The sequence below is a fragment of the Panicum virgatum genome, chromosome 3N (genome assembly GCF_016808335.1).
Source record: "Panicum virgatum strain AP13 chromosome 3N, P.virgatum_v5, whole genome shotgun sequence".
NCBI classification, from domain to species: Eukaryota; Viridiplantae; Streptophyta; class Magnoliopsida; order Poales; family Poaceae; genus Panicum; species Panicum virgatum.
Genome location: NC_053147.1, coordinates 33,156,409 through 33,298,041, shown reverse-complemented (window position 1 = coordinate 33,298,041; position 141,633 = coordinate 33,156,409). Strand labels below are relative to the sequence as shown.

The 141,633-nt window shown below is 45.2% G+C and overlaps 6 protein-coding genes, 2 long non-coding RNA genes and 1 pseudogene across 12 annotated transcripts; 4 read left to right on the top strand and 5 right to left on the bottom strand.

Moving 5' to 3' along the window:
• Positions 1–1,160: 1,160 nt before the first annotated feature.
• LOC120668119 lies at positions 1,161–2,135 on the bottom strand (annotated as a pseudogene).
• Positions 2,136–32,334: 30,199 nt separating this feature from the next.
• Positions 32,335–42,453, top strand: LOC120665759 (pyrophosphate-energized membrane proton pump 3-like). The gene is made up of 15 exons (XM_039945425.1): positions 32,335–32,662; positions 33,945–34,249; positions 35,111–35,314; positions 36,716–36,867; positions 36,949–37,096; positions 37,178–37,310; positions 38,248–38,420; positions 38,808–38,928; positions 39,188–39,375; positions 40,006–40,443; positions 40,958–41,122; positions 41,209–41,364; positions 41,450–41,561; positions 41,650–41,869; positions 42,094–42,453. Exons 2-15 carry the CDS (start codon positions 34,160–34,162, stop codon positions 42,191–42,193), a joined length of 2,400 nt encoding a protein of 799 aa, XP_039801359.1. The 5' UTR covers positions 32,335–32,662; positions 33,945–34,159; the 3' UTR covers positions 42,194–42,453.
• A 2,773-nt stretch (positions 42,454–45,226) lies between these two features.
• LOC120665756 (serine/threonine-protein kinase TOR-like) lies at positions 45,227–80,031 on the top strand. Of its 3 annotated transcripts, none has more exons than XM_039945422.1 (58): positions 45,227–45,707; positions 45,820–45,875; positions 46,664–47,002; positions 47,076–47,150; positions 49,540–49,712; positions 51,547–51,645; positions 51,922–52,081; positions 52,206–52,349; positions 52,427–52,599; positions 52,676–52,871; positions 52,937–53,134; positions 54,966–55,118; positions 55,743–55,864; positions 55,957–56,056; positions 56,134–56,229; positions 56,336–56,466; positions 57,621–57,723; positions 57,808–57,990; positions 58,070–58,162; positions 58,281–58,316; positions 59,012–59,113; positions 59,229–59,339; positions 60,197–60,359; positions 60,446–60,567; positions 60,689–60,741; positions 61,691–61,814; positions 61,885–62,067; positions 62,402–62,554; positions 62,617–62,769; positions 62,846–62,917; positions 62,999–63,133; positions 63,212–63,273; positions 63,376–63,473; positions 63,552–63,661; positions 63,745–63,918; positions 64,002–64,067; positions 65,310–65,378; positions 65,448–65,558; positions 70,477–70,617; positions 70,699–70,827; positions 70,974–71,139; positions 71,222–71,436; positions 71,729–71,935; positions 72,655–72,768; positions 72,839–73,030; positions 73,317–73,397; positions 73,480–73,554; positions 73,640–73,706; positions 73,855–74,015; positions 74,647–74,820; positions 74,921–75,049; positions 75,134–75,217; positions 75,295–75,356; positions 75,438–75,510; positions 75,982–76,116; positions 79,261–79,428; positions 79,506–79,768; positions 79,854–80,031. In XM_039945422.1, the coding sequence occupies exons 1-58, from the start codon at positions 45,662–45,664 to the stop codon at positions 79,870–79,872; spliced, it is 7,392 nt and encodes a 2,463-aa protein (XP_039801356.1). In that variant the 5' UTR covers positions 45,227–45,661; the 3' UTR covers positions 79,873–80,031. The 3 variants fall into 3 exon arrangements, with proteins under 3 accessions (XP_039801356.1, XP_039801357.1, XP_039801355.1); XM_039945423.1 differs by having other exon boundaries at positions 45,380–45,707; positions 60,446–60,561; XM_039945421.1 differs by having other exon boundaries at positions 45,380–45,707; positions 62,846–63,133.
• Positions 77,278–78,862, bottom strand: LOC120665758. 2 transcript variants are annotated; one of them, XR_005671322.1, is made up of 3 exons: positions 78,417–78,862; positions 77,691–78,297; positions 77,278–77,605 (listed from the first exon to the last, which is right to left on the bottom strand). It is a non-coding gene; the product is annotated as an uncharacterized LOC120665758 (long non-coding RNA). The 2 variants fall into 2 exon arrangements; XR_005671321.1 differs by having other exon boundaries at positions 77,691–78,862.
• A 140-nt stretch (positions 80,032–80,171) lies between the features above and the next one.
• On the bottom strand, positions 80,172–90,208 carry LOC120665757 (DNA primase small subunit-like). The gene is made up of 17 exons (XM_039945424.1): positions 89,912–90,208; positions 89,507–89,645; positions 89,012–89,062; positions 88,753–88,928; positions 88,573–88,650; positions 88,360–88,471; positions 88,146–88,230; positions 88,023–88,074; positions 87,879–87,940; positions 87,674–87,789; positions 81,930–82,051; positions 81,648–81,716; positions 81,499–81,556; positions 81,161–81,234; positions 80,967–81,015; positions 80,782–80,861; positions 80,172–80,579 (listed from the first exon to the last, which is right to left on the bottom strand). The coding sequence occupies exons 2-17, from the start codon at positions 89,625–89,627 to the stop codon at positions 80,517–80,519; spliced, it is 1,368 nt and encodes a 455-aa protein (XP_039801358.1). The 5' UTR covers positions 89,628–89,645; positions 89,912–90,208; the 3' UTR covers positions 80,172–80,516.
• Positions 90,209–107,584: 17,376 nt separating this feature from the next.
• Positions 107,585–110,905, top strand: LOC120665755. 2 transcript variants are annotated; one of them, XR_005671320.1, is made up of 9 exons: positions 107,585–107,952; positions 108,036–108,166; positions 108,855–108,932; positions 109,038–109,082; positions 109,296–109,340; positions 109,447–109,498; positions 109,982–110,078; positions 110,271–110,407; positions 110,495–110,636. XR_005671320.1 is itself a non-coding variant. In XM_039945420.1 (8 exons), the coding sequence occupies exons 1-8, from the start codon at positions 107,640–107,642 to the stop codon at positions 110,658–110,660; spliced, it is 927 nt and encodes a 308-aa protein (XP_039801354.1). In that variant the 5' UTR covers positions 107,591–107,639; the 3' UTR covers positions 110,661–110,905. The 2 variants fall into 2 exon arrangements, 1 of the variants encoding a protein (XP_039801354.1); XM_039945420.1 differs by lacking the exon at positions 110,271–110,407 and having other exon boundaries at positions 107,591–107,952; positions 110,495–110,905.
• Positions 110,906–110,919: 14 nt separating this feature from the next.
• LOC120665754 (probable protein phosphatase 2C 48) lies at positions 110,920–114,395 on the bottom strand. Its single transcript, XM_039945418.1, has 4 exons — positions 113,603–114,395; positions 111,797–112,214; positions 111,476–111,699; positions 110,920–111,387 (listed from the first exon to the last, which is right to left on the bottom strand). Exons 1-4 carry the CDS (start codon positions 113,825–113,827, stop codon positions 111,208–111,210), a joined length of 1,047 nt encoding a protein of 348 aa, XP_039801352.1. The 5' UTR covers positions 113,828–114,395; the 3' UTR covers positions 110,920–111,207.
• A 985-nt stretch (positions 114,396–115,380) lies between these two features.
• On the top strand, positions 115,381–130,808 carry LOC120667756. The gene is made up of 7 exons (XM_039947764.1): positions 115,381–115,542; positions 115,595–115,676; positions 126,516–126,583; positions 127,408–127,467; positions 129,813–129,918; positions 130,021–130,680; positions 130,763–130,808. The coding sequence occupies exons 1-6, from the start codon at positions 115,381–115,383 to the stop codon at positions 130,677–130,679; spliced, it is 1,137 nt and encodes a 378-aa protein (XP_039803698.1). The 3' UTR covers position 130,680; positions 130,763–130,808.
• A 1,227-nt stretch (positions 130,809–132,035) lies between these two features.
• Positions 132,036–133,043, bottom strand: LOC120668118. The gene is made up of 2 exons (XR_005672243.1): positions 132,559–133,043; positions 132,036–132,377 (listed from the first exon to the last, which is right to left on the bottom strand). It is a non-coding gene; the product is annotated as an uncharacterized LOC120668118 (long non-coding RNA).
• Positions 133,044–141,633: the final 8,590 nt, after the last annotated feature.

Below are 141,633 nucleotides of genomic sequence, written 5' to 3'. Positions count from 1 at the left end.
TTTGAATGTAAAAGTTTTTATAAAAATTTTTCCAAACTTTTTTTTAGTTTTGGATGCAAAAAATTTCTCTTCAAATTTTTTTCAAAACTTTCTCTTTCAAACTTTTTTCATCGAGAATTTCCGGTCTCTTCAATTTTTTTATTGAAGATTTCTCTGAAAAGTTTTATTGAATAAACAATACTGTACAAAGATTTTTCGATCTCTTAATTTTTTTCGTTGAAAAGTTTTTATCAAAAAAATATTACTGCAACACGTGAGAAGCTGTTCCGACCTGCCGTTGGAAATCGAGTTGTCGGAAATCGATCGTGCGCAGGTTTTCTTCCGGACGATCATAAATTAGAGGTGGCCAGCAGCAGCAGTTTATAAAATTCAAACTTTGTTAATTCGGGACGTGATTTTTTTTTCTTTTTCAATCGTCGTATGTAACCGTTCAGAAACAGGATGCTGCTAGGCACCACAAGCAGACGCCTGCGTGCGTAGGATCGATGTGGAATGCGACCAAAAAGGCACCCAACGTGACGTGCCAAATCCCAACCAATTTTATTCTGCCTGTCACCATTCTAAAATATGGCCGTGTTTAGTTGCGCGTTGTAAAGTTTTTGAAAAAAAACATCTTTCTACATTTGAAGTACTAAACATAGACTAATTATAAAAATAATTACAGAACTCGTCTGTAAATCGCGAGACGAATCTAGCGAGCCTAATTAATCCGTCATTAGAGGTTATTTACTGTAGCATTACTGTAGTAATTTAGCATCTAATTACAGCCTAATTAGGTTCATTAGATTCGTCTCGCCATTTACAGACAGCAGTCGCAATGTGTTTTTTATTTTGTCTAGATTTAAGTCTCCATGCAGGTGTCGGAAAAAAAATTTGGAATTTTGATTTTTGTAACTAAACACGGCCTATATACTAGTAGTACTGGAGCCCAAGAAGGCATTACAATTCACACGTCACTCCTTACGTTGCGTGGGAAGCCAGAGTTCAGTTGACCTGCACCTACTGGTACAACCATTCAAAAATCAAAGATGATAAACAAACCCTCCATGTTCCATGTGCTGTTTTCTAGTATCTATTCAGAGCAGTCAGTCAGTCACATGGACTGAAACGTATGCAGCCATTCATCTACTCGATCGTAGTGGCCAAGAAACAAATAAATATCAAATCAAGGGAATTATTGGCCACCGCATTGAAGCTGCCGTGGAGTATTATTAACCTTCGGCTTCTGTTTTGTACTAGGTGTTCACTGCAATCTGTCGAATTTGGAACAACATCCCAATCCTTGTGAAAACTGAAAAGTTGAAATTCATCGAAAAGTTTCTTCCAGATTCTAGTGAAATTCAAATGTTGAAAGGATGCGATGCGGCTCCGGGTAGTTTACAGCGCATTGCTCTGGAATTCCCATTTAACATACGAGTTCACGCGCTATGTACTGTACCGGAAGGAAATCCTAGCATACACGAGTCTTGCATGAGCCAAGAAGCGTAGAGGAGGCGTGACGACAGCTCTGCGCTCGCGTCGGCATCGTCGGCGTCGTCACCGGCCCGGGCAAATCAGACCGCCGCGGGCAGCCGGGCGGCGGCGACCGCCGGCACGGCCTCCCCGCGCGCGAGGATGGCCCGGTAGATCTCGACGAGCGCCTTCTCGTCGTAGTCCCTGGTGAGCGGCCGCGGCCGCGCGAAGGGGTCGGCCGTGGTGCAGTAGGGCCCGGCGGCGCCGTAGCCGGCGACGGCGGCGGAGGACGCGAGCCGGTACATGGCGTTCACGTAGACGCTGCGGAGCCGCGCCAGCAGCCGCCGCGGCGAGAGCGCGAGGAGGAGGCGCCGCCCGGCGGCGCACGCGCCACCCGCGCCGGCGCCTGCCCGGCTCCGGCTCCGGCCGCGCCTCGCCGACGCCGAGCTCGGCGGTGGGGAGGCGCGGGCGGCGCTGCGCCGCGGCGGCGTCGAGGCGGCCGTAGCCGCGGCGCTTCCAGTAGGCCTTGATGCCGCCCTTGTGGGTGGCGCCGCCGGCCGCGCTCGGCATGGCTGGCTGGCCGCGCGCTGGTTCTTGGTTTCTTGAAGAGATCAGGTTGGCCTGGCAGCTCAGGTGGCCGAGCTTGCGTGCCGCGGAGAAATGGGGTGGGGGTGAGGGAGGGGGAGGAGAGGGAGGCGTAGCAACTAGCACAGCTGCTACTTATAGCAGTGTCACAGTCTACATCTACAGTTAAGTAAAATACTCAGGGTTTACTCTTGGTTAGCTTTAAATTTAGGTCTTACAGACCGCAGAAAATAAGGTACCTGACTTTTTACAAATTCTGTATGGGTCTTTTGGCAATTGCTTTGGCACAATTTTGATGTAGACTCATAAATTTGCCAACGTACCAATCGAACTTTCTTGGCGTGAGGAAATGGCGCCCAATTCGCCACGGTGGTACCTAATTCGTGCAGCCTCCTTTAATTGTGCAAAGAGTGTGTTCATGATGAGCTTCGTTGATGTTTTCATTGTAAGTGGATAGATCATGATTGTTGGTACTTGGTAGGGCTTCTTTAGAGGTCATTTCCAACCCTCCATCTAAGATGGTTTCCATAGCATTGATTACACTGCTACCTAATAAGTTTAGTTTACGTGATACCATATTAAATAAGAGAGAGTGAAGAGACGAAGAAATCGGGTCTCATACAAGACCTGGTTTCTACACAAAAATCTATACACTAGACACTACCAAATTTTACATTGGGAAGGAGTAGTGTCCTCATGATAAGTAAAACAACAAATATGATTGGTTGATAGGAGAGAGAATAATTGAGTAAGTATTAATTATTGACTCGTACCAAAAAAAACTATGCATTAAGGGATGTGATTTCTAAATATAGTGCCTTGCTTATGTGGCGGTATAGATACTATGAGTTGGGAGTGGTGTTACATCATTTGAGGTGATCTCGATAAATCGGATCAAATCTGCTGGAAGGAGTCGATTTATAGGCGCGTTTGGTTTGGGTGCAAAAAAAATTTGGTGAAACTTTTCCCAGCTTTGATTACTAATTAGAAGTATTAAATAAAATCTAACTATAAAATCACTTCCGTAACTATGGTATTGTAGCAGTTACTGTATCAAATAAGGTATTTGACCGTATAATTAGAGGATGAATAGAACATGGTTACTGTAGCATTACTGTATCTAATCATAGACTGATTAGACTTATTAGATTCGGCTCGCAAATTTGCACATATCTGAGAAAAGATTTTGTAAATAGATTTCATTTAATACATCATGAATGTAGGATTTTTTTTTTGAAAAATATCGTGGTTTTTAACCAAACATGGCCGCAAGCGCTGCTCCTCCATCTGCATGTGATATTTTTTAAGTTATATTGGATCCCACTTATGTGTACGGTGAGCTGCTCAAGACGTTTCTAAAATCCCATCACGCACACGGTAGCCGGCAGCGAGTTGCTCGTCTGCATGAGATATTTTTTTCAAAAGTACTAGAGGAGAGAAGAATCGATTCGTAATTGAGAGATGTAAAGCAGCTCGTTGGGAGGCAAGAACGCGCAGCCAGCGAAGCGGGCGGAGGGGCTTCAGCGAGGGGTGCGTGGTCAGCGGCAGTCCGGCGAGCGCGCAAGGCGGATCTTCAAATTGGCGGCGGGGCGTAATTGATAATCCAGCTCGATCCGATTTAGTTCTCTGACGATTCGATTCGAGGTGGGCATCTCTATCTCAATAACGTGTTAGAGCAGTTCCAACGTGCATTTTTTTAGTGCTACGATGAGAGAGACTAAGCTGAGAACGGTACCATATGCTGGAGTAAAATTTCCACCGGTGCTCAGAAGCTGAACTTACTTGAGCACCCAATCTAAGAAATACAAAAAGACACCATGTGTCTGATCTCAATAGGGATTGGCCGTATGTCCACCTATTCCTCTGCAAGAGAGATAGCGAGAGATGGTGGAAAGTTGTAGGACCCACTTTAGGCCAAATAAAGGTGCAATATGCTAGAAAGATTTTTAAAAGAGTAAAGTGCACCACCAGTACAAACTTTCTCCGCTATGTTATTCCGGTCCACGAACTTTCAAAGTATGTCTTTACCATCCCTAAACTCAGTTTGGGTCTCTAATTCCCTCGTAACGGGTCCAGCTGGCCTTACCTTTATGCAAATAACTCCTTGCTCTTTAGTTTCTTAATAGGAAGCACCATCAAAAATCGATCTGTTCCGAGAGATCCATACCCGCTCGCCGCCGCCATCGCTTCGTCTGCCCTGGTTGTGTGCACCGAGCAGCACTGCTGCCAACCGCCGCCGAGGACGAGCTGCTCGCCTTGGAGACGCCGACCAGCTGCAAGAGAAAAACACAAACACAGGAAAAACAAGCAGCTTGCTGCTGCCGTCGGTGGGACACGCCGAGTTGCCTGCACATGAACAAAGAATGCCAAAAGCTTGCTGCTTGCTCACCACCGACATGCACAGCACACAAGCAAGGAGCACTTTTCCTATGGCACGATTTTCTGGAACTAAGCCCTAAATCATTGATATATATATAATATATGAATAAGTGGGAACATGGTTCAGAACTAAACAAACACAAAATCATAAGAAACTAAATTGCGACTAAACTCAAACATCAGACAGTCAAGTGAAGCTTATAAGCTCAACCACCATAAACAGTAACATACGTGAGGTGATCGAAAATCAGAGTCGTAACAATAACAATGTCAGAGCTAATGCGAAACCAACAATGAAACAAACAAAAGTGTAACAGATGATCCATTACACTCCACGGTAGGCCACCACTCATCATAGCAACCATAGTATGTCTTAACATAGTGCATAGAGGTAATATCTTAACATAGTGCATAGAACAAAAACAGACAAAAACATCCAGTGCAAGATACTAGTGCGTTCTAGCATTTCATTAACTACATATTATCAAGATGTCCTTCCTCTTCCTCTTCCACTTGTCTTCTTGGAAGAAGTCTTAGCACTTGTGGATGTCTTCCTCTTCTTGGCTAATGCAGCCCGACCTGCAACTGTGCTTGTATTCAGTGGAATTGGCCTTTCCACTAGCTGGTTAGATAGGATAAAGGCTGGATTTGGTAGAGGCTCTTGAGGTTGTGACAGTGAGCTCTCTAGAGTTTCCTATGTTAGAAAATAGAGTCAGTGAAGATTTCATGTTAGGAATAAGACAACAATGCATGTATGAGTTAAATATCTGACATCTCCAAGCATTTGAGAAAGCATTGTAGTGCTAGCTTGTGTCATGTCTTCAAATGGTAGTGGTTGAGTGGATGAAATGTTAATTGGATCTGGAATCTCATTTTCAGTGACTTGCTCAGAAGGTATTTGATCAACAGCTGCTCTCATTGCTTGTTCTTGTGCCTTTCTCTGAAGTGTGGCTTGTGTTGTGGCAACCAAAGCTTTTGCTTCTTCTGCACTTAAGCCCATTTTTTTGAGTTTGCATCCAGCACTATTATGACCACCTTCTGAGCAATGGCTGCAGTGCATTATCACACCATGCCTAGATAACCTTGGCCCATTTTTTCCTGGTACCTCATGAGGCTGCTTCTTCCTAGCCTTAGGAGGTCTAACAACCCTTTTCTCATAAACTGGTGGGAGGACCTGATGTGCATCTATTTTCTCCCATTCTGACTTATCTCTGCAAGGCCAAATGCTATAGGCATATGCATTATTATAAGCATCCAGTGAATAGCAGCTTGGTAGAACAGATTCAGGTGCTATCCTCTCATGTCTTAGACAGCTGACCGCATGACAGCAAGGAATGCAAGTCAGTTGCCACCTCCTACAGTTTTGGTTGTGAGATCTACAATTTGCTGATATTCTTTGACTAACACCTGAAAGACTCCAGCTCCAGCTGGCAGTGCATAGCATACATTAGCAAACTCTGTATTTTTGGCCAACTTCTTCTTTATTTTTGGGCAAAAAGAACTTGATATCTTATTTCCATCTCCTTCCTCTTACTATGATGCTTTATCATCAACTAGCACTTGATCTTCTCAAACATTGATAAAATTGGTAACTCTCTAGCCTCTAATGTGTAGTTATTGAACACTTCACAGTCTTTGTTCAATAAGATGTCACATTTCAGAAAAGTGGAGAAGTAGGCTATTACCTAGGTGTTGGGTGCCATTTTTTATAGCCATTCATAAGCATTAGCATCCAAGGCCTTCATATTCTCCATATTCCTCTTCCATGAATCCTCTGAGGAAGACCTTGCATAGGTCCACAGTTGGTTCTTCAACACTTCACCTTTGAACTTCTCCTGGAAATTTGAGTATAAGTGTCTAACACAGAACATGTGTTCTGACTCTGGGAAGACTTGCTAGACAGCTGGTATTAACCCCTGCCAAATATGATGACACACTATAAGTAGACATACAATAACTGATAATGCATGGTACACACATGAAAGATACTTACTTTTTGCTTGTCTGTCATTATTGTCTAGGGGTAGGTATGGTCAATGTTCAGATCAGATTTAAGTGTATCCAATAAGAACCACTTCTATGTAACAAGTGACTCTACTTCAACCACTGCCATTGCTATAGGAAAAATGCCGTCATTGGGATCAATGCCAACTGCAGTTAGGAGTTGGCCCCCATATTTGGTCTTGATGAAGCAGCCATCCAAACAAATTACAGGCCTGCAAGCTGAAAGAAATCCCCTTTTGCATGCATCGATGCTCATGTAGCATGTGCTAAATCTACTGTCAATCGAATTCAAGAAAAATAATGAGTCAGGGTTGCTCCTCCTCAACTCTTGACCATAATCCCATAGAGAATTGAATTGCTGCTCCTCATCTTCATGAATTTTCTTCATAATGAGTCTTCTTACTCTAGCCACCTTACTTCTAGAAGGAGTTAGGTTCCAATCTTTTTGTATTGTTCTACTTAGGCTAGTAATGCTCATTTTGTCATTAGCTTTAAAGGCTTTGATGTATTTAGCTGCAATCCATCTAGTTGTACACTTCCTGATTTTCCACTCTTTCTGGCAAGTATGACGTCCATAGTAGGTTTTAACTACAAAAGATTTCATCCTGCTATCCTCAGAAGCATATAGATTCCATGGACATCCTTCAGCACAATGAGCTTTGACTCTTGTTCTATCATTTCTTGGCAACTTTATCACAACTCTGTTCCTGACACTATATTCATTGATGGCTTCTCTCATCTACTCAACCGAAGGGAACACAGGCCCAACTGAAAATGCAGGATTTTGCATGTCCGCATCTCTGAATGACTTCAACCCATGTCCACATTCTCCCTCTCCATCCGTGTCTGGTAGCTCAAGGCCCTCCTCATTAGTGTCTTCCTCATTTGACACTACATCTGGCCTGCTCACCTCAAAAACCTTCAAGCTGCTGCCTTTAGCTTTCTTATTATCTCTTAATTTGGGTTCATCTCCAGCAGCATCAAGAAAAGTCTCAAGAATCTTGTCATCCCCATCCTCAATTACATAGTCACTGTCAACAAAACCATCAGAATCTATACTAGTATTATCTTTAGGTCCACTTGATTCTCCTTCACTGGCATTGAATTGTTGCACTTTCCTTAAAACATGGAGCTTTTCACCAACCTTCTTACCCACATGTTGCACTTTTTATGGGCTCATCACTTTAGGAAGCTCAGCTACTGGATTAGCAACAATGTCATCCCAATTAATTCCAACAGCAATGTCATCATGATCAAAATACACTATAAGGTTCTTGACCTTGCTCACAATAGAAGCCATGGCATTGGTGTCTTTGTCTTGTGTGATGATTCTAAGACCATCTGCTAAGGTCTTCCCAGGCAACAACCAGTAGAACTTCAGCCTATCATTTTTTTTGGTAGCCTAATTGCTCCACAAAATCATCAAACCAGAGCAGGGACCAAGTATCCGCCTCTAGATCATCAAAGAAGTCGATCTTTTCATCCACATAGCTTCTCATATTAAACCCATGGTGAAACTCAATGCTGAATTGATCCCCACTGTTACCTACATAACCGACATAAATTGAAGTGATTAGAATGCAAAAAATTGGATGGCATGCAATTACATATAAGGCAAAAATTGAAGTGATTACAAATACAATATGTGACGAATAGTAAGTTGACAGAAATATACTATGACCGAACAATATACAATGAATTTCAAGTTGACAGAAATATACAATGAAATTTGAATCATGAAAACCATGCTACCCAACCTGTTGATAGAAAAAATTGGCACCTAAAATAGTTTAGTAGCGATTCAATGCATCCCCACCTATGTCAGACCTCAACCCGGCGATGTACGCCGGCGTCGAGGACACGAGCTTGCCGGAGGACGAACTCACACAGCAAGAAAACACACGCTATCACTTGGACACAATGGTTTTTGGTGTTGCGTACAACTTATCAGCTTTTGCTATTGTGTTCCTTCTCCTTTTATTGTACGGAAAAACAGCAGAGATCAGGATCGTGCTATTGCTCCTTGCGGCTTTGTCGCGTGTCCATCACCACGGCCGCGGGTGCACCCACGTCCGCAATCCCAGGCATCATGAACGAGCTATCCTCGGTTCATGGCCTCCTACGCGCACGGCTGCCCACAGGTCGGAGCTCGTGCGCATGCAAAACAGAGAAACAACATGCATAACTAACTAGCTAATGTGCAAGCGAAAAATGCAAACCGATCGACAGCATGCATAGTCAACTCACGCACACAACGTGATTAGGGATGAACACATTGTAGACCGGCGCGGGATGCCCTTTGCCGTACAATCGCACCGCCATGTTCACCCGCCAGACGCGCTCCCTTCTGGCGCTCGCTTCTCGCCAAACGCGCCAGATGCGATTGCCAGGCATGCTCGTTTCTCACGCGCGGAGTAGTCGCAGCCAGGAGACGAAGCGATGGCGGCGGCGAGCGAAGCGATGACGGTGGCGAGTGAAGCGATCGATCTCTCGGAACAGATCGATTCTTGATGGTGCTTTCTATTAAGGAACAAAAGAGTAGGGGGTTATTTGCATAAAGGTATGGCCAGCTGGACCCGTTATGGTGGAATTAGAGACCCAAACTGAGTTTAGGGGTGGTAATGACATACTTTGAAAGTTTGTGGATCGGAATGACACAGATGGGAAAATTTAAGGACCGATGGTGCACTTTACTCTTTTTAAAATTTAGTGTCTTCTTAACGTGGGCAGTTTGAAGTATCCTCTAAAAATTTATACGCAAAAGCTGCACTTAGAGCCTGTTTGGTTTGAAGACTAGCAAAACTGTCTGAACCAAGCAGCGCTCCAAAACGTTCGATTTTGATCACTTAGTCCTAAGATCGCTGTAGCGAGCTGCCTGGCAGGACTCGATCCAAGCAAGCCCTTACAGCGCTCGTCGAGGCCTCTGATGTCACGCCCATCGAGCTCGTTCATCATCACGCGCGCCGACTGCAGCACTCGCCGAGTCGCCGGGGCTGCCGTCCCCCGTGTGTGGCTGCCAATGCCTCCGCGGACCTCTAGGCTCTAGCGCGATGGAGACGGAAGCAGGGTAGCAGGCGCGTGCTTAGCGGTCTGCAGAGCAAAAGCAAAAACGGCAGCGGAGGAACGAAGCGGAGAACATATTTAACATGGGACCCACAGGGGAATCGTGTACTACGGAGAGGCGGAGCCAGGAATTCCAAATGAGAGGGACCAAGTAGCCATGGGGGCAAAAAGCTAATTAAAGAAATAATATAGGATAATTTTGTATTTGATTAGAGATTCTAAGTGGAATTATGGGAGCATTAGGGGGTCAGGCCCCTGCCCGCCCCATGCGGCTCCGCCCCTGGCACTACGTAGCTGTCCCTCACTCCCTCTCCTGCATGAATCGACTCACTGCTGCGGGATGCAGATGCTACCTTGCAAATACCTAGTTGCGCAGCTTAGGCATCGTTTGTTCCACTTACCTAGATCTCGCTTTTTCGAGAAGTAAGATTCTATGATATAAGCTAGTTGTCTGGATTCAGTTGTCTGAATATGCTGAGTGGAGTTGATTCTCTAGGATGAGTGGTAAAATGTCTAAAGTGCCCCTAAAACCGATGATATCTCATTTTAACTGAATACGAGCATAATAAGTCAATGATTCTTATAATTTTTATGTATCTTCCTAGATAATTATATTACAATAATATATTAAAGTCAGATCTTCAAAAAAAATTATTGACTTATGCATTTCTCCTATTTTTCCTACTCATTTCTCCTACTTTCTCTCTTATCCAAACTTCTTCACGCGCCTGCTCCTTCCACCCTCGGCGCTTGCCCATACGTCCGTCCCCTCTTTCCCCTATTTTTCCTACTCATTTTTCCATCTACTTTCTCTCTTATCCCATCTTCTTCACGCGCCTGCTCCTTCTACCCTCGGCGCTTGCCCTTACGTCCGTCCCCTCCTCGAGCTCCTGCCTCCTGCAGACGTCGGCCTCCTCTGCCCGCCTTTCAGCTCGGCGTCGGCCACCTCCGCCCCAGATCCAAGCACTGGCCGACCTCCTCCGCCCCCGATTCGAGCACTGGCCGGCCTCCTCCGCCCTGCCTTGAGCACTGGTCGACCCCCTCCGCCCCGCTTCGAGGTCCCACGCCGGCAGTAGGGGTAGCAGCACGGCAGCAGGGGCAGCAGATGCGGCGGCGACAGAAGGGTGGGCGGGGCATAGCAGGGGAGAGGGGGGGCAGGAAAAAGTCGGTCAATTCTGAAATATGCGCCTTCGAGCCCGCGTTGGAGGAAAGCGACCCTCATGTTGTTTCTACGCTTCCTAGTTAAGCCGCTTCCCAGGTAAGTGAAAATTAAACAAGGCGTTTGGGTGAGATTCTCGATTATTTTGATCCAGAATCGATCGACTTTTAAAAGGAAAATAACAAGAGCTTAGTCTTACGCTGCTGAGTAGGGTTAGGAGTACACAACTGGTTCAATCCTATCAATTTTATAACGTACTATACAGTATATCTATGTTATGTTGATGTGCAATTTGTTGGGGATCGCCCCCCTCGCGAAGGTGGGATTACCCGAAGGTGTGCCGAAGGTCCACCAAACTGACGAAGCATCGGAGAGCTCGCCGAGACCCAGCGCCGAAGATGATGCCTTGACCTTCGGGTTGCCTCGGGCACCGCGAAGGTCCACCGAAGATCAGCGAAAATGACGAAGGTCGCCACTAAAGGACGCTTCGCACTACGGAGTCCGAAGGTCCCGGCGATCGCTCGGAGTCATGCGCGCAAAGATCATAACGGGAACCTTCGGGAATGGACTATAACATAAAAGTGGCAAACCATGAAGGCAACTCCATACGAAGGTTGTCCAAGGATACCACCGAAGGTACCCGAAGGGCAAGAAACACGTGATCTGAGTAGGAGTATTCAAGTCGGGCTGTCCAACCTAGGGAAATTACCAAATACCCCTATTGTAATCTCTAAACCTTCGTGGGGCCTGGAGGGGCATTTCTGGAATGATGTAATAAGGTTGGGGGTATAAATACCCCCCCTACCCAACGTTGTACGGATGGGATGAGATGGCATGACTGTTAATGCAATAACTATTGTGTTAATTCTCTCCGCCTGTTCTAACCTTCGTCAGCGATTTGTTTCCTTTGTTCGGGGATCGAACCTGAGACCCCAACAGAGGCGCCCACCGTGTTCTTAGCTCGAAAATCACCTTACGATGGCTCCACAAAGAAAGAAAACCACCAACCTGGGCGCTCTTGACGCCGAAGGTTCAAACCTTCACGAGGTCCCCGTAGGACAATCTCCTCCAATCGAACCAACTCCAGCACAGCTGGCTGAGAAAGAAAAGCGCACTCAAGCCGAACGTGCTATCCAAGCCAAAAAGGCTGCAGCAGCAGGCAAAAAAGCAGCAGCAGTAGCAACAACTACAACCGAAGATGAAACATTAAACAACTTCTCCCAACCTGAAGATGACCAGCTCGAACAAAACATGCACAACGAGCTCAACCTTCAGCTTCGCGCCCTAGAAATGAAAAAAGCTCACCTGGCCAACCAACTAGCGTCCAGAAAGAGGGCAGCCGAGCAAGCTCAGAGGCTGGCCGAAGCAAAACGCAAAGTTGCAGAAATGCAAGCAGAAATCCAGAAAATACAGGAAGAAGTTGGACAACCACAGGAGCCCTCGAACACCCACACGGTTGTTGGACATTCCAGACAACACGAAGGTCAAGACCTTCGCCAGACAACCCACATATATCAAGATCAACACTTCCAACCAAGCCCTCCATTCGACTCAACATCACCGCTGTCAATCGCCTTGCAACGAACATCCTGGCCATATGGCTATAAGCCAGTCCAACTTCCAAAATACGACGGGTCAGTTGACCCCGCTCAATTCATAATGACTTATGAAGCTACAATCGCTTCAGCTGGCGGAGATGATCCAATCATGGCAAAGTCCTTCGTCATGGCATGCGAAGGTCCAGTTGCAAATTGGTATTCTTACATTCAGCCTCTCTCTATACAAAGTTGGGTACAACTCAAGGAAAAACTCAAGCAAGACTTCCAAGTATTCAAAACATTGTCCATCAACACCTTGCAACAATTCAGCTGCATACAGATGGACAGAGAGCCATTGCCCGAGTACCTTCGGAGATTTGTGCAGAAAAAAGCACAAACTCCAAACTTCTCTGAGAAAGATGCAATAGCCAAATTCATCGAAGGTCTCCTCCCAAGCCAGCTGGCATCACACCTTGACAGAGAGCCACCAAGAAGTCTATCAGAGTTATATGCGGAGGTGGAAAAATACGCCAAGTCCGAAGCAGACCACAAGCGAAGGGTCGAGCAAAGAAAGTTAATGAGGCAACAGCTGAGCTGGCAGCAAAACAACCAAACAAACACCAGTCAACAAAACCAGTATATACTCCCTGTTGATTCTTCGCAAAATACGGATCAAACAGAAGAATTTGATCCCTACATAGTCCCACCACCCACACAAACTCCGAAGGAGCAAAACAACAACAACCCAAAAGAACATCATCAAAGAGGCAGGTCCAACAGGGGCCGAGGAAGAGGAAGAGGCCGAGGCCGCGGACCTTCGCAGAGCCCGCAGAAATTATTCTGTCACTTTCATGGGGAAGATGCTGGTCACAGAACAAATCAGTGTCCCGAAAAGAAAAGGACACTGGAAAGAATGGAAGCTGAAAAAAATGCCAAACTCGTGGCACACACCAGCTGGCCTGCCCAGCAAACTCTACAATTCCAACCTCCGTAATCAACTTTTAACCCTCCCTTCCAAACTGTGCCAACCTTCGGCTATATTCCATATCCAATAAACTGGCAACCCCCGCAGCAAAACCAACAAAGGCTGCCTCCCCCGCCCACAGCTCAAGCAACTCAAGAAGAGCTGCCCCCACCTCCGCCAGGCCCTCCACTCAAGCAAGAAAATCAAGCAAACCAAAATGCCCAGCCTACAGCACTACCAACCTTCGGAAGGATAATGCCAATATCCGGAGGATCTTCACTGGAATTCGAAAACAAAAAGCAAAGAAGAAACTACTTCCGACAAGTTCATTCCACCATGGTGGATGGACCCATCCAGAAAACGCAATGGTCTCACATGCCCATAGTGTTTTCCGAAGAAGATGTAAACTTGCTCAGCTTTCCCCACACTGATGCATTAGTCATCGAAGATAATATACAAGGCTGGACCATCGGAAAAATTCTGGTTGACACCGGAAGCTCCGCGGATATCATTTTCTCAAGCACCTTCGACCGAATGAACATTGATCGTAACCTTCTGCAACCAGCGGATATCCTGCTCATTGGTTTCGGGGGCAAACGTGTGAATGCACTCGGAAAGATAACCCTCCCGGTATCCTTCGGGGATCTATCAAACCCAAGGACCGAGTCCATTACCTTCGATGTCGTCGAAATGAATTACACATACAACGCAATCTTCGGCCGTGGCATCATCAACAAATTTGAGGCAATCGTCCATCAGCTTTATCTGTGTATGAAAATGCCTGCAATCAAAGGGGTAATCATAGTCCGAGGCAACCAACAACTGGCCAGAGACATTGAGCGGGGTGTCGCTCCCGGACAAAGAAACGTCCACTTGGTTGAAGCTGTCAAAAAACCCCCGACGTTCAAAGAGCCAAAAAGGGACAAAGAAGAAACATTCCAACAAGAATGCAAAGTAAAAAAAGTACCACTTGACAAGCTTGTGCCAGATCGGCAAGTAACAATCAGCGCGGCCCTTGAGCCAGAAGAAGAATGAGAACTCCTGGAGTTCCTAAACAAAAACAAAGATGTCTTTCCATGGTCAGCAAACGACCTTCGCGGCGTCAGTCGAGACATCATAGAACACAAACTAGACATTGATCCGAAGATAAAGCCCAAAAAGCAAAAGCTACGCAAGATGTCTGACGACAAAGTCGCAGCAGTGAAGGCAGAAGTCCAAAGGCTTCTTGATGCGAAGGTTATAAGAGAAGTAAAATATCCCACCTGGCTGGCAAACACTGTGCCAGTAAAGAAGAAAAACGGCAAATGGAGAATGTGTATAGACTTCAATGATTTAAACAAAGCTTGTCCAAAAGACGATTTCCCCTTACCAAGGATACACAAAGTTGTTGACGATGCATCAAATAGCCAGCTAATGTCACTCTTAGATTGTTTCTCCGGGTATCATCAAATATGGATGAACAGAGAAGATGAAGAAAAAACTAGTTTCACAACCCCCTTCGGAACTTATTGTTTCGTCAGAATGCCCGAAGGTTTAAAGAATGCTGGACAATCATTCTCACGAATGTCCTCCAAAGTTCTGGGCCATCAACTTAGAAAAAATGTTCTGACCTATGTCGATGTCATAGTGGTCACTAGTACAGAAAGAAAAAAACACGTGGCAGACTTGGCAGAAACCTTCGCAAGCCTTCGGAGGGCAAACTTAAGTTTGATTCCTGAAAAATGCGTCTTCGGAATAGACAAAGGCAAAGTCCTCGGGTGCCTTGTTTCAACAAAAGGCATAGAGGCAAATCCTGACAAAGTCAAAGCACTCCAGAGCATGGAAGAGCCACAATCAGTGAGAGACGTGCAGAAACTGACTGGCAGAATCGCAGCATTAAACAGATTTATCCCTCGATCAGCAGACCAAAGCTCTCCATTCTTCAAAACTCTCCGAAGCTCCAGCAAGTTTGAGTGGGGGGAAGAACAGAAGAAAACATTTAGAGAATTAAAAAATTACTTAGAAAATTTGACCAAGATGACCTCACCCAATCCAGAAGAAACTCTTCTGCTATACACATCTGCTTCACAAACAGCAGTCAGCGCAGCCCTTGTGGTGGAAAGAACAGTCGAAGGTCGACAAAAACAGTTACCCGTATACTTCGCCTCAGAGGCACTCTCAGGGTCAAAACTATTCTATTCTGAGTTAGAGAAAATAGCCTATGCTGTTGTCATGGCATCAAGAAAATTGAGACATTACTTCGAAGGTCATAAAATAGTAGCAATTACTGACCAACCGCTACGTGACCTCTTCAACAACAGGGAAGCTTCGGCAAGAATAAGCAAGTGGGCTTCAGAACTTTCGGAGCACTACATCGACTTCGAGAAAAGAAAAGCCATTATATCACAGGTCTTGGCAGATTTCGTGGTGGACTGGACCTCGCCAACCTTCAAGAAAGAGGACCCAATCGAGCCATGGACAGTACATTGTGATGGTGCATGGTGCAACGATGGAGTCGGCGTCGCAGCAATCATTCAGTCACCTTCGGGTGCGAAGCTAAGATATGCCGCACGACTAGAATTTAGCGATCCAGACCCCAGCACAAACAACACCACAGAGTACGAAGCATTGCTGCTAGGCCTCAGGAAAATGAAGGCCTTGGGTCATCCAAACTTCGTCATCAAATCTGACTCAAAGGTCATCACCGACCACGTGGAGAAAGAGTCAGAAGCAAAGAAGCCAGAAATGAAAATGTACCTAGATGCAGGAAGAGCAATGGAAAAATATTTCAAAGGATTCACTGCAATCCACATTCCAAGAAGCCAGAACGACGAAGCTGACAAACTAGCAAAGGCTGCCGCTCGAAAATCACTAAACCCTCCACAAAACAGGAAAAAGCAAAACAAGTCAACGTCATATCAAGCGAAGGTTGGCGATCACCAATCATGGCATACCTCAGGGGACACTTCAAGCCTGCAGATGAAAAAGAAGGAAAAAGAATGTTTCAAAGGGCAAGAAGCTACACCGTGTCCGAAGGTGAACTCTACAAGTCTGGAGTGGTTGCCCCCTGGCTCAAGTGCATAACAACAGCCGAAGGTCAGGAACTACTGAAGGAAATACACTCTGGACTTTGTGGATCACACATTGGCATAAGACCTCTGGTTGCCAAAGCCTTCAGGCAAGATTTCTTTTGGCCATCAGCATTGAAAGATGCTGAGCAGATAGTTAAAACCTGCGAGGGATGCCAAATGATGGCACCTAAATCAAATAGACCTCCGCAGCCAATACAACTCATACCTCCAGCGTGGCCATTACAAAGATGGGGCATGGACTTGGTTGGCCCCCTACCAACAGCTCAAGGCAACTACAAATATGCTGTAGTAGTAGTAGAATACTTCACAAAATGGATAGAAGCAAAACCTTTAGTAAACATCACTTCCGAAGCAGTCAGAAAATTCTTTTGGCAAAGCATAATCTGCAGGTTCGGAGTGCCAAAAGAGCTAACCGTTGACAACGGAAAGCAATTCGATTCTCAACTGTTCCGAGAATTCTGCCACTCAGTAGGAACGAAGGTCATGTTCGCATCAGTTTATCACCCCCAGTCCAATGGTGTTGTGGAAAGAGCCAACGGCTTAATCTTCGGCGCAATCAAAAAATGCCTATTCGGACTGAAAAAGGGCAAATGGGCAGATGAACTACCGAAGGTCGTCTGGTCCCACAACACAACTGAATGCAGATCAACAAAGTTTACACCATTCAGATTGCTGTACGGAGCCGAGGCCATGAACCCAGAGGAGCTCAAACACAAAAGTGCCAGAGTACTAAACAATATCGAACCGTCGATAGAAGCAGACCTCACAGAACTCGATATTTTACAAGCTTCGGAAAATTTAGAAGCATACCAAGAAGAAACAAGAAAATGGCGAAACAAAAAAGTAGCAAACAGAGAAATCGCTGAAGGAGATTGGGTTTTGAGAAGGAAGCCAAACGCCGAAACCGTCGGCAAACTTCAATCCAAGTGGGACGGACCTTACATTGTATTATACTCAAACAGGTCAGGATCTTACCACTTGGCGGACATCGAAGGAAACGAACTACAGCATTCCTGGAATGCAGACAGTCTCAAAAAGTATCATGTCTAGAGTAAAAATTGTAAAAGGATGAGCGACAAATAAGTACGCTCATACCTTCGTGTCATTCTTTATCCTCTTTTGAGTCTAGGACCGTACTCTTTTCCTCACAGAAGGGAACTCCAATTTGGAGGTGAGGTTTTTAACGAGGCGGTTCCTATGTAAATTCCCCAAAATATATGAATATTTCCCTTCAAGAAAATGTCTCATGTCGAAGCAACCACAGGGTCGCAAACATCGACCTTCGCATTTGCCTCAAGGCTAAAAATTAAGTCAGTACAGCTCGTAACCGTAACAAGCTGTACATACTTATCTAAAAGCGTATACTATACGCAGCAAAAGCCAAGGGGCTTCCGACTCCAAACACGAGTCGAAGCCAAGAAACCTTCGGCCAAAAAAAAAGTATATACTATACACTCAAAAGCCAAGGGGCTTCCGACTCCAAACACGAGTCGAAGCCAAGAAACCTTCGGCCAAAAAAAAAGTGTATACTATACACTCAAAAGCCAAGGGGCTTCCGACTTCAAAGACGAGTCGAAGCCAAGAAACCTTCGGCCAAAAAAAAAGTGTATACTATACACTCAAAAGCCAAGGGGCTTCCGACTCCAAACACGAGTCGAAGCCAAGAAACCTTCGGCCCAAAAAAAGTGTATACTATACACTCAAAAGCCAAGGGGCTTCCGACTCCAAACACGAGTCGAAGCCAAGAAACCTTCGGCCAAAAAAAAGTGTATACTATACACTCAAAAGCCAAGGGGCTTCCGACTCCAAACACGAATCGAAGCCAAGAAACCTTCGGTTAAAAATCAAGGAGATGACGAGTAAAACAAAATACATATTACCCAAGTTTTGTGAGCAAGACTGCAAGGGAGGGGGGAGACGCTTTCGCACAATATTGCAGTCTTCCTCCCAGAAGACTTGTCTGGGAAGGGGAGACGCAAAAAAAAACCCCCCGAAGATCAAACAAACCATCACGAAGGATGGAACACATCCGTAGTCAAACCATCACAAAGGATGGAACACATTCGAAGTCAAACCATCACGAAGGATGGAACACATTCGAAATCAAGCCATCGCGAAGGATGAGATAAATATGCTGTATCGAAGAACAAATCCCATCACCTGCTAAGTCATCACAAAGGATGAGGCAAGCAGAAATAAGTCTTTACAAGAACCAGCTGACAATCGATTAATTATAAGCTTCGGCCATGCGATTGCAAAAACTCCACAACACTAGCACCAGGGTTAGCAAAACTAAACTGCTCCCAGTCCCATCCACTCGCAACAATATCACCGTCATGAATTCGCAGAGGACAGACAACCAAGGCAGGTCCGACAGAAACGATAGCCTAAACAAAGTAGCAGCAGCTTGTCACTTCCAAAAGTTTTTAGAAACATACTCTCTACCTCTTGGGACCCAATCTACACCTGAGTTCCTCCGTCGACAGAGTCCTTCGGTGGACTGGCTCCAGAACATCCGCCGACATCCTCAAGATGCAACCCCTCCTCCACGATGTCCTTAGCCGCTTCACGAGCCCGCTTTGCCTACAAAAATCGCAAAAACAATCATTAACATATCACTCTACAAGGAGTCTATACTATAAAAAAAAACTTCTAGCCTCTGCTGAGCGGCTTCACGAACAATCTCCCGACCAGAAACCTTCCAAAATTTGCGAAGGAAAGACTTCTTTATAGCCTGGATCTTCGCGATGTCTTCGACAAGATCCGAAGATTCCGGGAAGACATAGTCCCGAGCACCAATCCTCTCAAGCTCAGGGCAACCTTCGTGGGCAAGAATGGCCAAAACACTCTCGCAGGCAACGACTGCGGTGTTGTCCGACACACTCGTCAAAATTTGGCCAAGATCTTCAAATTCACTCTGCAGCCAGTCAAGAAGCCCTGACGCGCCACCTTCGGAGTCTTCCGGGAAAGGCGAGGGCTCAGCACCAAAAGATGTCTTGCGAAGCCGACTCCCACAGCGTGCAGTCCTCCTCAACCTCTTTCTCAAGATCAGAAATCTTGTCATTTTTCTTCTCGACATTGGCCTTGAGCTGGCGAACCTCTGTTTGAAGGTGGGTAACCTTCGCAGCATCTCTTTCTACCACACCTCGAAGGTTCTCAAGAACACCTTCGTCAAGGCTTATCCTCTCTTGCATCTTCGAAATGATCTCTTCTTGTTCTAGTACCTTTCCTTTCAGAACCTCATTCTCAGACTTCAAAGTAAACCGAAGGTTTTCCGAAGTTTCTCTTTCAGACTTCAGAATGCGAATCTCTTCCATCAAGCGAGCCCTCTCAGTAGAAAGGGACAGGAAATCGTGCTCGTCCTTCCTTGCGCAGCCAGCAACGGTGCGGCTAGCAAGCAGAGCCTGAAACAAAAACCAGCCTCAAAACCAAGTACACAAAATCAAAAACAACTCAATGTCAAATAGCACAAACCTTTGCGCACAACGACGCCGTGATACGACCAAGGCTGCTGGTCCCATAAACTCCTAAACTCTTCATAAATCCTGCACTCACCAAAGCACATGACAAAACCACACAACACGCAGGAACAAAAGGAAACAAGGCTAGAGCGACGTACCCCCAGCATCTAAATTCTCGACATCCTCGGGAAGAGCGGGCTGGCTCACAGACACGACTCCAGCAGTCTCAGCCTCCGAAGGTTCTAGCCCCAGCAAATCACCGAGCTCCTTCATCACGCTCGCAACATCTACTACAAGGGAATACCGAAGATAAGGGCCAGAATCAGGCCTTTGGAAAGCAAGGTGTTTAGAGATCTAGAAGGTACCTAGATCAGAAAAACGATCTCTCACTTCAACCACATGGTCGTCACCCCCCATCGTCCTTTGAACCTCACCACCTTTGCCGGTCCGCAAACCAACCGGATCGCTAGGGGCTACCACGAAATCACTCCTCCCATCAGCACCATCGGCCACTCCAGTAAGAACCTCTTCCCCTCCCTCCCCTTCACCACCCTTCTCCGGGGATGAAGCCTTTTCAAGCAAACGCTGAGAGGGGTGCTCCACTCTTCTATGGGGCGGAACATCCACCAGAACCGAAGGTGCGTCATCATCGCAATCCTCGTCCAGAAGGTTCACAACCCGAAGAGAAGGTTTGACCACCTTCTGCACCGCCGTCAAAACAGCACCTACAGTATCTGGCTCTGCACGGAACGAACCAAATTGATCAAGATAAAGGTGAACCCTCTCACCAGTGCGTGAGCGCCAGGGAACGCTACTCTCTGTAGCGCGAAGCTCCCGCATAAAAGCTTCGCTACCCAAATTCTCTTTATCAATATGAAAAGAGTAACCACCAGGAAAGATACCTTTCCCTCTAGACTCTCTCACCGTGCCCGCCGCAGGCCTGTTCGTAGAGACACGCGAAGGTCTCTCAGAAGCCACCTTTGGTGCCTTCGAAGACTGAGCAGCAACAAGCTCGCCCTTCTTGGCCTTCTTGGCGATTGGACCTTCGGACGGCCTGGTAGAGGGAGAAGAGGTGCCGGCCCCTCTCTTCCTCTCACGAGGAGCTTCGCGGGGACCATACGCAACACCCATCTTCAGAAAACTACGGTTCACCCTAATCCTCTCGAAGCAAACAGCTTCAAACGAATCACGCTCCTTCGCCAAATAAGGTCTGGCAATAACAACTGCCTCTTGCTCGGCCTCCTCGATGATCATATCGTCAGAAACACCTTCGGGCTTCCGCAAGGGAAAATCTGGGAAAGGAAGTTGGCCACTCAGACCAGCAACCCGAATCTTCGAAAAAGTCCCCGGTAACCAATCCCTTATCAACGGCCAAACCTTCGCGGCAAGATATTCTTCAATTAGGTCGCGACCGCTCAAGACGCGCGCTGCAGAAGTAAATGCAGAGCAACACTCCTTATAGCCAGCCGCCGTCCTCCGGAAGTCTGCCTTCGTAATGTGCCTGAACTCAGCAACCTTCGCGGCAAGGGGATAGGACACCCTCTCTGAAGGATCGGCACCAGGAAAACCAATCTTGGCATAAAACCAGTATTGCTCCCAATCATCTTCCCATTTGTTTTTCTGGCAAAAAGACAGCTCTATCCTTTCAATCCCTTGGGTCCTGTTAGTTCTTCGTGGATGGAACGAACAACACCCACTCTGAGCAGAAAACACCTGCGGATCCTCTTCAAAAGAAACCTTCCGCGTCTGAGGATGCATCTCGTAGAGTCTACAAAAAGCATCCACACTAACTGGCCCGCGAAGGTTTTAACTACCCAGAAAAACTTCGATAACTGCACGATAGCGTTGGGGGTAAGGTGGTGCATCCGAAGCCCAAACCGGGCCAAGATCTTCGGAAAAATGGGGTCCAGCGGAAAACGAAGACCAGCAGCAAAGAAATCCCTAAACACCACGCACTCTCCATCGCGAGGGTCCGGTGTAATCTCTTCTCCAGGAGCACGACAAACTCCGGGACCAAAATAACCCTTCTACTCATAACTCTCGACCAACTCCTGGGTCGCCCAAGACTGACCAAAAATAAGAGTAGGAGGGGGCTTCTCCCTTGACCCCATCAAATCCGAAGGATCAGCCTCTACGTTGGCCAAATCCTCTTCCCCCTCCGACAACTGCCTTCTCTCTTCCTCCGAAGGTTCTATATCCTCGGATCCAATGGGCCTGGCAGTAAGCTTCAACCGAGCCATTCCTAAACAAACTAAATACTCAGTATCGCAACAAGCAGAATCTCGAAGGTCCCAGCAAAAGGCGGAAACGATAAACTTACAAGGGCTTAGCAGCAAACTCCTTCTCTCTCCACAAACGCTGCGAAGAATGGGTCGCAATGGGTCGCTTTCACGGCCCGAAGAATGGGGGCCAATCAAAAAGCGCCGCGTGTCAAAGTAGACAGGCGAGCGAAAGTTCGTAGAAAACTAAAGCGTGAAAGCGACACCTCCCCCCCCGGCCCCTTTTATAGGGGGTAACTTCGCACTGTTCATTCAGCGGTAAAATCGAGAAGAAGTCAGAACGACCGCAAATCATAACGTGACACGTGTAACATAACACCTTCGGGTATCGCCCATCTCCGGCCTTCGGGGGAGACACTTTCGTATTAATGTCTTAACCGATCTTTGTCTTTTTCGAGGGTTCGGCCGGCCGGAGTCAGACCTCGCCCACGAGGGGCTACTGTTGGGGATTGCCCCCCTCGCGAAGGTGGGATCACCCGAAGGTGTGCCGAAGGTCCACCAAACTGACGAAGCATCGGAGAGCTCGCCGAGACCCAGCGCTGAAGATGATGCCTTGACCTTCGGGTTGCCTCGGGCACCGCGAAGGTCCACCGAAGATCAGCGAAAATGACGAAGGTCGCCACTAAAGGACGCTTCGCACTACGGAGTCCGAAGGTCCCGGCGATCGCTCGGAGTCATGCGCGCAAAGATCATAACGGGAACCTTCGGGAATGGACTATAACATAAAAGTGGCAAACCATGAAGGCAACTCCATACGAAGGCTGTCCAAGGATACCACCGAAGGTACCCGAAGGGCAAGAAACACGTGATCTGAGTAGGAGTATTCAAGTCGGGCTGTCCAACCTAGGGAAATTACCAAATACCCCTATTGTAATCTCTAAACCTTCGTGGGGCCTGGAGGGGCATTTCTGGAATGATGTAATAAGGTTGGGGGTATAAATACCCCCCTACCCAACGTTGTACGGATGGGATGAGATGGCATGACTGTTAATGCAATAACTATTGTGTTAATTCTCTCCGCCTGTTCTAACCTTCGTCAGCGATTTGTTTCCTTTGTTCGGGGATCGAACCTAAGACCCCAACACAATTTTTTAAGTACTTCATGGCCGGAACCATGCTCGATCTGTGGCAAACATAGCCGCATTTTGACTGCACCAAGTGCGTAGATGTTTCAAAGTTTGCTTGGATTCTTTAGATGATATATAAGCTAAACAGAGAAGCTTACGCCTGAATAGGTCATGATCATGCTATGACAAGGATCATATTAAGCCATTCCGTTTGACAATGTGGAGTGGCTTTCTTCAATACTCTACGCTCCACGGTAAGAATGCCTAGAAGTGCTTTTCTGGCTGGCTCTTACGCGACGAAGTCACAGATATAAGACTTCCCATTAAGAAGAGCAAAAGGAAGTGGGACGTGATTCGGTCGGTGTTGGTTAGAAACTCTAACTGTCAGTTTTGTATTAAGCACCTGCCCTAGTGGACCTGACTCAGGGTGGCAAAATCCCCTACGGTAGCGGGGGCTTCGCAGGGACCCGTCCTGTTAACGGCGGGGATGGAGCAACATTTTGCTGTGGAGGTTCGTGGGATACGAAATGATATATGGTTTATTGAAAATTCAACCCATAATGATCGAACTTGAAACCCTAGAAGTCTAAACATCCAGCCTGTCAGCCACTACGAGGAACAAGATCGGAGGACATTTTTACCCTGTTAAGCATTTCCGGTCCGTGTCGGGAACTATATATCAAAAATTGAGGCGGGGGCGGGAAGCTCCTTCCCTCGCCCCCCGCCCCACCCTGCTGCCAACCTGAGGGCTGACATAGGAGTAAATCCATGTTTCATAGCTAACCCGGCCCATTTTGTTTTATTTGCATTTCGTGAGATGCCACTGCATATCTGCTTCCCAAATTGGTCTCTGTGGTTTTTAACTGGAGGTATTGTTTTGATGAATGATGAGCTGGTGACCTAGCAAATCAACCAAGCACAGTACCACTACTCAACAAAGCAAAGCTACTCGAACATTTTGCGTTGAACTCACAAACGAACGGCGCGGCACGAATGCACGAGGCGACAGCGCGTTGCCGGATTGCATGCAGATTACCTGCACCACCGGATAGATCCTGGCATGAAACCCGGGGGCTATTTGGCACCACGCCAAGCTGAAGCCGAACCCCGTCAACGTGCGTCGCCTTGCGCGTGCCTGCTGCCTCATCCCAAAGGTCCCCTGATGCTTCTCCCATGTCACCATGTGGGTGCGTGCGTGCCGCACTCGCCTGCTCGGTGCTCCCGGCCCGTGACCCAACGCACCGAGTGAGCTGGTGGGATCACGCGCGGGCCACGGATCATCATGGATGGGACTATGGGAGCCGTCGGGTCGATGCGCCCCGATACGGATCGGTACCGCACGTAGGGGTGATAATGCGTTATGAATTTACGATTTTAGTAGTTTCTTTACGATCTAATAAGTTGGTTTTTATATATTTTTAGTTCAGAATTGTATGAGATTAAAATCTGATTTTTTTTCAGAGCCCATCCCTTAAATAATCGAAAACAATTTTTTCTTTTACTATCCCTAATCGCAACGTACCACTCCATCGGTTCGACTTCCATATGGGTATGGTTCAGCCGGCCACCGCGGTCACCACGCCCCGCGCGCACCCATTTTGTTCCTGTGGGCAATACCAGTGGGATGCTTTTTCAATGCCCGTAACGACTTCACGGGTGATTCTCCGATTTTTCATTTTCCTCTTGGATAAAGCTCTTTAAACTATGCTCCCTATGCCGTAGGAGACACTCAATTTCTTTTATTTTCCAAGCACAGTAGGAGACGGTCACACAGATATGCCCACACATCAATGCTTATATAAGCGCTCCAGAGACTGGACCCACGGAACTTGAGATTGATGAAATTAGCGCTGTTAACTTTTGAAATACTAGGACTGTTCCAAGCTACGCCCTCCATTCTCTTTTGATAATCATATTTTCAAAATAATTCTTTGATAATTCTATTTGAGTTGACATCTCAGAAATAGTAGAGATAGTTATTTGATTCTCATGCAGAGTAACTTTTCTAAAAAAAAACAATTGGAGTACATAGAAAGCGAGGAGTTGTAATTAATGTGATGATAAGCAAAATCTTTCTTGCCTATTACCAAGATGAAAATAGGACTATTAAAAAAGAATGGAGTCAATAAGTTAGAATGACAGTATTACACGCGACATTGACTAAAAGCTGACTCCTCGAAATATGCCATGCCCACATTAAGATTTAAAACGTCAGAACTTTGAAAAGCTAGGAGCTCAAGTGAAGAAATTCCTCAAGTTGACACAAGCGTGCGAGCCTGATGAGCTTTGATCTTGAATAAGTTACGTCTAAATTTCATTTACCATGTTCTTAATTTGTTTTTTGTTCCAAGTTGGAAGCACAACCTCTAGGCTAGCTTTGATAGATGCAAGAAATTAAGTTGAAGCCCATAAATGTCGAGGTGGCTTCAAGCTTTCATGAAAGTTGAAAGGTCTGTTACATTCAAGTGGTCTTTCAACTTAATCAAGCCGAACTTGCAGGTGTATAAGCTCAAAAATAATTTAGGACAATCCCAACCCATAATTTCCATAGTCAATGTTTATACTTCTACATCAAGGAGATTTTTCCTTAGAACTACCCTCCCAACCCATTCATTTTAGACGAAGGATCTGAATAACCTTTTTTTCGCCCATTTCTCTCACCCTCTCTCTCCTATCTTTGGGACGCCGCTCCAGGTCACGAAGAACTTGCGCATCTGCGGAGAAATGTCACAACACATCTCATTGCTAAGAACACCAGCCGCAAGATCCCCGTCACAAGGAACAAGCGATTCCACCATTTCAAGGATGGTGCCTGCTCCTGCGGAGACTTTTGGTGAGAGCCTTCCCATCTACTGCAACAGTTAGCGGCGAATCTAGAGTTATCGGCGAATCTAGAATTTCATGTTAGGTGGTCCACTAGAACGATGTTTTTAAATATTTAGTGTTAAATCAATCTAATCTAATAAATATGTTATTTCTCATTTTTCACCTTCTACATTCAATTATCAGTTGCTATAGGTAAAAAGAAGTTAATAGCTATATTTTGTGATAGTAATAAATAAGATCAAATATAAAAAATGGAGAGCACTGACGTGGGTTGAGTCGGTTAAGAGATACCTTAAGGATTGGAATATCTCTAAAGAGATAGCTTTGGATAGGAGCGCTTGGAGACTAGCTATCAATGTGCCTGAACCTTGAACTTATTTCTTTCGAGTTTCATCTCTAGCCTATCCCAACTTGCTTGGGAAAAAAGGCTATGTTGTTGTTGTTGTTGTTTGTATAAAAAATGGAGAGGGTGAAGCTCTTTTGGACCAAATCTAGGGTGGGCCGGGATACACCCAGCGCACTCCTATATCCACTCATGGCAACATATCGCACACATTTCTCTATGGGAACATATCTGGTGAAAACCACACCTTTGTGAAAATCCGTGCAAACCACGGTAAAAAAGTCGTCTAAATTCACCAGAAAAATCACACATGTAGATGATATGATGATACACAATCTTTTAAAATATCTTGTCCAAACTCGACTTCTTTTGTGAGATATAAAAATAATAATTTTAAGCCAGAAAATTGTCCAAATGATTTGCTAGAAATTTGTTATTTTTATATCTCACAAATGAAGTCGAGTTTGGAGAAGATATTTTACAAGATTGTGTATCATCATATCATCTACATGTGTGATTTTTCTGGTGAATTTAGACGACTTTTTTATCGTGGTTTGCACGAGTTTTCACGAAGGTTGTGGTTCCACCAGATATGTTCCCTTTCTCTATTGTCATAGCCCGTAGCTGAAACTCTTACCCAATGAATTTGTAAATTGTAAGTACAGCTTGTGGGGATGCTAATACACAATTCAATGGTAGAATATGAAAATGACACGATGCTAGGTGAGGAAACTCTAAATTTGCACAAAATCGAAGTACAGACCAATAAAGTCTTCAAACTCACGTCGAGTTTATATTCATCGCATATGCGAGTACTGTTTAAAAGCGAAGAAAAATAAACGATGAAGAACGACAAGATCAACCACAAGAGACACGAGGATTTAACGTGAAAACCTCTTCAATGTTGAAGGAAAAAACCACGGGCGCCAGCCAGTAAATCTTTACTATATTGGGTGTGTTTATAATGCCTAACGGTGGTTTACCGGAGGAATAATCAGCGAGGAGCAAACCCTAAAGGGTATATGAACCGGACCGCGGGGGCCCAAGCCTCCGCTTCGCTTCGTCGGAAGTCGGTCTTTTCTTGTGCAATGAATTTGGATCACAATATAACAAACTCCACTTGAGACAAATTCCCTCTTATAGCATAAATCAAATCATCACCTGAATATAATAAAGAATAAAACTTCTGGAGCCAAATAGCCTCTTGGACTAAGCTGTCAAACCAACTAAGGTCGAGCAAAGCTCAAACTTAGCAACAGAACTGGTTTTGTTATCATATCAGCAGGATTATCATGAGTTATCATGAGTACTGATCTTGCATATCTTCAATTTACCTTGTGTGACCACATCACGGATATAATGGTACTTGATGCCAATATGCTTAGTCCTCTCATGGAACATCTGATCTTTAGTGAGACATATAGTAATTTGACTGTCACATAATAGATCAATTCAAGAATTAACTCTACAAAGCTCAGCAAACAAACTTTTCAGCTAAACTGACTTCTTGCACACTTCAGCAATAGCCATATATTCTGTTTTTGTGGCAGACATAGCAACAACAGGCTGCAAAGTAGCCTTCCAACTCACAGCACAACTCCCAACTGTGAACACATATCTTGTGAGTGATCAGCGCATATACAAATCTGTAGCATAATCTGAATCCACATAACCAATAAGTCCCTTATCAGTTCTCCCAAACTTTAAACAAGAATCCATTGTCCCTGCTAACCAAACTCATAACATATGATAAATATAAGCGAGAGCAAACTATGACATACATCAAAGAACCAACAGCCTCCCGGCCCAAACCTTCCGGCGACGGGCCTCCGCTTCGCTCCGTCGGAAGTCGGCCTTTTCTTGTGCAATGAATTTAGATCACATTATAACAAGTACGATATGCGCATAGCAGTCACGCCGCTGTCGTCGCCGGGAGTCACACCACCACCGGATCAAGGTTAGGGGTATGACTTGCTAGGTTGTAGCGTCCGCCGGACTTAGGGTCTGTTTAGATCCCAACTTTTTACACCCAAAAACATCACATCGAATGTTGGGATACATGTATGGAGTACTAAATGAAGTCTATTTATAAAACTTTTTGCACGGATGGACTGTAAATCTCGAGACGAATCTAATGAGCCTACTTAATCTATGATTTGCAATAGTGATGCTACAGTAATCATTCGCTAATTATGGATTAAACATAGATTAATTACCATCATCAGATTCGTCTCGCGATTTACAACCCATCTGTGCAAAAAGTTTTATAAATAGACTTCATTTAGTACTTCAAATTAGTAAGATTCCCTTCTTAAAATTTTTGGGCATATCATCTAAACACGGTCTTAGAAAATAAATTGTGATGATACACCTATAGATGTCCAAACGTGCAACACGGCACTAACACGCCTACGGCATGACACTATCTGGTACGACACGGTTAGCACGAAATCTTAACCGTGCCATGCCGTGCCGGCACTACGTGCCAGCTGCTCGGCCCAGGCACGACATTAAGGGCACTTAACCGTGCCGTGCCGTGCCTGTGGCACGAGCAGCCCAGCGTGTTAGTGCTGGCCCAGGCACTATCAGCAAAAAACCACTCAAAACATTCAGAATTGAAGGACAATTTCAAATTCATAGCCAAAAAGACCAAATCTGATCGAACTCATAACAAAACATACAGATAGAACCTAAGATGAAACCAAGGGCACAAGTAGACAAACAAATTTTTAAAGTTTGAGCTAGTGCAATGGCTGCCTCATTAAAAATCTATCTAGGTAAAACTCACACCTCGTGAGAAACCCTAGATAGGAAAAGAGTATAGCCCAGCTCAATCAATACTTAAAATGTTCATTATTATAGAGTACATAGTCATTCAGAACACAGCCACACACACATTACAGAATTACAAGTCATTCATCAAGATAAAGCTCATCGAAACTGGCTCTGAGCTCTTTGTCCTCCACCGCATGCTGCGTTCTTGCTTCACCGGCCTCCCAATCCTTGATGCATGAGAGCATCTCTACCATTTCTAGAGACAGACGTCGCCGGCGCTCCTCGATGAGTTAAACTAAAAGCAGACTCAGAAGATATGGTAGAGACAGGCACAGATAAAACATCTTTAGCTAAGATTGAAAGAACTGGGTAGGTTCGTTTGTGTTCATGCCACCAGTTAATGATGTTGAAATCATCATCAAAGAGGGAAACATTGTCACTATCCAAGTAGGAATTTAGTTTAGAGCCTATACCAAGACCAGCAGCAGTGCTTGCTTCTTGAAGCAATGCACTTGCATAAGTTCTTCTAGATAAAGAGGAGGGGGTGTAGGGAGCATTACCAGAACGAAGTCCAAAGGTTGTTGTACCAAGACCAGCAGCAGTGCTTGCTTCTTGAAGCAATGCACTTGCATAAGTTCTTCTAGAATCAGAATCAGGACCATAAATCTTACCCCAGGCACTTTTTTTCTTACCAGAACTGGCTGGCTGTGATGGCCTTTGGGTCCTCACTGCACCAAACTTTTCATCATACTTGTTAAACATGGTAGAAAGTTGAGCTCTTACCTCAGTTAAGTATGGAGAATAATTAGTACCAGAGAGGTTAGATAGCAGAGATAGAGTTTGTTAAAACATCTAATCTTAGCTCTAGGATCCATTATGAATGCAATAGAGTAAAGCATAGGTATGTCCCTCCAGTACTTAAGAAACTTATCTTTCATAGGCACAACCACTGATCTAAGCAAGTTATCATTTTCAAAGTTGTTTAGGTGTGCAGCTATCTCAATTATATGATGCAAGATTAAAGCAGATGTAGGATCATACAAAGCAGACAATGCAATAGTTGAATCATAGAATAGCTCAAGAAATGACAAGATGTGTTCAGCAACATACCAGTGTGATTCTGTCAACAGCATAGGCTCACCTTCCCCTGTTGGGTAGTGTGTTTGAATAAACACACTGAAACTACTCTTATGAGGGACAAGATGCTTAAGCATGAGGTAGGTAGAGTTCCACCTCACATCCATATCCAAATCAAACTTCCTAGGATGTTGATTAATAACAATGCAATAACTTTTATATGCCGCAATGCGCTAGTTAGAAGAGTTCAAAAAAGATATTGCTGTTCTAAATGCATCAAGGACTTAACCTCTTCAACCCAGACTTGACAATTAGATTAATTATGTGACAAGCACATCTCTGATGCAGGAAAATATTGCCAATGTAACCAGAAATTTTAGGAGTCAAAATAGTCATAGAAGAAGTATTAGCAGATGCATTATCCAAAGTAACAGATATAACTTTCTCAGTTAGACCATATTCCTCCAGCACAGCATGCACACGCTCAGCAATGTTATCACCATTGTGTGAAACATCTATGAGCCTCATACCTAGCATTCTTTTCTCTAATAGCCAATCAGAATTAACAAAGTGAGCAACCACACTAAGGTAGTCTTACTTAGCGTTACCAGACCATATATCAGAGGTGATAGCAACAGAGGTAACACCAGAATTGAAGCACTCCATAAGCTTAGAACGACACTCAGAGTAGTACTTAACAAGATCCCTACCAGTGGTTTGCCTCGAGACAGAATTAAACCGAGGATTATGAGCAATTTTAATGTACTCTTCAAATGCATCAGTTGCACCTAGGGATATAGGAAGATCAAGCCTAGAAATCAACCTACAAAGTTGTGCACGTACAACATCGGCACTGTACTCCCAGGTACCAACACTACCATCAGAATTGAACTGGATAACAGATTGCCCAAATTTGACTTACGATTCTTAACTGGGCATTTACCACGATGACGGAAAAGAGATCCAGTACCAAATTGAGACTGAACAGCATACACACGACCACAGTGAATGCACTTAGCTTGGAAGCGAATTCTCTTACCGTTCACTACCTTGAAGATCTTTTCGTAGTTGTCCCAAACATCAGAGGCGCTAGGATGGCTCCTCTTGGCGCCGGTGCTCACGGTCTCCTCGTCAGCAGCGCTGGCAGCATCTGCAGGAGCACCATCTCCCGCGTCATCATCGGCGAGGTCGATAGGCTCTGCTGCAGATCAGCCAAAGAGGTCGTCATTGCCCGCCCCCTGTACATCCAGATCTCGTCATTGTGGGAGTGACCGATCTCCTCCTCGTCCGCCATCGCCGGCCTCCGGTTCCTCACGGACCTGCACAGGAAGAACCGAAGAAGAAACAGTTAGTAGGAGGGAGACATGGACTAACTAGGGTTAGGGTTAGCGTTGCTTACCTTCAAATCCGGAGCACCGGATTCGCCGGCGAGGTAGACGAAGAAGCAAGGAGGAAGGGACCAGGGATCACGAGACCAGGGTTAGGGTTTGGGATGGCTTCGAGGAGACCAGAGATGGGAGATGAGGATGGGACTAGAAGGGGAAGAATTCGTGAGGTAGTGTCGTGCCGGAGTTCAAGCCGGCGGCGGAGACGCGGCGGCGCCGCGCCGGCCGAGATGCAGATCTAAGATTGAATAGGGAGAGCCAAGGACCAGAATAGAGGAGGGGTCTAGGGGGAAGGTGACGGTGTAGCCCAGAGCGACGACCATCGATGGCCGGCGGAGCAGATCCGGCGACCGGAGGCCGGAGCTTGAAGAGGCGAGGCTAGATGAGAGGCGCAGAGGTGAGAGGCCTATCAGGCAAGCCGAGGCGGAGGGAGGGGGCGAATGCGTTAGGGTTACGCGAGACCCCCGCGCCCCGCTTATATACGCCAGGGCGCCGGCCAAGGTGGGTCGTTTCCTGGGCTGCTGGGCTGGTGATTGGCCCAAATGGCTAGTAGGGCTGTTGGGCTGGTAATGGACCTAGTTAAGTACCGTGCCAGGCCCGTGCCAACTCATTATCCGTGTCGTGTCCGTGCCGGCACTGCGTGCTGGGGGTTCGGCCCACACACTACACTATGCCGTGTTCGTGCTGGCACTGACACTCAACCTATCGTGCCGTGCCGTGTTCGTGTCATGTTTTTTTAGTATCGTGTCCCGTGGCGCAGCATCGTGCCGGCCCATTTGGACATCTATAGTACACCTATCCAATAGCTCTTCATAAGTACGCTTTCTAGCTCAAGAGACGCCTTTCTTCAGTGTCGATCAGCCGACAATTCCATTTCCATCCTTCGGAGTTAACAGGTGGAAACTGACAGAGTGCCGCCACGCAGTCCGTCTCGGTCCCGCGCCCCCGTCCCCGTCGCCGCAGCCGCGCCGCCAGCACCTCTCCTCACGTCGACCGCGGCTTCTTCGCGTCTCCTGCAGCCGCGCCGAGGCGACACCTCCTGGTTCGCGTCGGCCGACTGGAAGCTACCGCCCCCGAGGCCGAGCACGCCGGACCGCGGGGGGCGCCGCCGACCGCGCGGCTTTCCTCCAGCCTCGGGCGACGACCCTCCGCCAGGGTAGGCTGACGCCCCCCGCCAGGCTCGCCCGACCGAAGCAAGCCGCCGCCGCATCCGGACTCCTCCAGGCCGTGAAAGGTGAGGCACAACTCGTCTCTCTACCTCAGATCTATGTGTGGAAAATGGACTGGTGTGTTTGGATCTGGATGAGTCGATGTATATTTGTTGGAAATTCATTGGAAAAATGGGTTGGTATGGTCGATCTAGTTTCTGTTATGGCTGGGTAGTGCAATTCTATGTTTTTAAAGCCGTAAGGCGAGGCGAGGCGATCACCACCGCCTTATCGCCTAGGCGACGCCTAGGCGGGCTAAGGCGGGCTAAGACGAGACCTTAAGCAAGGCGAGCCGCCACCGCCTTGTCGCCTAGGCGACGCCTTGAAAACATAGGTGCAATTCCTTGATAGTCGGGGCCTCTTGTACATTATGCATTATTTGTTATGCTCATATAGCTGTCGCAGAGTGATGTTGCCATCACTTATTTAGAAAATAGATTATTATGCCTAATGCGAAAGTGCAGTCCTGCATGGCTTGCAATGTTTGGTTAGCTGCTTGGTATGCAAAGCTGAAACTTATTTAGGACCTATCAAGTTTTTTGCTCCATATCTTTAGTCGAGAGACTGTATTTCAATATAAATTTAAGCCTTAGCAAATACAACAAACGCACGATTGGGTACTCCCACCAAAGTCCTAAACTCCTAATGTAAGCCTACAACACACACAAACCAGCCAGCACAGTGCACTCTTGTACATTATGCATTATCTGTTCTGCTCATATAGCTGTGGCAGAGTGATGTTGCCAGCACTTATTTAGAAAATAGATTATTATTCCTAATGCGAAAGTGCAGTCCTGCATGGCTTGCAATGTATGGTTAGCTGCTTGGTATGCTAAGCTGAAACTTATTCAGGACCTATCAAGTTTTTTTGTTCCATATCTTTAGTCAAGAGACTGTATTTCAATATAAATTCAAGCCTTAGCAAATACAACAAACACACGATTGGGTACTCCCACAAAAGTCCTAAACTCCTAATGTAAGCCTACAACACACACAAACAAGCCAGCACAGTGCATGCATACACAACCGCAAATATTAACTGCTACACTTCAGAACTAATCAAAACAAATCATAGATATTATCATAGCTAATGAAGTGGTATTCCAACAAGGTTTCCAATGTAAGCCTACAAAATGCACGTGGCAATTCAGATCATGCACAGTCAAAAAAACTCCCATGATCCCAATTCTATGTATATACTAATGAGCTAAAGTTCATCAGACAGCAATTGTACTCTGTGCTTATTTATCTATCATGCTTCTACTGAAATGTTCACTAGATGTATTGTCATGTTATATCATCTTGTAGATTTTGACACAAAAAGGACATTTTCAGTCGAAGAGAAGTTCGTGGCTGAGGCTGAAGAAAATCTGCTTGTGCTTGACTTGTAAGACTCGCTGGTTTTGAGAGGTGTCTGACATAGACTATCCAAAATTCAGCGCCAGGGATCAGGGAGTGACCTACCCCAAGGTGGGGAGTTCATTCCTTTTCAAGTTACAAGGAGGGCAAACTCGTATTCCATCATGATGGAAGAGGACATGGAAAATGGAAGGTCGTATCAGGAAAGACCAAGAACCTTTTCCACAATACGAAGTAAATCATCTATACCACTGGTATGGTCTATTGCTAAGCTTTCTCTACCTTTCAAATACATAAATGAGCTTTCTGGCTACTTTGATGGGTAAATTTAGCTTCCATTCATGTTTCGTGTGCTCACTTTGTGCATGTATTTCTTTCTTGTGTTCTAGTATATGCAACTGCAGGGCATTTATCCTTCATCACGGCAGTGTGAATTGTCCTTGTTTTTGTTGATATGTTCCCGCTACCTTCGGGACACAAATATCCACACATTGATTTGTTGTTTTTCATACCATCATTTTGCCAATCAACAGTTACCGAAGTGTACACCAAATAACAGTTCAGCATACTATGGATCTAAATCATTCCTTTTCCATCTTTGTGTGTTTAGTTTTATATTTAAACCCAAGAAATTTAACCATAAAGTAACCAAATAAAGTTATCATTCTAACAACAAGAAGCCTTTTATTCCCAGTTTCCCACCTATAAAAAGATCCTTTTTAGTCGAAAGCAAGTCAAGGCAGGCTAAAAGTTAACCTCTTCTGTCATATCCTAATAATGGTCATTCAGCTAAACAGAATAGCCAGTTTAACACTCTATTATTCTTTTTTATTGGTTTTGAAATGAGTTGAACTGAAGTACTCTAGGCAACATAGATTTCCATGCTTGAACCATTCTTTTTCTATCACAATGTTCATTGATTCCTTACGTTATGTCTCTAAGCTACTTGCATGGTTTGTGGTTCCAGGTCGCAAACTTTGATAAATGAAAAATTGTTGAACTGCACACTTCTGCTGATTGGTTGCCTGATCGGCACAGTTTTCTGTAACATGTCATGAGCTACTGCTAGATGTTTTTTTCATTTGTCTCTTATACAATCTATTTTGTTTCTACAGGTCTTCCGTTTGTTGATGAGGATAAATCCCCGTGCCTTGATTATTCTCTCTCTTTTGGTCTTCAGTGGTGTTCTATATGTGGGAGCCAGTACATCACCAATTGTGGTCTTTGTATTCTGTATATGTACTCTCAGTTTATTCTTCTCTCTTTACCTCACAAAGTGGGTTCTTGCCAAGGACGAAGGACCTCCAGAAATGTCTGAGGTATAGAAAGTGCCTCAGTTCAGATCACTGATAATGTGCTAGTGCATTCATTTTCTGCACCTTCAATGTTTTGCTAGTTGTAACATGTTGTCTCTCTATGTCTGCATAGTGCTGCATGCCACACCATTGTGACCTTGCTATGCATATTCTGCTTTATGCAGTTAACTAAAACCTGTTTCTCTAAAATTATGCTAGCTTACCCTGCAAATTTAAAATTCAGTAGTTGTGATTCTTATTATTATGTTAATAAGCTATACTAGATCCTGGATAGTACTTTCTTTATATTTGGCTCTGTGCTCCTTTATCTGTTGGTGTGGACTGAAGAGTGATATTCTAGGGATTACATTTAGCTGGGGGCCTGTGTGGAACTGTGGACGCTGAGCTGCATCCACACACAACCAAATTAGGCATATCACATCAACTAGCATGAGATCATCCATTATTTTATGAGATTACTCTAGATTAGTTCATGCAGTAATCTAATTTTTTTAGCAATATAAGGTTGCATAGCAAATGAACCTGCAAAGTATCGCTCACTTATTTGAAAGTGGACCAAATAAATCATCAAATAAGCATATTTGGGGCTCAGATTTCAAGCCACATCTTTTCCCTGTGGTGCATCTAGACTTCCTGTATACAAGTTGAACCTGCCAAGTGGCAATCTAAGTTGTCCAGTTTTATGTGGCTCATATTACTCCCTCCAGTCACAAATAACTGCCTTTTTGGAATGCACGCAGCCATGACATTTGAACTCTGACCATGAATATCTCTTTGAATATTTCAAATGAAAACTTAAAAAGTAGTGCTTAGATTTGTCTTAAAAATAGTTTCAAAGTAATGTAAAATTGCTATTTTTGAATGGTCAAAGCAGTGTCTTGGTGCCACTGTTTGAAATAATAGTTACTTATGATTGGATTGTGCACTAGTTTTATGTGCACTTTGGCACCAACAAAGCAAACATGGTATGGTGCTGACACCATTGACATACCGATTGTGCCATTAAGTAGATTTCACTATGTACAACAAAAACAACAACAGCAACAACAGAATGCATTTTAGTCCCAAGCAAGTTGGATTAGGCTAGAGATCAGACCCAAGTGAACATCTATTGGGTGTCATCACTATGAGTGACTGGGTTTTTATGTTGTCTCGCCAAACCTCTCAAACCCCATTTTAGGAGAAGGGACCCCTCCTCCTTTGTCTGGGCTTGGGACTGCTATGCTGAAACAAAATAGATTTCACTATTTAATTAAAGGAATTTGGATCCGTAAATTTACATTCATATTACATGCCGTCCCTTCTGTTATCCCCTTCTGTTATTTCTGATTTTTATATAAATTTTGGGGTTTGATCTGTCAGATCAGTGCTGTAGCATGATTGATCGTGCCTTCTCTTGTTTAGATATCTGATGCCATAAGAGACGGTGCTGAAGGATTTTTTAGGACACAATATGGAACTATTTCTAAAATGGCGTGTATTCTGGCCTTTGTCATTCTTGGCATTTATCTCTTCCGCACTACCACCCCACAGCAGGAGGCATCTGGTTTAGGAAGGTGATTTTCTGCTATTATATGAAACCTTAGTTTTACTGATATGTGATATGTTGAGATCTCATGAATCTCATGACTACACAGGGCAACATCTGCATATATTACAGTTGCTTCATTTCTCCTTGGAGCTTTGTGTTCTGGAATAGCTGGCTTTGTTGGGATGTGGGTCTCTGTACGTGCAAATGTTCGAGTTTCAAGTGCTGCTCGGCGCTCTGCGAGGGAAGCATTGCAGGTTTTGTTTTTGTTCCATGATGTACTTTCAGTTGTTTCTCCTGCCATATAGTTCGAAATGATGACAGATTCCTCAAAACAGATTGCTGTCCGTGCTGGTGGTTTCTCAGCCATTGTGGTTGTTTGCATGGCTGTATTTGGTGTGGCAATACTGTATTCAACATTTTATGTTTGGCTTGGAGTAGATTCACCTGGTTCAATGAAGGTTACCGACTGTAAGTTTCTTGTACACAGTGCACCCGATATTCATAAGTGGTGTTAGATATAGCTATGCTTTATATGGGAATGGTTGCAAGGTTATAGGTCGTGATAACTGATCATTTTCTGTAACTTAAATAGGGGGGAAGCACTTTTATGCAATAATGTTTTTCTAAATTTGACTCGTATTCCACTGTGGCTCCACTTTCCACTTACAAACTTTCATCCTTGGCCACAGGGAAGCTATGTGCATTGCTGATAAGCAAGGTTAGGCCCACGTGTCAGTAACAAAAAAGACATTAAATTTAATTAACTATTTTTGTTTGGGACTAAAAAACAAAACGGAAACTTGACCTAAATGGACCGGAGACCAAAGCTAGTAGTTCTAACTTCTAGCCAAAGCACTACTGTTACAGATTGATTATGATAATCTCGAGGCATTCACTTCTAATACTACATGTTTGATCTATACTACATGTTTGATCTATGAGGATTGCAGAATTCACATATTTTCCTTATATTGGTGACATTGACTTACCCAAACATTAATGCTACATTTGTCATGTGTCCTGCAATTTATTTTAGCTTAGTACAAAGGTGAGCAGCATGTTGTTATTCAGTTAATTATGATTAGAATCTGATATCTCTGCCTGGAGTTGCTCTGCAAAACATTGTTATGTGCTTCATCAATGGTGCAAGATTCATTCAGTGGGTTCTCAGTCTTATAGACACTTAAGAGCAAAGTCCCATCTAAAGGACGTTTAACTCTACTGTAGACCTTACCTCATGTTGGTGTAGAGTTACTTGGGTTACATGTAATTTTCCTATGAGGTCCTGAAACTGCACTAGATTATGTTCCAACCTATCCACATGTCCTCCAATTATGTGATGTAGTTGCAATATCATTTCCTTGTGGGATATTACTGTATTGCTTATTCATATGTTTTTATGTAGTGCCTCTTCTCCTTGTGGGATATGGATTTGGTGCCTCCTTTGTTGCCCTTTTTGCTCAGTTGGGTGGTGGAATATACACCAAAGCTGCTGATGTTGGAGCTGATCTGGTTGGAAAAGTTGAGCAGGGAATACCAGAAGATGATCCTCGCAATCCTGCTGTCATTGCTGACTTGGTATTGATGTTCTCTATTAAACATTACTGCACCTTTTTTTTTCATATTTTTCATTAAAGGTAGCTTAATTATGTTCAAATACACCTAGGCATTAGTGATAAAAATCAATATTCATGTGCTTCTGAAGCTTTATTAATGATAAAATTGTTCTCGACAACTTGCCTTTGTGTTCTGTGCTACTATATGCGCTAGGGTTCCCTTGTTGCCTAAGGTATGGTAGAATTCTGAATTGTATGCGCTCTCAAGGATTGAGTATTTGTTGTCTGTGTTGCAATGCTCAATACTAGATTTGCTTTGGTCTATAAGTACTTGTCTGGTTCTTGTCCTATAGTTCATACTTCATATGCTACTATATATATGCTTGTGTAACAAAAGAAAACTACTCAGGTTGGTGACAATGTTGGAGACTGTGCTGCGCGAGGTGCTGATCTTTTTGAGAGCATAGCAGCAGAAATTATCAGTGCAATGATACTTGGGGGAACAATGGCACAGCGCTGCAAGATTGAGGGTAAGTCTCTTTTGTTGTCATCCAATCTTCTTGTCAACAAGAACACTGGCCACAACTTGCAAGTGGTTGCCCATATTTTTGACATGATAAGTTCCCAATGATCTATAAATACAGAAATAATCTTTGGATGACCATGTGTGGACGTTAATTGGTTTTAAATAAAATTAATAGCTGCTGTATTTTTGGTACAATGATACACTCCTCGCAACTTTGTAACCGCATTGCTCTGATCTATAATCAGCATTGTTTGTAATTGCAGATCCCTCTGGCTTTATTCTGTTTCCTCTTGTTGTCCATTCATTCGATTTGGTGGTGTCATCAGTTGGAATTCTCTCAATCAGAGGGACACGCGACCCTGGTCTTATCTCCCCTATCGAAGATCCCATGTCAATTATGCAAAAAGGCTATTCTATTACTATTATGCTTGCTGTTCTTACATTTGGAGTGGTGAGTCTCTTGTTATTTTGGCAAATACTTTTGTTGTTTGATTATGTTGTCTTACTGCTTGCAGTATTTGTAGTATTATACTGTTATTATGACATTACTCCATTTGCTCCCAAGGCTAGGTGCAGAAATCACACTGGAATTGCAATATGCAAAAGCAGTTTAAGTTTACAGCATAGTATTGCAATATGCAAAAGCAGTTTACAGCATAGTTGAATATCTTTCATGTATGCTTCCCATTATCATCAGATATAATATAAGGAGAACTTTTCAATGAATTGCTGAAACAACAATTATGGTTAGTTGTTCTCGGAAGAATGCGATTCCAGATATTTTCCAAAAGGGGAGATGACCTCAATCTAGCAGTTATTTATAATTAAATCCATAGCCATAGGATGCAACCCAAGGATATTTGAGCTGATAACAGATACATATTATAAACCATGAGGAACACCTGCTAAGGTTGCTATAACTCTACATCGAGTCTGGTTAAAGTTTTTATGCAAGCCTTCCAACTCACTGTGAACAGATGCTATGTTTGTGATGTCATTTTGTTCCCTTTATACAAAGTAAAACTGAACCTTTTTTCACCAGAAGTTGCTTTATAATTATTGATCTGTGTTAAATTTCCAGTCTACTCGTTGGCTCCTGTACACGGAACAAGCACCTTCAGCATGGCTAAACTTTGCGCTGTGTGGCTTGGTGGGGATCATTACGGCATATGCTTTTGTTTGGATATCGAAGTATTACACAGATTATAAACACGAGCCAGTCCGCCTTTTAGCTCTTTCAAGTTCTACAGGACATGGAACTAATATTATTGCTGGAGTAAGTTTGGGAATGGAATCAACAGCCCTTCCAGTTCTAGTGATAAGTGTAGCCATAATATCAGCATATTGGCTGGGGCAGACCTCTGGCTTGGTGGACGAGTCTGGTAACCCAACAGGTGGTCTTTTTGGGACAGCCGTAGCAACAATGGGGATGCTTAGCACAGCAGGGTATGTTCTCACTATGGACATGTTTGGTCCTATAGCTGACAACGCTGGTGGTATTGTTGAGATGAGCCAGCAGGTATTACACTCATATGTTTCTTTTGTAATTCAAATTTATTTTATAGGTCATAGCAAACAATCTGTATTATTTAATTCTTCTACCACTATGAAATTTGAAACATTTCACAGTTCAAATAAAATAAATAATAATTGAAAGTACCCATGTGCTATTCTACACCCTAGGTGTAGCTACACCCAACTAATTACTGAACATTAAACCCTAAACCCTAAATTTTTGGTAATAACCGCTGAGTGCAATTATTGACATCCTTTACCTAATGTGATTCAGTAATACGGCAATTCGGTTCAGTAATTTCTGGTCAGTTTGCTCAGTAATTTCACTGCTCGATGTAGAATAACTGCTGCACCTAAGGTGTAGAATAGTATTGCGTTGAAAGTATTATGTACTGTTTTTCTTCCTATAATGGCTGTGAGGTAATTAGCAGGTTTAGCATTTGTGTCATGTTTTAATATGGGCACTGATATTGTGTATTTTGTTTAATTATCTTAACTCTGATTGAGTACTGCTGCAGCCTGAAAGTGTGAGGGAAATCACAGATGTTCTAGACGCTGTGGGCAACACAACGAAAGCTACTACAAAGGGATTTGCCATTGGGTCGGCGGCACTGGCTTCCTTCCTCCTGTTCAGTGCGTATATGGATGAAGTAGCTTCTTTTGCTCAAATTCCATTCAAAGAGGTATGCAGTTTATATTAGTATGCCACATGGAATACTGAATTTATGTGCTCAATTGCTCATATTCTGTGGTCTTACACTGGTTGCAGGTTGACATAGCAGTCCCTGAGATTTTTGTTGGTGGTTTATTAGGCTCGATGCTTATATTCCTGTTCAGTGCATGGGCTTGTTCAGCAGTTGGCAAAACTGCACAGGAAGTTGTTAATGAGGTCAGGAGACAATTTATTGAGAGGCCTGGTATTATGGTGAGTACATGATCATGTCATGAAGTTCTTCAGTACCCTTATGCTTGAAAAATCTGATGTCAACTTGTATCATAATATCATCCAGGACTACAAAGAGAAGCCTGATTATGGACGTTGTGTTGCAATTGTTGCATCTGCATCCTTGAGAGAAATGATAAGACCTGGGGCTTTAGCAATTATATCACCCATGGCAGTTGGTGAGTTTCTATTCCATACCTGTGCTAACTGTGGGATTCTTTTTTGTGTCCATGATGCTTTTTATAATTTGATTTACATGGTTTTCAGGCGTTATCTTCCGGATTCTGGGCCACTCCACTGGCCAACCTCTTCTCGGAGCTAAAGTTGTGGCCTCACTGCTTATGTTTGCTACTGTTGCTGGTATTCTCATGGCACTCTTCCTGAACACTGCTGGGGGCGCTTGGGATAACGCGAAGAAGTACATTGAGACTGGTGCTCTTGGTGGCAAAGGCAGTGAGTCTCACAAGGCTGCGGTTACTGGCGACACGTAAGATTCTAAGTTATATATGCCATTCTGTTGACACATAATATGGGGGCTGGGTCTATACGCTTGAGCTGAGGTTCCACTGTTGATCAACTACATAGTAAAAAGTGATGTTTTCATACTGACAACTTTAGGGCACGGGACCTGGCAAATCTCTGATCATGGAATATTGATAAGACCTCGTTCATTATGGTAACACTTACAGGAGCACGTGTGTTATATTGCAGGGTTGGTGACCCATTTAAAGACACAGCGGGGCCTTCGCTTCATGTTCTTATCAAGATGCTTGCCACAATCACATTGGTCATGGCGCCGATATTTTTGTGATTAACCAACCAACCACTCATCAAGCTAACCCTCAGAGATGTATTTACCGGACTCATTTAGCATCACTAAGAGAATCAGTGCCTCCCTCCTGATATTTCACGGTAATATTGTACTGGATGGTGCAAACGTCGGAGAATGCATATACTTGTGATGGAGATTACAGAGTTAATCGCCTAGTGTCTTGTGTTTGACGTTGGAGAATACTTATATTTGTGATGGAGATTACAGAACTAGTCGCCCGAATGCCTTGTGTTTGTTTACTGGAACATTTTGGTAGCGTTCATTATGCCAAAATGCAACATCCGTTGCGCTAGCTGAAGAATTTAAATGAGTCGGAAAACAATAGGATGGTAGGATCAGGACTGAATCTGCATCTACCTAAGCTGCTTGATGTCACACGCTACGTACTACGCTGCAGCCATTAAGCTCGTTGATCATTATCTGTCTTCTGAAGGGCTCATCCACTAGGCGTTGCCCTGACGAATGATTATGCCTCTCGAATCCTACCGCGAGTTTCGTGATTGGTCTAAACGTTGCCTGGGTGCAGACAGTTTGCCTTCTCCGGTCCAGTAAGGCTAGACTACTTACGAAGGTAGTTCTGCGCTGAGTACAAATTTATTTATTTATTCTCTGTGGCCATGCCCGAATTTCATTACTTAACAAAGCAACGAAATTACAAAGTGCGGTAGAGGTTCAGCGCAAAAGTAAACTGCGCGCAACATAACAGGTCTCAACCCAGGTTTTAGCCGTTTTAGCACCAACGGGGGACGCAGCCACCCAAGCCAAGAGAACAAAGCTCAGAATGAACAAAGAAGCCAGCGAAGAATGGAACAGACCGACGCAGCCACCCAAGCCAAGAGAACAAAGCTCAGAACGAACAAAGAAGCCAGCGAAGAACGGAACAGACTGAGGGGACTAAGCGAACTAAGACTAGGAACCAAAGCTTTTTAACGTGAGGTATCTGGCAGAGAAGCCAGCTACTGAAGTAGAACCATCCCCGCATCGTCAGGTGGGGCTTCCTGGGGGTGGAAGAGCAGCGCCGTGTTGTTGAGGGCCTCGGCACCTACCTCCAATTCCACCTTGTCGTCGGAACTCGACCTGACCAATACAAAATAAACGAGGAAGCCAAGCAAATAATTTCAGTAGGTGATCTGCATTTTTTATCCTCAAAGAAAACGGAGTTTCTCATTCTCCAAATTGCCCAGCAAATGGCCGCTAGGCCAATCATATGGATTTTTTTTACGAGCCGGCATAAATCTATTAGCCCAAACCCAGCATTGGTTGAAAGAAGCAGATCTACAATCAGCATCAATCACGATTGAAACAAGACTCCAACAATATTTAGCCATCACACAGCCAAAGAATAGGTGTTCAATACTTTCAGGATTAGCACAAAAGGAGCAGATTTTATCACTCTTCCACCCTTTTCTTGCCAAGTTGTCTCTTGTTAAGATTGCATTCATTTTGTTTAGCCACATAAAGATTTTGGTCTTCAATGGAATCTTTGCTTTCCATAATCTTTTATTTCTATCTCCGGTCTCCGCTTCACACAAAGATTTATATTGAGATAGAAAACTTTCCATCTTTTTCACCCAACCATTTAGGCTGGTCTCTGCTACTCGATAATGCACATGGGACTAAACATATCTCTCATTTTTTTTCAATTTCTCTTGTTGCCTCGTCCAGCCACCGTCTGAAAGATAAATTCCACCCTTTACTAGCAAAATAAGCATCAAATATAACTTGAAATATGAGTATCCATCCATCCATTCTTTTGCCCATAAATGGTACTCCTCTATTCTTTTAAATATGACTTGATTAGTCTAAATTCGAGCTAACAAGCATCAAATATAAAAAAGAACCTTAGTTTTCCAAAATGAAGTCTCATATGAAAACTTATACATTTATGAAACAAAAACGTTAGTGAATGTCAAGTTAATAAATTTGCATGGCTATCCGCAAAAAGATTTGACACTGCCACTAATTTATCAAGTTCTTTTTTGTGTGTCATGATAGAACCTAAGTGATACAAATAATAGGTAAATATCCAGACTAAAGAACCTGAGTGATACCTTGGTACCCTTATTACCTAGCGAAGTTCATTTACTTATGTGTGTTGTCTTTCCTTCTTGTCTCACAACATCATGGAGAAACCAAATTAAAGTGGGCGGAATCAAGGATGCACATTCAGAAGGTAGGGAAGAACTAAGCATCTTCACGAGAGTTAGGGCGAGCTGTGAGACGTGCACAAGGGCTAGGATCGCTTGAGGAAAAGGAATGGACTTTGTTTCGAAGGAATAGATGCATGTGGGTTTTGGGCATGTTGCACCTACTCACTCAGCCGAGACCCGCATATATAGATGTAGGAAGGCACGGAATGGATGGGGGATCACGAAATGCGGGAGGACAAAGTGAAGGACTAGAAACGCCGGAATGCACGAATGACTAATTACTTATTTTAAAATTATGCCTGGAACACCAATGAGCATGCACATGAAACACGATGATCTAGCACCTTTCTCATGAACTACTACTCTCTTAATCCGTTTTTGTTGATTTGTATGCTGCTCCCTTTCCTTCTCCTTGTCTCATGACAACATGAAGAACAAAATTAGAAGGAGCAGAAACGAAGGATGTACAATGCACATTAAAATACATATAATGGAAAATTGGACGTTTTCGCAATAGTAAAGTGTGGAATATGAGTGGGGGAGCGAAATGCGAGGTGACATAGGCTGCGTTCGGTAGTGCTTGCTGTAGCTGCAGCTGCAGATGCAGCAAGCCCTACTGAACAGCTCATAGTGATTGACGGATAACGACAAAATGCATGAAAGATGGAGTGATGAAATCGAGAACGGCAAAATGCACAAAAGATGAAGTGAATAACTGGAAACCACAAAGCGGCGTATAAAGGATGCAATAACAAACCGGGAGGATTAGTTAGTTACTTTATTATAAGTAATATAAGTGAGATATGTCATATGAGATGAGGAGCAGAGACAAGAAGTAGCAGATATGGAAGATTGCCCATGAGAAGCATCATCGATTTCAATTTTCCGCTTCCGAGGATCGATAGCAGAGTAGCGCCAGGGCCGCGCTGCCGGATCGGGTCGCCACGTCACGTGCGTGCGGTGTGTCGGCGCCGCATCCGCCGTCCATTCCATCCAACGGCTCCACGCGTGGCTCACGTGACAGGGACGAGCGAAACGGGAGTAGTTCTTTCTCGCACAGGGGAGGCAGGGAGGGGCACGAGTTTGTCACCCGCGGCGGAGTCTCGTCTGCCGGAGTTGTCGTGCTCGCCGCCACGCTGCGTCCACTTCCTTTCGAGAGGATTGAGCCGTGACGTCGGAGGCGGGTATCAGGGGAACCCACTCCACCGCTCCTGCCGCGCGGGGTTGCGGAAGCTAAACCCTTCCCTCCCCTTCCGCCGCCTCCTCTCGCCGACGCGCCGGCGCTGGAGCAGCGGTGATGAAGCCCTCGCCGCATTTCCCGGAGATCGGGAAGAAGCCCAAAGGTACGCCAGACTCCTCCCCCGAGACAAATCCCCCCCGGGCTCCATGTTGATTGCGCCCGCTGAGCCCCTTGGTTTCGCCGAAATTAATTGAGATTCCCTCTCGTCCGCGCAGATTTGATCGCCAAGGACCACGCATTCAACATCGCGGCCTACATCTCGTCGGGAGCGGTGCGTGCCTCGCTTTCCTCCTTCCCGGATTCCTGAGATTCCGTTGCTTCTGCGTCTCCATTAGAGCATGACTCTGCGATTGAGCTTGGGGCTAGGGTTTTGCACCGTTGTGGGTCCGTGTGGGGATACTGTGCTATTTTACTTGGTTTAGATGAGCGCGTGCGTTGCTCCTAGCTGGCTGTTGCTTGGTAGGGCATGACGCAAGTGCTGGCTAGTGGTGGATGATGGGCGTGGGTTTCTGTTCTGAACTTCATCCGGGAATATGGTTGGATCACTTACTGCTGCTATTGATTGCGATGTTTCTATATGCTTGTGTCGGTAGTGACTAGTGACAATGCTGGAGGTTTGGGGTTTATGAACATGGTGAGGTTCTTCCTTTTGGCGGTATTCGCAGTGTATGAGTTGCAGTCTTTTGAGTGCCTAGAAGATTCCAGTTCTTTATGGTCGCAGCATACGGTTTGTTCAGGTGGCGTCAAGTGTCCAAGAATCTGTCAGATGCCTTAAGAAGACCATGAGCACCTGTTCCCATGAGGATGATAATGTGAAACAAATGGCCCTCAAATATGCCTTATGTGTTAATTGTAACATTCCTTCAATAGCCTTGTTTCTGACGAGGGTTTGTTTCCATGTTTAAGCTTTTTGGACGGCTAAACCTAAGAACTTTTGGTGTCTGACATGGTTCTTTTGTTTCATCAACAAATGCTTCCTTTATTTTGAACTGCATACTGTTTTTTCTTGGCTTTTGTACTCCTTAGCTATTTATAATTGGATTTTCATGTTGCTTCTAGGATGTCATTGCTGCTGCGCTACGTAAACATGTTGAGGAGGAAGCACGAGATCTTAGCGGTGAAGCTTTTCTAAGGTTTATGGATCAGCTCTATGAGCAGATATCTGGTTTACTGCAGAGCAATGATATTGCTGAAAATCTACTAGCTCTCCGTGCTATTGATGCCTTAATTGATATGCCCTTTGGAGAAGGTGCTTCCAAAGTTTCTAAGTTTGCCAGCTTCTTGAGGAATGTATTTGATGTGAAGCGTGATCCTGAAATCCTAGTTCCAGCAAGCACGGTGCTGGGTCATTTAGCAAAAGCAGGGGGAGCAATGACTGCAGATGAAGTGGAGCGACAGGTAAGCCATAGTTGTTTCAAATTTGTTTGAAAATTATTTTTTAATTTTTGTTAATAACCATTCTTTTTATTAGATTAAAACGGCTTTGGGGTGGCTGAATGGTGATCGAGTGGAATATCGTCGATTTGCAGCTGTACTTATTCTCAAAGTAAGTTGAACTGATCATTCTTTTTCAATCTTTTACATGCAAATAAGCCTTCCATCATCAATGTTGTTATATAATTTTTCGTCTTCCTTTCTAGTACTTCATATATTACTAAACATGGGAGGTATTGTTTATATAAAGTAATGTTTGCTTTATTCATTTGTTTTTGATATCCTGTGCAGTGCATGCATGGCTGAACAGGATATACTACCACATCTAGTTTCTCTCTCTCACTAGAACAAAAATGATAAAGCATTAAATGGTTTCCCTCTATCAAATAAAAAATAAGAAATAAAGCAAATCACTCTATGCAGAGTGTGAACACACTATATGGTGTTAAATAATTGCTCATGCAAAAACTGAACCCCTGGCTTGATGTTATCGTATAAGCTTAAATTAGCTGTAGAGGCACTCTACAGATGTTGACTTGTAGCTTGATACTTCTCCAAAATTTGAAGATTGTATTACCACCTAATGCTCTCACTCAAGAAGAAATGTAAGCACAACTTGTTTTTTTTTGGTTATTTACTTGATGGGAGGTAGCACTACATATTTATCTATAAGCTCCAATATCATTACGACCATTTAAATAGTATGTAATACGTAGTTGTATGTGGATATAAAAGCTTTCAAAAAGTAAATCATCCAACTATAAATTTGGAGTGTATTTGTTATGATGAATCCAGGACCTTAATTTGTCGAAACACTAAGGGCGCGCTTGGCAGCGCTCCCTCCGCTGCGGTTCATGCTACATTCTGCAGAGTGTTGCCAAACAATGATTTCTCCGGCTGCTTCTCACCAGAATCGATCCGAGTGACTACCAACTTTTGCACTACACGGTTGGAGTGAAAAAAACCTGCTTTCTCCGATTCGAGGCTATGCCACCCCTCTCCGTAGCACTCGAGACCGCCCACAAGATCCCTCTCCACGCGTCTCTACTCTCCTCCCTGCTCGAGGAGTTCGGGAGTTTTATTTGTCTCCCCTTGCTCCCCTCCCGCCTTTGGCCAGCGGAGCTCGATTCATAGGAGAAGGAGCTTGATTTGCCTCCCCTGCTCACCTCATCTCACCTCCTTGCTCCGGCCAGCGAACCTTCATAGGAGGACCTTGGTTTGCTGCTCCATGAGGTCGAATCGTTTGAGGAGCTCGATTTACTATTCCGCGAGGTCGATTCATGCGAGGAGCTCAATTTGCTGCTTGATGAGGTCAAGTCATGGAAGGAGAAGCTCGATTGCTGTTCGTTGACCCACCGCGGGCCTGCCAGAGCTGGAGCCACAAGGAAGCGCTACCAAACAGGCTATTCGAGGTGCTAGAGCGGCTGGGAGCAGGAGCAGTGTGAAGCTGGAGCTAGAGTGGCGGGGAGCAGGTTCAGAGCTGTGCCAAACACTCCCTAAGAAGAAATAATTATAGCCTATATGGTGAAGAGAACCTCAATTTGTCTGAACACAGTTAACAATAATACTAGTACCAATAAGTTGGATGTTGTGACTTGTGAGGGATGAAATATTGCATGGTTACCAAAAGCAGATAGCACTTTAGGTGGTTAGACCATGAATTTGCAAACACTAGTTCTCTCGGTCTGCAATTTCTATTTGAACTATCCTCACAAATAACCTAGTATCAACTAAACAAGAAGGCTGTTTCATGAGGGACTGTTTGATCTGGAAAATCAGCCACTAGGCCACCAAAAGCACTTTGTGTTAAGTAGCCTTGATAGATTGCTTTGTATACTACCATCTGTTTTCTTCTTTTTAATGTTATAACATGTAATAACCTGTTGAGCCTGATCAAGAAACTCTAATTTCTTTCGGTTTCTTTCTGAGAAAAAAAAAATCAAATTCTGGATTCAAGAAAAATCGGAAGCATATGCACCCTATAAAGATCTATCCTAATGTTGCCTCTGTTAGGCACACACATGCTGCTGTTTACATAATTACATCCATGTCATGCCTTCATCACTTTTCTTATGTCATAAAAGCTTGGCCCGAGCTTTCTCCGAAGCCGTTTCTTACCGTAGAATGAAAAGTTGAGCGGTTCCAATATTTTGCCCCTGCATTCTTCCTCTGGTAGTTTGACCTAGAGCACATAGTGTGCTATGGGACATGGAAGAAGGTTTCTTATTAACCCAGAGGGCAATTGGGTAGCTTCTGATGTTCTAATTTTGTCGTGTATACAATTCTTTTCACCAATCCACCTCTAGCATCTGCCCTGTAATGAACCTTGTACAGCTGTACACTACTAAGTCATTTCGATTACATGCATGCCAGTGAAAAAGATGTTTGTATTTGTGATTTTATTCATATTCTATCATGTTGATATATCTGAAAATTAATGCCAATATTGTTCCCAGATGCACTCTATAGTTTGTATAAATCTGCATTTTTTGTTATTGTAGGAGATGGCTGAAAATGCATCAACAGTTTTCAATGTTCATGTTCCTGAATTTGTTGACACAATATGGGTTGCACTGAGAGACCCCAAGCAAGCTGTTCGTGAAAGAGCAGTGGAAGCCTTGCGTGCTTGTCTCCATGTAATTGAAAAACGGGAGACTCGATGGCGTGTACAATGGTAAACCTAATTTTTTTATCTCCACATTCTTTCTGCAAATTTGGTATCTATGTGTCATGCAACTTGAATATGTGTTAACTCACTTTGATCAGTTAAATGGCTCATTGAAGAATTGATCTGGTTTTCTTGCTTTCGGAACTGATTGTCCATTAAAATTGTGTACAAATGAATCAGAATTGGAAATTAGAATAAATTATTTGCAACAGGAATGTGTACTTGATAATCTATCAAGGGTTGACCAAGGTGAAAATAACTGAATACCATAACTGTGAAAGAAAATAAAGGAATAGACAATATTTCATTGAACATTAATGGCTTTGGGCTTGATGTAGACATGGATGAGTTGCGTCGTTTTAACCTAGTGGCTTCCACATTTTACTGGAATTACTTCCACAATCTTGTAATATAGTTTTTTTTGTACTTTGTATTTTATTCATTGTTTTTAAGATGGTAAAGCGCGGCGTGGTGACCCACCCCCTTCCAAACACCTAGGCGAGTAAGGCGCACGGCGAGGCGGCGCCATATTCGTATCCTAATCTAGGATGAAGCAGCATAAACATACCTACCGCAGAGCAGCCAATGCTATTTGCATCCTACCGGCTACCGCTGGCAGCACAGCAGAGCAGAGTATATCCATGTCCAAGCTGACCAAGCATAAGCAATAGAGCAGAGGAGGGGAGAGGAAGAGGTACGTGCACTGCGAGAAGATTGGGAGGATGAGGAGGCGGAGCGGAGGACAGAGCAGAAGGGGCACGAGCCGACGAGCACCTGGATCTAGATGTAGGCGGACTGGATTGGTCGCAGCAGAAGGGACAGACACGGGAGCCGCTGGACCAAGGTGCGGGTGCAGTTGGACCGAGGCCCCGCGCCGCCAGCGAGGATTCCGGGAGCCGCCGCCCACTTCTCCTTCCGTTTCTTCTTCCCTCTCTCTGAATTAGCACGCAACACAGATGGGGTCACTCGGGCCTGGGGAGGTGTAGACGCGCGATTCCGCGCAGCGTCGTGCCTCTTTTCCACGCACGCGCAACTCCGCACCATGCCTGTTTTCCCCACACACAGAATTGATTTGGCCTTGTGCGGCATCTGCTGGGCGGAAAAACAGCACCAATCACGCCTAGGCGATGACTTTGGATGCCATATATGGGGAAGCCATGTGACCGCGACGCCAGGATTGAAATTTCTCCTGAACGCCAAGGCGGCGACTTAAAAACCATGATTTTATTATTGGAAAGTGCTGCCATAATGCTGCAGTGTGGTTTGGAATTTTGCTCCAGCACTCTGTTGCACTGAAAGTCACCCATGTCAAGCAATGAATTTGATGGCTAGCTTCCCAACTGATAGTATTTTGGTTGCGAAAGTTTTGTTTGGTAAGAAAATGGTTCACATATTCAAAATTGCAGACTTACTCGATACAAACATATGGTCAGTTTTTGGTAACTTGTTAGCTGTTACATGCAACCCCATATATGATCCATGCCAGCTGCTTTTGTGACTGTAAGCTTTTGCAAGCTATGGTGGGATTACCTGAACAGTTGAACCAAAATTTTCTATTCTACCGGTCTAAATTCCTAAATTCATTTGTCAAGATTTAAGATCATGTTGACATTTAAATCTTCCCATCTTTAAAAATGAAATATGGATGGGGTTCTTCTTGGTCAGTTTTTTTCTTGGGACTAAAGGTTATGAATAATTATCTGCATTCAGGAGCCTTTTTTTGTTGATTATCAGTGACAATGTCCAAAGCACATCATTTGCTGCAACTCTTCACCAATGCACTTCTGCTATACAATTATAGCAGTTTCTGTCTTATTCTTTGATTTCGTGATTCTACTAGGTATTATCGAATGTGTGAAGCCGCACAAGTTGGGCTTGGCAGGAATGCTTCTGTTCATAGTATTCATGGCTCATTATTGGCTGTTGGAGAATTGCTAAGGTAACTTACTGGTTAGTTGGTCTTGGATGCCTTTATTCTTCTTATGAAAAAAAAACACCCACGCCATTAATAGTCATTTTGAAGAATGTTTCATCTGTACTTAGTTAGTCCTCTCCATTCTTAATTATTTCTCCAGTTATGAGATGCATGTCTGATTATGTAATTTGTGAACAGTGTTCTATCATGACAGCATGAAAGGTGTAGAACAATATAATTTAGTTCTGGCAACAATGTTCAATATCTGATCCTCTGATCTTGCTGCATGGAATATCATAGGAATACAGGGGAGTTTATGATGTCTCGGTACAGAGAAGTGGCTGATATAGTCCTTGATTATTTAAAGCACAGAGATCAGCTTGTTCGTCGTAGTATAACATCACTTCTTCCTCGAATTGCCCACTTCCTGCGTGACAGATTTGTGACAAATTACCTGAAGGTTATTATCAGTACATAATTCTTCTCCTATAGCTTTCCTTTCCCCTCTAAATCTAGTGTTACAGTGGAAAGATAAGAATGTTAAAACTGTGGTATTCCCTGACAAGGATTGTTCTTCCTCCTAGATTTGCATGGATCATATCCTTTTTGTTCTACGTACACCAGACGAGCGTGCTAGTGGGTTTGTTGCACTTGGAGAGATGGCTGGGGCTCTGGGAGTTGAACTTGTGCCATATTTACCAGCAATTACCTCACATTTGCAAGATGCGGTATGTTCTTGGCAGGCCCTATTGTATCCTGATGTTTACTTGAAATTTGTCATGCTTATTGGACCTTGCATCTGCAGATTGCTCCTCGCAGAGGAAGGCCATCTCTTGAGGCAATATCTTGTATAGGAAGCTTTGCAAAAGCTATGGGTCCTGCAATGGAACCTCATATACGTAGTGGGCTACTAGATGCTATGTTTTCTGCCGGTCTTTCTGATAAACTTGTAGAGGCACTTGAGTCTATAAGCACGAGGTAAGTTTTCCTCACCTCAGTTCCTTGTGTGGTTGTTCTCTGAAGGGCTGTTATGTGACTCCATCATTTCGTACAGCATCCCGTCTTTGCTTCCCACAATACAAGAGCGTTTATTGGATTGTATCTCTCAAGCACTACCAAAGTCATCTACAAGGCCAGGTGCTTCTGGTGGTCGAGCAAGCAGGTCAAACAGTTTGCAGCAGCTTGTGGATTCTAGTAGTACTGTTCTTGTGCAACTTGCACTGCGGACTCTAGCAAACTTCAACTTTAAGGTTTGAAATGCTCTCTTAGCTGACTGATGGTAGTGTTTGGAACTTAAAATATGCATTTCTTTCAGGGTCATGAGCTCCTGGAATTCGCTAGAGAGAGTGTCATCCTCTATCTGGAAGATGAAGATAGCAGTACCAGAAAAGCTGCCTCATTGTGTTGTTGCAAATTAGTAGCGCACTCTCTTTCTGCTTCCTCAAGTTCACAGTTCAGTTCGAATAGGTTAAATCGTATGGGAGGAGCTAAGCGCCGCCGGCTTGTGGAGGAGGTTTGTCTGAAAATTTATAGTTTAACATGCTTGCTACTTTGGCTTAGTGGCAGTGGATGTGTACTCAATAGTGTCTTTTTGGCAAGAGCGAGTAACTTGAATGCATAAATCATAATATTGCGGCAAAAAGTGTCATATGGGTATAGTTAACTACAGATCAATCTCATTTACTATGGTAGCATATGTTGAAGCGCACCTTCCTTTATTGGGGTTTAATTATCAGATGTTAATTTATTGAAATATTCTACACTAAAGCATCACCACATTAAATATTAGATCTGAACTCAGTACTGCGTTACTGCGTACACTTCTTTTTTTGGCTAATTCTGTTGCACACAGATGATTTTTGCTCGCAAGATTGTATGTGAGGTGAAGTTAATGTGTGTAGATTCTGCCATGGAAAATTAACTTTTAGGGTCTTACAAACTTTATGTTGCTATTGTTAGGAGGGAAAAAAACCTTGGAGTCGCATTGCAGCAGTTGTTTAATACTTTTAAGCAGAAATACATCACACTTAACTTCAACCTGTCCCTGTTTAAAAAAAGTATATGTTTACTGATATAGCCCTTGACAGCCATATTCCTATGTGGCTTTTAAATGTCCACTATTATTCTACTGTACAACATGGATGGGCTGTGATAGTGATGGACTATGGATAAAAGCCCCCACCCCTCCCACTATAACACCTGGGTTTTATGGTCGGGTTGGCTAGGTGGGGCGCGCTAACATGGTACCAGAGCCGAGGTCCCGGGTTCGAACCCACCCGGCCACGCATTTCCGCTGCGCGATTTCCCCTGCGCCTCTCGTGTGCTGAGACCTGCTGCGGGCTACGCCGGACACTAGAACCTGCTGCGGGCTACGCCAGGCTCGCACGCCGTAGGGGGAATGATGGACTATGGATAAAAGCCCCCACCCCTCCCACTATAACACCTGGGTTTTATGGTCGGGTTGGCTAGGTGGGGCGCGCTAACAGATAGTACCATGAATGCAACTTTCATAACATATATCTAATAAATTCGCGAACTTGACATTCCTTGCATTAACTGATCTCTGGGGTTTAAGCTGCATGTTAAAGGCACTGGATATGTTATAGGACTTTGTTAAATTGTAATTTGTATTTGTCATGGGAGGGTAAATTTGTTAGTTATTTTAAATAGATGGCAATAACAGCTCTTTTGCCACATTGAATGCCCTTGGTGAAGTTATTACATTCACCAAATAGATGTGAGTTTTCAAGGAATAATTTCACCCATACCACCGCTCGATGTGTACTTTTCATCATATGATCAGCCTGTGTCGATTACATGTAGGACCAGACCCCATATGTCATTGACTAGCCTGATGGTATAAATGAAAAGAACATCTTATGTGGTGGTATGGATGCAATGCCCTGTTAAATTTTGTGTGAAACATTATAATTTGAAAATGTAGAAGTTTATATGCATAGAGAAGAAGGGGAAGAAGCAGCAGGATAATATTTGTAGCTATTTGTTAAAATTTGGACTTCTATGGTCCTTTAATGATATATAAATGGGAAAATAACTATACATTATCTGACTGTAAAACTAAGTTCTATGACCAGTGTTATTATGTGGGTCTGGTGTGAATTTAATTCCTGCTTTGAAACTAGTTGTACAGTCTGGACACTAGAAAAGATGTTTCACCTTATCGATTCTTAATATGAGATTCTTCAAAAGTTGAGACTTGGTTCTTGTTTGTTATGCACTTTATGTTCTTTTGCTGTAGGCTACCTATGATGATAATTCCCTTGGTGCATTTTGATTGACGTTATGTTAATTATGTCTGTTGCTGTTCTTACCTTCACCTGCAGATAGTGGAGAAACTTCTTATTGCTGCAGTTGCTGATGCTGATGTTGGTGTTAGAAGTTCAGTCTTCAAGGCTCTGTATCGGAATCCAGCTTTTGATGATTTTTTGGCTCAGGCTGACATCTTGACTTCCATTTTTGTTGCCTTAAATGATGAGGTACACAGAATGACATGTTCATCTCATTAACTGGGCCTATTAGATCTGTCACCACTCACCAGCTTATCCTTTATTGTTTTTTTCCTCGAACATCCTTATCCTTTATTGCGGTGCCTGCTAGATCTGTTACCAGCTTCTTCAACACAACATCTAACCATCTGTTGTTGCTGTTTATAGAGTATTGTACAAATTGTATGCCAGATATTATGGTGATTTCCTTAGTTGTAATACAGTAGGATGTTTTCCTGATCGATCACGTGCTTTCCATCATTTAGGAGCATTGTATGTTTTTTTTTTCATTTTTGATATTTGAGCAGTTAATAGTGGGTGTGAAGTTTTAAGTCCCACCACGATGAAGTAGTAAACTATGATTTTCTCAATAGAAGATGACTTGTGACTTAGTTGACCAGAAACAGGCGCTCAATATGGCTCACTCTATTAGGTGGTGTTACTTTCAACTGCATGCCGATGAAATTATATTTTCTTGGAGTGTCTTAAATTCGAAACAAGCTGCAAATTAAACTCTGTTGCATCCATGATATGTGAAGTCATGCACTTTGTACGTCCATGAAGTACAATGACCCTTTGGAACGTTGACAAAACTATGTTTGTTTCAATTCTTAGGAATATGATGTCAGAGAATTGGCAATTTCGGTTGCTGGCAGATTGTCTGAAAAAAATCCTGCATATGTACTTCCTGCCCTTCGTCGCTATCTTATACAGCTGCTCACATATCTCGACCAGAGGTTTAAACCACGAAATTTCTGATAATAAGTGTGGTCCCATTGTTACATTTTGTTGCTCATCTTGCTTATGAAAGCCTTCGCGTCATTTGCAGTATGGATAGCAAGTGTAGGGAGGAGAGTGCTAAATTGTTGGGTTGCTTAATTAGGAGCTGTGCGCGGCTAATTCTTCCTTACATTGCTCCAGTTCACAAGGTTAGCAAGATAGATCAGTATTTATGTTTATTTTGTAAATTTTATTTGCTACATCTTTTTTTTTTGTTTTATTTTAGGCACTAGTGGCTAGACTATGTGAAGGAGCGGGACCAAATGCTAACAATGCGCTTGCTGCGGGAGTGCTTGCTACTGTTGGAGAATTGGCCAAAGTGGTTAGTCTTCCACTCTTCCTCCATGTCGTGATGTTCGATCCATTTTCTCATGGTTGATGTCCTTGTAACTAGCACAATTTTTAAACATTTATCCTCCATGTTGTAGGGTGGTTTTGCTATGAGGCAATATCTTCCTGAGTTGATGCCAGTAGTTGTGGATGCTCTTTTAGACGGAGGTGCTGTTAGTAAAAGAGAAGTGGCTGTAGCAACTCTGGGACAAATTATCCAAAGCACAGGGTAAATATTTGCTTATTCTTTATTTTGCTTGCTTCTTGAGTTGCGTGTATTTCACATTCCCTACATAGTTACTGTACTGCCATGCAAGTTTTTTGCAACTAGTATTTGCTTGTTGAACTTTGAGCTTATATTGTTAATATTTATATACACTCTAGTCATAAATCGGTGTTGCTTAATTAGGAAATTATCTGTGTTGATTCGTTGTGAAAAGTACTTTCATAATATCATAAATTCTTTGGATTTAATTATCTGTTCTGACAGAAAACAGTCTCAAAGCTCAGCTTTTGTGACATCGTTGCTGTCCAAATTGTCAAGAGAGAGTTGCCAGCATACCACTATCAACCTGAGTTTTCTCTACCTTGGGGTGTCTTAATGACAGATGGATCCTGGTCCCACTTGTCATTGAACTATTAAAACATCCAGTGCTAAAATTAGCAAACTGGGGGTTGACCCCATAGTATGTTACTATGTTTGCAAAATTCCCAAATGACAATATTTGAGACTGATGGGAGTATGAAATTCTGATGAAGTATAGAATTCTGAGGTCTAAAACTAGATTTATGAACTCAATAAATCCTGAATCTACTAGAGTATTTGTTTTATGCACTAATAGTTCTGGCCAGCAACTTTATTTTTTATCGTGCACAGAAGCAGATTTTAGGTTTGCTGTGCTGGATACTTTCCTGGTACTTTGCAGTTATCTTGTTTGTCTCGTTGAGGTTGCTTTGGTGTCTTATAGACAAGGGTAGTGCTTCTACGAGATGGGAGTGGTGCAGGCCTAATAGTTGGTGGTGTTTGTGGTCTGGTCCTAAAAGTGTGTGTGGCTTTATAATAGTCTTTTCTAGTCATGAACATTCCACACTATGGTCCAAGGTGTGGTTGTATTTTGTATTTGGACCACTCTTTCTCTCTTAATACAAAGATACGCAGCTCTCCTGCGTGTTCGAGAAAAAAGGGGTAGTGCTTCTAGTACTGCTTCTGCCATTTGTGCATGTGTTCTATTTCCCTTTGCTGCATGCTTTCCTACCCATCATATGGTTGGACTAAGAACATTGAAGATAGCTGCGTGATAAATCCTGTGGTGGTTATACATTTTATTAAGTATATTACTGCATTTTGGTTATGACATATATTATTTTCAATGGGTCCACCAGCTATGTTATTGCCCCCTATAATGAGTATCCGCCATTGCTTGGCTTACTCTTGAAGTTGTTGAATGGTGAATTGGAATGGTCAACTAGACTAGAAGTGTTGAAGGTATTTGGTTTGATTTCTCCTTAAGATTTCATGAAATTGTATAATGCTCCTGGCCAAGTAATAATGCAATGTGTTCTCTTTCAGGTTTTAGGAATTATGGGTGCATTGGACCCTCATGCACACAAGCGAAATCAACATAATCTACCTGGTCAACATAGAGAGGTCCTACGTCCTACAATCGAGACTGCACAGCATATTGTTTCCATGGAAGAGTTACCGACTGACTTCTGGCCATCTTTTTCGGCATCTGAGGACTATTATTCAACTGTATGGTTTTATGTTCCTTCATTAGCCATCTGAGATTCAAGTGTTAGCCTATATTTTACCTTATTCCCTGTTTTGCCAGGTTGCAATTACTTCTCTCATGCGAATTCTTCGAGATCCTTCGCTTTCAAGTTACCACCAGATGGTGGTTGGCTCCCTTATCTTTATTTTTAAGGTAATATATTTCTAGTTTTTCTTTTTTAGATAGCTATTTTACTCAACAACTTTTGTTCTTCAACACTGTAATGACTTTATTTATTTGTTCTTTTTCTCTATGAAAAATTGGCATCTAGTCAATGGGCCTTGGCTGTGTTCCGTACTTACCAAAGGTGAGAGCCTCTCAATTTTCTTTGCTGTACTGTGTTCCATATTCTGCTTCATATATATTTATTTCACTTAATTGGTGCCTGTATGTTCAACCATACTAATGTTGACCACAATAGGATCTAAGATTTCAGATATGCTCCATGTTCCCTAATTGACTGACAGTAAAGCACGTGTGTCAGCTTCAGTTATTAACATTTAACTGTTAACGAGACAACCATGACTTTGAAGCTTGGAATCATAATTGATCTTGGCTAACAAACAGCTTATTGCATTTGTGAAGTCTTTGCATTTGATCCGTGGACTAGTTCATGATTCTAAGAGTAGTGTTACCGCCAGAATGTTCACCAGGCTGCTTCTCATAGAATTCGGAGTTTTTATCATCAAAGCGGAATTCTCATAAGCTTTCGCGGTTCTGTTTCATATGATTAGCTTTGCATCGTAGAATGTTTGGGGTGTGTTTGTATCTTTCTATTTCTGACAACCAAGCAAAGAATGTCAAATGGTTGTACACAACATATCCTGACATATTATTTTGGAGGAAACGTTGGGGCTAAGTTGATGACCTAAATCTTTGTAGGTTTAAGCATTCAGTTATAATTGGTTTGCATGTTATACAATTGAGCATGTTTGTGTTACCAGGAAAAAATGTAGAATGTTGCACACAAATTTCTGAAATATTTGTCTTTTGCGTCTAAAGGTTCTCCCTGAGCTATTCCGTGCTGTTCGCATGTGTGAGGATGGTGGTTTAAAAGAGTTCATAACCTGGAAGCTCGGAACATTGATATCTATTGTCCGGCAGGTAATCTGTCCTTTTTAATGCTGCAAATTATTTTGGTATTATATTGCAGTTATTGTTAGATTCTTTCTGTTGCAGTTGATGTCTGGCATATTTTATTAAAGTTACTTATTTTCAGCACATTCGGAAATACTTTCAAGACATACTCTCCCTCATCTCGGAATTATGGACTTCCTCATTCAGCTTGCCTGCACCAAACCGGACGATTCAAGGCCCACAGGGTTCACCGGTAATTGTGCTCAACTTTTCCTTTGCTGTTGCCTTCTGTTGTGCTCTATGATCTTAAAACATTTTGTACACAATGCTTACAGTGGGCAATCTATTTAGACCATGCCATCAGCTAGCAGAGCACAGAAGCATGTCTGCCAAACTATGGCCTTTTGTAGATTCTGTCATAGTCCACAATATTCTTGTATTGTGGAAGAGCATAGTTAACATCTTCCTTATTGCAATAGTATCCTGGACCCTATGACTATGCCATCTTGGTCAAAATATACGGCGTGGATGTTGTTATATTCCATATTGTTTAAAAAATATAAGGCACACATGTTGTTCTAAATTCTAATGACCTTTCTCTCTCTCTTTAGCATCTCTCCTTTTGGCATTTCTGAGTATACACTGGCCATTATGCCCCCTCTACTATTCTCTTTTTCATTGACTCCTTAATCCTCAGGCCTAACCAAACTGTGCTTTTTATTTGTGAGTATTGAGTTGCCACTAGTGCTCAAACCTTGAATGCTGATCAGTCTCATACTTTCTTTGTATTCTGACTCAAAATCTACTAAGAATAATTCGGCTAGTCAAAATCTACTTGTTGCTTGAAACTGGAAACCTTTACTGGGTCACTAGTGGGAAACAAGATAATGAGTCTGGAACCCTGTATGAGTTTGTGCTTTATGCTACCTTTTTAAAAAAATGATTATTTGTTGTTACTGTCGAGAAGAACAAAGCCCATTGAGCTCTTGCTCCTTTCTTTTGAGGTTGTCTTTACATTCTCTTCTATTACCTGCTGAAGGTTTACCTTTTCTGATCCTTGTATATCATACCATGGTTTTGTACTTTCTTAACTCAGTGTTTCCTGTTCAGGTTCTTCACCTTGTTGAGCAACTATGCTTAGCGTTAAATGATGAGTTCAGAATGTATTTACTTCAAATTCTACCGAGTTGTATTCAAGTCTTAGGTGACGCTGAACGTTGCAATGATTATTGCTACGTTCCTGACATATTACACACACTTGAAGTTTTTGGCGGTGTGTCCCTGTTTCCCACTTAGTTTCATGCTCATAATGGCTGTTATATTGGTTATAGTATATGTTTAATTGATTCTGCCCTTCAGGAAACTTGGATGAGCACATGCACTTGGTTGCTCCAGTGCTTGTCCGTTTGTTTAAAGTGGAGCTGGTTGATATCAGACGGCGTGCCATTGTTACTTTGACCAAGCTTATACCTAAGGTGCAGGTTGGTTGATGTTCTTATCGGATTTGATATTTTGTCAATGCAATTTTAACCAAAATGGTCCACATTTATAGAAGTTACTGTGTGTAATGCATATCGTGCGTATTTTACGTATCCTGAACAGGTTGGTACTCACGTTTCCGCTTTAGTGCATCATTTGAAGCTTGTCTTGGACGGGTAAGACTCTTTACTCAAAGTAACTCCTTTTTAAATTTCTGTATTGCGTCTATTGGAAAAAAATGAAAGTAAATCTATCATGGAGCATTGATTGTTATTGTTGCTAGGAGTATTAGAAAACTGACTTTGTGTTTGATTTATTCCAGTATCATATTGGTTTCTTGGTTAACACTAGAAGTCCTTGTATTTTGCATTATTGGTAATAGTGAAGCATTAAGACTAACTGGGTGACTTAAGATATGGAGAACACATGAGCCTTTTAAATTTGACTATTCAAAATGGTCTTGTTGGAACAGAAAAAAAATGTTAGAATTACACTGACAATGGCCAACCTTGGGTTCATGTAATATTTTCTCTCTCCAAATCTTATGTTCTATGATAACGAATTTGCTATAGAATTATACATAAGAAGCATTGAAGGACTTGTGTCAAAATGTTATAAGGTAGAGGATTTTGAATGCAATTAGTTAGCTTGTGTTTTTCAGTTGAATCTTAGGAAGCACGCAATTTAGAATAACTTCAATAGCACCAGTAAAATTTGATTAATTTACAAAAAAATCTGATTAGGGGTGCAAATGGGTGACCCTTAGGTGCACCTCCAACCCTATTTAGTTCAAATATTTGTACTACTTTCTCAAAATAGGATCTCACTATGAAGTAGTACAAATATTTTTGAACTAAAGAGGGTTGGAGGTGCACTAAGTGTCGCCAATTTACACCCCTATATCTGATCGTATTGATCATTAAAAAGTTTGTGAGTTTGCATGCACTTGACATATAAGATTTTGTGGTTTGTCTGCAAGAAGTTCACATGTTTAGCTTATTCTTCATTATGACTATTTTTTTTACCGAATACTTTATTGGAAATACTTTGTTTACTGCATTATTGGACCTTTTCCAATTGTTTTCATTAGCTAAACTAAGTTCCTATTATCCCTCGTATGACTAGAAACAATGATGATCTGCGGAAAGATGCTGCAGAGGCACTCTGCTGTCTTGCACATGCTCTTGGAGAAGAATTTACGATTTTCATACCATCAATACGCAAAATTCTTGTGAAGCACCATGTGCGGGTATGCTATCATTATTTTGTGCATACACCATTTCAGATATCTGCCTAACTATGCTTGTCATTTCTTGCAGTATAGAAAATGGGAAGAGATCGAAAATCGGCTACTGAGGCGAGAGCCACTCATCACTGAAAACTTGTCTGTACAAAAGTACACACAGTGTCCACCTGATGTCATTAGCGACCCCCTTGATGATTTTGATGGTACACCTTCTGAAATAGCTGATGAAACACAGCGACAACCAAAAAGTCATCAAGTAATATGCTTACTTTTTACTCATAACATATTCCCTCTCTTGTCCCCTGCATCTTATGATGGTTTCTTAAATTTTAATGCTCGAAAGAGCTTGGGCCATTATACAGGATTCCCTGTGTTAATTTGTGATGATTAACAGATGTGCTTCATAACTAGGAATCTGTTTCTCCTAGTAAACAAATAGTTTGCAAAAAGACCTCTGAATGTCCTGTGGAACATAAGTTACTCTAGATTAAAATCAATGTTCTAGTTTGATTTTTCTTCATATCATGTCTTACATGCAACCTCAAATCATGTCATTAATTTTTAAGAATTAAGGCTTTTGACTGCTCCAGGTCAATGATGGTCGGTTGCGGAGTGCCGGTGAGGCTTCTCAGAGGAGTACTAGGGAAGACTGGGCTGAATGGATGAGGCATTTCAGTATTGCGCTTCTCAAAGAGTCACCGTCTCCAGCTTTACGCACTTGTGCAAGGCTAGCTCAGCTTCAGGTGAATTAGTTCTTTTAGATATATATGCTACTTATGAGTATTTTCTGACACAAATTATCCAGCCCTCTGTTGGTCGCGAGTTGTTTGCTGCGGGTTTTGCAAGTTGCTGGGCCCAAATGAGTGAATCTTCCCAGGAACAACTAGTGAGAAGTCTCAAGACAGCCTTCTCATCTCAAAACATACCTCCGGAAATTCTTGCTACACTGCTGAACTTAGTAAGTTGGTTTTGTGTTTAAGTTGTATAGTTGATTTGACATGCATTCTTATTTAATTGTTCCATTCTGTAAACAGGCAGAGTTTATGGAACATGATGAGAAGCCTCTTCCTATCGATACCAGGCTGCTTGGTGCGCTTGCTGAGAAGGTAAGTTTTCTTTTCTTTTTAACTTTTTGTGTGGTTTGGCATTTTTTCAATCTTGTGATACTCTTTCAAACTATTTGTCAGTGCCGAGCATTTGCAAAAGCCCTCCATTATAAAGAAATGGAGTTTGAAGCTGTGTGCAACAAGAAGATGGGTGCAAATCCTGTTAGCGTGGTTGAATCCCTTATTCATATTAACAATCAGCTGCACCAGCATGAGGTTGGTTCCAATGTCATATGTGCTAGGTTAAAAGAATTATCTGTTATTGTTTGTTGACTCCTTCCATTATTTCTTCAGGCAGCTATCGGGATATTGACTTACTCGCAGCAGAATTCAGAAGTTCAATTGAAAGAATCATGGTATATATATTCATTGCCCTCCTATTTAGTTTCATCCAGAAACAATGGTACTTCCAATACCATTAGTCATTCATGAACTTGCTTAAATTTTGTGCAATGCAGGTATGAAAAATTGCACCGTTGGGATGAGGCCCTTAGAGCATACACCATGAAATCATCTCAAGCATCTGGCCCTTTACAAAACTTGGATGCTACATTAGGTAATGCTCAATTCTGTTCGCCTTCTTTTGGTTCATTCAAAGATAATGGTAGCCAAGTAAAATTCATGTTTATGCTAGGTCGAATGAGGTGTCTAGCTGCTTTGGCTCGCTGGGAAGATTTAAGTGCATTGTGCAGAGAGCAATGGACTGGTGCAGAACCATCTGCTCGACTGGAAATGGCTCCAATGGTTGTTCATATGTCTGCTTATCGATTTTGTTGTAGATGGTAACTGATAATCTAATTTCCCTTTGCTTCTTTCTATTTATATAGGCTGCGAATGCTGCTTGGCATATGGGTGAGTGGGACCATATGGCAGAATATGTTTCTCGCCTGGATGACGGGGATGAAAACAAGCTCCGTATGTTGGGTAACACAACAGCTAGTGGTGATGGAAGCAGCAATGGTGCTTTCTTCCGGGCTGTTCTTTCAGTTCGTTCGAAGAAGGTAGTTGCCTGTTGCTATGTGTGATTGTATTGTATTCGTTATTTGATTTTACTTTTATGACAACTGCGTGATTTCTTTGATAGTATGATGAAGCTCAGATATTTGTCGAGCGAGCTCGGCGGTGTTTGGCTACAGAACTTGCAGCACTGGTATGACATCTATAGTACTACATAGTGCAGCATTTTATAAAATTTGCCTTTCCATCTGTTTTAAATCAAACAATCTTGTGAAGTTACCTGAATTATAAACCAATTGTTATGAACATATTGTAGTGCATGTGCAATTCCTAATTTTCACCTGTAATGTACCTAACAAATAGCAATTAGGGAAAAGCCCATTTTACTAACCCCAACTATTTGGTTTGTTCACTTAACAGCGTGTACAATATTTTGACTCATTTAATTCCCCAAACTATTGAAATTAGTCCAGTTTACCATGGTTTTTAAAGCGTTAAGGCGAGGCGAGGCGAGCCACCACCACCTTATCGCCTAGGCGACGCCTAGGCGGGCTAAGGCGGACTAAGGCGACACCTTAGGCGAGGCGAGCCACCACCGCCTTGTCGCCTAGGCGATGCCTTAAGGACGCCTTAAAAACACTGCAGTTTACCCCATAATGAAGTTTGTGTTTTTTTTTCATTTCCCCTTGTGCAAGAACTACTGAAATTCATCAAGTTTACCCCATAATGAAATTTGTATCTTTTGTTTTAACGCATATAAGCTGCGTTTTAGGTTCATATTTTACATCATGATAGTTGTTATTGTACCCTAAGTTACAAAATAAATCATATTTTTTCTGATTGTTTTTATCATTTGAGAGCCAACTTTTATAGGAAGAAAAAACATTTTATTATATAGAGCCAATGAACAAAGTGAATTGTTTTTTTTTGGGGGGGGGGGGGGTGGGGTGGGGGTAGTAGAACAGCTTGCTATGGTGGTCCTAATCTATTTGGAGTCACGCAAAGGCCCAGCATACATGCGATAAATTGCAGAAAAGCCCTGCTTAATATAGACATGTAAATGCATAAACACCCTGCCTGTTTGAAACTCATGGTGGATCTAGATAAAGTGGATTGTTGGCTGATATTCGATGTGTCTGTCATGTAACGAAAGGAATGTCACAATTTTTTTTGATTCGCACATTTTATAAGGCAGTATTGTTGTGGTATCTGTCTTCACACTTCTCTAATAGACTATAGTCACAATTGCCTGGCATCTTCTGTCTCTAGATTTGATTATTTTGTACTGTATTTTTCTACTGATTAATGAACGATTATTGCTTTAAGATCTTACCAGTTTGCTCTTGAAATTTAAAGATCTTACCAGTTTGCTCTTGAAATTTATCATCTGCATCATAATTTTATAGTTCCTTTGTGTGACAATACTTGCGGCCAGGTCCTTGAGAGCTATGAGCGTGCTTATAATAACATGGTGCGGGTTCAACAGCTTTCAGAACTGGAAGAGGTATTTTCTTGTTCTTGGTTATATTCTGAATACATTTGCTGTTTTGCTAACAAAATGTGTGGTCTGTAGGTGATTGATTACTGCACTCTTCCAGTAGAAAGCCCGATTGCTGACGGGCGAAGGGAACTTATTCGCAATATGTGGAATGAGCGCATTAAAGGAACAAAACGGAATGTGGAGGTTAATACTATGTTTTTGCTATTGACTGCTGACCTGAGCTGCTTTGACTATTGTAGGAAGGAATTATGAGATGTATTCCTCCAAACCCTAGATGGGTGGGTATATATAGTCCTATACATAGACCTCTAGATGGTCTTCTATACATGGGCACAATATACTCCAACACCCCCCCGCAGTCTGAACTACCGGCACAGTGGTGTTCAAGACTGGGCAACAAGAAAACCAACACAACCCCCCCCCTTAGTCTGAACTACCATCGCAGTGGTGTTCAAGACTGGACAGGAAGCAAGTACAAAGGGCAAATACCCCCTCGCAGCCACAACTAGCCACCTTGGTGAAGATGTCAGCAAACTAGGAGGTGGTCGGGACATGGAGTACCCGAACATCTCCGATGGCGACCCTGTCGCGCACGAAGTGTAGGTCGATCTCCACATGCTTCGTCCGTTGGTGCTGGACAGGGTTGGTGGAGAGATACAAGGCGCTGACATTGTCGCAGTAGACGAGCGTGCTCTTGGCGAGCGGGCTGTGGAGCTCCGCCAAGAGCTGTCGTAGCCAGGACGCCTCCGCCACGCCATTAGCGACAGCACGGTACTCCGCCTCGGCACTGGAGCGGGAGACAACCGGCTGCCGCTTGGACGACCAGGAGACCAGGTTGCCGCCCAGGAAGACGGCGTAGCCGGAAGTGGAGCGGCGAGTGTCCGGGCAGCCAGCCCAGTCGGCGTCGGTATAGACAACCAGCTCTGCTGAGGACGAGCGGTGAAGCACCAGGCCGAGGTCCACAGTGCCACGAACGTAGCAGAGGAGACGCTTCAGCGCAGCAAGGTGTGACTCCCGAGGATCATGCATATGGAGACAGACCTGCTGAACAGCATAGGTAAGGTCCGGTCTGGTGAAGGTGAGGTACTGCAACGCGCCGGCCAGACTCCGGTAGGCAGTAGGATCAGCCACCGGATCACCCAGATCAGCAGACAGCTTCGCCTGAGTGTCGACAGGAGTGGAGCAGGGCTTGCAATCAGTCATCCCAGCCCGCTCTAGAATATCCAGTGCGTACTGCCGCTGGTGAAGGAGAAGACCAGACGGGCGAGGCTCAACAGTGACGCCCAAGAAGTGGTGGAGCTGACCTAGATCCTTCATAGCAAACTTCTGCTGCAGAGAGGAGATGACACTCTGAAGCAACTGCGGACTGGAGGCTGTGAGCACAATGTCATCGACATAGAGCAGCAGATATGCAGTCTCATCCCCACGGCGGTAGATGAAGAGAGTCGTGTCAGACTTGGTCTCGGTGAATCCCAATGTCAGCAGGAACATGGCGAACCGAGAGTACCAAGCCCGAGGAGCCTGCTTTAGACCATAGAGAGACTTGTTGAGCCGGCAGACCATATCCGGACAACTCGAGTCCACAAATCCCGCTGGCTGAGAGCAGTAGACAGTCTCTGACAGAGTGCCGTGAAGAAACGCATTCTTCACGTCTAGACCGCGCATGGCGCGACCTCGGGCACCGGGGCCGCGCTCGGCGCAGCAGGGATCACCGAAAGCGGTGCCGGTGCGCCGGGAAAACCTGCAGGGAAAGGACAGACAGGTAACGGACAGGTAACGGTGGCTGAACCACCGGGTCAGTCGGAAACAGTGACTCCAGCTCGGGGTCAGGAGAAGGTGTGGAGGAGGTGAGTAGGGGAAATCCGACTCGTCAATAACGACGTGTTGGGAGATCAGAACGCGGCGAGAGGTGAGGTCAAAGCATCGGTACCCTTTGTGGTCAGGGGAGTACCCAAGGAACACACGAGTCTAGCGGGGCGCCAGCTTGTGAGAAGCGGTGGCGGATGTGTTAGTGTAACACGCACACCCGAAGACCCGAAGGTGGTCGTAGCGAGGAGGGGTACCGAAAAGAGCGTGGTGTGGAGTAGGAGCAGGAGAAGCAGTGGACGGAAGATGGTTGAGCAAGTAGGTGGTGGTGTGGAGGCTCTCAGCTCAGAAGCGCGGGGGCAGAGAGGCCTGGATCAGAAGGGTGCGCACGACGTCGTTCGTCGTGCGAATCATCCGCTCAGCCTTGCCGTTCTGAGGAGAGGTATATGGACAAAACATACGCAGCTGAACACCCCGAGAGAAAGAAAAAACGGGAGGTGGAGTTATCGAACTCACGCCCGTTGTCGCACTGGACGGCCTTAACGGTGAGGCCGAACTGAGTGGACACCCAGGCAAAGAAGTGGAGAAGGGTGGGGAAGGTCTCAGACTTGGCGCGCAAAGGGAAAGTCCAAGAGTAATGAGAAAAATCATCAACAGTGACCAGATAATATTTATAGCCAGATATGCTGAGAACATGAGATGTCCACAGGTCACAGTGAATAAGATAAAAAACATGCGCAGCATGCGAAGAAGAAGAAAAAGGGAGTCTAACATGACGACCTAACTGGCACGGATGATAGAGGTGCTCAGCAGGAGCCCTAGTACATGGAACATCGGTACTACAACTGAGCTAAGCCAAAACGTTGCGGTCGGGGTGTCCAAGCCGGTGGTGCCAGGTGGTGGAAGACGGCGTCACGGCAAAAGCAGCAGACGAAGAAAAAGTCGAAGGCGGAGTAGCGGAAGCAGGAAGCCGAAGAGTGTAAAAGGGCCCCGGGCTGTCACATCTGAGGAGCGGACGCCGGGAAGCTGAATCCTTCACAGTAAGACCATAAGAGTCAAATTCGATAGAACAGGAGTTGTCAGCAGTAAACTAACGAATGGAAAGAAGGCTGTGAACCATCTGAGGAGCAACAAGAACATTAGGAAGACGAGGAGCTGAACTCACGGCGGTGACAGGAAGGCAAGACCCATCACCAACCATGATGGAAGAAGGACAAGAGGAGTGTGGGGGTCGGACGTAAGAGAGGATACCGGCATCAGGAGTGGTGTGGAAGAAGGCACCCGAGTCGGCGATCCACTCGGTGCTGACCGGCGGCGTCAGTCCCATGGTGCTGAAGGACTGCGCCAGAGCGGCCTGGTCCCACCCCCCAGGCCAAGTCGGCTGCTGGCTGGGCTGAGCGGGCGGGGTCCAGGACGGCGCGAAGAAGGGAGCAGCACCGGTGAACATGGCCGCCGGCTAGAGCTGGGGACGAGGCCCCCTCCTGGACCCTGGAACGGCCACATCGAGATGTGCCCTGACCATGGGTTGCTGAAGGATGGCCAGGGCGTACCTCCAGGGGCAGGAGTGGGAGCCGGAGCCGGAGTCGGCGCGCCCCGACGGGCCCCACCGGTACCCCTAGGAGCATGGCCGCCACCACCCCGTCCCCCCCCACGACGTCCACGCCCCGCCCCCTCCGGTCTGCCCGGCGGGAGCAGCACCAAGGAGCGAGGTGGCAGGAGCGGCGGAGGAGGCCGGAGGAGCAGTGCGGTGGGGGTGGGCGAGACCCCTGGTGATCTCGAGGGCGAGGTCGTCCCGCACCTGCAGGAAGGAGGGGAAGGGCCTCTGGCGGGTGATCCATGTCTTCAGGTGGTCGTAGGTGCTGCTCAGGCCTCGCAGAACATTGAGCACCAAGACCCGATCGGACACCGGACACCCGAGGTCGTGAAGGCAGAACTAGCCAACGGAGAGGTCCCCCTGCGTGAAGGTGCGGAAGGTGGCGTCGAGCTGGAGGGCGCGGAACTCGGCGTTGCCGAGGAATTGCCCCTCGAGCGCCACCCAGGCCTGTCGCGCGGTGCCGCCGTGGGTCCTAACGATGTCCTGAAGGTCTAGGGAGATAGTCCCGAAGATCCAGGACATGGCGACACTGTCGAGGCGCAGCCACACCATGTCTTGCGCCTCGATCGGCGTGTCGAGGAGGACGTGGTCGTCGAGGGCGTAGCGGCGGAGGGTGAGCAGGATCTGGTCCCGCCAGCGTCCGTAGGAGGAGGACGTCGGGTCGAGGAGGACAGTGACTAGGGCCCTGATGATCTGGACGCCGTCAGCCTGGAGGTGGAGCTAGGCGACCATGGGGTCGGTCGAGTCGTACCGGGCTCCAGATCCAGCGGGCGGGGCCTGGTGGGAGGAAGAGGGGCCAGGCTCGGGGACGACGGGCTGGCCGGAGGAGACGTGGAGGAAGTGCTCCGCCTCGACGACCCGGAGAGCGGAGGCGTCGGCCGCGGCGCGCTCGCGCTCCCAGGCGAGGGCAGCCACGCGGACCCGCTCCTGGGCCGCCGAAGCCTCCGCCTTGGCGGCGAGGAGGGCCGCGGCGAGAGCGGCGTCGGCCTGCTGCCCGCGGAGGGCGGTGGCGGCGAGCGGCGTATCCGCGGGCGACATCCCCAGCCCAGTCCACGCGGGATCGGGCACGGCGTCGGCGGCGGGCTGCGGCGCGGTGGGCGTCCTGCGCGGCGGCCCGCGCGGCGCCGGCCTGCAGGGCAGCGGGATCCTGGGCGGCGGCGGCGGTCCCAGCCGTGCCCGCTCCAGGGCTGGCCTGGGAGGCGGCGGCGGGATCCTGGGCGGCGGCGGCGGCCCCAGCCGCGTTCGCACCAGGGCCGGCCGGGGCGGCGGCGGGATCCTGGGCGGCGGCGGCGGCCCCCGCCGCGTTCGCGCCAGGGCCGGCCGGGGCGGCGGCGGCCCCGCCCGCGCCAGGATTGGCCTGGGCGGCCAGCGCGGTGGCGGCAGCAGGAGGGGCGGCGGCCCCGGCGGCGCGCATAGTAGAGGAAGGGAGGGGTGGGAAGGAGGAGAGGGAAAGGGAGGAGGAGGAGGCCGGCGGCCGGCCGGCCATGAGCCGCCGGCGGCGGCGGCGGCTGGCAAGAGGGGTAGGGAGGAGAGAGGAGAGGGGAAAACCCTAAGCTAATGATACCATGTAGGAAGGAATTATGAGATGTATTCCTCCAAACCCTAGATGAGTGGGTATATATAGGCCTCTAGATGGGCCTCTATACATGGGCTCAATATACTCCAACAACTATTTGCATTGATTTCAAAAATATATTTCAGGTGTGGCAAGCCCTACTTGCTGTCAGAGAGTTGGTTCTTCCTCCCAACGAAGATAGAGACACCTGGATCAAATTTGCTAAACTTTGCTGGAAGAATGGTCGTACTAGTCAGGCTAGATCTACTTTAGTCAAACTTTTACAGGTAAGTGAGCAGTCATCGTTAATTAGTATGTGTATGCTGATTCCTCTCTATAACAAAACTAATTTCTGATACCACGTGCAGTTTGATCCTGAATCTTCTCCTGAACTGACACTGTATCATGCACATCCACAAGTAGCACTGGCTTATCTCAAATACCAGTATGCTGTTGGCGATGAGCTTAAAAGGAGGGATGCATTTTCTAAATTACAAGTAAGTTTGTTTTTGCCCATGTACTTTGATGGTACATTGAGCCTACCCCAACTTGCTTGGGAAAAAAGGCTATGTTGTTGTTGTTGTTGTACTTTGATGGTACATTGCAGTGCACATCATACTTTCTCTTTTTCTTTGGGGAATAGGAGTTGTCTGTGCAACTTGCTACCACCATGGACAGTTTTCCTGGAACGTCAGCAAGTCTTGCTACCATGTCAAATGCTGGAGTACCACTCATTGCTCGTGTTTATTTGACACTTGGTAGCTGGAAGAGGGCACTCTCACCTGCATTAGATGATGATTCTATTCAAGGTATCAACAATGTCAGGTTTTTGCACTAATTTTGCCTTCAACTTTTTTTAAAAAAAAATAACTGTATTTTTTTTCTTTCTAGAAATTTTGATTTCTTATAACAATGCTACACTAAGTGCAAAGGACTGGGGCAAGGCCTGGCACATATGGGCTTTGTTCAACACAGAAGTCATGTCACGCTATACCTTGCGAGGCCGACCAGATATTGCTGGAAGATATGTTGTTGCAGCAGTAACTGGGTATTTCTACTCTATTGCTTGTGCATCTACAACGAAAGGGGTTGATGATAGCTTGCAGGTGAATCTGCTGTTCTCTGATTTCTATTATGCAAAATGTGTTTTGAGTGATGGTTCTTTTTTGAACTCGTCATTGACCACCCTTGTTTTGAGTGAATGCTTTTATCTCACCCTTTCAATGTTAGGTTTTGTTAGAGGACAGACTTCTTTATTATAATATTTTGCTCAGTTTGTCCTTGCTGTTTTTGTTTAATAGTTTGTCCATTGCTCCATGCCTACAATGCAATTGAGCTACAGTTCTGATTAGATGTAAATTTGCTTAATTGCTTTTGACATTGAGTTTTGTCTTTTAGGATATTCTTCGTCTCTTGACTCTTTGGTTCAACCATGGTGCTACCTCAGAAGTTCAAATGGCATTGCAGAAAGGCTTTTCACTTGTCAAGATTGAGATGTGGTTGGTTGTGCTGCCACAGATAATTGCAAGGATTCATTCAAATAATAGAGTAGTTAGAGAACTGATACAGTCTTTGCTAGTTCGAATCGGAAAGGGACATCCGCAGGTTTGTATTATCGCCTACTTATGTTAGCTATGGCTACTTCTACTGTGACTAGGCTTCTATGCTCTTCATGCAATTAATTTATAATGGCTGTGCGCTACTACGTCAACCATAGTGCTGTTCCTGAAGTATGGTTTTCAGTTTAACTACGGAAAGAGGTGCAACAGAAACTGACATCCATCATATCTAGCAGTCTAGAGAATCAACTATAAATCCTTTGTTTTAGTTTCACATATTTTAAGTTCATTTGCATGGTGCACACAATATGGCCACGGAGTTAAGCTCTCCATGCTTCACCATTGTTATAGGATTCTTTGGTGCTTATGTTTTTCTAATCCTCCTTTATCCCTTTTTTTTTAATATTAAAACCAAGTTCTATGGTTATTCCTTGATCACAAATTTTCTTCAAATTTCCTTTTTCTTTTCCCATGTTAATTGAATTTTTGTAGTGCTCTGGAGCTTATGTTCATTTGAAACACATTTTTTATAACTGGTACTCTATTTCAAATTGTAGGTCGTTTTGGCAAATCTAATACATAGCTTTTGCTATGCACCTAGATATATGCTATGTCTATATACATAGCAAAAATTATGTATCTAGATTTGCCAAAATGACCTACAATTTGGAACGGAGGGAGTAGTTGCCAAATGTTCCTATATAATTTACAACAGGGACTTGTTTGACCTTCTAATTTTCCTTTTTGACGACTCATCTTAATCAGGCATTGATGTATCCTCTCTTGGTTGCCTGCAAATCAATAAGTATATTGAGACAACGTGCAGCACAGGAGGTCGTTGATAAGATCCGCCAGCATAGTGGAGGTCTTGTTGACCAGGTTTGCTTCATTAGCTGTGGATCTTCTAAGGAAAGATGCGTAGCATTCTAATTCTACTTTGTTGCACCAGGCACAGCTTGTATCAAAGGAACTGATACGGGTGGCGATTTTGTGGCATGAAATGTGGCATGAGGCTCTTGAGGAAGCTAGCAGGATGTATTTTGGTGAGCACAATATTGAAGGAATGCTTGCTGTACTTGAGCCATTGCATGTAATGCTTGAGAGGGGGGCTGAAACAATTAAAGAGAATGCCTTCATTCAGGTATTGTTTCATCAATCTCTAATTTAAATGTTCCAACACTGTGTGTGTTGACATGTATCCAGTTCTCTGCAGTCAGCCCTGAGCACCTTACCATTTAGGTAGTGTTTCATGATAATATTAAATATTTTTAGTATATATTAACTGCTCAATCTGTTCTGATTTTTGAACTCTGGTCATTCTGAACCTTTTCCTATTGAATTAGCAACAGTTGGTTTCATATTTCGAAATGAATTTATTCTATAATGCATTTTGTAACTTTTGTTTGTTAATTATTATATATGTTCAGGCTTATGGACATGAGTTACTGGAAGCTCATGAATGTTGTTTGCAGTATCGGGAAACAGGAGAGGATGCTGAACTAACAAAGGTACATAAAGACTGTCATTTTGATAATTTCTGTATTGTCTTCTGTTGATAATGTGTCTGAGTATGACTACTATATTCTTTAGGCCTGGGATTTGTATTACCATGTTTTCAGAAGAATTGACAAACAGCTTCCAAGTCTTACGACTCTTGATTTGCATGTAAGCACATTATTATTTCTATTATGAGAGATCAGTTTTTTTTTTTCCATCTCTTCCCTGATCAAGTATCTGTTGTTTATTTCAGTCTGTTTCTCCTGAGCTACTCAAATGTCGAAAGTTGGAACTTGCTGTGCCAGGAACTTATGTTGCAGGTTATGCAGTTACTGATTAGAATATTCATTTTAGCTCTGTTGTTTGGGAAACCTGTACTCTGTTTCTTACATCCTTGAGCCCCCAGGACCCTATATGTTAATTCCGTTTCATAGAATTCTAATATTTAATTTGATATCTTACTTCCAGATTCACCAGTTGTGACAATAGAGTATTTTGTTCCCCAATTGATTGTGATAACATCCAAACAAAGACCAAGAAAACTGACTATTCATGGAAGTGATGGCAATGATTATGCATTCTTGCTTAAAGGACATGAAGATTTGCGGCAAGATGAACGTGTAATGCAGGTCTGTATTTTGATGACATATCTGTTTTACACTTTTTAGATGGTCCTTCTGTTAGTAGTATAGTCTTCAGAAACACATCTTCATGTAGTGTCCCAATAAAATTGTGAGAGTCATGGCTCTTTGTCTTAAAGAAAAAACTCCCAGCTCCCTGCGGCTTTGCATTTGAGCAGTGACCTTATGCCTCAGTAGTATTGATCTGTATCTTTGATTTAAATCCAAACTAAGTAGGCTGAGGGACACCACAAATCTAAAATCTATCACAGTTAGTTCGATTGTCCATTCAAACAACAACTAATGGGCCTTATTATAATGGGAATGTGATAGTCAGTTTGAAACTAGGTGAAAAACTGCACCGGCAGCTTCTTATGGCTGAAATTGTTAAAAAAATGTATGATCTGAGCATAAATAGTAGGAACAACTGTCCTGCCTCAACTCTGATTCTGAATAGTACCTATGTACTCTTTGGGGGGCTGGAGCCTCCTGGGAATTCAGTAATTACCACTTAAGAAGAATCTACTAAATTCAATGTTCCTGCTCTATAGTGGAAATATCATAGATTACCTATCATTCAACCTTTTCAGTGTAATTTTGTTCTTCTGCAGTATCTAATATTCTTTCTTCTCCATTTTAGCTTTTTGGTCTGGTGAATACTCTCCTAGAAAACTCAAGGAAAACATTAGAGAAAGATTTATCAATCCAAAGATACGCTGTTATACCTTTATCGCCTAACAGTGGTTTAATTGGATGGGTTCCAAATTGCGATACACTTCATGCTCTGATTCGTGAATACAGAGATGCCCGGAAGGTTTGTCTTCTGTAGTAACTTATTTTTCATCTGAAGCAAGCTCTATGTATTTTGCTTCCTTTTATTTAGCAATTAGTGTTGTTTTTTTTTCCTTGTCCAGATTTTCTTAAATCAGGAGCACAGGCTTATGTTGGCTTTTGCACCCGATTATGATCACTTACCCCTCATTGCAAAGGTGGAAGTATTTCAGCATGCTTTGCAAAATACTGAAGGAAATGACCTTGCGAAGGTATTGTGCTGGTCTTATGTCAATGAGTATGCCTTTTGTATTTATGACAGTGCAGCTTTATTTTACGTAAATAAACTGTGGCAGGTTCTATGGCTAAAAAGTCGAACATCTGAAGTATGGCTTGAGCGCCGAACAAACTACACTAGAAGCCTGGCTGTTATGAGCATGGTATGAGTTCCTGTCTTAATATTGTTTTTCAAATGGAACCTTCATTGGTTTAAGGTGCTCAAGAGTTAATTTTCCAGGTTGGGTATTTGCTTGGTTTGGGAGATCGACATCCAAGTAATCTCATGTTAGATCGCTATAGGTACATCTGCTGAACTATTCTTCAACTAACTGTATGTATTCTACAGTTATTTTTGTAATAAGAGTGTTCCTTTTGCTTCAGCGGGAAAATATTACACATTGACTTTGGAGATTGCTTTGAGGCTTCAATGAATCGAGAAAAATTCCCTGAAAAAGTAAGTAATTTCTGTTCTGTGCATTTATGCCTTGCCAATTGCTTGTCCATTTATTTTTATAAGACGCGCAGGTGTTTCAAGATCCGAACTTTGTAAAATTCAACAAACAATTACTTTTGCAGTTCGCAGATTTTATGATACAAAACTTGTACCATTTGATTTTTAGATTGCTTTCTTGTGATATGATTTTGTAGTCATAGACAATATACACTTAAGAGAAATTAGTGATCAAAGTATAGTCTTGGATACTGCACCGAGCTAAAATGTGCTATACATATGATTGTAGGGAGGACTGGACCAACTTAATGCTATAGTTCTCATTTTCTTTCTTTTCTATTATTGTAGTTCAAGATTTGTAACTGTGACTTAGCCATTGCCGTCTATTGTTATAGTTTACGACTTGTAACTGTTGCTTAGCCATTGCCTTTTTGTTTGTGACAGTCTCTTACCAATTTACAATGTATGGTATAGGTACCATTCCGCTTGACCAGAATGCTTGTGAAAGCTATGGAAGTTAGTGGTATCGAGGGTACATTCCGAACAACTTGTGAAAACGTGATGCAAGTCCTTCGAACAAACAGAGACAGCGTCATGGCCATGATGGAGGTGAGATGGTGGCCTTGTTCATATGACCATGTTACATAGTATATAACTATATATCACATGTATCTTGGACAAATAATTAGTTTCTTCACTTCAGGTGCACAATGATTTTTTTAATTGTTACCATGAATTCTTAAAAGTAAAAGTTTAATATTTAGGGTTTTTTTTAAAGTCTAAATTAGATGGCAGAAATCAATAGCTTGATTAAATAAAGCAAGTTGTCCCTTGCTGCGTGTTCCCCAAAAAGTATGGGTTAAGAGCAACTCCAGCGGAGAGACTAAATTTGAGCCCCTATATTGCTTTTAGGAGCCAACCTATAAAAATTTAGGGGCTTCAAACTCCAGTAGGGTGACTAAATTTAGAGGGCCTCCAGTTCTAGGGACTCTGGACCAAAATTTAGTGGCCTCCCCAAAATGGGGGCTCGTATAGGGGCCCGGTTGGAGATGTTTTTTCTACTGGGAGACTAAAACAAGAGATAGAGTCCCATTTAAAGGCCCGGCTGGAGTTGCTCTAAGACCTGGCCTGTGGTAACAGTGGCCCTGTATGGGTTAGAGCCATCTTTCAGGTCCCTTTTCTCGACATTGCAAGCAATGCTTTTGGGATGTCTCTCCCCTTGGGTTGATTTTTTGATTAAATAAAGCAAGTTGTCCCTTGCAGCGTGTTCCCCAAAAAGTATGGGTTAAGACCTGGCCTGTGGTAACAGTGGCCCTGTATGGGTTAGAGCCATCTTTCAGGTCCCTTTTCTCGACATTGCAAGCAATGCCTTTGGGAGAAATTTCGATATTTAACCCTAACTTCGCAGGCCTCGCGTGTTCTAACACTACGTTCGCAAGCCTTTTGAAATTTGACATCGTGCCTGCGAAGTGTTTCGAAACAGGGGTTTTTCACCTATTTTCCATTTTCCCTCTATTTCCATTAATCTTTGCCTTTCCCAGCCAGCCTAAAAAGACCTATCTACCCTTTGCCTTATACACTTGAATCGATCAGGAGGGATCGAAGCCATCATTCTCCGTACTTCAGACTACATATCTTACAGCCTTGTTTTTTCAAGTGGACTGATGTTGTTTTCCCCCAAAAAATTTTGACAGCATATGGCCATAATTTTTTGATTTAGGGATGACAAGTTGCATGATATATATATAACATACAAATAGCACATAAACATTGCAATATATGTAGCATCAGATAGCATTAGGGGCCTCCTAAATAGCACATAAACACATGGTCACAACATCATCCAGTTCCACAAAAGCAGCCATGAAACATAGTATTGGGGTTCATAGTTTCCCAACAAAACAGCAAGACAAGTTTAGCTAAACATAACAGTTTTGCATGAAGAACATCATTTTTTTGCCTTCCTTGGAGTGATCTTCTTCTTCACAGCTAATTGCTTCCTCCGAAGGGGGTGACTGCAGTAGTAGGAGAGGACGCAGTAGTAGTAGGAGAGGTCGTAGCAGTAGTGGCTTCACCTTCCATGGTTAATGCCAGCTGCCTGAAAACAGTAGAGAATTTGCAATGTAGAGATGACAACTCATAGACATGAAATTTTAATCTTATTAATTTGTTAGATATCTGACCTTCGAGTCATAGGACCAGGACTTGTGGTGATAGTAGTTCTCTGTATGTTGGCACAAGGACTTGTTTGGACTTCCAAGCTTAAAGCAGTTTGGCTACAAAAATCAGGTAACATGTGCTATGCCTTCCTCTGCACTTGATTCTATAGCTGCCCCAACCAGACCACTAGTGCCCACATTGCTTGATTCTATAGCTGGCCCAACATTAGCAATATATTGTACACCTCCACTACCATGTGTACCAACTAAATCATTGATTGATTCCACTAATGTCACCGCTGATTCAGTTTCCTTCTCAACCACATCAACAAATAAAAATAGCTTCTTCTCATCCTTCAGCTCAGAGAAAGCAGCAGACAAAATTGTATCATCCTCCACCTTTCTTTCCCTTCCTCTGCTCATATCAAAGTGGCTAATCTTTGCTTGCTGCCTAGGGCCCCATTTCACCCGGCTTGCCAAGTCTTCCTGTAGCCTCTCCAAATTGTAATTTCTACAGTCCACAACCCATTCATAGTACTTGCGTGGAATTTCCATAACAGAGGCACCATCAAGGACCACTGAGAACTGACCTACATGAACGCCTAGTACAAATGCTGCATCCGGATGGACCCTACCGAGTAACGGAACAAAACAAAAGCATATGCATCAGTGAGCATATGCAAGACACACGACATCTCCCCACTTCAATCCTAAAAAAAACAGCAGAAGCTTAGGGATTTTAGATCTTACGTAGCAGAAACTTCGAAGGGGATCATGGCTCTCCCTCAGGCCGGTGGATTCGGCCCGTTCTTGCCGGCACCCGAAACCCTAGGTAGGGCGGGAGGGCGGCCACATCCGCGGCGCTCCTCCTACGCACGCCCAGCCCTCGCGGGACCTTGCCGGGGCCTGGTCAGGGAGCACGCGGGTGCCGCCGCTTGCCGGAGATGGGCGCCGCCGTTTGCCGGAGATGGGGCTGCCGCTCGCTAGGATGGGGGCGACGGGAGCAGGCCTCCAGGGAGCGGCCTCCTAACGATATGGTTTCTGGGATGAGAAAGGGATCGATCCCCTCCCTGATCGATACAATTAGATAAGGCAAGGGTAGATAGGTCTTTTTAGGATGGCCGGGAAAACCAAAGATTAATGAAAATAGAGGGAAAATGGAAAATAGGTGAAAAACCCTTGTTTCGAAACACTTAGCACGCACGATGTCAAATTTCGAAAGGTTTGCGAACTTAGTGTCAGAATGTGTGAGGCCTCCGAAGTTAGGGTTAAATATCGAAATTTCTCTGCCTTTGGGATGTCTCTCCCCTTGGGTTGATTTTTTTTCTCTATATTGTGCTAAATTTTAAGTAGCCACTGCTCTGTATTTCTTTTTTTTTAGTTGAAGCTTCCATTGTTCCCACAATGATATGATGTTGAGGGCTGGTGGGTTTTGTTCTGGGCATAGTTTGGGGAACAGAATCTGCGTTGTTTAATTATCTGTGTAGGGTAATGACTGCATCTTTTCCCCTTAGATTAGTTATTTGTATGCGGCTTGTGCACACTACCTACATGCTCGGTGATTTATGTATTTTTCTTATTGCTTTCTCCACAGGCATTTGTACATGACCCATTAATCAATTGGCGTTTGTTCAATTTCAACGAAGTTCCTCAAGTGTCAAACTATGGTAATGCTCATGCAGTCGTCAGCAGCGAAGAGGCAGCTGCTAATCGGGAACTCGTACAACCTCTGCGGGGAGCCCGTGAAAGGGAGCTGTTACAGGTTGCCTCTTCTTTTCCACCATGTCTGTAACCTTAGCCGCATCCCTGTAGGAGTAACGATTCATATTGCTCATGCAGGCTGTCAATCAACTTGGTGATGCCAATGAGGTTTTGAACGAGCGTGCTGTAGCGGTGATGGCACGGATGAGTCACAAGCTAACAGGGCGCGACTTCTCTTCCGGGTCAGCATCAGGAGCTGGCAGCTCGACCCAACATGGCAGTGAACACTGGTCTTCAGGAGATGCCCGGGATACAGAACCTGGTTTATCAGTGAAGGTTCAGGTTCAGAAGCTCATACTACAAGCGACATCTCACGAAAACTTGTGCCAAAATTACGTTGGGTATGTATTGATAATTTTACCTTACCCCATTTCACGCAACTGTTTATACTCATTGTTCGATGCATGTTGCTACTTTGTTTCCCAGGTGGTGCCCTTTCTGGTGAGCTCTTGTGCAAGCAGTAGCTGTTTAGCCTGTAAATACTGTAAATACCGTGTACATGCAAGTATAGTGGTGTTGTTTGTGTGTAACGTGTAGCACTGTAAGTAGCAGAATCACATTTGTCAATGAAAGATGCCTTTGATCGCTCTTTGCTTTAAGCATATCTGTTTGTACTTGCACCCTGTCGCAACCTGGAAATAATAGCATTGTCAAGTCTTAAATAGTTAGCTGCTGGGCACGGAACTTCGTGGAAAAGCTCTTATCTCCGTCTGTTTGTGTTTGTTATGTTTAGTCCAAGCCCCATCAACGCATACGGCCACACAAATAACTAGAACATCCCATCTGGATTCTCTTTTTGTTAGAAATTGCTGGGCATATGTAGCCCAAGTTACATGATATACCTTGGCACCGTCAACCAGCAAGTATTACACTCATTCTCTGAAGCCCAGCACTGGAACCTACAGACACCTAAAGCACGTCGTACACCAGTACGGTATATAGCTCTGATCACACTCAGTAGCTACAACTTTGAACCGACATGGTACCAACTCCACAGCAGCGTCATGGAATAATCGCCCAATCGTCCATGCAAAGAGGTCAGTGTCCAGTTGGAATAATCGCCCATTCATCCACATACGCATGTGGATTTTACCAATTCAAGGAATTCTTGGACTGTTGGAGCTTTGCATTGTATGCACTTTCCAGTTCCTCCTGCAAAATTTCAGGTCGAAAAATGTCATGGGACACCAAAATTAAATGAAAATGTTTAAACGCAACATACAAATGCTTTCGAGCATAGAATCACATGATATCAAGAAGCTTTCTTATGTCCGCTTAAGATCTACAGCCGAAGATCTTTTGCAGAGTTTCAATTATTCGCATAGACAGATATGGATGAAATTGCCACTCGTACCTTGCATGCTTTCAGCAGTGGTTGCAGAAACGAAGTTCTGAAAAACCTGATGGATTTCTCCAAGGAAGTTCTTTCCCAATCTGTAGGATTGAGCAAAGAGGGTGTATTAGGCAAGGTTCCATGGTACTAAAATGCTATTTTTTATGGCAATTACAAATCATGGAAGGTGAATGCTTATCACTTACTATTTTCAGAATCTGTCTGAAAACCAGCAGCATTGAGCTCTCCTAAAAGCTGTATAAAGTATTGTTTTCACAAATCAACATTGTACAATGATGCTTGGAATTGTTTTCACAAATCAACATTGTACAATGATGCTTGGAAGAATACATAATGTTAGTGCATAATCTTAATTTATGCTAGTGTATATGGACCATACCTGTGATAGAGTCGGAACGGCTGTAGGATCAAAATCATCGCAATTATTGGGATCAATTGGAACACAAACACGACCTAGAAAAAGAAACAACAATCGATTATCAGCAATAGGGTGCATTGTGTGACAAAAAAAATTCCAGCAGTTCTTAGAATAGTTCAGTTCACTCATAAATAAATTAAATGAAAAGGTTAAGTATTTAAGTGCCCAAATTTGTTCTGCAGTCTAGAGGCTTCAAATGGACATGGTGTATAACTTTCTCTTGAGATAACAGATGACACATAATTATCACATTACAAACTAAAACAGAAAATGAATGCATTATGTCTTTTAAGTTTTACCTGTTTTGGGGTGTATACAAAAGGGAGCTTTCAGTAAATGATTCATGTGCTTTGATACCTGACATGTGTATAAAGTTGATTAGGAGTGAGAACAACCTTGGATAGTTTTACTACTGCAAACACATAAAACTGATGAATTTCCTTTTTACCTCCATGTCAAGTCTAGGATATGTGTACAAGAAGACGATCTCTTCCACACATCTCCGAAGGCCCTGAGCCTGAAATATATAACAATTAGCACAATTATTGAACATAAGAGCATGAATCAGCAGATGCGATTGTAATTGAGAGATTGGGATATTATACAATCTGGTGAAATCAAAAGAAATAAATAGTGACTAATAAACAGACGAATGTCCAAATAAAAGTGAATAGGACTGCAGGGGATTGAACACAGAAAAAAGTTAGGATTGCAGACGATTAAATAGAACCTTGTGCTTTCCTAACTGTAAGGTTGTCTTCAATTGTTTCCATCTGGCTGCATTGACATCTTCCTTTGAAATAGAAGATCGGCTATTTCCCTGCCACTTGTCATGGAGCTCACTAGCAACATCTATAAATCAAATCCACTTCAGAATGATTTTGAACATATTTATGCCATGCTAAACAAGGGATGCTAGGTGTAATCTATTATTGGAGAGAATAATTGACCTTGTATTCCTCCAAACCCTAGAAGGATGGGATATATAGATCATATACATGGGCCTCTAGATAGGCCTCTATACATGGGCTCACATATACACCAACACCCCCCGCAGTCTGAACTACCGGCGCAGTGGTGTTCAAGACTAGACAACAAGAAAGCCAACACCCCCCCCCCCGCAGTCTGAACAACCGGCGCAGCGGTGTTCAAGACTGGACAAAAAGACTGTACAAAAGGGCAAATACCCCCCGCAGCCACAACTAGCCACCGGCTACGTTGAGGCTGGAGCAAAACTCCGAGAAGGTCGAGGAGGGCAGTCCCTTGGTGAAGATGTTAGCAAACTGGGAGGTAGTCGGGACATGGAGTACACGAACATAACCGATGGCGACTCTGTCGCGCACGAAGTGTAGGTCGATCTCCACATGCTTCGTCCGCTGATGCTGGACGGGGTTGGTGGAGAGATACACGGCGCTGACGTTGTTGCAGTAGACGAGCGTGCTCTTGGCGAGAGGGCTGTGGAGCTCCGCCAAGAGCTGTCGTAGCTAGGACGCCTCCGCCACGCAGTTAGCGACAGCCCGGTACTCCGCCTCAGCACTGGAGCAGGAGACAACCGGCTGCCGCTTGGACGACCAGGAGACCAGGTTGCCGCACAGGAAGATGGTGTAGCCGGAAGTAGAGCGACGAGTGTCCGGGCAGCCAGCCCAGTCAGCGTCGGTGTAGACCACCAGCTCAGCAGAAGACGAGCGGTGAAGCACCAGGCCGAGGTCCAACGAGTCACGGACGTAGCGGAGGAGACGCTTCAGCGCAGCAAGGTGTGACTCCCGGGGATCATGTATATGGAGACAGACTTGCTGAACAGCGTAGGTGAGGTCCGGCATGGTGAATGTGAGGTACTGCAAAGCGCCAGCAAGACTCCGGTAGGCAGTAGGATCAGCCACCGGATCACCCAGATCAGCAGACAGCTTCGCCTGAGTGTCGACAGGAGTGGAGCAGGCTTGCAATCAGTCATCCCGGCCCGCTCTAGAATATCGAGTGTGTACTGCCGCTGGTGAAGAAGACCAGACGAGCGAGGCTCAACAGTGACGCACAAGAAGTGGCGGAGCTGACACAGATCCTTCATAGCAAACTCCTGCTGCAGAGAGGTGATGACACTTTGAAGCAACTGCTGACTGGAGGCTGTGAGCACAATGTCATTGACATAGAGCAGCAGATATACAGTCTCATCCCCACGGCGGTAGATGAAGAGAGACGTGTCAGACTTGACCTCGGTGAACCCAAAAGTTAGCAAGAACGTGGCGAACCGAGAGTATCAAGCCCGAGGAGCCTGCTTCCGACCATAGAGGGACTTGTTGAGCTGGCGGACCATATCCGGACAACTCGAGTCCATAAATCCCGCCGGCTGAGAGCAGTACACTGTCTCTGACAGAGTGCCATGAAGAAAGGCATTCTTCACGTCCAGCTGGTGCACAGGCCAGGAGCGCGAGAGCGCAAGCGAGAGGACCGTGCGCACAGTAGAAAGCTTCACCACTGGGCTGAAGGTCTCATCATAGTCCACACCAGGCCGCTGAGTGAAACCCCGGAAAACCCAGCGAGCCTTGTAGCGCTCCTGTGTGCCATCAGCCCAACGCTTATGCGTCTAGATCCACTTGCCGGTGATCACATTGCAACCAGACGGACGCAGCACGAGGTCCCACGTCTGGTTGGCAAGGAGAGCCGCGTACTCCTCTTCCATCACGCGACACCAATGAGGATCCGCCAGGGCGTCGCAGACAGAGAAGGGTACCGGAGAGACCCGCGGATCGCCCTCGGTGGCGGAGAGTCGCGACCTGAGACGCCATCCGCCGAGTCACCATGGGATGGATATGCCGAGAATCCCGATGGACGACGGGCGGGTGGTACACCTCCGGCTCGACTCGAGAGCGAGTCGGCGGAGGCGGAGGCGGCGGCTCCGGTGTAGATGGCGGCGGCGACAACTCCGGTATAGGCGTCGGAGGAGCCTCCGGAGCCAGAGTCGGCGCCGATGCCGGCGCCGAACGACGCCGGTACACCTGCACCGGCTGAGCGTACCGCGGCGGTGCCGGACGACGCTGGTACACCTGCACTGGCTGAGCGTATCGCGCAGGTGCAGCGGGAGACACCAGGCCGCGCGTGGCGCAGCAGGAGACACAGGGTCCGCGCGCGGCACGACCGGAGGTCCAGGGGCCGTGTGTGGCGCGACCGCAGGCACCGAGGCCGCACGTGGCGCAGCAGGGATCACCGGCAGCGGTGCCGGTTTGCCGGGAAAACCTGCAGGGAAAGGAGAGACAGGTAATGGTGGCTGAACCACCGGGTCAGTCGGAAACAGACTCCAGCTCGGGGTCAGGAGAAGGTGTGGAGGAGGTGGAGTAGGGGAAATCCGACTCGTCAAAGACGACGTGTCGGGAGATTAGGACGCGGCGAGAGGTGAGGTAGCATCGGTACCCCTTGTGGTCAGGGGAGTAACCAATGAACACAAAACGAGTCGAGCGGGGCGCCAGCTTGTGAGCAGCAGCGGCAGTGGTGTTAGGGTAACACGCACACCCGAAGACCCGAAGGTGGTCGTAGCGAGGAGGGGTATCGAAAAGAGCGTGGTGTGGAGTGGGAGCAGGAGAAGCAGTGGACGAAAGACAGTTGAACAAGTAGGTGGCTGTGTGGAGACTCTCGGCCCAGAAGCGCGGGAGCAGAAAGGCCTGGATCAGAAGGGTGCGCACGACGTCGTTCATCGTGCGAATCATCCGCTCAGCCTTGCCGTTCTGAGGAGAGGTATACGGACAAGACATACGCAGCTGAACACCCCGAGAGAGGAAGAAAGAACGGGAGGTGGAGTTGTCGAACTCCCGCCCGTTGTCACACTGGACGGCCTTAACGGTGAGGCCGAACTGAGTGGACACCCAGGCAAAGAAGTGGAGGAGGGTAGGGAAGGTCTCAGACTTGGCGCGCAAAGGAAACGTCCAAGAATAGTGCGAGAAGTCATCGACCACCACCAGATAGTACTTATAACTAGAAAGGGTAAGTAAAGGGGAGGTCCACAGGTCACAGTGAACAACATCAAATGCATGCGTCGCATGCGAAGAAGAAGAAAAAGGGAACCGAACATGACGACCGAACTGTCACGCATGGCAAAGGGGCTCAGCAAGAGCCCTAGTGCCAGGAATATCAGCACTACGACTGAGCTGAGTCAGAACGTCGTGGCCAGGGTGACCAAGACGACGGTGCCAGGTGGTGGAAGACGGCGTCGCGGCAAAAGTGGCAGACCAGGACGGCCAGGGCGAAGAAGAAGGCGAGAGTGGTGCAGCGGAAGAAGGAAGGCGAAGGGTGTAAAGGGGCCCGTGCTGTCACACAGGAGTAGCGGACGCCGAGAGGCCGAATCATTTACAGTGAGACCAGAAGAATCAAACTCGATGAAACAAGAATTGCCAGCTGTAAACTGACGAATGGAAAAAAGGTTATGAACCATCTGAGGAGCAACAAAGACATTGGGAAGACAAAAGGAGCCATGAGCAGAACCCACGGCGGTGACAGGAAGGCAAGACCCGTCACCAACCATGATGGAAGAAGGACAAGAGGGGTGTGGGGGTCGGACAGAAGATAGGATACCGGCATCTGGGGTGGTGTGGAAGGAGGCACCCAGTCGGCGATCCACTCGGTGCTGACCGGCGGCGTCCGCCCCAAGGCGCTGAAGGACTGCGCCAGCGCAGCTTGGTCCCACCCCCCAGGCCAGGTCGGCTACTGGCTGGGTGGAGCGGGCGGGGTCCAGGACGGCGCGAACAGGGGAGCAGCAGCGGCGAGCATGGCCACCGGCTGGGGCTGAGGACGAGGGCCCCCCCTGACCTTGAAACGGCCACATCGGGATGCGCCCTGGCCATGGGGCGCTGAAGGATGGCCAGGACGTACCTCCAGGGCTAGGAGCAGGAGCCGGAGTCGGGTCCGGAGTGCCTCGAGCACCACCACCACGTCCCCTCCGCCAACGACGCCCTCGGCCTCCCCCACCCCCGGTCTGGCCGGTGAGAGGAGCACCAAGGAGGGGGTCGGGCGGCTCGATCCGGGGTCCAGATCCAGAGGGCAGAGCCTGGTGGGAGGACGAAGTGCCGTGCTCGGTGAAGGGGACGACGAGCGAGACGGCGACCCGACGAGTGAGCGTCGGCTGCAGAGCGCTCGCGCTCCCAAGCGACGGTAGCCGCGCGGGCCCGCTCCTGAGCCGCCGAAGCCTCGGACTTGGCGGCGAGGAGGGCCGCGGCGAGAGCGTCGGCGGCCGTAGCAGCTCCGGCGGCGATCGGCTGCCCGCGGAAGGCGGCGGCGGAGAACGTGGGCGCGTGCAGGAGCGCGAGCGCGGGCATCGCGGGTAGAGGCACCGCGGGCGCAGCCACGAGCGTCCGCGCGGGCGCGGCGGCGGCCTGCGCGGCGGCCTCCGCGGCGTGCGCCTGCGCGAGCTTGGCCTCGAGGTCCCGCAGGGCGGCCGCGAGGCGGGCGGCAGACGGCGCGGGCTTCGTGGGTGAAGCGACGGCCGGCGCGGGCGCGGCGCCGTGGGCGGCAGCGACGGCGGCCAGAGAGGCCACGAGGCGGGCGGCGACGGCGGCTGTGGCTGCGCCGGCCGTGGGAGCAGCGAGGGCCGCGGCGTCGGGCGCCAGGGCCGGGGTCAGAGGAGGGAGGGCCGCGCCAGCCGCGCCCCCGTGGGCAGCAGCGGAAGCGGCAGCAGTGGCCGCGCCGGCCGTGGGGGTAACGAGGGCCACGGGGCCGGCGGCCCGGGAGGCAGCCCACGAGGGCACGGACGGGGGCGCGTGCAGGGCAGCGGCCTCGGCGCCAGCCTCGGGCCAGGGCGCTCCAGCTAGCGCAGCAGGCGCTAGGGGCGCGGCGGTGGGCGGTCTGGGCATAGCCGCGGCCACGGGCGGCGCTCTAGGGGCGCGGCGGCGGGCGGATCAGGCCCCTCGAGCGACGGCAGGCGCGGATCGGGCCCGTCCCCGGCCTCGGCGCCCGCAGCCCCTGCTTCCACGGCCTCGGCGCCCGCAGGGAGGGGCGCGAGGGCCGCCAGGACGGCGGCGGCAGAGGAGCTCACGGCGGCGGGAGCCTCGGGCTCCAGCAGCACCGACCGGGCGGGGGAACGGGGTGTACACGGCCAAATCCGGTCCCCCGCAGCCCCGGCGCCAGGGTCCCGCGCGCGCGGCCGGATGGGCGGCGGCGGCAGGGGACGTGGCGTGCCAGAGCAGTGGCCAGGAGGACGGCGCGGCCGGAGCAGAGGTGAAGGGAGGAAGGGAGGAGGAGAGAGGGAGCAGCGCCGGCGGCCGGCGGCCAGCCATACGGCGGCGGCAGCTGGGAGAAGAGGGAGAGAGGGAGAGGAATCTAGTCTGATACCATATTGGAGAGAATAATTGCACTTATATTCCTCCAAACCCTAGAAGGGTGGGATATATAGATCCTATACATGGGCCTCTAGATGAGCCTCTATACATGGGCTCACATATACACCAACATCTATATCAGAGAGTAATGTTCATTTCTTATGGTGCCTTTTCTTACTTTCATCAGGGATGAGATCAAGTATCTTCTGACATCTCTCCTCTGATGCAAAGAGTTTTTGGCTAAGTAGCAGCTTATCTTCAAAGAAGCTTTCAAGAACATCCGTGTATGACCGTCTGCAGGCACATAAATTACATAATAATCAATTAGCTCTTCCATTTTCTGTTGGTAGAACAAACAAATTGACAAGACAATTAAGACATACGCAAGGAAAGGATGGAGGACAGGTCCAGCCAAGGAGACTTTCTTCAGTGCATTTTCACCACCCTGAGATAGATTCATAGAGTTAAAATATATTTCTGGTGTGGGCTACAAACGGCCTGTAGAGTCATGAATGATGAATTGACACCTTGTAGACTCGAAAATAATCAGCAACTGCAGCCCTTTGTTCATTGCGGAGCCTAACAGGAGAACACAACTGTATTTTAGGATCAACAAACATAAAAACAGAAAGAAGTTAATTCGAACATACTTTCTAGCTCTGGTGTCACAGACCCAACAATGAACACCACGACGGCCACTGTATACCCACAGTATGTGATTGAAACCAAAATCATCTGCAAACAATAATTATAATTAGTAAACAAACAGTAGAAGTAAGCAACTGCAAATCTGCACTTCGTGCAGATAAATCTGCAAAAGTGGATAGCTCATGTTATGATTCATTGCATAATAAAATAGCATGCCTCTAAGAGAAGTATCCAGAATTTTGATAGCAATGGTCATTAAGGGCCAGCACTCCTTGCAGACATCAGCTCCAGAGCAGCAGTAGCGCACATCATCATAATCAGATATATCCTGTGTAAATTGAAGATGTTGGCAACTTGCAACGGTTGCACAAGAATATAACGTGCACAGATAAAGTGAACAGGGAAAGAAAAGAAATGTGAATTTCTTACAATGTCAAAAATTAGTTCCCTTTCCACTGGTACAAAGACATTATTGCCAGATTGGGCGTAAGCATGACGCTTTGCAGGCTGCACAAAAAAGACGATTCTTCAGACAGTAGCAAACAGAGGGTAATGCAGGAAACTAGAATCAAGCAAAAAAAATTGATATGTTATGATGCTGCATCATACATCTACGCTGTAGACAGGTCCAATATCAATCTTGAAAGGGCACTTCTCCTTGATAGAACTCTCCAATTCAGCAGCACTATCAAAGGATTGGAAGCGCAGGTAGATGTCATTCTCTAGTGTAAATGAAAACTCTCGACGTCCAACATATGACTGATCACATCCGGGATGCTTTCCATCTATATAAAAACAATTTTTGCTTAATCAAGAAACAGCAAGAGCGTAAGCCTAACCCTAACCAAAGAACCAGATGAGCACAAACCATTTGCATAGCAAAGCCATTGGAAGAAATCACCATATGGGAAGAGCTTTCCTGCAACAGTATAATTGGCTGTTAGCAGAAGCAGTAGTGAAAAATCAAAGAAACTAGTATCCTTAAATAGTGGAGTAGATTTTTAAATGCAAAACCTCAATCAGGTAAAGAGCATGCCTAGTTAGAAGAGAAGAATAAAAAATGTGTTAGGTCTGAAAAAAAGAGTATGGAAATAATCGCAAGAAATTGGAAGGAGTTAAAGAAAAAATATTGAAGTAGCCGTTGCTTAAAACAAAAGCTCTTGCAACTTAGCCATGCTACGTCTCACTCACATACAGCAGAAAAAAAACACGAATTCATCAAAAGAAATACACAGAGCCTCTACAGTGAGATGCAAGATCACAACTTTGTCCAGAACTAATGAAAATTAAAGAAGACAGATAGCTATGAACTTATCGGACGCATGGGTCATTTTTCAGTCTAAAAGAGAATGAATCGCTTTACCGTAGTAGACACGGAGGTAGTCGGCGTTGAACCCGTCTGGCACCGCAGCAGGGCCTTCTACCTTTAGCTGCTGCTGGCCATCAATCTCCATAGAGTCAACCGGCTCATCGTCCCTACCCATCCTCAGATCACGAACGGACTGAGCGAAAAGAAATAAAATAATTAAGATTAGACACAAAAGAAGCACGGACTGAATTTGGGGGGATGGCAGGAATCGAAGGGCCTGTGGGCGGACCCAGCATAGGACATGGGTGTACACATGTACACCCGATAATTCTTGCAAACAAAATCGAAGTTAGTAGGTAATATAATGTAACTGGATTCAGATCCGAATACAAATAGTTTTGTTTGGGTTTGGGGTGCTCCGTCTGGCACAGCAGAAGGAAAGAGAAGGGGCCGGCATACCTGGAGGATGCGCTCGTCGCCGGCAAAGGGCTGAGGAAGACAGGACAAATGGCGCCGCCGCTCGCCCAGTCGCCGCCGCCAGGGAAGGAAGAGCAAGGGAGGAGATGGACTTGAGGCCCCTGAGCGACTGAGCCCTCTGAGCGGAGCGGTTCTGCTGAGGGGCGGCGCTGTTGGGTATGTGTGTGTGGGGGGGGTGGGTGGGTGGTGGGAGGAGGCAGGGAATGGCGGGAAGAAGGGCGCCGCTCCCGCCAAAAATCCAAGCCGCCCTTGCGCTGATCTGGGCCTTGCGTGCTTCTTGTTGTAGCGGGCGGGGAAAGGGAGAACATGTTAGCTCAATGCAAAGCACATCTAATCTCTCTCCATTAAGTATGTGCTTCTACAAATGGCCCATATATGTACTTTTTTCCCGTGTGAGCGTGTCGATCTGAACGTGTTCTGTAAAGGGTCACCGGATGGTAGATAATTATTCTGTTCAGCCAGTAAACCAGCAATGTTTTTCTCTCGCACCAAATCAGTATTAGCCATCAGCCAACTGCCAATCAGCAGTACTTTTTTTCTTACAACAATATGTTCTGATAGTCTGATTTGACAACAACAGTTCGGCGAGTCTTTAGGCTGAATATGCATGTTTGTAAGTTTGTTTGCTGAATCCTGGCACAATCTCAGGCTGCCTCTGACTCTGATGTTGTCGAGGAGGAATTCCATGCGATGTTTCTCCACTGGCACAACGTTTTCTTTTGACACACTTTGGGTGTGCATCTTAAACAAAAAAGGAGATGCATAAAGGATAACAATGCGTTGTATGGTAGGCTAGTGGCTATAATAATCTAATTTCTTTTAGTATTTTTCATGTAAAAAGTAAGTGTAGTAGGCTAGACACTATGGCCAATTTTTTTATCATTTGTTTATTTTTTGAAACATATAGATATAGACACATATACAGATACGTACACTTATCCCTATGAATACACACGAAATCTTATCTCTATGAGCATCTTCGAGAAAATGAGTTAGCTCATTCTTGAGATTGATGAAGTTACTACATACGTCTGGTTGTAGATGGGCATATCACTTACCATTGACTTAAGGTGCCTGGCTGTAGATGGGCATATCACTTACCATTGACTTAAGGTGCTTGTGCTAACACTACGGATAAATTACAGACTTAACGTGGGTTCCAAATTTCCAACCGTCACCAACCACGAGTCCATAACTCGAGTTTTTACAAGTATAATAAAACCAGGCCATACACAAAAATTCAGGACATTATATATCAATCTAGTGCCTATATTCTGAGATGCTTAAGATTCTCGTATTTCTCCAGGAATGTTGCCTTTATATTCATTCTCCTCGTACCTCAGCAAGTCCACCAAAAATTTGGTCATCAATATATTCCTTGCCTACACATACAGTATTACTTATCATTGAACATATTTCCACCCACTATATAGAATTGCACAAAATGATTTTTGTTGTGATATACAGTTCCTACCTGACCAGGCCTGATAAAATTCCATTCCCAAAGATGGACAAAGTACATAAGTCTATGGTTGAATGAAAGAGGATGTACAAAGTACATAAGTACAAAATGAACTGCAGATGATCCGCCTTTGTATAGCAGACGGTCCACATTTAGTTCTTTTCGGACGTCTGAAAACTTACATGCAGACATTCGGATGTTCGAGCATCTTGAAAGGAAGACGGACCGCCTAGGGGTAGCAGACGGACCGCCATGTATCGCGAACGGTCCGCTAGCAGTTCTTTTCGGACGTCCAAAAACTTACAGGCAGACATTCAGATGTATTGCGGACGGTCCGCGGTGATGTAGACGCGGCCCGATCTTCCGAGAGGTAGGATAAATTCGATTGATGGAGTACGTGACGTTGGCGATCCGACTTCTAATTAGACATGACAAACACAACGACACAACAAGGGACTAAAATTCAGCAAAGCAAACTGAACTAAAAAATTGTGGGGCACAAAAGGGTTATAGGACAGCATAAACAAAATTTTTTAGGGCTTTTTGTGGACTATGGGTGATGAACAAAAACGAATCTAAAGGAGGGAAAACACGATAATACCTCACGGTCAACCTGGAATCCTGATACCAGTTGATGTAGATTAGGCCCGATCTTTCGAGAGGTAGGGTAAATTCGATTGATGGAGTACATGACGTTGGCGATCCGACTTCTAATCAGACACGAATTCGAAGCCTGCAACCGTTACACCACAGCTCCTCTAGTTATCAACCAAGCACAACTTGATTGACCTCGCCGAGAAGGCTATTCCTGCAAGCGAATCGAAGGACACAATCAAGATGAGGTAAACACGCAATCTAATAATTGCAGATATGGATTAAGCGAATCACAAGAGGGGTTCAAGAACTCGATTCCAAAGGACTAATCGACATAGTGGAGGAGATCAAGAACGGGGCCCTGGATCAATATATAAGTACTTGTCGCCACAGATACAATGATGCAATGTTTGTTCCTCAAAGGAAAACTCAAGACTAAACAAAACCCAAGTCTAAAAGGCGGCGGCTACTGAGTTTATATCCTAAGTGAGGTCCTAGGGTTGCTGGTGGAGGCCAAGGGGGCGTCCACCACTTGGGCCAACACGGTACACGGGCCAACAGCCCAAAAGACGGCGGCGCAGCGCCCTGACAGATTCTAGACGTCATATTGTTTCGGCGATTCCTGACGACTCCGAATGAATTTGGGCCTCAAACTAGTTCCATTATAAGCTCCTTGAAATTATCTTTCCATCCATATAAAGAGCATCCAAAATGGACTCCGTATGCGGCCTGGGCGTTGATTTTGGTGCGGGCTGCTCCTGGACTCCGAAGCAGACTCAAACTCGACTTGGATTAGGCCTCCAACTCGGCTTGGTTGCCCTTGCTGGTCCACCACGCCTCCAAACTCCTCCCCAACGTCCTCTTCATCATCTCCATGGTTTCTAACAATAATTAAATCATTAGGTAGTAATTTATTCTCAAATTCAGATGACAAATTTATTTGGAACGAGCTCACCTTATAATCAATGGTCATATCCGAAGGTGTCGTGCTCTCATCACGCGGACATGCCGACCTAAAATGAATTGCGGAAGGTCTGCGAGAAGTTATTTATGGATGTTTGAATACTTGCATGCAGACGTTCGATTATCCGAACGTCTTGAAAGGCGGTTTAGTGTTTAGGATTTAGGGTCCGCCTAGGGGGAGCAGACGGTCCACTAGCAGTTCTTTTTGGACATCCAAAAACTTACATCAAGATGTTTGGATGTCCGAATGTCTACAAAGGCAGGCAGTCCACCCAGGGGAAGCGAATGGTTCGCTACCTAAAATGGCTCCGCTCGGTTCTTGCATCATTTGTCTCGTTCGATGCAACGACAAGGCACCGGCCATGGCGGCGGCCAGAGGTCGGAGGATGTGCGCCTCCCACGTAGATCCGGCTGCTCCCCCCTCGCCTTGCTCCTCACGGCTGGCCTCTCTCTCTCTCCCCCTCCCTCTCTCTCTGCTCCCGCGTGCCGGCCGCTCCCTCCACTCACACGCGCCGGCGCGGGCGCATGTGGGCGGCACGACCGAGGTGCGGCCGCGTCGGAGGCGTGGGCTGTAGGGTCGAGATGACGGACTAGAGGGGGGGGTGAATAGTTCTTTCTAAAAATAATCGCGATGCCAGCTAACCGAAACTTATGCGGAATTGAAACTATTTGCTTAGCCAAGACTTCACCCCTCTAACTATGACTCTAAGGCACCTCCAAAAAAATCCTACACAAAGCAAATTGAGTGCCAAGCTAGCAAGAGCTCTCCTAACAATTCTAATGCCAAGCCACACAAGCCTAAGCACTAGTACTTCACAAATCGGGGAAGCTCCTACACAATTCCTATGAGCAAAAGTACAAAGTCAAACCTAAGCTCACTAGATGCTCAAGGACAAGGATACACAATCCAATCCAAATCCAAGAGCTCAACTTGCTTAGCTACACAATCTAAGCAAGAGCAACTAATTAAGCTACACAACCTAACTAGTTACACTAGGATCTCTACTTCTAGCTACACAAGCAAGAAGATATATATGAATGTAAATACAAGGCTTGTGATTTGAAGAATGCAAACCACCAAGAAAAGTAGACAAAATTGACATGGTGATTTTTATCCCGAGGTTCACTTGGTTGCCACCAAGCTACTCCCCGTTGAGACAAGCTCCAAGGTTGCTGCCGATCCTCTTGATAGTGGTGACTCTCAAGTCACACTCTCCCACGTGGAGTGCTCACACCGAGCTCTAGCACATGATCCGGCCGGATCACTTGTTGCTCTTCACGTCTCGCTCAACTAGAGTTGCTCTTCGCGGCTCCCGCGGGGTGAGCACGATACCCCTCACAATCTCTTCTCCGGAGCACCGCACAATCTTCTTGCGGGCTTCAACGGAGCCTCTTGCCACCAAGCTGTCTAGGAGGTGGCAACCTCTAAGAGTAACAAGCACACCGGCTTGCAACACGATCACCTAGTGCCACTCGATGCAATCTCTCAAAGCAATCACACTAGAATCGCTCTCTCACTCGATCGGATGATTACTATCAAGTTAGAGTGAGTAGAGGGCTCTCAAGCACTCTCACACAAGGACACCAAGTCCCCAAAGTGCTCAGCAACCTCAAATGGCCGACCACACCCTCTATTTATAGAGGGAGGCCCCAAACTAGCCGTTACCTCAAAGACCCGTCGAAACAGAGCATTCACGGACTGCCCGCCTCACAAAAACCGAACCGTCCGCAATTCCAACCAAACGGCTAGATCTGCAATGATTATGTGTCCGAGTCGACCGTTAGAGCCCTTCACGGACTGTCCGCTCCATATTGGCGGACCGTCTGCCGTTCAGACACTCCGAACACTCAGAGAGACAGCGTCTCTGGACAAACTTAAAGTTTGAGGGGCGGACCGTACGCACCCCTTGGACGGACCGTACGCCCTTCACATCGTGCAACCCACCAGAAGCGAAATCGTCTCTGGACATTTTCTCAACTGACCTGTGGACCGTCCGCACCCCAGGGGCGGACCGTCCGCCCTTCACTCTTAAATCCCACCAGAGACCCAACACGTCTCTGGTTAATTTGTTAAGTGACCTGCGGACCGTCCGCACCCATGGGCTGGACCGTCCGCAGTCCAACCTTTCAGCCCAAGCCAGAGAAACAACCTCTCTGGACGATTTCTCTAAAACACCTGCGGACTGTCCGCGCCCTAGTGGCGGACCATCCGTAGTACGGCCTTCAAGCCCAAACAAAGCTGCAACCTCTCTGGACAAAATTGAATTATACTGGCGGACCGTCCGCCCAACAGGGCCGGACCGTCCGCCCGTCATTTCTTTTTCCCACAAGTTGATCAACAACAACTCCAACACCTTCTCCTTTGCAAATGTGCCAACACCACCACGTGAACAACACCATGTGCATGTGTGTTAGCATTTTCAAAGGATTTTACTTGATCTCACCAAGCCACTCGATCCTAGCGACATCACAATGTTAGATCGCTCAAGTGGCACTAGATGACCGATATGCAAACAAATTTGCCCCTCTTGATAGTACGGCCATCTATCCTAAATCCGGTCAAGCACTTCTCTACTCAACCTTAGACCGGTAAAATGAAATGCCCTACAAATCATACCTTTGCCTTGTGCATTCCATTTCATCTCCATTCATCAACTCCATCCTCCAAGTGTTGATGCAACCAATGCACAAACACAATCATGAATGATATGATCCACTCCATATCATCACATGACCTCTTTGGTTCATCGATCTTGACCTTGCCCGCTCTTTACCGTTGCCTCGGTTCATCGACGCCAAGTCTTGCCCAAGCTTCACCGCCTCGCGGTCCATCGCTTCAAAGCTTGACTTGCCCTTCTCCATTGCAACCGGTCCATCAAGTCAAGCCTTGTCTTGATCTTCACCACCTTAGTCACATTACTCCATGTCATGACTCATATACAATGAGTTCCTTCATCACACAATATGAGCATAGCATCAACCCTTAGCCATTTCTCCTCCATGGCACATGTCACTCATACTAGTGTCTTTGTGTGGACTAATCTCCTATGTATCTCGACATAAATCCTTACTAGTCCACCTAAGTTGTCACTCAATTACCAAAACCAACAAGGGCCTTTCATGGGCGCTCGAGGAAGGGGCGGCAACGGCCGGTGCTGGTGAGAGAGGGGGAAAACAACATAGGGGAAAAATAAGGACCCTTGATTCGCGTTGAAGCCTCAAGAGATCCAATCCTAGACATAGATTTTGATGTTGTGGCTTTTCCTAGGTACCTTTCCATGGGTGCATAAGGTTGGGCCATCTCCCTGTGGGGGGGAGGTGGGAGGAAAAGCTTGGGTGGGTGGACACAGCAAAGAAAACTTCGTGCTGTAGTAGAGGGAGGCGGACGGTTAGCTGGCAGTTCATTTTGGATGTCTGAAAACTTATATTAAGATGTTCAGATGTCCGAAGTCTACAAAGGCGGATCATCCGCTACCTAAAAATGGTTTCGATTGATTCTTGGCGGCGTTCGTCTCGTTTGATGCAGCGTCAGGGTGCCTAGCATGGCGGCGGCCGGAGGCTGCGCGCCTCCCACGCAGATCCGGCTGCTCCCCTCTCACCTTCCTCCCCACGGCTAGCCTCTTCCTCCCTTGCTTCTCTCTCACTCTCTCTACTCGCACGCGCTGGCTGCTCCCTCCACTCGCGCGCGCTGGCGCGGTCGAGGCATGGGCGTGGGCACAGGTGGCCGGTTCGGCCAAAGTGCAGCCGCGGCGGAGGCGCGCAGGCGCCGGAGGAGGGGGGGTTAGCAGCCGGCGCTGGTGAGAGAGGGGGAAAACAACATAGGGGGGAGAAGGAAAAAGTGACAGTAGATGGAATCGAACCGTGGATGATTGGAGGTAGATGCGCTGGAGGGAGGTGGGGGAGCGGGGGATGCATTGAGGCCCGGATGATCTGGCGAGTTTGGACCCTTGATTCGCGTTGAAGCCTCAGGAGATGCAATCCTAGCCATAGATACTTATATACATAGATACGTACCCTCACCCTATGAATACATACACGAAATCCTATCTCTATTAGCATTTCCGAGACCCGTCCAGCTGATCCTTGATATTTGACGGACACTACAACAGTAATGAACAAGCACACAATTCAAGTAGTGAATATTCTCTCTCTCTATTCAATGTCCCCCATCAATGAATATTACAGGGGGTATTTATAGGTGGCGTTACACCTCCCATGTACAATTACTCTTCTACACTCTTACAACGATCATATTCCAGGAATATACCTGGATGTACACGTAATTTCCCTAATACAAGTTGAGTGTGCCACAGCTCAGACAGGCCCACAACTCCAAATAGTCCTCTTCGGCCTTCTCGACGAGGACCACGTGGCCTGTCGCTTACTCCTCACCGATTCTCGCATCGTCCGGTCATCGCTCGTCTTTGGCTTCCGACCCGAAGACGAGCGAGGGCTACGTGGCTCGTTGCTTACTCCGCCGTGACGCTCCCGTCGACCAGCCCTTGCGAGTCTTCGGGTTACGACCCGAAGACCAGCGAAGATGGATGTCCTCTACGTTCACTCCGGGCATTGGCTTCATATGCCGTCTGGTCTTCGCGATCCTTCGGCGTCCGATCGGAAGCTGGTGTCCCCAACAGTAGCCTCTCGGAGCCTTGGCCCGATCTTCGGGAGGGGCGCGGCTTCGACCCCGTGGGTGCCATCAGCGCCCCGAAGCGCCACCCTTCGGGCTGGGCGTCGCGATGGTGTCCGGCGAAGCACAGTCCGTGTTACCCTGCAAAAAATGTTATACTTTCGATGAGGGAGCAAAGATTTCAGAATTAAACCGTTAGTTTGTGCTCAAATTATCGAATTAAAATTTTTGGCAGGAATTTTCTCTTTGGCTCGTGGCTTCGAAAAGACAAAATTGCCCCTTGGTTCTCTAATCTTAGACGCGTAGCGCGGGGCGCTGCCGTCTTTCCACTTCGCAGCGCCGCACGTGCTGGGTCTCGAGCTCACCCGCCCCCTTTAAATAGTGGCGTCGCAACTGCGCAATGCTACTTTACGTTGCCTTTGCTTTCCAGCCTCCTTGTTTGTCATCTCGCGGAGGTTCTATCGGAGCTCATTTTTGTTCGAACTCTTTTGGTAATACACTTCAAGAGTGGCGACCTCGGAACAATATGGATCTTCGGAGATGGCTCCGAAGAAGAATCAATCGGGAGGTCCGACGACCACCGTACTCGGCTTGTCGAAAATGACTCCGCCCCTCCTCGATGACTTGGCTCGTCGAGGCTTCGTTTCTGCTGACGATGTCCGCGCTCCTCCGACGGGTGAGACTGTTGCTCATCCCCGCACCGACGAAGTGATTGTCTTCCGTGACTTGTTCACCGCCGGTCTTTGGATGCCCTTGGACCCCGTGGTGGTGGACATCTTTTGTCTGTTCAAGGTGTACTTGCATCAGATGACACCTACTTCGATCATGCGGCTGAATCTGTACATGTGGCTGGCGAAGACCTGCCGCCTTTCTCCAAGCGCCGAAGGCTTCGCTCATGCCTTCAGGGTGCATTATCAACCGAAGAAGATTTATGTGCAATCAACCGGAGGTGTGGAGATATCAGCCATTCCCCAATATGGTTGTTATACCTTCGCCTTTCACAAGAACCTTCCGAGTCCAGTCCCCGCGAGCAAGAACAATTGGGCCAATGATTGGTCATCCTACTAGTTCTATCATAAGGTGACATTGGACCCCCAACACGAAGACCCATCCCCTCGTCGTCGATCGCATTGCATCTCTTGGCGATGTGCCGAAAGCCGCAAGTCATGTCCGAGCCGAAGATGAGGCTCTTCTCGCTCTGCTGCGGAAACTATCGAAGACCTTCAGCACACGCGACATCATCGAAGAGTTCGTCGCGTGCGGCTGTTTTCCCGTCAGGGTCGGCTGGGACATCTCCAGCTGGTTGGCCGAGGACCGCTAGATCGAAGGTATTCCGGTACCTGATTTCACGACTGTCTTCAGCCTTCGGATCGACCGTGAGTTTTCGTGCTTAAGCTCTTGTTATGGAGGTGTACGCTTCGTTCTTTTGCTTACACTTTGTGCCTCTTCGGCGATGCAGGGGTGGACCCTGTTGTTATCGAGAGCCGGGTCGACGAGATGGTCGGGTCGGTCTCGAGGGACGAGTACAAAGCCCTTGTCGGGCATCTTAGCAGGGCTCGATGGAACCGGGTGTTCCACATGTTGGGCCTCTCCGCTCCTTAGTGGGTGGCCGAGTTGAAGCTTGCTGAGGGCCAGGGCGGCCCGGAGAAGGCGAAGGCTCTGGAAAAGGCAAAATGAAAACGGGTGTCTTCGTCCGCAGAGCCGAAGAAGAGAGGCCAGCTCATCGACGCCATCTTGCATCAGTCTCCCCTGCAAAGCAAGGGGGACTCTGAAGATGATGGGAGCGAAGACAGCAACTGCGCGGCTGCCGAGGCGCCACCCTTCGCTGTTCCTAAAGAGGCGCCACCCTTGAGGGCAGTCCCTCCGAACCTGGACCTTGAGTTCAGCACCGCTCCGGAGAGCGAAGATGAGGAAGGTGACGAGGAGGTGAACATCGTCATCGACTCCCCCCGTCGCTCATCTGCGCCGCCCCAAGTCTTTGCCTCCGGCAAGGATGCCGAGAAGTTGCCTGAGCAGAACACTGCGTCCAGCTCTGGGACGAAAGAGAGTGTTGGCGAAGAGTCAAGCAGCACATCGGACAACAGCAGCTTCTTCGTCCGCAATGCTGACCCCCGAAGCTGTTGCCACGGAGCTTGGAGCGAAGCCCACGGCCGTGCGTCTTGGCAGCAAGATCATCAAGTCTATTCGTTTTGAGAGCCGGGACAGTGAGCGTGAACTACTAGCGGAGGCGGGTGGCTCGTTTTGCTTCCCTCTAATGGAAAAAGACTTGATGGCGAGTGGACTGACGAACATGCTGGAGAGTGCGCAAGATTTATCGCTGAAGGCCTTCGTGCCTGCGCGTTGTGCCGCTCGACAGTTGGCGGCCGAAGAGAGCTCAAGGGCTGCCGTCGCAGATCTGGAGGCGAAGGTGGCTGCTCTGGAGAAAGAAAAAGAAGCACTGCAACGGCACCTCGACAAATCTTCCGAAGAAAAGGCGACCCTCACCACGGAGCTGCTAGCGGCAGCTGACCGGGCAGTGAAGGTGGAGGATTCAGCGAAGGCTGCGAAGTTGCTCGCCGACGACGCTGAAAAACGGCGGGCACTTATGCACAAATGTTTCCATTACTTCAAGGAGTCGGTGAGGGCTGGGGCGACCAAGCTTCAGAAAGAGCTTCCGGACATCCTAAAGAAGTACGGGCTTGATGCTCCTGATGTATCTTCGGGGGACACCGTCGGGGTGGACGACTTCTTCAAGTGGCTCCGAGCATGTATTGCTATGCTGGACGCTGGGGTTCAGTTCAACGAGGATATAAGCGTTGTTGTCGCCGTTCGCACGCTAAGTGCTGCAGTGTACAGCTTGTTCCCTTCTGAAGCTGTCAGCGCCAGCACTGTGACGAAAGCCCAGCTCCGTTGCCTCCGCTACGAAGGCTTTCCCTAGCCCAGAGAAGATGCAGTTCGCCCGGAGGCGCTGACCGCTCTTTCGAAGAACATTGCCAAAAATTTCATGGACCACTTCTTCAAGGGCGAAGGCCGTGCGATCGTCCGTCGCGAAGTTGAATGAATGAAGGCCCAGGTAATTTCGTCTTATTTTTTATGCGCCTTTTCTTCGCCCTGAAATGCATCTTAACATATGTGAGAATTTGTGTTATTTAGCTTCAATCCAAAGCCGACACTGTTGCGGAGCCCATCCTTGCCGAAGCTTCAACTGCTGATGCTGAAGGTGGTGGCGACCACGCCGGCGGAGGAGCTACGCCGCCTTCTGGCGATGATGGCGGCGAGGGAGCGGGCGGCGAGGGAGGAAATGCCGGCGGCGGTCGTGGGGCCACCGACCGAGCCCCGGCGGCCGAAGACCAAACCACGGGGGGCTCTTCTCATCCTGCAACTGGCAAGGTGTGAGGGCTGTGGTCGAGTGATAGTCCACTTTTGTGTTGTAGTTATGATTTTTTGGAAACTAACACCTTCGGTGCCTGCGCAAAACCCTGCGTTGGCCCCTGCGCATGTGACCGAAGGCGTGCTGCCTCGCCAGCTGAAGCGAGGGAATTTCTATGTCGCTAGTGCGTCCTGGGCGAAGTTCCATATTTGTTACCCTTCGGTTTCATTTGAAGAATTTTGGGCAGATAGGGTGCGCGTTTACGAGCTCCGGAACGCCGATACGAAGCGTTTTTTTTGCCAAATTTCAACGCGATCCAGAAAAACACGCGAAGATCCTTACTGACCGCGCGCTTCGTCGCGAAATAAAATGGATTCTCGATACCGATAGGCCGTATAGCGCTCCCGCCGGTCTCCGTGAACCGAAACCGGAGCCGGTGGATGAAGAGCCCTTGTCGCCACATGAATTCATGTATCGTCGCAAAAGGCATCTTCGACAAGATTTCTAGTTAATTTGTGTTGCCCTCGATTTCAGGCGACGACTTCGAGGTGTTTCTTCGACGGATAGCCAAAGAAATAATGGATGTTGCGGTCCGCGAAGTTATATCTGAGGTGGACTGCATGGTCTTCGAGGAAGAAAACTCGGATGTAACAATGTAACTTATTGGTCTTCTCGCTTTTTCGCGAGGTGTCTTATTGTAACAATGTAACAGACGTAATTGAAGTTTCTTGTTTGTAATGGATGTATGCCGGTTTCCCGTTTGTCCTTCGGCTGTGCATGGATGTACTATTGCGAAGCGCCACCCCCCCTTTGCGCGGGCGAGGTCGCAAATGCGTTTTGGTTCATTCATCGTCACCGGCGTCGTGCGTGTATCTGTTTTGCGAAGCGCCACCCCCTTCGCTCGACTGGCGGGGAGGATGACTGTGAGGGGGGTTTTAGCCCCTCCGGCCTCTTGTTTTAACTATGCACGCCTTGCCTGCGGCGTTGCTCGTAACGACTTTCACAGTGTTCTTCGGCTCTTTAGCCGTAGAGGTCGTGCCGTGCCTTCGGCTTTCGTGCGACAGGACTTTCCGCCTTAGGCCTTCGCACGTAAGGACTTTGTTAGGGTACCTTCGGCTCTTTAGCCGGAGAGGTCGCGTCCAGCTTTTGGCTTTCGCGCGACAGGACTTTCCTCCTTAGGCTTTCGCTCGTAAGGACTTTGTTAGGGTACCTTCGGCTCTTTAGCCGGAGAGGTCGCGCCTAGCCTTCGGCTTTCGCACGACAGGACTTTCCACCCTTCGCTTTCATGCAACGGGATTTTTGTTAATTTCTTTGGAAGTGAAGCTAAGAGGAGCGAAGCCCCTGATCGGGATTGCGCCTCGTGCTTACTTCTTTGAAGTGTTATGGCTTGTACTTCGCACTGATGACTCCCCTCTTCTCTTTGACGAAGAGGGATAGACGCTTCGGCGCCTTTGCAGCGTGTCTGTTCCTTTGAGACTCTTTTGTGGGGCCCTTGTTTATATTTCACAAGGGGTTACATAGGGTTCCGCCTCGTTAAAAACCTCACACCTTCGGCGCCCGAGTGGACACTCGAAAGCTTCCCCTGTGAGGAAAAGAGTACAGGCCCTTCGGTACATTGTGCCGATTTACACATGAGAAAAAGGAAAGATGCAAAAAGAAAAAATTTGCCCTACAAGCCCCTTCGGTTATTTCCCTCCGGTGGCTTTTACACACTTCCTACACGTAGTACTTCTGTAGCATGTCCTTGTTCCATGAATAAGGGTCTTCGGTGCCTTCTAGCGTGCGGAGCCTGCAGGCCTCTGGCCTTGCCACTTGCTGTGCATCTTGCCCTTTTGCTTGGCCTTCGGTGTTCTTCGAAGCACCAAGCCCCCCTCTTTGATGTCTCTGGGCTTCACTTTCTTATTCTTCCACTTTCGCGTTTCTTCTTGATATTTTCTGAAGTTGATTGCTGCTTGAATCTTGCCAGCTTCGATTGTGTCGATTGAGGGCTTGATGTCTTCTTCGGCGTTTTCTACCCCTTTGGCTGTTCTCTAGGATTTGAGTTTGATTTCCTCGGGTGTTACGGCTTCTTTGCCGTATAGTAGCTTGAACGGGGTGAACTTCGTGGTCCTGGACTCTGTTGTGTTATGAGACCATATGATCCTCGGCAGCTCATCCACCCATTTCCCCTTCGGCAGCTCAGTGATGTTTTTCTTGATGCCTACGAAGATGATGCCGTTGGCCCTTTCCACCGCGCTGTTGGACTGTGGGTGGTAGACCGACGTGAAGCATAAGTTGGTGCCAAGTTGAGTGGTGAACTCCCAGAAAGTTGTGCAGTCAAACTGCTTGCCATTGTCTACTGTAACCTCCTTCGGGACCCCGAAGCGACAGACGATGTTCTGCCAAAAGAATTTTTGTAGGGCTCCTGTTGTGATGTCCCTGAGTGCTTTGGCCTCGATCCATTTGGAGAAGTACTCTACCGCCACAGCAGCGTACTTGTAGTTTCCTGAAGCTGTAGGCAATGGTCCAACAATATCAATGCCCCACCGTGCGAGGGGCCATACCGGAGGAAGTAGCTGCACCTCGTCGGTTGGGAATTTGCTGTATGGGGCATGCCTCTGGCAATTTGGACATGTGCGAACCACATCGTGAGCGTCCGCCACCGCCGAGGGCCAATAAAATCCTTCACGGAAAGCTTTGCCGACCAGGGCCCTCGTTGCGATGTGCGAAGATCCCTGCATGTATCTCTTCAAGCAGCTGTTTGCCTTCTTCACGTGAGATGCACTTTAGGAGTGGTGCGCAGACTCCCCCTCGGTATAACTCTTCGCCTATGATTCTGTAATTCCTGGCCTGAAGTGCCATTCTCTTTTCTTCCTTCTCATCCTCCGGGACGAAGTGTCCGCGAAGGTAGGCCATTATGGCGGCCCTCCAGTCTTCGCTGGTTATGGCATTGACAAATTTGGCTAGTTCTTCGGCACAATTGACGAAGGCCTGCTTCAAAGATTCAAAGAACACATCTGGCAGTAATGGATCGAACTGTGCTGCTGCCTTCGCCAGTTGATCGGCTTGCTTATTCTTCGTTCTGGAGAAACTACGGATACTAAACCCGAGGAAGTATTTCTCCATGCTTCGCACTGCTACCAGGTACTTCGCCAATTCTGGCTTGAGAGCCCTGTTTGACTTGTTTATTTGGCATGTGATCAACTCTGAATCAGACCTGATCGTTAATCTTCGCACGCCCAGCTCTCTTGCTTTGCGAAGACCCAAGAGAAGGCTTTCGTACTCTGCGACATTGTTTGTGCACCCATTGAAATCAAGTCTTACTGCGTACTTCAGTTGTGTACCCGAGCGTGCTGTCAATACAGCCGAAGCTCCTGCTCCATCTATCTGGTAAGCCCCATCGCACTCAAGTTGCCATATTGCTTCTATCTTCGGCTTTTCTTGCAAAGGTGTGGCTGGAGTCCAATCTGCGATGAAATCTGCCAAGACCTGTGACTTGATTGCTGATATGGAGACGAAGTCAATAGTGTGCTCGGCTAACTGCGTAGCCCATTTTCCTATCCTGTCGGAGGCTTCTCTGTTTTCAAACATGTCCCGGAGTGGGAAAGAGGTTGGAACCTTGATTTTGTGCTCTGGAAGTAGTAACGAAGTTTGCGAGCTGCCATGACTACCGCGTATGCCATTTTCTCCATCTCTGAGTACATCAATTTCGATCCGTTCAAGGCTTCAGAGACGAAGTATATGGCGCCTGGGTTAATGCCCCTTCGACCATGCGCTCTTCGACGAGAGCGGCACTGACGGCTGCGCCTGATGTGGAGATATATAACAATAACTCCGCCTTCTCCGAAGGGCTGGACATGACTGCCAATTTCTCAATGTACTGCTTGAGGTATTCGAAGGCCTTCGCCTGCTCTTCGCCCCATTCTAAGTTGCCTGAGCCTTTCAGCGCCTTGAAAAATGGAAGGAACTTCTCTGCAGATTTTGATATGAATCGGTTAAATGAAGCCAACCTGCCTATTAACTTTTGCAGCCCCCTTCTTGTAGTTGGCGGCTTCATCCGCCTGATGGCTTCTATCTTCTCCGTATTTGCCTCAATTCCCCTTTCGGTTATCATGCATCCCAATTATTTGCCTCTTCGGACTCTGAAGACGCATTTCTCCGGGTTCAGCTTCAAACCATGACGGCGAAGGTTCGCAAATGTTTCGCGAAGGTCTTGGATATGATCCTCCTTCCTCTTGCTTCGGACAGCGACATCGTCGACATATACGGAGATGTTCCTCCCCAGTTGATCTCCCAGTACCTTCTTGATCATTCTGTTAAAAGTGTATCTGGCATTGCGGAGGCCCTCCGGCATTCTCACGTAGCAATATGTCCCAAGAGGGTGGTGAAACTGGTCTTCTCTACGTCTGCCTTGTTCATGAATATCTGGTGATAACCTAAGAAACAATCCAACATACTGAGCATCTCCGAGCAAGTTGCTGCATCGACCAGGGTGTCAATTCTTCGGTACCATGACAACATTTGCTAGCCACTCCGGGTACTGGACCTCGCGGATGACGCCTGCGTCCAGCAATTTTTGTACCTCGTTCTGAGCCGCTTTCTGCCTTTCTTTGGACATTGTCCTTTGACCCTGCTTTACTGGTTTTGCCTTCGGGTTCACCCTGAGCTCATGCTCGATGACCTCTCGACTGACCCCTCACAGATCCGAAGAGGACCAAGCAAACACATCTTGATTGTTGCAGAGAAACTATATAAGCCTGGCCTCTTCTGCCTCTTCAAGCCCTTTTCCGATGATCACCATTCGGTCGGGCACATCTTCGCACAATGGCACCTTCTTCGTGTGTTCCGCCGGGGATACCCCCTAACTTCTCTGGCTCTTCGCTGTTTGCAACCTCATTGTCCTCATTTGGTGTTTCAATGACATGGACATTCTTATTTGCGGTTGATGCGTTGTCTTCGCACCTTCTTGCTTCTTCCTGGTTGCCGAAGACTGTGACAATTCCTCCGGCCGTAGGCAGCTTATGCATAGGTACGACTGATGGATTACTGCTGCGAATTTGACCAAGGTGTTGCGGCCGAAGATGGCGTTGTAGGGGTAGTTAATGTCGACCACATCGAAGGTTATTGCTTCGGTTCTCTGCGCTGCACCTTCGCCGAACGTGATATTGAGCTCTATCTTTCCAAGAGCTTCGATTCTCTTGCCTCCGAAACCAATGAGCGGATACTGTGACTTCTTCAGTGCTGTTTCTGTGAACCCCATTTTGACGAAGCACTGTCACACGAGGAAATCTGCATAGCTCCCATTGTCCACCAAGATTCTCCCTACATCATTCCTTGCGAAGTGCACTGAATTCTTGCCGATGTTTGCCCTTATGACGAGGGGGTCATTATGTGGGTAGTGCTGCAGCCGAAGGTCTGCCTGCGTGAAAGATATTGGGACATGCGACCAAGTTGTTCGGAAGCATCTGCCCTCGCTGACGTGGGAGACGGTTCTGAAGTATTCTTTGCGTTGCTTTTTTGTCTCGCCAAACTGTTGGTGGAGAGTGTCTCCGGAACGGACGGACACTACAACAGTAATGAACAAGCACACAATTCAAGTAGTGAATATTCTCTATATATTCAATGTCCCCCATCAATGAACATTACAGGGGGTATTTATAGGTGGCGTTACACCTCCCATGTACAATTACTCTTCTACACCCTTACAACGGTCATATTCCTGGAATATTCCTAGACGTACACGTAATTTCCCTAATACAAGTTGAGTGCGCCACAGCTCAGACGGGCCCACAACTCCAGATAGTCCTCTTCGGCCTTCTCGACGAGGACCACATGGCCTGTCGCTTACTCCTCGCCGATTCTCGCATCGTCCGGTCTTCGCTCGTCTTCGGCTTCCGACCCGAAGACGAGCGAGGGCTACGTGGCTCGTTGCCTACTCCGCCGTGACGCTCCCGTCAACCGGCCCTCGCGAGTCTTCGGGTTACGACCCGAAGACCAGCGAGAATGGATGTCCTCTACGTTCGCTCTGGGCGTTGGCTTCGTACGCCGTCTGGTCTTCGCGATCCTTCGGCGTCCGATCCGAAGGTGGTGTCCCCAACAGTTACCGTATACGTCTCGCCATAGACGGGCATATCGCTTACCATTGAAAAGAATAGTGTCGGTTATATCCCAAAATAAATCTAAAAAAAGTACGACCACCGGTTGTGCTGAGCCGAGAACTCGAACCCGAACCGAACCCGAATGGTTTCAGTATTAGAAACATTACCATAAAATTACACAAATATGCACCACACAAATACTTCATTCTTTATATGAAGAGTGCAATTCTAAGTTTTTTCTTGACAGCTTAGTGGTGGCGTGAAAAGACTTTGATATCCTTATTTGTTTGACACATATGGTTAGTTTTGGTATGCAATTCAAATCTAACCACTTAATTAAATAGGTAATTGAGATCCAATTTCTAAAATTGCACTCCTTGTGTGAGTTTTTTAAAATCAGGATTGTACTTTTCGGAGGAACTAAGTGTCAATACACACCAGTTGAGACAGCTAGGGTATACTACAGACAGTTCCAGCATAATCTTCTCTTCAAGGGAACGATTTGTTCGGCTAGAATCACTTTAACCAAATAATCAATTCGGAGCGTTTTTATTTTGACACGCTTGCTGCTCGTTTTGGCGCTTGCGCGGTTGCGCCATCGGAAGAATCAGATCCTCGCCTCAACCGGCTCCATAATGCGCGCCCTCGCGCATCCTCGTCTGGGGCTACTCGCAGCCGTCCGATCATCATCCGACAGCCCACAACGCCCTGCCCCTGTCCTCCTCCGACCTCCTCTCCCCTTCCCCGCTGCCCGCCTCCGCCGCTTGCCGGACCTCTCGCCGCCGACCACCCGCCATCGCCGCCCCATGCCTCCCCCCACGGGGACGGTCGCATCCGGTGACGCCGGCGGCGGCTCCTTCCCCGAGCCCACCTGCCCCGCGGACTTCGCCGCCGTCGCCGCCCCCGGCGGCCGAATCTCCGTCGTCGGCTTCGGCTCCCTCCTCTCTGGTGAGCGGAGCGCCGCCCGCAGCCGCGGGTAGTGGGATTCCTTGATCCCTGAGCCTGGTAGGCCTGACTCTGATTGGTGGCAGAGCGGAGCGCGAGGAGCACGTTCCCGGACCTGGAGGGCTTCCGCGTGGCGGCGCTGAGGGGGTTCCGGCGGGTGTTCGCCCACGCTGCCCCTATCTTCTTCGAGCGCGGCATCGCCGTCGAGGCCACCAAGGTGCTCACCATAATTGACAGTAGTGTGCGACTGAACGCTGCAAGATGGATAGAACAATTTCGATTATACCATGATAGAACAATTTCGATTAGACCATAAATAGACGGCTTGGGATTTGGATATGTAACCCCCTAAACGCGGCATTTGTTCGCGAAGTGCGACAGTTGCAACTTTTGTACGTCTATGTGCTACGGTCCAACTCTTCTTGTCATGCGCAAATGCTACTTCCTGTTCAGGATTTTGGGTAATACCTGTTTATTGTAGGAATAGGAATAAAGTGAACAACCTGAATCTGCGTGTAATAATGGAAAATATAGACTAGTAGTTCTAAAGCTAGTTTGTTTTTCACACCTCTTTCTCCTATTCGAAGCAATTGCAAATTACAGTACTGGTGCAATGGCACATAAAAGAGTTGGGATTTCAAACAACATGTCTTGACTCATATATAGGGTTAGTTCTTGTTAAGGACCTTTTCTGTAACATAGGCATAGCGGCATAGCTGCCTTTGCCGTATATGACCTTGTTATGGATGAAGCTAAACTTAGATATTTTGTTGAGATCCAAATGCTTTGACTTTGTATTATGTTTGTGAATATACAGTCCAGTATGTACTCCGAGAAAGTTGCATTTTTGGTTTCTTTCGTTTCCGTAATGTTCTCTTTTCACTCTAGCATTGTGTGATTTGTAGGAATTCTCAAGCCTAAGCGTGGAGCCATGCGAGGGGGAACTGATAGTAGTCACTGTATTCGAAATCAAGGAGGAGGAGGTCTTGTAGTTTTCTATGAAACATATCATATCTGTTGAAGGGCAAACTAATGGACCATTCCTGAGCTCCTCTTTGGTGAAGACTGAAAATCCATAATATTTGCAGGTGCCAGCATTTATCGAGAGGGAACATGAATTTAGATTTCTTGCGGTGGGTGACCAATCGATTCGTTTCATGATTGCAGATGTAACCTATTTTGCTTAATGAATAAATCTTGCACCATTCTATAAGATGTTCTGTTGCTTAATTTGGAGTCTGAAATGCTTGTAGTATCAGTTTTCATTGTTCAGTCCTGAACCATAATCTGGACTGCTTTTTGGCAATTGTTTGTTGGCACTTATGTTTGTGTTTTAATGTGCTCAGGTTGTTCCTGAAGGATTGGACGGAGTGCCGTTTACAAATCAAGCAGTATGTAGTCTGCATCTGAAACCATACCTATAGTTTTCTTTTTGCTTTTTGTTGTTGCTTCCTGCAATCAGAGCTATTCTTTGTCTTGGTGGAATTTGTCGGTCAGGTTGTCTGTGCACGCTACAGCGATGAAGAATATTTCAAAGAGAGATGCCAAGGTAGAATTTATGTCTTCGTACGATTTCAACTTTTTTCAACTGGTTCTGTAATTATTGTCAATGTCTATGTGCTTTCAGCCTCTCTCTCACTTCGGTTGTTGATCAGATTTTGTAGTAGTAGTTATTCAAGCTTTGAAGGAAACGATAATCTGTTTTTCAGTTCATCCAATTCCTTTTATCTATATTCCATTTGTTTTTAATATATGTCATTTAAAAGAACTAATTAGCTTGTCCTAAACATCATATTAAGCTAGACATGTTTGAATCCTGTTCAAATAAGTTTATGATAACTAACAAAAGCTTTACGCTGAACATTATTCTCACATTTTTTTGACAAATAAAAAAATGTTTACATTTAAGTTGTTTTCAGGGTAATGTAGTTTTAATTGCTTACTTCCGGCGAATTGCTTCATGTGAGAAGACCGTACCAAATCATATCTGAGGTCAATTACGTATTGAAACTTTGAACCATCCGTTCTGCAGGGAGCAAGGAAATATATAACCAGCGCTACGGACGGGTCAACATCGACAAAATCTGGAGAGATGATATTTTACCATGTCGCTTGTATCTTAGACATTGGTGAGTATTTCCTGTTGAAAGATATAGTGTTAAATGCTCTGTGGAGTTGTTTCTTTCATCTCTTGCACAAATTCGTAACTAACATCGCACAAAGTATGCATGCTACCAATAATTTAGGGTACATTCTATCTGTTATACCTTGTATAGCACATCCGTGAGACTGACATCTCAAAGCAAGTTGCATCTCTGAAGGAAAAATGGTATCATTGCTTTCTGACATCTGAAAGCAAGCTACATTTCTGAAGCAAAGGGAAATCATTGCTTTCAACACTGTAGTTATCCAAGAGAACATATTTTTGGTTCATAACGACAATTCATTACTGTATGAGGTGTGGTATAGAGAAGCATGGTTTTACTGATATTTTTATTAGCAATACAATGTTATCTACATTCTTATGATTTCAATTGCTTTTCAGTGTTCTTGCTGCAAAAAATCTCGGTGAACCAGCATACAGCAACTTCTTGGACCACACCTATCTTGGCGACAGGAAAACTACGATAAGGGAATACTTGGACACTATTGGAGCTGGCATCATGGAAGAGGAGCCTCCTGAATCGCTAAAAAGCCGCTACGGTGGCTGATTCGACGGCGACTTTCATAGCTACCACCGGTGGAACTTCCATGCGCTTGCATTGTATCAGATCAAATAGTTGGTGAATTGGTGTGTTCCAGGATGTGTGAAATAATGCGTGGTGCTCAATTCCACAAGATCTAATATTCCGATGTTTTGGGCGGATGGTGCCAAATATGTGATTTGCGACCAATTTGTGACTGATGTACACCTATAATTGCGACTATTTGCCATCATAACAGAAATTTCGGAGCCGTACACTGGAAATGAGGACAAAATGCATCTTTTCTCTCCTTTTTCTGGTGGCTGGTGTTCGTTCTCGTACATTTTGACAAGCCCGGTGTGAAAGCCAGGATTTTTTTTTGTTTGGTCATCCACCAGCTGCAGTGTCGCGATCATGCGACAAGCTGCACGTTCTGAATCGTGGACGGCGACAATTGCACTCCCAACCACGAACGCGACGGGCACGACGATCGTAGTCTTGACTCTTGAGATGTGCATCTCGTTGTCTCCTTGACGTCGATTGAGGCAGGTTCACGTGTCGTGTGCGCTCGCCCCTACGACGGCGGCGAGTGGAAGAAGAGGCAGATCGCCGAGCAGTCGTCGACGGCGATGCCCCGCCGCCGGCGCCTCCACGCGCGGACGGCGCACTCCACCAACCGCTTGGCCGCCTTCCCCCTGTCCGGCGTCCCCGCCACGATCTGCACCGCCTCCTCGTTCGAGAGCACATCCCAGACCTGCCGGCCGGAAAAAGTTCACGTTTGTCACCGCCAGTCACGAGGCGAGCACCACCGTGCTGAAAATGAAAAGGGCGCGTCTTGTTACCCCGTCGGTGGCGAGGATGACGAAGTGGTCCCTGCTGCTGATCTTCCTCTGCGTCACCTCCGGCGCCGAGATGACGCCGTAGTCCTTGACGGAGTAGTCTCCGAACGCGCGCGACATGGCGAGCCCCGGCGAGTCCCGGCTGGGCTGCCAGACACGGTACACGCCGGGCTCGTCGGCGAGGCAGTACACTTGGCCGTTGCACCGCCGGATGCGCTCCTTCTCCTCTGCACATCGCGTTCCAGAACGCGGCGTCAGCAACGGCCGCCGCCGCAATCCCACAAGGATGGCCAACCAGAGAGACAGTAGTAGTTAGCGACTTACGAGGCAGGTTGGGCTTGAAGTCGACGGTGAGCTGGACGGCGGCGAGGGCGCCGTCGTCGGACCTGGTGCCCAGGACGGCCCGGGAGTCGCCGACGTTGGCGATGACCATGAGGCCGCCCTGCTTGACGATGGACAGCGCGGTGGAGCCGCTGTAGACGGCGTCGAGGCGGCGGCTGCGGCGGAGCTCGTCGTCGACGGCGGCGCAGGCGGCCACGTAGGACTGCTTCGAGAGGTCGAACCGGCAGTCGCTGAGCTTCTTCTCGCCGTCGATGAGCGACGCCAGCGTGAGGGCCTCCTGCCAGTGGCACAGCAGCGACGGCGGCAGCGAGTCGCGCACGGCCTTGGCGACGTAGTGGCCCCACGGGCCGTGCCCGTCGAAGATGCCGCAGAAGATGGTGTCCTCCTGGCACCCGAACCCCTGAAACGCACACGATAGAGAAGCCATGAGCTCAAATTTTGTTCAGAACACAAGAATCTCGCATAAAGTTTCATTTTTTTTCATAAAAAGTTGTGTTCTTCAAATTTTTCTCCAATTCCAAACATTTGCATGACTGGGCAAGCAGAAGAGGTAAAAAAATTGAACCCAAATTGTTGCAAGTTTTTCTTTAATTACATGGTGTTTGCCAGCTGCTGGTGTTAAAGTTTGATGATTCTTGTATGGTGGGTATTGTTCTGCCGGTTTGGCATTATATGTGTGGTTCAGCTTTAAGTGGATTCTTAATCTTAGGGTGTACAATCATTACATGATAACTGACAATTTAAGATTCCAGTGTGACATCACACACAACCAACTGATGAACTGAACAACCCAGCCATAAATATAAGGGCTACCTAGAAGCAGTAGGTCATGGCTGTCCTCACTCTATTGGATGGCTTGGGTTGAAAAATTAATAAAAAGCCAAATTAGTTCAAGAATACCATCTTGAAAAAAAAGAGAGCAATTATACAATTCAAGACCCTAGCCATGATAACAAGGATGATGTAGTCCACGAAGAACTCTCAAGAATACGTGTGTGGTAATCTACTACGTGATGTGGCTAACTTTCCATCTTAGGCTGCGAGCTTAACAACCCAAAGCTGAAACTTTGGGTTCAGATACCAAGAGCTGAAAAGTGCCATCATCAGAAACAAACACCTTGCTCCTTGAGCTGATGAGGACACGTATGATCCCTTTCTCTTGTCAGAGACAGAGAAAGCCCTAGAAAGCCAAAAGGAAACACCAGACTCGTGCTCCAATACCTATGCCTCCATGAATATTTTGACCCTATCACTAGAACACGCTGTGGCCAATATATACCATACAGTTCATTTAGTCGTTCATCACTGAAATTAAGAAAAAAAATACTTCCGGATTGTTTTTTCTTTTTTTTGAGAGCACAAAATGAACTGAAACACCTCTCTGAGGCTCGAAAATGTGATGAAAAAAATAAATTATTGGTTAGGTGAGCAACGGAAAGACAAGTCAAGCAAGGTTCAGTTCAGTACACAGGCACATCAAAAGGCTCTTTGCTTTCTTCCATAGAACGCATGAGGCGAGCCCCAACGAGATTTTTCCAGATTTTGTGTAAAAATCCACAAAAATCCGTTTAATTTATAGGAAATTTGTGCTTTTCAAACTAGGCGTTTTGTGCTATCACGCGCAATCGCAACTTTATGCCACCAATGATTTTGATTAAAAAAATAAGAGCGAAATTAAGCAAGCCTGGAGCATGGAGCAGAGCAGCAGGAGTTGCAGAGAGAGAGAGAGAGAGAGAGAGAGAGAGAGAGAGAGAGAGAGAGAGAGAGAGGGAGAGCTGAGTAGCTGACCTCCCAGACGATGGAGCAGTCCTGATTGGTGCCCTTCTCGCCGCGCCGCGAGCACACGGCGGCGAACGTCTCCGAGCCCTCGCCCCACACCGTGCCCGACGTCCTTAGCACCGCCGGCGCGGCGGCCTTCCCGTCGCCGGCGCCGGCGCCGCCGTCCCCTCTCCTGTCCCACCCCACCGACAGCGACCGGGCCAGGCCCTGCAGCAGCGACGAGATCTGCCGCATTTCTCCGGGACCAGTTCTCCGCCGCAGCTGCAGAGAGCTTCTGCCACCAGCTCTCTCTGTCTTGTTCTGACGGCGATTGGTCGAGGCGCGAGTTCAGCTGGTGCCGAGCACGGACGGAGACGATGACTGGTCAGTCAAGCGGATGGCACGGCGGCGCTCATGGAAAGGAACAGAGCACCAACCATGGCCATGCCCGCCCTCGCCCCGGAATTTTACGCCGCCGTCGTTTCTCCTCGATCTTTCTCCTCCCTTTGGGACCAAGCAAGGAGGTTCGATTGGATTGGCAAAGGTATAGAATCAAACGGAAGCGAAAAGGACACGCTTCTGAGCTCTCACGCGCAAGAACCAAGCGCAGGGCGATCGAGCAGAGCAAGCAGGTTCCTGAACGGCAAGGGGGAGACGGGGGAGAGAGAGAAAGAAAGGAGAGCAGGGGGATTCGACGGGAACCAAGGAAGGAGGGAGAGGGCTGCGTGACTTGTGGTGTGAAGTGGGGTGAATGCTTGGACGGAGCTTTTAAAGGGCGAGGAGGAAGAAGAAGAGGTGGGAGGGAGAGCCTTGAGTGCAGGGCAAGCCGGGCGAGTCAGCGAGCCGGGCCGTCGCTTGCACAGCAACATTCCTTCCTTGGCTCGGGGCAAGGACGCGGGTTCGCGTGGCTGCTCTTCTTAATGACGGATAAGCCCTCGGGGGCTCTGCCTCTGCGTGCGATCCTTCCCTCTCCTTTTTGGTGATGTGGATAAGTCCTGCGTGTTAGGGGTACTCCTGTTATGAAATGTGTGTTTTTTTTTCTTTTTTGCTGTAGGGCCTGTGACAACCCATGGGATGGGGGATGGCGAGGAGGCCGATAAAATTGGTCTCCAAGTTATGTCTCCACTGTGAAGGAAGACAAGATGTTGATAGTCAAATTTGGCATGTGTTGAGGCCGACCGGTTAGTCCCGGCCGGTCGGGTCTGTACAGTCCAAGTAGAATTAGATTTTTTTTAAAGAGTCCTTATGTAATCTTACTCGTGAAGGGGTATGTCTTCCCCGGCCTATAAATATAAAGGCTAAGACCGATTGAGGTTATTCCCAATCGAATCAATACAAAAAATCGCATTACTTTTATCTCTCAAACCCTACCCTTTTCCAACCCTAGATTGCTTTCTTCCTTCGTCCCGGCAGCGTTTGAAGACGTTTTGAGTGGCCTGCCGACCTCAGAGCAACCCTACGATCACGAGCTCCGACGGGGTCCCTCCCGAGCTCGCTGTTCTAGGTCTTTGCGGTTCCCTGCCTACACCGGTCAGACCGGTCGGCGAAACCGGTCAGACCGGTCCGCCCAGGGCATCGCTAGTGTTGATCGTTTTGACGATCGTTCGCGCGTTCTAACGCACTCGAGTGTGTTGACACGATTCTGTGTCAACACACTTTTTGGCGGCTCCGCTGGGGAACAGATTAATCTGGTTTCAAAAAACCGATGAACAGATTAATCTGGTTTCAAAAAACCGATCTAGTCTAGATTCTCCAAGAAGATGGGTACTCATGGTGAGATCCACAACGACAACATCATCAAGGCGACCATGGAGGAGCTCACTGAAGAGGAGCGCAAGGCCTACCTCATCGCTGAAGAGCACCTGAAGGAGCAGTTTCTTCAGGGATTCAAGAAGGAGCGAGGAGGCCTAGTCAAGAGGGTCGGGGAGTTCGTGATGCCATCGTTCAAATTAAACCAAGACAAGGTCGAGGTACTTCCTAATGATCCCTCTGAGTTAGTTAGGCAATTCTCTCTCATGGTAGATTCGAAAAATATCTGCTGCGCAAGTAGCTTCGGAAGAGACTCTTGCTGGGCTTAATGATGAAATTGCAGCACTCAAAAAAGGTAAAACTGTCGAGGGTGGCGCTCAATTCACGGAATCAGATTCGGCTGGCACATCTTTTACCCAAGATCAATTCTATGGGATGCCGCCGAACTCGTTTCTAGGGCAATCTCCGTTGCCGTCCACTGTTCATGCGTCACCGGTCCCACCGGTCACCTTGACCGGTCAGACTGGTGCAGGCGGTCAGACCGGTTACTCGACCGGTCAGACCAGTATGACAGGACAGCAGCCAGTGCTCTCTGTACCGTACACGTCTAACCCTAGTTCGGCCGTCCCTAGCCGAACTAATGAGATGATGATGTATACAGGGCCTCATGCTACGTCACAGCAGGGATCTGGACCTCATCGAGGGCCGATTTCTAACACTAACATGGCTTACTCCGGTCCTACCATGCAACGTGTTTCATCTTCTCTGAATACTTCGGCCAGTGGTGCTTATCAGGCCGATTTTAGTAGATTTAAAGAAGATTTAGCCAGAGTACTTAAATCTAAACTTGGGATTGATATGGGTGGGTCGCGTTTATATCAAAAGCCATATCCTCCTGAGTTTGATTTTATTTCATATCCTGTTGATTGGCGTATTCCCGAGTTTGTCAAATTCAATGGTGAAGATTCTCGTACGACTTGGGAGCATGTTAGCTAATATATCTTGCAATTGGGAGAAGCGGGTCTTAATGATGCCTTGCGGGTTCGTTTGTTTTCTTTGTCTTTGACTGGAACCGCTTTCTCTTGGTTTTCCTCACTTGCGCCAGGATCTATTTTAAATTGGAATCAATTAGAGCACAAATTTCATGATCACTTCTATAGTGGGGAAGCCGAAGTTCGATTGCTAGACTTGACATCGATTAAACAAACTCGAGATGAAACAGTTTTGGATTACTTTCAAAGATTTAAAGCTTTGAAAAATCGGTGTTTTAATTCATTTCTTTCAGAAAAGGATTTGGCGGATTTAGCGTTTAATGGCTTGCGTTCTTACTTGAAGGAAAAACTTGAAGGTTTTGATTACATTACGGTTAATCATTTGCAAATGCGAGCCATTGGCACCGAATTTAAGTATAAAAATCTTAAAGATACTTTCAAGCCTCATCGGTCCAACACACATGTTCTTGATCCTGATTCGGATGGTTCCGACGATGATAGTAAGGAAATATATGCCGCTGAATTTGTTTGGCCATCAAAGGCCAAACCCGGTTCGGTTCCGTCTCTCAAGCCGATTCAAAAGAATCGGCAAGAGGAGCCGAAATTTACTTTTGATGTTTCTAAGTGTGATCGGATTTTTGATGAATTGCTTAAGAATGGTAACATCCGATTGTCACATGCTATTCCATCTCCCGACAAACTTAGACGACATGCATATTGTAAGTGGCATAACTCTACATCTCATGCTACTAATGATTGTAATATTTTTGGTCGACATGTACAATCGGCTATTAATGAAGGACGGTTGGTACTTTCTGAGATGCAAATTGACAAAGCTCCTTTCCCTGTTCATACGCTGGAATTGAACAATCCAAAGGTGCTCATTCGGCCGGAACAAGCCGAAGGAGCTAAGGGGAAGCATGTTGTCATCGGTGATCCAAGACCGATGGATACAAGTGATAAAATCCTTGCTCGTGAAGTTGTCAAAGAAAAAACTGATGATGGAAAGGATACTTTGAAGATCATTGTCAGAAAATCCCAGACTCGGGGGCAAGGAAGCTCTCCACCAGAAAATCGGTCTGCTGATCAGGCACGACCGGTCAGACCGGTGTCTGCGACCGGTCAGACCGGTCCGACCGGTCAGACCGGTTCTTCCAACCGGTCAGACCGCCCTGGTGACCGTCCCCGGACCTTCAAGCCAAAACGTCCGAAAGTGGGTACTTGGAAGAACAATGAAGTGAAGGTGCAGGGAAGAACTGCTAATCAGAAGCCCACCTTCAACCAGTTGTTGAACAAGTACACAAAGGCTGTTCAAAACGATCGGCCGTTAAAAAAGAGACCGCGTTCACCACCGCATCAAGATCGTCCAGCGTCCCCAAGGGGGGAATTCAGAAGACGCAGAGGCGATGTGGTCGCATTGTATCCTCCTCAGAAGATGTATGCTACCATGCCATGGGTGCTACCGGCATCAAATGCAACAAATCCGATGTGGGAGCATGAAGGGATATGGATGCAGTGTTTTCCGATGCCTTATCCTCCACATTATCGAGGGGAAAGCTCCAGAGTACCAGTACATGACCGATTGGGACCACGCCAATCTGGTCCAGTGCAGCAGGCTGCACCGGTCAGACTGGTCACCTCCGACCGGTCTCATCAGAGGCCGGGCCAAGCTCCTGTTCCAAGGTTCGAGTATCGCATCAAGGAGAGGAAGGAGGAGCAGAAGCTTGTGGCCGACTCATAGAAGCTTAAAGCCGATTTTGTGGTTCAAATCGGTGAAATCGAAGTGCCCATAAAAGATATGGGCAAGAAACCGATGGATGTAGATACATCAGTTGATGTTCCTTCACAAAAGCCGGTCATGGCTAATGATCATGAGGCCGGTAGCAGCAAGGGTGCAACGGATAAGTACCATCAGGCTAGATGGTGCCCTTCGGGATTAACTCATACACAAAAAAGGAAATTGCAGCGCCTCCGCAACAAAGAAAAGAAGGAACATGAGAAGGAGAAGATGAGGGATGAGGAATTCAACAGATACAGGCCTATGTTCCCTCAAAGCAAGGTGTGGAAAGCTAAGATAGCTGACCAGCAAGACAGACTGGTCGGACCGCCACAGCCGACCGGTCAGACCGGTCAGGAGGACCAGTCAGACCGCTCTGATCAACCGATCAGACTGATCGAGCCCAGTGCAGAGGCAATAGCCGAATCGGTGTTGCCCGTTTCGGTTCCTTCTGTTGGTGAAGCCCTAGCGATTCCTTCGGCAGCTGAAGACGAAGAATTGGTGGATTATGAAGCATCTCCAGAGCGCACCAATTTGGAAATCAATGTGGTACATTTGTCTTCTGATTACTTCGTGGTTTCGGAGGAGGACATGGCTCATCTTCAGTTTGGACCCTGTGAAGCTGTGTTCCAGAAGCCGAGCGAGAAGGACAACCACCTCAAGGCTCTTTACATGAGGGGACACATCAACGGGAAGCCTGTAACTCTCATGTTAGTAGATGGTGGGGCCATTGTAAATCTTATGCCCTACTCGCTGTACAAGAAGCTCGGTGGCCAAGACGAAGACTTGAACAAGACGAACATGACCGTCAGTGGTGTTGGAGGGAGCGAGCCTCTTAGCGCCAAAGGAGTTGCTTCCATGGAGCTCACTATTGGAAGTAAGACGCTTGCTACAGCTTTCTTCGTCACGGAAGTGCAAGGTAACTACAATTTGATTCTTGGGAGGGATTGGATTCATGCAAATCAGTGTGTTCCTTCTACCTTGCATCAGTTTCTTGTTCAGTGGATCGGCGATGAGATTGAGATTGTCCATGGAGACACTTCATCCTTTGTTGCTTTGGCCGATTCAGATTCCATTAGTGCACACGACAACGTCAAATGTTTATCGGGCGTGGACCTGTCCGATTTTGATTTGATCAGTTGTACTAAGGATGGTTTTGTTTCTGCTATACTAAAGCCGATGGATAATCGGCTAAATCATTAAATGTAAATCAGATGAGTACAACAGAAGCTCCAGAAGAGACCGGTCAGACCGCCCGTGCCGACCGGTCAGACCGGTCATGTCCCGTTTTCGGCGCACAGGGCCGACCGGTCAGACCGGACACCCCGACCGGTCAGACCGGTCTAACGCAGAGTGGCTGCAGCAGAGGCTAGATCAACATCGGGCGCGTACGAACGATATGTGTGAAGCCTTTGAAGATTCTGATGATCTAGATAAGCTGGGTTAAGGGTTTACATCGGCCGATCCTTTAGAAAAGGTAGATATTGGTGATGGAACTATTCCTAGGCCGACTTTTGTAAACAAAAAATTATCGGCCGAATATAAAGCCGATTTGGTTAATTTATTGAAGGAATATGTTGATTGTTTCGCTTGGGAGTATCATGAAATGCCTGGTTTGAGTCGTGATCTTGTTGAGCATCGTTTACCAATTAAAGCTGGTTTTAGACCTTATAAACAACCGGTTAGGCGTTTCAATCCCATTATTTATGACCGAATTAAAACTGAAATTAATCATTTACTTGATGCTGGATTTATTCGGTCTTGTCGTTATGCTGATTGGATCTCTAATATTGTGCCCGTTGAGAAAAAGGATTCGGGGAAAATTAGAGTATGCATTGATTTTAGAGATCTTAATAAAGCTACTCCCAAGGATGAATATCCTATGCCTATAGCCGATATGTTGATCAACGAAGCTTCCGGACATCGTGTCATTAGTTTTCTTGATGGTAACGCCGGTTACAATCAAATATTCATGGCCGAAGAAGATGTATCTAAAACGGCCTTTAGATGTCCAAGATTTGTCGGCTTATTTGAGTGGGTGGTTATGACTTTTGGTTTGAAAAATGCGGGTGCTACTTATCAAAGAGCTATGAATTTAATCTTCCATGATTTGATTGGTGTCATCTTGGAAGTGTATATTGATGGTATTGTCATTAAATCGGCCGGTTTAGATCATTATTTAGCCGATTTAAGAATTGCTCTTGAAAGGATGCGCCGGTATGGTTTAAAGATGAATCCACTCAAATGTGCTTTTGGTGTATCGGCTCGAAAGTTTCTTGGCTTTATTATTCATGAGAAGGGAATAGAGATTGATCCTAAGAGAGTTGAAGCCATGAAGAAGGTTGAAGCCCCTACATGCAAGAAGGATTTACAGAAGTTCTTGGACAAGATAAATTTCTTGAGAAGATTTATATCTAACTTGTCTGGGAAGATCGATGCTTTTACTCCTATTCTTCGGTTAAAAGATGAAACCGAATTTGCTTGGGGGGCAAAACAGCAAGAAGCATTTGAGAAGATCAAGATTTATTTGTCTTCACCACCTGTACTCAAAGCACCTAGGAGAGGAGTACCTTTCAGACTTTATGTGGCTGCTGAAGACAAGGTTATTGGGGCTGTTTTGACTCAAGAGACCGAAGGGAAGGAATATATTATTACATATTTAAGCCGACAACTTATTGATGCGGAGACGAGGTATACATTTATTGAGAAGTTATGTTTGTCTCTTTATTATGCTTGTATCAAATTGAGACATTATCTATTATCTAGTACTTGCATAGTAGTATGTCAAACCGATGTGATCAAACATATGTTACAGAAACCGATTTTGAGTGGTAGAATCGGTAAGTGGGATTATGCTTTGGTTGAGTATGATTTGGCTTGTGAACCTTTGAAATCTATGAGAGGCCAAATTATAGCGGATTTTATTGTTGAGCATCAGATTAATGACAAGTATGATTTAGAAGTCGGCTACATTACTTGCACACCATGGAAAATGTACTTTGATGGATCGGTTTGTGATGATGGTCAAGGGATTGGTGCTGTTCTTATTTCTCCGAATGGTGCTATTTTTGAATTTTCAAACCGATTGGAAGAAGAGTGCACAAATAATCAAGTTGAATATGAAGCTCTTCTATTAGGCTTGGAATTCTTGCAATCCATGTGCGTGAAGCATGTTGAAGCCTTTGGAGATTCTCTTCTGGTGGTGCAGCAAGTATCTAAGGTATGCCAGTGTTACAATGGTTCTCTAAATGCATATCTTGATAAATGTCTCGATATTATTTCCTCTTTCGATGAATTTATTATCAAACATATTCCGAGGGAGGAGAATGGAAAGGCAAATACTCTGGCACAACAAGCATCTGGCTATAATGTTACGAAAAAATATTTCAATATTCGCAAGCCGATGCAAACGAAAGTCGAGTGTCTGGTTCTGGACGCACCGGTCCGACCGGTCAGCGAAACCAGTCTGACCGCCTAGAACGGTCACACCGGTCCGGAGACCGGCCTGACCAGTGATGCTGTTGTTGGTTCTAATTCGGCCAAAAAAGATGATTTAATTGTCTCGGCCGAAGCCCAGGATTGGAGAGTTCCTCTAATGTCGTATTTGAGAGATCCTGGTCGTGGCGCAGAGAGGAATATTCGGCGTTTGGCTTTCAAGTATGTTTTAATTGACAATGAACTTTAACGTCGGACTGCCGAAGATTTGCTCCTCAAATGTTTAGACTCAGATCAGGCTCGGATTGCTATGGGTGAGGTTCATGAAGGTATTTGTGGTACTCATCAATCGGCTCCTAAGATGAAGTGGTTACTTAGAAGAGCCTGTTTTTATTGGCCCACCATGCTATCCGATTGTTTCAAGTACTATAAAGGATGTGAAGAATGTCAGCGGTTTGGTGATTTATAATTGGTGCCTGCTGCGTTGATGCATCCTATTATTAAACCATGGCCGTTTCGAGGTTGGGGGTTGGATTTCATTGGACAAATTAACCCTCCATCTTCAAAGGGGCATCGTTTCGTGTTGGTTGCTACAGATTATTTCACTAAATGGACCGAAGCGGTTCCTTTGAAAAATATGACGCATAAAGAGGTAATTGAGTTTATTACTGAGCATATTATTCATAGATTCGGCATTCCATAAACTTTGACAACGGATCAAGGTACTTCATTTATATCAAAAGAGGTGCGTGCCTTTGCCGAATCTTACAAGATTAAATTGCTCAATTCATCTCCATACTATACTCAGGCCAATGGGCAGGCCGAGTCTAGTAATAAGATTTTGATCAAACTTGTCAAGAAGAAGATAGAAGAAAATCCTAGGAGGTGGCATGAAGTGTTATCCGAAGCATTATGGGCTCATCGTATATCTAGACATGGTGCTACTAAGGTTACTCCTTTTGAGCTTGTGTACGGTCACGATGCCGTTTTACCCGTTGAGGTGAATCTGGACGCATATAAATTAGCAAAACAAAATGACCTCTCCGCTGTTGATTATCATGATATGATGATGGATAATATTGATGAGGTGACCAACAAGCGTTTGAAGGCTTTGAAGGAAATTGAGAAGTACAAGCTTCGGGTGGCTAGAGCCTACAACAAGAAGGTAAAACTTAAGTCTTTTCAGGTTGGAGATCTAGTTTGGAAGATAATTTTGCCTCTTGGGATGAAAAGCAACAAGTTTGGCAAATGGTCGCCAAGTTGGGAGGGTCCTTACAAGATTATCAAGGTTATCTCTGGTAATTCATATATGATGGAGACGGTGCAAGGTGAGCGTCTACCTAGAGCTATCAACGGGAGATACTTGAAGAAATTTTATCCTAGCATATGGCAAAGTGCATGAAGACAAAGACGACCGGTATTGTATATCGCCCTTAATTTTGTTTTTAGACTTGTATGCTCTGTGTAAAACATGTACATCAGGATAGTTCTTGCTTTTTGGCTTGTGAAACTCACCAAAAAGCAGGGGGCATATGTTGACAGCCAAATTTGGCATCTGTTGAGGCCGACCGGTCTGACCGGTCGGGCCGGCCGGTCAGACCGGTCGGGCCGGCCGGTCAGACCGGGCGGGTCTGTACAGTCCGAGTAGAATTAGGTTTTTTGTAAAGAGTCCTTATGTAATTCTACTCGTGAAGGGGTATATCTTCCCCGGCCTATAAATATAAAGACTAAGGCCGATTGAGGTTATTCCCAATCGAATCAATACAAAAAATCGTATTACTTTTATCTCTCAAACCCTACCCTTTTCCAACCCTAGATTGCTTTCTTCCTTCGTCCCGGCGGCGTTTGAAGACGTTCTGAGTGGCCTGCCGACCTCAGAGCAACCCTACGATCACGAGCTCCGACGGGGTCCCTCCCGAGCTCGCTGTTCTAGGTCTTCGCGGTTCCCTGCCTGCACCGGTCAGACCGGTCGGCGAAACCGGTCACACCGGTCCGCCCAGGGCATCGCTGGTGTTGATCGTTTTGACGATCGTTCGCGTGTTCTAGCGCACTCGAGTGTGTTGATGCGATTCTGTGTCAACACAAGAAATACGTAAAAGCGTAGGAAGTTTAGAACGCCCTAGAAAACAAAAACCCTCCCAATTCTAAGGTACATGGCAAAAAGAAAAAGGATGGAATATGTACTACCTTTACATAATTTTTTATTCTTTGTATGACTCTTGTGGTCTTACTTTAAGATATAATTTCTCGTCTTGCCACTTGATTAATCCATATTCTCTTTTGATCTCTTTCACCATCTAAAAATGATGGTTTTTCCCTTTCTCCACTTTTCTAGTAGTGGTGTTCTCTCTTATCCTATTGCCCTTTGGCTAGCGCATATAGTTTTGCCACAAAATAAAATCGAATATTGTAAATATATGATAAATGAGGGAGAAACATGAAAGCCAACCGAACTACGACCTGAAAAATGCTTAGAGAAATTTAGGGACAAATTATCATGTTTTCTACTAGACATTTCTACCTTTCTTTTTGATACATCCATTGATACTTTATGCTGCTAAGATATCATTATTGATTTTGTTTGTGCTCAACCTTTTTATATTGTGAAAAAAATGGAACAATGGGCCCTTATAAAAGTGCATATAAGGGCTTATTTAGTTGGTGAAAATTTTTGGGCCAAATTTTTTTGGAAGAGAATATTATCATTTAGGAGTGGTAAATGTAGACTAATTATAAAACTAATTATATATCTCAACTAGAAATCGCGAGACGAATCTAACTAGGGTAATTAGTCTATGATTATTGTAGCATCACTGTTGCAAAATTATAGATTAAGTAGACTCATTAAATTCGTCTCGCAATTTACAACTCATTCGTGTAATAAATTATTTTATTCATCTACATTTAATACTTCATACATGTAATATTCTTTTGATTAAGGATGGATCTAAACATCCGAATTCTTCAAACAAATTTGATATTTTAAAATAGATATGCTTAAAATTTTATGCTAATCTTTTTTTATATTATCAAGCATATTATTACACATAAGAATAAAATTTTGTATAATTTTTTTATGTATTATTTGCTCCCTACAATTAAAAAGGTGAAAAAAGATTCGTATCCGTATCCGATCCGTATTCGAATTTTTATATCTATTATTTGAGAATATATATGATAAATTTGAGGCTTAGTTTTTATGAATCTTTACAAGATCAATGTTAAATACAAAGTTATGAATTTACATAGTAAATTCTAAATCTTATTTGTCCATAATCGAAGAAAAATGACCAAAAATCTGACATCCGAATAGACATCCGAATCCATCCTTACTTTTGATAGGACGGATGAAAATTGTTATTTTGGAAACTAAATAGGTCCTAAATGAATAAAAAGTGCGACTTATCAATCCCGATATTGAATTTACAAGCGGCCGGACGGAAGCGCACTCGCGGTCGATTTGACCGGCCATCCACTTCTTTTCCTTCTAACGGAAAATGCAATCCCTGGTTTCCGTTTTTTTACTCCCACTCCCCGGCCGCAGTACTGCCCCGCTTCCTCACACGCGGATCTTTTTTCAGTTTTTGAAATTTATTTTCTACCTCTAAACTAGGTACTAAGTTTTGCTTCAATTTTTTTTAATTCTGATATGTTTCTCTAAAAGTTGTTTTCTAAATTTTTTGTCTCCCAAATTTGATCTTTATTTTTTTTTGCTTTCAAATTTTTTGCTTCTAAAAATATTATTCCTGAAATTTGTTCTTAAACTTTTTTGTGTTTCCAAATATTTTTGTTTGGACTTTTTTTTTGCTCCTAAACTTTTTGCTTGTACAAAAATTTTGCACCTTGATTTTTATTTTCAAAATTCATTGATTCAAAGTTTTACAGAATATTTCTATTAATAGATTTTTCTTTCATTTTTTCAAAATTTTATTCAGAATTGTTTGTATAAATTTGGTTAATTTTTTATTTGCATAATTTAGGTTAGTTTTTAAATAATATACAAATATGTTACTGTAGCTTTTTTTGATTGAGCGGCCAGCTTGTTTTGATTGAGCGGCCAGCTTGTTTCTATATATTAGTCCCCCGCGGCTCCGTGGGCACTCAGACAGTCCACGTCACCGAAAATTTTACTGCTCATTGGATGACTATCGGACGGTAAAGATTGTTCTGCACGCCTATCGGACGGTAAATATTGTTCTGCACGGTTGAAACTGTAGCGCCGTCTACCACGTCTACGTATTCACACCAAGGTAATAAAGCGCTCAGCCAATCCACGTCGTCAAAAATTTTATTTCTCCACGGTTGAAACTCCAGCTCCGTCTACCGCGTTTACGTGTTCACAAGGTAATAACTACGCACCTATTTTTCTCTGCGTTCACATCATGCTCATGCTTGAAGTGGTGGCGTGGAGTCGTAAAGTGAACAGCCCGCCTCGAGCTTCGCTCCACTGACCTTTCAAATCACCAGACCGCAGCGAGCTCCTCTTCCTAGCACCTCCCATGAAACCGCGTCTCTCTACTTCCCCGTTGGCATCCATCTTTGCGGTTCGCTCATGCATTTTGATTCACTCGGAGAGAGGTCTCGTTCGCTCGGCTGAAGGTTCTTGCTAAGGGATTTCCCATCGATTTGTCATGCATTTCGATTCGCTCGGCTGAGGCTTCTTCCTCTGGGATTTCTCCTACGCTCGGTTGAAGGTTCTTACTGAGGGATTTCCCATCGATTTGGTAAGCAATTATTCCCCTTCCATTTGTTCTTTCAATTCTGCGCGCCTAGTTCTTATGGAAACATTTAAGCTCTTGATTTATATTTTTGCTCCTCTTCCTAGCAGCTCCCGTGAAACCGCGTCTCTCTACTTTCCCGTTGGCATCCTTCTTTGCGGTTCGCTCCTGCATTTTGATTCACTCGGAGAGAGGTCTCGTTTGCTCGGCTGAAGGTTCTTGCTAAGGGATTTCCCATCGATTTGTCATGCATTTCGATTCACTCGGCTGAGGCTCCTTCCTCTGGGATTTCTCCTTCGCTCGGTTGAAGGTTCTTACTGAGGGATTTCCCATCGATTTGGTAAGCAATTATTCCCCTTCCATTTGTTCTTTCAAGTCTGCGCGCCTAGTTCTTATGGAAACATTTAAGGTTTTGATTTATATTTTTCCTGCTCGTTGAATGTAAAGGTTTGCGATTCAGTCGCGCGTCTCGACCTTCTGTCCGTGAAAGTTCCAATCGCCACGGTTTCAAGATCTGATCCTCCCATTTGTTTTTTTTTTGATAACTGAGCGCTGAAACGAACATTGAATTCGGTTTAACAGGTTGGTTACTCTTCTGAACTAAAGATCTTTATGATTGATTTACATTTATTGAGTAATGTTTACAGTGCTGCTCATTCTAGCGCTGTCTTTAAATATCCTGATATTCCATGTGTTTTAGTTAGCGGCAGGGAAAAAAATGGTTTGCTGAGTTTTTAACTTAGTTATATAGGCATGGTCCTTGTGGAAATCAATGCTATATTTATACAAAAAAATGTTTTCCGGCCATTTATTGCGAAACAACAGTAAACTAATATTGCCTAGCCACTGGATACAGAAGGGTAACCTAATTAGACTGACATAACCTAATTAAATAGGATGCTTACCAGTTAGTCAGCTTATTATAAAGTGACAACAATCTAGACCTATGAACCGATTACACTGAGAAGACTATCCTAACTATGTACATGCATAGCACGTGATCGTTACGATTATATTGCATATGTATTAGTGTTCTCTGTATTGCTTAATATTCGTACCTGTACAATTATTATGTGTACCTCAGTTATTTCTACTACATCTATTAAATTCTGTTACTAAATGCTTGGAGGTTACTAATTAGTTTTCTCCCTGAAATCCTGGTAGGTTACATCTATCAAACTATTCACATCTCGTTTGTGCCTTGGTGCTACTTTAATTATTCAGGTACATCACTTTAATATGCCCGTTTCCCTTTTTTTTCAGTAAGTACCTTAGATCACTGCCTTCGTGTAAACAGTATGACTCCGCCCGGTGGGAGCTCCATAGATTTTCTTGCTAGCTTGTCTAGACATTACTGCCTTCCATATGCCTCATTGATAACCGAGATTGGATTTGATGGGGATATATTATGCGGAGTTGAATTGGAATTGCCTCAACTAGAGCTTGTTATACCTCGACATCGCTATTTTTTTTGGACTACTGTTACCACATCTTTTGCTATGGCCTACGAGCAGTCTGCTTTGCAGGCAATAGCTTTTCTGCATCGCCTTTATATATCCAACAAATGATAGGAATGAATAGGAGTCTGCAGTCTCTACTATTTTCCCATCTATACTAATTTTGGCTTTATGTACACGTGTTTATTCGACGTTGTGCTCAAAAATTTTACCCCCTTGTGTTTATGCTTACTTGGAATGTCATGCTAAAATCTTCTGCCACATTTGGTTGCGGTCCACCAGGACCATTCCAAGTACATAATTAATTCGCCTTTGTAGAGAAAAAACAAAACTGAGATGGAGGGAGGGCCCAAACGACGAAACTCCAACCTCTATGATAGAAACCAAAGTAATGTAATTTTTTTAACTAAAGAAAGTAAGACCTACTAAATTATATTCATTTTAGTTAACCTTTGCAATTTGTTATCCAGCCACTCCAGCTATACACACACCTAATGTTTCTGATCCCGTGGAAGCTCTCCACAAGCGTAGAAAATATTTAAACCAAAAGAAAATGAAAAAAGCAGGTATTAATTCAATTTATTGTTGGTATACAAATAAATAAAATAATGCATGATTGTTCGAAAAATGTGTGCTGACTTCTCTTCAGTACAAAGTGGTCTTGCTGGTGCTCCTCTAAATTGTGGCCATTTTCCAAAGGAATTGATAGATGCGCTGAAAGGTATGGAATTGCCTAGGTCAATTCCATGTTTGCTATTTTTCAGTGCACAAATCTAATATTAACTTATGGGGAAAAAATACAGAATCATACACTGGGAGATCTTATTATGGCTCACCTGATTACGAGTGCCCCCATTGTCATGCTGTTTTTGGGTTTCAAGAGAGAGTAAAGTGTATTTCTTCCCAGCGTGGAAACAGAATCATCTACAATAATTGCTGCAAAGGAGGGAAAGTTGTCATACCTCCTTTTCCACCTAGGCCTGAACCTCTTTCTTCATTGGCTCGGTTTGATGGTGGCCCACGCTCAAAAAAAATTATGAAAAATATAAGACAATACAACTGCTTATTTGCTTTTACATCAATGGGTGCAAATATAGATCGCTCTGTTAATGATGGTCGTGGCCCTCCTATATTCAAAATCAGTGGGCAGGTACATCACCGAATTGGATCTTTACTACCTGCTGATGGAAGTGCTCCGAAATTTTTGCAGCTCTATATATATGATACCTCTAATGAAGTACAGAATCGGATTAATGCTCTCTGTCCTGATGAAATGACAACTGATCCTATTGATCCAACAATTGTTTCCAGTTTAATACAAATGCTTGATACTCATAACCCATTAGCACAAAAATTCAGAATGGCTAGAGATCGATTGGAACAACACAGTGATGAAAATTTTGTTACTAGAATCGTTGGTCCTCGAGGGAGATCCTGCTCAGTATAATCTACCATCAACTGAACAGCTTGCAATGCTTATTGTGGGTGATTTCTCAGCTGATTCTTTCAAACGAGACATAATTATAGAAACAAAATATGGTTACCTCAGGCGTATTTCTTCACTGCACCCAGTCTATATGGCTTTGCAATATCCTTTGTTATTCCCTTTTGGCGAGCGAGGTTACCAAGTCGGTGTTCTTTATAGTGGTCCTGAACAGAACAATAAAAAGAAGAAAACAATAACTATGCAAGATTATTTTCGATACAATTTCCATTATCGTTGGGGCCATGCCAACCCATTTCTCTGTTATGGTCTTCTATCTAGCCAAATCAAAGTTGATGCTCGAGCTGCTATAGACGAAAATAGATTATGGTATGTATTAAAAAACCAATCCAAACTAAGAATTGAAAATTTGCAAGGTATTGCTGATGCTGTTGGCCGTGGTTGCATAGATGGGAGTGAAATGGGCAAGCTAACTGTGCTTCCAGCTTCACATAACGGTGGCCGTAGATACATGGTTCAAAATTACCACGATGGCCTTTATATTCCTCTGAAATTTCATTGTCTTTATATTTCACTTTGTTGCAGAAGATCTCACTTAATCTTCTCTTATTTCTTTGTTTTCCTCTATGGCAAATAACATTTGCACCTCTCTGTTCTTTGCATTTCAGCTTCTTAGGAAAAGCTTACAATGCAGCAAAACTAATGAAGATGAATCTACTCATATTGCTAGCACTAACACTACACAGTTTGCGCAGTGCAAAAGCCAATCAAAAGGTACTTTCGTTTGTGCATTTCATATTTCTGCAGATCCAACTCCTTTGCCCAACTCAGAATTGTAACTAGACGATTTTTTCTTTCCTTTCCATTTGATTGTAGGAAAAGTGGACCAAATTGTTTCATGGGCACAAAGCAAATCCGTAGGTGAAATCACAGTTTCTATTGACACGGGTAAAGACTTCAAGAAGCCAAAGATAGAGCTATCAGTTGCTGTGATAGGCTCTATATTTAGCTTTGTTGCTTCAGTGGACCTTGAAAAGTGTTTAAACAACAAGCTAAAATTTACTATAGCAGTCATCTTGTCCATCATTCTCTCTCTACTGTTTGAGACCTTACTCATGCTGTTCAATACCTTCTACCCTGATAAGGCAGCCTGCATATATAAATACATCACCCTGCCTATTGCAACTATTACTAATCATCTACCTGGCCCTCTAGAGAAGACCAAACCTCATCTGATATCATTCTACCAAGATCTATGCCGTGCAATTACATCCGGAACTCTTGTGTGGATATTGGCATTTTGGTTTCTCATGCCATCTACTGAAGGTTCATTCCAACTTAGATTTAAGAACTCCATCCTAATTCATATCATCGCTACTGTGGTACTACACATTGTCAAAGCAATAAGCTATATTTGGTTCAAGAGTATTGCTTTAATTGCCAATCACTTGAAAGAGAAGACAAATGTTTGTTCAAATGGAGAAGAGCCATCTACTGAAGCCACTCAAACCATTAATGCACCTACTACTGTCTGAGGTAAATTCTGAATAAAACATGTATCTCTTCTACTTATAATCTCTTACAAAACTACTGACCACTGTATAATAATTTTATGCAAGTATTTGCATAATCTTTGCTGCAAGTAATCAACGTTTCCAAAAAAAGAAAAGAAGAAAAAAAGAAGAGCAGAACTTCATCAAGTTACAAGCAGCAACAATGCATCTTAGTTTATTTTATCCAAGTTAGAATATGCAGTACCGCAGTGGAAAACCACTTTGGTAGAACGCGGTATAAATGCACATCCCTTTTAGTGATGATTAGCAGTAGCAATAGCTGAATCATTCTGCAAGTATTAGCTGTCATTGTACATTGAAAAACTGTAGCACTGTCTACACTCTGTGTACTAAGCTAATATTATCGTGCACTAATCCCATTTCCAGCATCATATATTTGTTTCCAAATATTCAATGTACTGAGGAATACCTATTATTAAGCTGATATAACAGTCTACTATGTCTAAACTATATCTTACCTCTCGATTGTTACAGAGCTCCCAAATGCACATTTTTTTGGTCCATCCCATATAGACTGCAGCCCATTACAAATTACATGGCCCATCGCATGAAACAGAGCCCCCAAACGTATACTCTTTTTTGGGACATTTAATATGGACTGCAGCCCATTACAAGTTACATGGCCAATCATAGGAATATTCGACTTCATATAAATTCAGATCCATTACACTTTCTTTACCATTGCATATCATCTAATATTACAAATTAATAATTAAATCAAAAAACACCTCCGATCTACGCGCGCGCAATCCACTAGTTTTGATTGAGTGGAGAGCGAGACGAGATAACGTGAGGTAAGGAACTCTGGCAAGCGGGGCCGAACACATGAGCTTAATATGGACCCGCGGCCTGTTGCCGCAATGATTACGGACAATGTCTGTCTGCCGTCGACGGCAGGAAGCCGAATTTACGGGCAACCGTAAATTGGCGGCCCCCCTTATCAATAGGGGCCAATACGGTCCAAAGTAGTTCTTTATTTTTTTTGAATAAGGCGCGTAACAGAAGTATAGGTAACGTCATGCCCATGTGGATGAAAGCGGTCCGAAACGATTGGGAAAATACTCTAACCACTTTCGTTTTCATATTTTTATGCGTGAACGGGTACGGGAACGGGAGAGCTCGATCGGAAAAACGAAATCGAATACACGGGAAAACGAAATCGAAATAATTCGATCGGAAGCATGTCGATAACGGTCGGGAAGCGGTATTTAAAAGCGGGAACATCAATTCATGTAACCACTTCAAACGTAGAACTCGACACAATAGATTCAACCATACATACATAATACATAGGGAAGCAAAACTATAATCTGTAGATAGGTAAATAGCACCACGACATAACATTAAGCCTTCACATAACAAATAACATGCCATAGTCTCATACTGTCATAACCGATGACATGCCATCACAGTCAACACAACAAAAGTCCACACTCATACAAATAATAGGTGAATAGGTCCACTGTCCACAAACAGTCACACACCGACACACAAACACAAACACAAACACAAGAACACTGGATACACCATTCCCACCTTGACTTGGCAAAGAGGCTGATGGCGGGCTAGATGCAGGAGTCCCATTTGCAGATGCTGAAGATAGACATAGACCTAGATCCTGACTAGGGCTTCCACTTGCTAACCTAGACCTCTTGCATCCTATAAAGATAAGAAATGCTGAAATATATAAGACGATTGCAACAATTAAGTTGTATCTAGTAAACTAATTAACTTGCTGATCTAGACCTCTTGCATCTAGTAAACTAATTAACTTGTTGACTACACTCTACAGAACCACATCAACATGAAAACATGTACATTGATCAAATTCGTATATTACCTGGTGCTGGAAAAGGAGCTAGAGTGCTTCTGTTCACCGGCGGCGCCGGCTCCAGGAAGGGAAGCCTTGTGGCGGACGATGCAGAAGTTGAACCGAAAGATGGCCCTTGTTTGGTCCGCGGCTTCATGGGTCCTGACATCCTGAGCGCCAGGGATAGGGGCACAAGGCGGCGAGGAGGTGCTGCTGTGCTAGATCTAGGCCTCCGAGGTGACGAGATGGCTCCTCTGCTCCTGGGCTCTTGGTCCTGCCGGCGGCAGGTGGAGGGCGGCAGGGCGCAGCCGTGCCGGGGAAATCGAGCGCGCGGCCGTGCGAGAAGGTCGGAGGGAGGACAGGAGGGGCGCCAAGGCCGGTCTGGTGGTGCACCACCGTCCACCGGCGGTCGGAGTGGGAGAGGGCACGATGGGGGCGGGCGGCGCCGCGGCTGGGTGTCGTATGATGGGGGCGGGCGGTGCCGCGGCTGGGTGTCGTGCGGGCGTGCGGCGCTGGCGCGCGACTGCGCGAGGGTGGGACTCGGGAGGTTAGGGTTTGGTGGAGGGTGGGCGCGCGAATGGGCCTTGGGCCGTGAGGTGCGATGGCTTTGGCTGGTGTGGGCTGTTGTAATTCGAGAATATCGCGGGAAAATACCGAGTTAAAAACGGGATCCGCTAATTTGGTCGGGAAAAGTCCCCAACCGATTTCGATCCCGATTTCGCCGAGTTTCCCCGAATTTTTTCCTGATTTCGTTTTTCCTGAAAATACGGCATTCGATCAGGAAAATCGAGATACAGTGTCGGTTGGTACGGGATTTTCCGTTCCCGCTTTCATCCCTAACTGTATCAAAAAAATGTCGGTGCCATTTTGGTTAATTTATTTTTCTCATTGGAAGCCTCAATGTCTGACGAATGACCGGATCCTTCGTCTATCGTGATATGTGCCTCTCATACTTTTCTAGCACAAATGAGATCACACGGCGCCCGCTGAAACCCAAGCTGCAAGGCACATGAAAACCCGGTAACCCGTGATGATCATTAGGGCCCGTTTAGTTCCCAAACAAAAAAAAATTTCGGTGTCACATCAATAGTTTGACCAGATGTCGGAACGGTTTTTCGGATACTAATTAAAAAACTAATTTCAGAACTCACCTGGAAACCGCGAGACGAATTTTTTGAGACCTTTGACCGCATCATTAGCACATGTGGGTTACTGTAGCACTATGGCTAATCATGCACTAATTAGGCTCAAAAGATTCGTCTCGTCGTGTACATCCAAACTGTGTAATTAGTTTTGTTGTTTAATTATATTTAATGCTCCATACATGTGTCCAAAGGGGAAGGCACAAATTTCAAGGTGAAAATTTTTAGAACTAAACGCCCCTTAGTATTGCATGGATAGCATGGGGGTATATGGCATTCATGCAATACTAAAACCTATCCAGGAAACCGCTGATATGCTTGTTTACTGTTTTATCGACCTGTTCCAACTTATCGGAAACAAGATGATAACATTGTCTAAAAGCAGCAACAAGAGTATTCTATTCAACAGCCTCACCTGAGCTGAGAGAGACTAAGAGAAGCTTTCTCCACCACAAGATCGCAGGTCGCAGCACAGCGAGTCCACGTGAAGCTCTGATATGATCACCTTGCACAAACATGGCCTCGTTTGCTTTTCATTCTAAAAGTCTAGAATGAAATTTGACGGTCCATTAATGTGTCAACTTCAGAACCCCTGTACTAAAAAATTTAATAAATCTAATGAGATATTTGAACGCGTAATTAGATGATGATTACTGTAGTATTACTGTGACAAATTATGAATTAATTATCGTCATTAGATTCGTCGCGAAAAATTGCACTCATCCCTAAAGAGGTTTTGCAAATAGACTTCATACATGTGATGAGGGCAGGAGCGTCATTTTCCCGTGATCCCACGTGTGAACTGACCGGGCGGCTGCACGCTGACATGGCCATGCCGCCACCGCGCTGGCGCTGCCGGCCGGGACGCGTGGCTCCGCGCCGCGTGGCCTCCTTCCTTCGCCCGAGGTGACCGGCGTGCCGGACCCGCCGCGCCCCCCACGAGCTCCACGACGGCAACGTGGCCGGAGGGCGCCGAGTCGACGGCCCCAGATATTTTGGAGGCCACAACGGGCGGGGGAGAGTGGGAGACTAGACGAGACGGGATTCTCTGTGCCGGCCCGGAGACCCGACCAGCGGCGGTGGCTAATTAGGCGGCCACACACCTGGGGCTGCCCTGCCTCCCCGCCGCCGTAGCGATCACCGGCCGGCCGGCGGCAGCGGCGCCCGCTCTCTGACGTGACACCGGCGATCCAGCGACCGCTGCCCTTTCCGCCGCGTGTTGCGTGCCGATTTGGAGAGGAGATGTTGGAGTGGAGCCAGATCTCCCTCCCGATCCGGCGACTGTTCGCAGCACATGCCATGGCTAGGGCTTCTCGATGTGCGTCACACGGGTTCGTTCGTGCTCGCTAGGCAGGCTTAGCTGGCCGTGCTCCAAGGAGGGGGGTGGGCAATTAGGTGTGCCGCTGCTGACAGTTGGTAATGATCCAGACAGTCCGCAGACACGGGGGGATCATGATGATGTGGATTAGGCGGAGGGCTTCTTCCTTTCCTTTATTGGCATGCCTCGCCGCCTGCCTGCTGTGCTCCTTAGCTTTTTTCCTCGCCTAGAACCTCTCTCTCTGCTGCTTCCTGCTTTTGGAACTTCTGTTAGGTCAGCTATTGGTGCGTGTTCCATATATAGGTCAGCTATTGGAGACAAGACCTGCTGGATCATCAGCTAAAAAAAAAAATCAAATGTGCACATTATATACCTTAATTACTCACAAATACTTTCTCCATCCTAAAATAAATGTTGTTTGCATTCAAATTTTGTCCCAAGAAAGAGCGGTGTTTTAGCTTGTAATGAGATCCATCTAACTAAAGCAATACTAAGTATCAAGAAAACATATATAGAAAAAGTATAGAGCCAATCAGATACTTAGTGGATGTTACTTTTCTAGTTCCAATGCATACATATTTATTGAGGATCCAGAAAACCAAATAAACAATATGGTTTTCAATCACAATTGCTAAAAGTAATTAGGGGTAACAAAGTTATTTATTAGGATGAGTAATTTTTGAATTTTTCTAAAACAACATTTATTTTGGAATGGAGGGAGTAATTCTAAAGCCCTGCAATGAATTGAATTAAAATGATTGCGGCTTATTTAGTGGCTTAGGAAAAGTTTGGTACTGTAGCAAATGTGCTAGTGTAAGATATCTATATATCCTATATAGATAGCACCCACTAACTATTTCTCTCTTCTTGTAATGTGTCCACATCATTCTCCACTAAGTGTCCCACTAACTTTCAACTACCTTATTAATTACAAAAAATATTCATGTCATCTCTACAATATGCAATACTTTTAATCTTTAATTAACTAAAGTAAAATCATATACATACACTATTTTTTCATCACCTATTCTTCTATAATGTGATAAAATATTCTATTGGTGTTTATTCTTTTAGCTTATCGATTTTTACGAGATTCAATAAACAAGAAAATGTCCATATGATCTCTACTATGTGCAATACTTTTAATCTTTAATCTGTTAACGTAAAGTCATAAACATACTCTATTTTTGCAATACTTTTAATCTTTAATCTATTAACATAAAGACTCATATACATACACCTATTCTTTTATAATGTGATCAAATATTCTATTGATGTTATGTTATGTAAACCACCTTCGTATAATTTTACAATCTGGACCCGCCTTTGGATTAGGTAATCACACTTTTGCAAATCCCCCCTCCTACGCCCATGCGCCCCTCCCCTTGGATGTTGATCCGATGACCCAAATTGGAGTTTCTATAGTTTGCATACGAAGGTGGTTTGCATAGCATACGTTGCCTACTTCTGTTAGTTTATCTATTTCTACCAGATTTTGATAAAAAATAACATGCAAGTAAAATTCATATCATCTATATAGCCTATATGGATGACACCCACTAAAGTCATTAACTCTATTTCTCTTAACATGCAAGTTATCCGCATCATATAGAAACCCATTATATCAAATGTCACATCAACGTCCACCAGGGCCATCTATTTATGTTTTCCATCAATTTTTTGTGAATGTTGCCATGCAATCATTTTAATTTTTCTACTTTCAAATTTCACGTTAAAATTTTATTTAAAAAATCCCGCAGCAACGCGCGGGGTATCACCTAGTTTTTTATGATCTAGCGTCTTGGTTAAGCTAATAAGGAGAGCATCTTCACTAACCCAGACCCCAATTTTAATTTTGCATGACGATTTAGCGCATTTCACAAATTTTAATATGTTTTTCTAGTCCTTCCTAACTAACTCTTCCGACGGACTAATGACAAATCAAAAGAAAAGGAAGGGCTAGCTAATTGATATGCAAGCAGATAGAGACACTCCCATTAACAAATTGTCTTTGGCAGTCCATTCCGTCTTAAGCTTTATTATTCAAATGTTTGACCATACGATAAACTGCGACTTAATCCGCATCTTGATGCATGCATATTTTGATTTGAATAAGGTTTTGTCCATGTGAATCAAGAGAAAAACTTATCTTGGAAGGTTGTTGTAGAAATCGACATGAAAAATGGATGGGACGTCGTGTCATCTTTTCTTGAATCGGCTCATTAGTTCCTGGGTCCCACAAGACAAATGATGAGCTGAGGCTGTGTTTAGTTCGTGAAAATGTTTGGGTTCTGGGTATTGTAGCACTTTCGTTGTTATTTGGTAATTAATGTCCAATCATGGACTAATTAGACTTAAAAGATTCGTCTCGTGCCAATCAGTTGAACTGTGTAATTAGTTAATTTTTCAACTGTATTTAATGCTCCATGCATGTGTTCGAAGATTCGATGTGATGGGTATTGTAGAAAAAAGTTTGGGAACTAAACAGGGCCTCAGATACTTCAGGTAATAAAAGCTAATATCTGTTTATATAGTGTTGGATTTATTATATATATATATATATATATATATATATATATATATATATATATATATATATATATTAGCTCCACTTACTGTACCCTATCAAAAATATTAGTTATAAAAGCTCTTTTACAATGATTGTAAAGTACCAATGGGTACTTCAGGTACTTTTACCTTGAATTATTTTCTAACTGTAGATTTATGGAAAAAAATTATAAAAATTAAATTAAATTAGTATCCGGTCCCAATTTTTTGGTACTTGGTCCCACCTTTTGGAAGTATCAGATACTTTATCCTAAGTACTTCTAAGTATTTTCTATTTTCACCACCGTAGGATTTAATTAGATGGACGACGACTCCTATTTTTTTCAATAATTGTAAAATTTCTCTAGCTATAAACCGTTGTTTACCAAAAAATTTCAAAAGTAAGCAAGGGCAATTATGTACTAATGAGCCACTAATTAAGGCTAGATCAAGCTAACCTGGCTAGTTTGGATTAGGGATCTTGTTCTCCACCTTAATTGAACATATTGAAGGTTCTCACAAAACATCCACGGAATAATAATATGCTCGATTGAACTGATAAATGAAATTACCCAAGGTACGGTGACATTATTATTCCAATCATACAAGCATTGGTCGTGATTTGGAACAATTTCTGCATATGAGAATGAAGCTTGATCTCGATTCTCGAACCGCAGGCAACAAGGTAGTCGTCGCATGATATGTAGACGATCTGGTAAACCAAATAATATATATCCCCCACGGATCATGCATTATATTCTGCGACCGAGATTATGCTAGGCGATATGTATTTTATGCTCATCAAATCATCTACATCATGTCCCTAATGATTTTGGGATATATGATAATTAAGCATGAAGTCAGAACCAAACGAATCACGCTGGAGAAGTTATAATTTATTACACTATATTTTATTGTCATCCTGATCTTTTTTTTTTCTGCGCACCGAACTCCATCTGCTCCTATAGTATATATACTATATATGCAGCTTTCATGGCAGCATATATAACATTGGTTAAGAATTAAATTTGTTATTAGTCCTAATAATAAATTGCTTGTGCAAGGTGATGCGTGGACTCAATTAATCTTTGTTGACGCGATCACACACAACATTGGCAAATCGATCGGGTAGTCATCCCAAAGAAGGTTTGCACGTCCCATCAAGCCAATGCAATGTATACACAGGTCAACAATAACACCACCACTACGGGCTGGAAATGGTCGATGCTAGCTAACTGCTGCAAATAATTAAGAAATGGAGCGTGTTCTCTCGTTTGGAAAAAAAAGGAGCACGCACACTCGGAACTTGAAATAAAAACTGCGCGTACAATATGCATTTTTTCTCTCGTGTAGGCATATGCATGATGACTGACATGATCGTGATGACAATGCACTCTTAATTATGTCTGCGGAGCTGATATGACAGGATTCTATCCCGGTTGGGGATTTTCCAAGTTGACTTGTAAGATTTTTGGTCCTTGTTTTTCTCATAAATTGGTTCATGTTTTTTTCTTATAGTGAATATATAGTAGGAACTCCCTTTTGGCTGCCTGCCTTTTTTTAAAGATTATCCAGATCTTAAAAAAGTACTTAAAGCGCGTATTATTAACTGGAGAACTCTATCAAGAAATGGCAATTTGTTAACGAAAAATTTTACACTGACTTGGTTAATTGGTCGTTCTCCCATGCACCAGAAAATTCACCGGAATAATATATGGTGTATAGAAATCCATTAACCGCACTATCGCTCCCATTGGAAACGGCTATACACAATGTAAGTAGGAAACTAGTAGCCTTTTACGGTGCCCTAGTCAATCCTTGAGGTGATGCACTACTAAAAAAGCATTTGTAGTGATGGTCAAAATATATTTGTGCTGGTGGTTTTGACACCCGTCAGCAATCTTGTGCTAGCACAAATCAACAAATATATATATATATATATATATATATATATATATATATATATATATATATATATATATATATATATATATATATATATATATATATAGACACACATACACACATTCTGATAGGTGCACAACCGCTGGCACACATGCATTTTTGTTGGCCTCGTCTTAAGCGTCCGCTAGCACAAATCAGTTCCAATCATTTTAAAACTTTAAAATGTAGAAACAAATGGAAACTATTTTCACATTTTTAGTAGGCATCTACACCAACCGCCCATCATTTGACACAAGTCCCGCATTTTTTTGACCACATGCTGTGCACATTGTTCAAACTTATACCTCTTCCTTTGAACATTCCTTCCTTACCACATCAACTACACAATTTATCTTATGTTTCTAAGATATGCTATTATATTCATATCACTTTTCTGAATTTTATATTGTGTGTTTGATACACTGCATGGTCGACTACAAAATTTTTGGTCTCGTCGAGCACTACAACTTTGGTATAAAGTTCATCTTCATCCAAAGTTTTTTAAAAAGTTCAAAAATTCAAATTTTTGTTTTTAAAATTAGATTTCAGAATGGTAACCAATATTCGAACTAGTAAATAATCTCGAACGGAATACTTGTCAACTAAAACATTTTAGATATCATCGAACTCTATAATTTAGATTTAAGATTTGTTTTCATCTTAAATTGTCTATAACTTGAACATAAGTTTAAAATATTATTTAAAAAGGTAACAAATATCTGGTATAGTTAAAGATCTTGAACGAAAATATATCTACTACAAAGTTTTAGATCTCGTCGAGCTCAACAACTTTCTTAGAAGATTTGTCTTCATCCGACTTCATATGAAATAATTATTTAGTTTTTCTTAAGATAAAATGATTTATGCATACCATCACGGAACCCAACCACCCATACAAATCGATTGATTTGTGCTGGTGGTTGGTTATGTGGATCGCCAACATAAATACGGGCTATGTGGTTGAAAACGGTCAAGATAACTTAGTTACCGTTTTCAACCCATCCGGCTGTTTGTGCTGGCGGTCGTCGAGCACATAAAAAATTAGGTGCCAACACAAATGCTTTCTGTACCTGTGATAGTTAAATCCAATCGGATTTTTTCAGGTGTTGTGCTTCAAATTATCACGGTCTTAAGTTATAAACGTCATTCCGTTTTTTTTTTAAAATGTGACACGGGTCACTATTAGTCCTGTTTTTGGTTAGAAAAAAATTTGGGACTAATCAGTCCCTGTTGTTGGGGACGGTTCAGCGGCTGATGAATGACTATCGTGCAACTAGCGAGCCCGTCCTCAGAATCAGAAACTTTATCATCGACACAGGCTTTGCGACTCACTGTTTGTCGGCAAGGTTGCTATATATCTGATGTTCCAAACAGTGAAGAATCAAATCAACAGCTAGGTTCCACAGTGCAAAAGAAAACAACTTTAGCTTCTCTGTGTCCTCTCATGAATAATCTAGAGTTCTCGAAAGGAACCCCTACTCGTCCACAAGCTTAAACTGAATCAAATGATACCTTACAAAATTAAGGAAGTACTCGAGTTCAGAACAGCGACCTTAATCGATCAATACAATCGGCAACTAACCACCAAGTTACCATGCTGACCTCACTGGTTTACCTAATTGCTAGGTCAAAAGGGCCATGTTAAATTTTCTAGTTAGAGTCCATGCCAAGTCACGTGTATTCTTGCATTAGTAGTGCATGTTGTCCCTTTCATAGGAAGTGGTTAAGGAAAGATGACCAGTTTCTGAACAAACTGGAATTGACATTCACACATATCAAACAGTGAGCAATACATGTGTACACGTAACTATTAAAAATATCTTGTGATTTAACTACCAAATAATAAATATATACGATCTAGCTTGCTGGAAATCATGTTTGTGGCTAGCAGTGCACGGACGGCTATGTTTATGTGTGTAGCACACAGAGAGTACTCTCAGGAGCTCAACTAACAACCTGTTTGTGTCGCTTTCTTGTTAGATTGATCCTTTGGGTAATCTACCACTTAGGCTACCGACCACCTATTTATTCTGATTCATGGAGTAGTGAAAGTTGAGTTTGACAGCCACTTGCAGTTGACCAGATTCAGCACCAATACTTAAAGAAAAGAGAAAACCAAAGCGTTCAAGAACATGCAATGAAGATGCAAATCAA

Excerpts from the sequence above, each read along its gene's own strand:
- LOC120665759 (XM_039945425.1), top strand. The coding sequence starts at position 34,160 with ATGATGGAAGAGGACATGGAAAATGGAAGGTCGTATCAGGAAAGACCA. Across the intron at positions 35,315-36,715 it reads GACCTCCAGAAATGTCTGAG|ATATCTGATGCCATAAGAGA; the intron begins GTATAGAAAGTG and ends TCTCTTGTTTAG. Across the intron at positions 41,365-41,449 it reads TTGAGAGGCCTGGTATTATG|GACTACAAAGAGAAGCCTGA; the intron begins GTGAGTACATGA and ends AATATCATCCAG.
- LOC120665756 (XM_039945421.1), top strand. The coding sequence starts at position 45,662 with ATGAAGCCCTCGCCGCATTTCCCGGAGATCGGGAAGAAGCCCAAAG. Across the intron at positions 52,600-52,675 it reads CTTGAGTCTATAAGCACGAG|CATCCCGTCTTTGCTTCCCA; the intron begins GTAAGTTTTCCT and ends CATTTCGTACAG. Across the intron at positions 60,742-61,690 it reads TTGAAGCTTGTCTTGGACGG|AAACAATGATGATCTGCGGA; the intron begins GTAAGACTCTTT and ends TCGTATGACTAG.
- LOC120665754 (XM_039945418.1), bottom strand. The coding sequence starts at position 113,827 with ATGCGGCAGATCTCGTCGCTGCTGCAGGGCCTGGCCCGGTCGCTGTCG. Across the intron at positions 112,215-113,602 it reads ACTGCTCCATCGTCTGGGAG|GGGTTCGGGTGCCAGGAGGA; the intron begins GTCAGCTACTCA and ends TGTGCGTTTCAG. Across the intron at positions 111,700-111,796 it reads CTTCAAGCCCAACCTGCCTC|AGGAGAAGGAGCGCATCCGG; the intron begins GTAAGTCGCTAA and ends CGCGATGTGCAG.
- LOC120665757 (XM_039945424.1), bottom strand. The coding sequence starts at position 89,627 with ATGGGTAGGGACGATGAGCCGGTTGACTCTATGGAGATTGATGGCCAG. Across the intron at positions 88,651-88,752 it reads GACCTGTCTACAGCGTAGAT|CCTGCAAAGCGTCATGCTTA; the intron begins GTATGATGCAGC and ends TTTTTTGTGCAG. Across the intron at positions 81,717-81,929 it reads TACAGTTAGGAAAGCACAAG|GCTCAGGGCCTTCGGAGATG; the intron begins GTTCTATTTAAT and ends TATATATTTCAG.
- LOC120667756 (XM_039947764.1), top strand. The coding sequence starts at position 115,381 with ATGGAGGAGCTCACTGAAGAGGAGCGCAAGGCCTACCTCATCGCTGAA. Across the intron at positions 115,543-115,594 it reads TAAACCAAGACAAGGTCGAG|ATTCGAAAAATATCTGCTGC; the intron begins GTACTTCCTAAT and ends CTCTCATGGTAG. Across the intron at positions 129,919-130,020 it reads GTGCAAAAGCCAATCAAAAG|GAAAAGTGGACCAAATTGTT; the intron begins GTACTTTCGTTT and ends ATTTGATTGTAG.
- LOC120665755 (XM_039945420.1), top strand. The coding sequence starts at position 107,640 with ATGCGCGCCCTCGCGCATCCTCGTCTGGGGCTACTCGCAGCCGTCCGA. Across the intron at positions 107,953-108,035 it reads CTTCGGCTCCCTCCTCTCTG|AGCGGAGCGCGAGGAGCACG; the intron begins GTGAGCGGAGCG and ends GATTGGTGGCAG. Across the intron at positions 108,933-109,037 it reads TCGAAATCAAGGAGGAGGAG|GTGCCAGCATTTATCGAGAG; the intron begins GTCTTGTAGTTT and ends TAATATTTGCAG.